General features: G+C 36.2%; 1 long non-coding RNA gene across 1 annotated transcript in view; it reads left to right on the top strand.

The window, feature by feature from the left end:
* LOC131279209 (uncharacterized) overlaps positions 1–8554 on the top strand; it is a 13653-nt gene extending 5099 nt beyond the window's left edge. The window contains exon 3 of the long non-coding RNA XR_009186589.1: positions 6597–8554. This is a non-coding gene — a long non-coding RNA (uncharacterized lncRNA). The remainder of the gene's footprint in view (positions 1–6596) is intronic.
* Positions 8555–144179: the final 135625 nt, after the last annotated feature.

Here is a 144179-nt window from a genome sequence, read left to right as displayed (position 1 = left end):
TGGAGAGAGAAAATAATTAAAATAATTCGTTATTCCTGTAGCATAAAATTTGAGAATGGTGGTGATGGGATCAAGAGTCAGATGTCAAATCACCCTACATGTTATATAGATAGCATGAAAATTTATCTTTCAGTGGTTTCAGGAAGCCATTGAAGAAGGACATGATACAAGGACACAATATGGTATGCATGATGAATCTCTCTAACAGAAGTGATGAATGACTCAGATATTAGGAGCCAGTGAGACAGCTACTTGTTGTTCAGGCAAGGGATGACAAGTTCCTTAGTTAGAAAGAAAGCAGTTGGATATGATAAGATCAAGAGATATGTAGGAGGGGGAAGAGCCACATCCTCATCTCTGCATTAGGGTTGTAAGAGAGAACACACGAGGAAAGAACAGCTTTCATATTTCTAGCTAAATCATGTTGAATAGATGATTGTACTGGAATAATGTACGAGCTTCCCTTCCCCTTTAGCCTGAAACACTCACCATTATGGATGGCTCTTACATAAAAGGTCACTTAAAAATGCACAGGATTGAGCTGCACAAAGAGTGTTACCTGCCATTTCTATGTCAGAACATTTTGATACAGATAGATGTGATTTGTGTTTTTCTTTTTTTCTTTGTTGTTTTTACCTCTCTTTGGTGATTTATTGTTTTGTATTTCTAAAGCACTTTTTCTTATTCTGAAGTTTTGAGTTTGGAGATGCATAAATTATAGTTAATAATCTAATACATAAAATATAACACTAACACAAACTATTGTTACAATTTTATTATTAATATTATAAATATACTCACTATTCACTTGCATATATTACTTACATTTTACATATAATATTACTTAGATTCTTAAATTCACTTTCATATAATAGAATGCATTACTTACTATTAACTTGCCTAAAAAATCACATAGATTCACAATTACACTGTGAAAATTTTGAAATCTTTTGGACTTTTTTTGTCTTCTTACTATTTGTAATGGAAATAGTAAGTAAAATAGTTTGTAAAAACACATGATTCACCCACCTCTTCTGCTATCATTTTATTCCTAAACTTTCACAGTGAGTATCTATTCATACGTTCACATCTATCTGAATTCCCTCAACCGTCTGGTAGAATCTGATGTTTTTCACAAAGCAGTGTTCTTTTATTTCTCCCTTCCAGACTCAAATGTGCCCATATGGTTCATACATCCAATTTCCTGCTATCAAGATATATTTCGATATGGTGATTAATGTAATAATCTGTATCAAAATGCTCTGACATACAACTGCAAGCAAGACAGTTTCATGCATCTGCCACAGAATCTAAGCCCCCTCTCAATCAGAAACAGAGTGGGCATCACCATCCCCAGATCCTCAAGTCTGAGGAATGAACAAACTTAAGAGGGAATGCAACTATGGACCAAAGTAGAATTATTATTATTTTAGTAATGGAAGAACTTATAACATTGATATAAAGACAGTGGTCACCAGAGGTTCTGAGTGGGGAGAGGGAAGAAACAGTGTTAACATGTGGGCATCTGGGGACATTGGAATTGTCCTGCAAGACATTGTAATGACAATTATATATTTTGTCAAAGCCTATGAAATTGTGTGGGGCAAAGTATAAACTATAATGTAAAGTATACTCCGTGGTTAGTAGCAATGCTTCAATATTTGTTCATCAACTGTAACAAATGTACCACACTAATGAAAGATGATGTTAATGTGGGAAAGTGTGGGAGGGGGGAGAGGGTGGGGGTATATGGGAATTCCCTATTTTTTTATGTAATGTTTATGCAATTTACAGCTTCTTTAAAACTAAAATAAACAATAAAGAAATGTAAATAAATAAACATAAGGCCTAGATTTAAATATCTTAGTATATAACAGTTGAAAGTTTAAAAAATAGTTTAAAAAATAGATCAGATATATTCCTATAACTGCTGCTGCTAGTGAAAAAATGTTTATTGATTTTAGTTTTTCAATACCCTTTATAGAAAAGACCAAATGGAATTAGGTAAAGAAAATGCAAATAAAATCACCTATTTAGTAGAGAATTTGGAGTAGTGGCAAAGTATTCCACCCATGATTTCAGATATATTGCAATTTTAGACTTCTTCATTTCTTATCTCAATACAGTCTTGTGAAATGGAGACCATAGTTGTTAAGAACATTTAAATTTAGTTTCAACTAACACTGATTGAGCACCTTCAAGGGCCTGGTTTGTTAGTTTTTTTAAAGATTTATCTTATATATTAATACCCCTCTCCCCCCACTGCTTGTTTGCTGTCTGCTCTCTGTGTCCATTCACTGCACGTTTTTCTGTGCGTGGATGCCTCCCTTTGTTGCGTCATCTTGCTGCGCCAGCTCTCCGCAGGGCATGGGCTGTCAGCTCTCCATGAGGTGTGGGCCAGCTTGCCTTCACGCATTCGGGATGTGAACCCAGGGCCTCCCGTATGGTAGGCCAATCGATTGAGCCACATCTGCTTCCCCAAGTGCCTGGTTTTTAAAGAATATTTCCATTCATGTAGTATTTAATTTTTAGCTGGCCTTAAGGAAAAGCTGCTCTGAATATACTAATTGGTATTCAGAGAAAAAAATATTGCTCTGTTCAAATATATTCCTAAGTTTAGCCATATAACAACTTTAAATAGATTATTTTATACTATGGAAATTTTCAGAAGCTTTAACATATTAATAGATGTTTCCAATTTTCAGGGATCTAGTTCTTATGAACAAGAACACTTTGTCCTGAGAGCAGGAATAACATTGCTTCTCTTAGAACTTGACATGATCTTGGATCATACAGAATGCCAAGTTAAAATTGAATTTCAGATAAACAACCAATAATTTTTATCATAAGAATGCACCATGCAATATTTGAACATACTTACACTAAAAAAATTATTTGTTATATGTCTGACATTCAGACTTAACTGGGAGTCCAGTTTGGTATTTGTTTATTTTAGTTTTCCTTTGTTCATTTGTTATTTGATTTTTACTAAATCTGGTAACTTTAATATGGGATTAAAACAGGATATTTTGATTTCTACTTGATGCAAATGTTTTAAATAGGGAACTTTGTGACGTTCCTATTTTGAATACATGATGGTAAACTATAAGATGTAAAAACATTAATTGTAATTATAACTTACCTTGCAATAGGCATCCCTGTTCCATTCCTTGACTGACAATCAGTGGAATAAAGACTGGGGATAAGAGCACAAATAAGATGAATCACAAATGATGAAATGAAGATATCTATTTTTTACAATATTTATGACTGAATTTTCCTATGGCATTGCCCTATAATTTCCTCACTTTTCAGTCTGTATTTCCTCACTATGTATTATGTACCCCAGCTCCTAGAACAGTGTCTGGCACATAAGTTGAGTTCAATATGTATGTATGTATGTTGTATATATGTTGAACTGTCCAACTTAATTGATCTATATATTTTATATAATATATATTTTATATTTTAAGTGTTTGACAGGATGTTGTCTCAGAGTAGGTATTTCTAAATGTTTGTTAGAAGAATGAATAAAAGGTTTTTAAAAGAAATAAAGGATTATTTAAATGAATGTTTTCCCATATGTGACGCAAAAGTCCATATATCAGTTATCTACTGCTGAATAACAAATCATTCCAGAATCAATTTCTTAACACAGTAACAATTTAAAATGTCTTCTGATATTGTGTATTGTTGCTTCTTTTTTCTGCTGATCTTTACCCGGGCCCATTCAGGCAACTGCACATACCTGGCTAGTTAGCTGGTAGGTAGGTGTGCTCATCTTATTAGGCAAGGACAACTGGTATTTTCTGTCCATATAGCCTAATCCTTGGCTTTTTTCATGGAATGGTGGTTTCGGGCCTGCAGTCCAAGATGTGGAGGTGGGTACTTAATGCTTTTCAGGTCTAGTTTCCTGAACTCACACAACAACATTTTCTTTGTCTCTTTCTAATCAAAATAGTATATAAGACCAGCCCATATTCAAAAGGTGGGACATAGACTCCTACCTCTTGATGGGAGGAGCTGCAAAATATTGTGACCAGGTTTTTATATTCTTATTTTTTAAAAATATACCATCCAAGACTTAGGCCAGCTAGAGTTAGGGGGAGCAGTGTTCATAGAAGAAACCATCATCACTTCTGACTTCAATTCCTAGTTTGGGGGATTTCCAAAATCACCCTCATTTTCAATAATTCTCTAGAAGAATTCAGCACTAACTGAAAGCTGTTATACTTACAGTTGTGACTTATTAAAGGGAAAGGATACAAATCAAAATCAGAAAAGGGAAGACACACTTATGGAGAAGTACCAAATATAAAACTTCTGTTGTCCTCTCCTCATGAAGTCATGGACAGTCATAGAGAGATAAGAGATCCCTCTATGACTATCATCTCTCTCTATCTAGCTCACTATCTCTCTATCTACCTATCATCTATCTCTTGTATATTTTTAATTTTGAAAGAATCTTAAAGATATATAAAAGTTGTAAGAGCATAAAAAATAATGGTTTTAAAGCTCTTTGTAAATATGTTGCAAATACTTTAGTATATGTGTATATACTTGTCTACAGACAAGGGCATTCTCCTACATAAAATCCAACCATCAATATCAGGAAAGTAATATCCAAGTATTACTAATTAATCTAATCTTCAGACCCCATTCAAACTTTTCCAGTTGTTCCAATATCTTTATAGCAAAATCATGTACTATATTTGTTATGGCTCTTTAGACTCCTTCAGTTTGAAACAGATTTTCAGTCTTTCCTTAGCTTTCAGTGACCTTGACACTTCTGAAAATTACAGCTCATTATTTTGTAGAGTATCCTCCATTTGAGTTTGAATGTTGATTTCTCATGATGAGATTGTTGGCAGGACTATCTAGATGCATGCTTATATCCTATCAAGTTGCACCCGATTTTCATTTGTAACATTAATAGTGCATGTAGGGAAGCAGATGTGGCTCAAGCAATTGGGATCCTGTCGACCATCGGGAAGTCCAGGGTTCAATTCCCGGGGCCTCCTAGTGAAGGCAAGCTGGCCTGCACAGCAAGCTGACTGGAGTGGAGAGCTGGCACAGCAAGATGATGGAACAAAAAGAGACACAGAAGAGAGACAAGAAGAGACATAGCAGACCAGGAAGCTGAGGTGGCACAAGATTGAGTGCCTCTCTCCCCTTCCAGAAGCTTCCAGGATCATTTTCCGGTGCTGCGTAAAGAGAAGACAAGCAGACACAAAGTGCACAGCGAATGGACATAGAAAGCAGACCATCAGTGGGGGGGGGGGGGGGGGGGGGAGAAATAAATAACTCTTAAAAAAATAAATAGTCCATTTAAGGAAACCTTGCTCTACCCGACCAAATAGACTAGGACTGTTTGTTGCTGTTTTTAAATATAGTCAGAGAAGATTAAAACTGTGATTTTCCATCTGCTACATTTGGATTACTTAGACTGCATTTGAAATCCCTATCTGTGTTTGTGTATATCTCTACCTATCTATCTTTCTGTCTGTCTTTCCACAAACACATATGAATACATGTACCAAACAATATACATTACGTTAAAATATTTATGACACGTGAAAGACAAAGGATACTAGCATTATTGCACAATAAGCAGTTGAAAATCAACGTGAAAAAGATGGACATTCAAACAGAAAGCCGAGTATGGGATTAACGTAAGTGTGCAGCTCAGATCTCTCATCAAGAGAGAACCTGCTCTGTGAATTGTGAGCCTCCAGCTGTAGCACTTTTTGCATCTATCACAGCATTTAAGCCAAGACTTTATTTCACAGTCCACACACAAACAAGCTATGCTAAGATAGCAATAACAACCCTCTACCAACAATATGATTACTGAAATGAGTTTAATTTTTCTTGCAGCTATATTCTACTAGAAATGTACCTTAAAACTATTGTATTACCAATTTACTTGAAAATGTCCCTGTGTGGTAGTTACACCCCCACCACTGTATAAAGTTAGATTTATTGTTTCACTTTATATTATTCACTTTATAAATATTTTATTATGTAAACTAATCTGCATAGTTGAAAGAATAAATCTTCAAAAAATTATATGCAATGAAATTTAATTTTTATTACTGTCCCCTTCACCTAATTACTCCCTTAGCCTATAGAAAGCCATTAATAGAAGTTTTGGTTTTGTTTTGATTTTTTAATATAATCAAATATGTACACATATCATTGGCTAAGCCATAAGCATGCTGTATTTTTTTGCAGAATTTTAGTGAGACTTTCTTTCAAATTTGTGACCTATTTCTTTTTTATATTCAAATTTACCACTCTAAGCACCTAACTTCTTCAATCAAAAGAAAAATATAAACACAAGCACAATTCCCTATTAATGTTCAAATTATTTAGTTCATTTTCACAAATCATTGTTAGTAACGATAGCAGAGGGAGCATATGCACCAGGAAAAAAAAATACAATAATATCCCTCTAGATCAAAGATATATGAGATTAGCTGACTATTTAGGTAGACAAAATAATTTACATGATGAAGAGTCAAATTTGTAATTATTAATGCTATTATATAAGAGTATAAATATCCAACTCAATATCTTTTTTTTTTTTTTTTCAGGATGTACCAGGGATTGAAACTGAGACTTTGTACATGGGAAGCAGGCACTCAACCACTTGAGCTACATCCACTGCCCTCAATTTCTATTTTATAGAGCATTTTTTCATAATTGCTAAATGATGTTTATACAACTTAAATTTATTTCACATCTAGATCAATGAGCATTTTCTCTCAAAGTCACGATAGATTATTACATAATTTTTACATCAATTTTATTTTCCAAGGCATTTCATTATCAGTTTCTAAATATGGAAGCTGCTTCTTCAAAAACATGTTATTACTTGTTAAAATGCCAGGATAAAAATGTGATTTTATTCACACATTAAAACTAATCGAAGCATTTAATCATAGCTGGATATTTGAGTAAGTGCTAATGCAGGCTGTTTTGTACTATATACCACTGCTGACCATTTTTGCCATCTTGTTGCAGAAGCATAACTAAGACCAGCATTTAAGCTGTAATATTTTTCATCATTAGTTCATTATACAAGTAGATTTTAAAAGATCATACCTAATATTTATGGGCTCCATATATTCTTCTTTTTCCTTCAATAATAAATTTTCTGTGAACTTGGCTAAAACCCCTCCTGCTGTACAATATCCTCCATCCCCTCCGTACTCAGGACATTTCTCTTGGTCTGGAAGAAATAAAACTGACTTTATCTGAAGGGAACATTATCATCTATGAAGAAAACCCCAAAAAGTCTACAAAAACCCACTAGAAATAAAGAATCTAGCAAAGGACAGAAAACGAAGACAATATGGAAAAGTTCATTGTATTCTGATACAATGAGAAATGAAATTGGGAATTGAAATTAAACTCTAACTTTATAACTGTGTTTTAATAATAGTATCAAAGAGATGAAAGATTAAGGACTTTCTACACTAAAAACTACTAAGCATTATGAAGAGAAATTAAAGACAACCTAACTTAATGGAGACATATACTGTGTTTGAGAATTGGAATGCTAAGATTGAATTTTTATCTAAATGATCTATAGACTCAAAAGCAGTCCCAAAGTTCACACAGTTTTTTTTTTTTAGACATTGAACCATCTGATTATAAAATTTAATTATGGAAAAGCAAAAGATTCAAGATAGCCAAAACAATTTGGAATATAGAAGAAATAAATTGGAGGACACACACTGTCAGATTTCAAGACTTAACTATAAATACAATTTTCAGAAAAGCAAAAGTAGAGAGAATTCAAAGCAGTGTAGTTTTGGAAAAGGATAGACATAGAAATCAATGGAACAGAATTCAGAGTCTTGAGATAGACTCATATTTATAAATTTATTGATTTTTGGCATTGGAACCAAAGAAATTCCTAAAAGGAAAAGAACAGACTTTTCAAATAGTGATATAATAATGGCTTTCCATATTAAAAAAAAAAATCCTTTACCTTTATTTCATACCATTTACAAAATTAACTTGAAAAAAATATACCTAAATGTAAAATATAAAACTATAAACTTTTGTAAAATGTAAGTGAAAATATTTGTATCTTAGGTTAGGCAAATATTTCTTAGAAATGATTAAGTGAATGTGAACTATTAAAATTGGTAAATGAGGGAAACCAATGTGGCTCAGTGGTTTGAGTGTTGTTTTTTTCCAAATACAAGGTACTGGGTTCAATCCCTGGCCCCAGTACCTCAAAAAAATTTTGAAAAATCAAAATTTAAATTGTCTGCTCTCCAATATATAATGTTAAAAATTAAAATGTAGGGGAGAAGATGTGGCTCGGGCAATTGAGCACTTGCTTCTCACATAGGCGGTTCTGGTTTGGTCTCTGGTGCCTCCTTAAAAACAAACAACAACCAAACAAATGCAAAAAATAACTCAGGGAGTCCATGTGGCTCAGTTGTTGAGCACTGGCTTCTCACATACAAGGTCTCAGGGTTCAATCCCCAGTCCCAGTACTTCCAAAAAAAGAAAAAAGAAAAGAAAAGTAAAAGTAAGACATGGTGTAGTAGTTTGAAATTGTTTATGACTTCTAAAAATAGATATTGGATTATGTTTGTAAAGAGGTCTGTCCCTCCAGGCATATTGAACTATATTGGATTCAAAGGTTTCACTTTTACTTGATTAAATATTGATTGAGACTTTGATTGGATCATGTCAGTAGGACAAACTACACAGCAGAGAAGGGAGTTTGGAGTTTTAATGCTGGAGCCCAGGAAGTTAAGCAGACAGAGGAGCAGAGAGAAGGTTCCATTAAACATCACAGAGTCCCCAGGAAGAGTGATGAGCTGTTTGCCTGAAAGTCTACATCTGGCCTTGTGGAGAAAGCAGAGCAGCTGAGCCCAGAGAGAAACAATCCCCCAGAAGAGAGGAACGCAGGAAGCCTGAATGCTTGCAGATATCAGCAGCCATCTTGCTCCAACAAGCGGCAATAGACTTTGGTGAGGGAAGTAACTTATGCTTTATGGCCTGGTAACTGTATGCTTCTACTTCAATAAATACCTTTTATAAAAAACAACTGATTTCTGATATTTTGCACCAGCACCCTTTTTCTGACTAATACACATGGATTGGCAGAAAATAATTGCAAATCACAAATCATATAAGGACTTGTATCCAGACTATGTGGAGAACTCTTACAACTCAACAATAAGAAAAAAAACACCTTAAAAATTAAAGGACCAAAGAGGTGAACAAAAGATATGGATAGCAAATAAACTCATGAAAAGTTACTCAACATCATTAGTCATTGCAAAAATGCAAATTAAACTTATAATGAGATACCTCCACACACCTGCTAGAAGCTTAAATTTAGAAGTAACTGAAAATTCCCAAATCCTGGCAAGGATGCACAGCAACTGGAACTCTCCTGCATTGCTCTTGGGGATGCAGTATGGCACAACTACTTCAGGAAACAGTTTGGCAGTTTCTTGTAAAGTTAACTATACACTGAACATATGAATCTACAATTCAACTTCTAGGTGTTTACCCAAGAGAAATGAAAACATACGTCCACATGAAGACCAATACACAAATAGTAATAGCAGCTTTATTCATAAATGCTGAAAACTGGAAACAACCCAAATGTCTACCAACGTGTGAATGGATAAACAAATTGTGTACCTTCATATTATAGAATACTTTTCAACAATCAAAAGGAATGAACTACTGCTGTGTACAACAATATGGATGAATCACTAAAACATTATGCTAAGTTAAGGAAACCAGATTTAAAGGCTACATAATTTCTGATACCATTTATATGACATTTCTGGAAAAGGCAAAATTATAGATGCAGAAATCTGTGTTTGCCAGGGACTGGGGAGGGGAAGAAGGGATTGTCTACCAACAGCAGGATGGAATTTCTGGGGGTAAGGAAATATACTTTCATCATGGCATGGTTATACTATTGTATAAATTTAGTTAAACTACTCAAACTGTACACTTAGAAATGGAATCATGAGTATGTAAGTTATATCTCAAGAAATATGACTTAAATTAAGGATTTTAAAAAATAACAATACTCATAGAATTGGGAATTGTGTTTCTAATTTGGGTTAATTATAGTCTGTCTAGCTGTTTATTTAAGATTATAGTCAAATACTAATGGTACTTCACACTACAGAAAAATTCTGAAAAATAGATTGTATAACTCTTATCCTTTAGTAACTTACAATATACCAAATATCATTGTAACTGAAGACACCTGATTATTGTCAAGGCTTAATACAGTGTCATGAACAATTGGTTCATTAATAAATGCTTTGGGGGTGGTAATGCTATACATATTTTTGTCATTAAAATTTTTTAAACCATTATTTGCATTTCATTATTAGGATTCTTAAAATTAATTGTGTAGTTCTTTCTTATTTCAGACTGTCTTTTCATTTTGTGCAACACAAGAGGCAGAGAGCTAATAGCTCTTACTCTAAAATTTAAATCAAGAACAAAATACTTAAGAAAAGGACTAAGCATTTGTTCTGAAACCATATTTAATTTAAAATTATTTTTCCATTATGCATTAATCTTAGTTTTAATGCTACCATATATACCAAAATTGAAAATAAAGTGAAACATTTTCTCTTTCTAAAAAAAATGCTAAGGTTATGTTAAAGCCAAGAAAATGTCAGTGTGTAATTGGCACGCAAGGAGTGCTGTGCCACACGGGAGTGTCCCCTGTGTAGGGGGGGCCCCACGTGCAAGAAGTGCGCCCGGTAAGGAGAGCTGCCCCATGCAAAAAAAGTGCAGTCTGTCCAGGAGTGGGGCCGCACACGTGGAGAGCTGATGCAGCAAGATGACACAACAAAAAGAGACACGGATTCCCAGTGCCGCTGACAAGAATACAAACAGACACAGAAAAACACACAGCACTGCACGTGGGCCAGCTTCACCACACAGGGCAGGAAGCCCTGGGTTTGAATCCTGGACCTTGGACCACCTGGTAGGTGGATGCTCTATCCATTGAGCCAAATCTACTTCCCTCCCTATAGTTTTGATAGATTTACCATAGTTATTTCTTTCCCTTCTCATACTTTATACTAAGAACATTTTCTGTTCTTTTGTTTTCAAATATGAAACTGAGGGATTATCCCTAAGTAGAGTCTCAGTGCTTTGTTATTTATAGTTATAATAACAAAATACCTCTTTTAAAATGACCACTTTCTGTCTCATTAGTTAAAATGAAATATAAAGACATCCTTTTAACCAAGAATAATGCCTGTATTATCAACTAACATTAAATATTGAGAAAAGTACTGAATTCTTGTTCAGAGTTGGCTTTATTCGTTAAGGAAGCTAGAATGTTCTTTAATAACTAGATATGCTTAGTTTTATCACTAACAAGGATTAAGAAAGAGCATTTCTTTTCATTGATATATGAAGGAATCAATCTGAGATATTTACTCAATTACTTCCCCGAACACTTCCTACAAATATTAAGGAGAAAGAATTTTATGATTTAATTTTGTATAGGAAGTAAGTTTTCTTCTCATAAAATTTTAGCTAGATATCAACATTTAAAATATTTGTCACAAGTGACAAGAAACATAGTCTAGACTATACATGAAAAAATATGAAACATATAATCAGACATGGTCTCAGACAATTTTAACTATCAGTAGTTTTCAGTTTACATTATCACCCCCTCATATTTAGTAAAAAAAGAGTACCCACCTTACTTCTGGGTCTCTTCCCCCTTCCAAAAATACCCTATTTCCTTGCATTTCCTGCAATCGAATCATATGCCCGTCCTTAAACCAATTGTTGGGCTATGGGACTGTCTAGCCATGCTCACCTATAGAGAAATGAATAGAGTCTGCTACTCCAGAAGCACATAGACTGAAGGTATCTCCTAGTAAAAATCAGCAGGAGATTACCTAAAGAAAGGTAAAATAAAAAACCAGATAGGAAATAAGGAAACAGTTCATTATTCTGGGGATTTAATATGTGCCAGGTCCTGATATAAACATGTCACAGGCTTTGGTTTATTCAATCTTCAGAAAAAGTCTATGGGATATATCTTTTATAATGAAGAAACCCAGACACCGAGATTGCAATAACTTACCTGAAGTTACATGGATATATGTAACAGAACTCATATTCCAACCTTCACAGTCTGGCTTCATAGACACAGCACCTAGGGCTGTATGGAGAGGGTGGAATATTCATTTCTAAATATTCCTACCGATAATATGATAGTATATTAGTTGGAAAGACTCATCATTTCCTCCTTTCTCCTTACACTGTTCGAGGGCATCTGCTGAGATGTAGTGGATCTAATCACTCCTCTACAGACAAGGAGAAGAACCTCTGACAATAAAGTTTCAAGCTGTGAAATTTGAAAAACATAGATGACAAGGAAATAACAGAGAGGGAGAGAATAAAGGAAGACTATATGGAACATACCCTAACATTTATGTTTCTTAATATTTATATATCCTAAAATTTATATTTCATTCCAAGCCATTTATCACTTACAGTCATGTGATATTGTTTGGGAGTAGAGGTCATAATTTATATATAATCTTCCAAACAAAGTTACAGGAAGTAAATACTTTCTTTGTAGTTGTTGATTAAAGAAGCAGCTATAATTTATAATAGGCAAAAGGGCATTCATTATGAGTTGCATTTATTATCTAAAAGTCCATTTACTTTGCTACTTTGAACATTAAGATTAGCAATAAAGTACAGAATAAAATATAACCAAATCCATGTACATACCACAAAGATTTAGCAAATGTTTATCTATCTATCTATCTATCTATCTATCTATCTATCTATCTATCTATCTATCTATCTGCTTCACATTTTTTCATGAAAGAGGTAGACTATTATACATACATTTAAGAGCTATTCTCAACATTCCCATTATTCTTTTATTATGTATTTAGGAAGTTTCCTTTCAGATCATAAGTAAAATAACATCTAGTTAATCCATCTAGTATTCCATTTATGGCTTTGTCAAAAATTTGTATAAATTAATATAAATATATATATAAAACCCTATATGTACTTTGACCAGGGGAATACACATATGTTGAAACACATCACACACATACACACACACACACACACAATTTATACATTTTTCTCCCTTTCAAACACGCTGCACCTGACATTCTTTGCACCTCTCCCTGTATACATAAACCAAATGCTTTTAGAAGCAGAATGGCTACAAGAATTGTGTTATATCCATTGCAAATACCTCCACACGGTATTTCCTTTTCTTAATGGGGAATTTTTTGGTTTGTTTTGTTTCAAAAAAATTCTCTTTGCATTGGTGTCACAAAGACACTTTCATGTATTTTCTCCTGAATGGTGCAATACTTACTTCGTTTTTCACATATAGGTATCTAACTACCTAGAACTTATTTGGGAGTTGATATGAGGTAGTAACCTAATCATCCTTCATCATATGGAGAACAGTTGTCCTGTACTAATTTTGGGAAGAGTGCATCCTTTTCTTTCTGATGCAAAGCACTTCAGCCAAAACCACCTTTTACTGTAGTCAGGGACCTGCTTATGCCACATTCAGTTTAATGTTTTGCATCTTTTACTGTACTCTCAATTTCATAACAAATATATATTTGACTAATACTACTCTGAAACCACATTGTTTTGAAATAGTCAATAAATCTTTAAATCTGATGGACAAATTCCGATTCCTTATTGCTCTTTGAAATTGTTCTGGCTACTCCTGCATACCTGTACATGCATTTGAAATAGGTTGGCAAGAAGAATCAAAATACTATTTAGATTTTTTTTTTGAAATATGTTAAATTCATCTGTTAATTTGGGGAGAATAAATATCTCCAAAATACTGAAATTTTCCATTCAAAAACATGGTATTTCTCACCCTTTATTTAGGTCTTCTTTCATTCCCTCTAAAGTGTTTTATTAATTTATCCTTTATGGTGTTGGATAATGCTTGGTAACTCCTATTCCCAGATATATGATAGCAGTTTAGATACATAGAATGGCACTTAAAAATTATATAATCTGATTGTTCCTGATGTATGAAATAGTAGTAATTTTCATATGTGGATTTCATAGATGACAACTTTACTTAACTTTCTTATTAACTTTCATGATTTTGGTTGATTCTTAGGGATTTTTTGTGCAGAAAAGTATGTCATTTCTTACTTTCTTTTAACTACTTTGTTTAGGTGTGTCTCTATTTCTAGCATTATTTTTAAAAATGTTTTATTGAAGAGTAATTACATATACAAATTATAGGTGCATGACTTGATGAATTTTTAAAAATTTTACTGAAGTATATCATTTATACATGAACATAAAGAAACAGTAAGTGTATAGTAAAATTTGTGAACTTACAAAATGAACTCGCATAACATCATACAGGGGTCGCATATGTCATCCCACCACTAACACCTCGCATTGTTATGAAACACTTACTACAAATTGTGAAATATATATATATATTTGATAAAATTACTGAAATGTGCACTCAGAATTGGTGCAATTTATAGATACAGTTTATACCTTAATAAATTGATTTTAAAATGTTTATTGTTGTTTAGATGTCATTTTTTTCCAGGAGATGTCAGAATGTACTAGAGAAGAGAGGTAGCTGATTCCTACCTTCTCACTCTCTCCGCAGGTGTAAGTAAGAAATGTTTTGAAGGAAATGCTAATAGGAAGAACAGAAGTTTTTCAGACTACAAAAATGGAGGAGTGTTCAGAGCAAAAGGAAATATTTAATAACCTTCCGGCCTCAGGCTGCTTCTCAGGAGCAGGATAAGTCACAGGAAAATCACTCTAAAATGTTGGGGTTCTGCTAGTAACATGTGCTGTTTTTTGCTATGCCTTTCTGTATAAAATTTATTTTGGCCTGTACAGTTGGAATATCTCCTCCTCAGGCTTAATGACATCTATGCCAATAACTTTATATTTACAAATAAGGATAGCTTCTGAGGGGGCCAATTTCAACCTTTCTTGCATGATCATGCACCATTTTTTTATCTATTTTGTGCCAACTATAGTATTGATGGGTTCCATGATCAATAGCAAATTTTCCCCCAATAATTAAAATGTCATGTTTTAAGAAATAATCCTCTTTGAAGATTTCTCTTGACCTTGACTGGATGCTTACAATATTTACAATACCTTTTAACAGTTTTTAAAATTGAACCCCCAAAAATCTATTCATATAGAGCACTGTGGCAAGTATTTGAATTTCTCTTGATGCAAACATAACACAAGTTAGAATTCCATTTTCTCAACAGTTGGGGACAATTAAACAATGTTGTCTATTGTTAAAAGTATGCTAAGCTGAAACACAAACAAACTAATTGTTAATCTATGATTATGAGGTGATTATCAAGATATTCTGGAATGTGTGCTTTGTGTTTTTTAAAAATATATCATCGAATTGTAGAGACAAAATTTAAAAAAATATTAGTAGAAAAATTGACAATCCTTACAAGTATATTTGTTCATGAAACATAGTTTAAATATCTCATTCTAGCTGACTAATTATAAGCACGGGAATTCCTTAAAAGCAAAGATTGTTGACTTAGCTGAACAGAAATGGAGTTGTCAAAAGCAATTTAACAAAAGGCCTTCCGTTGTTGCTCACAGTGGTTCTTTCCAGAAGAGAGTCTTCTATGTTCAGTCTTCTATGTTCTACTGTCAACATGTTCTTCATTTTTCAGGTAAGCTACGAAATAGTAACAGTGACTGAATATGCAAAGACAATCTATCAAGATATATTGACAATCACACGTTCTTCCTAAATAAAACTTTTATCTATCTCCTCATAAAAATTTGTTATGAAACATTATTGACTCAGAATTAAAAGCATTTGTGTGCCTTAGAGTTGCAATTTATTATATGATTTACTATTTGTTTATATAGTGTTTATATAAAAATATTCCCATAAGTACATCTTATTTAAAGAAATAGAAAAATTAGCCAAATCTACATAAATTCTAATCAAATCATATAAATTTGGCATAACTGAGACTATATACTTTGGCATAAGCATAACTCACATTTATGTTTAATATACTATTTTATAAAGATAATAGAATTCTAAATCTGATTATTTAAAACATTGGACACACAAGGCTAAAAATGACCAATGAACCGTCATTGTCATTTTCTCCTAAGTGTGTTTTTACTTTCAGTTGATGATTCAATATATCTCATTATCATCCATCTGTTAAATTAGCCTTACTTATAATTAATGTCATCTCCAATCAAAACCTCCTACACTTAGATAGAATGACATATAAAAAAGCAGAAGTGCTCTTTTAATAAATGGAAAACAGTTCAATTTGGAATTAAAAGCAGTGTGCCGAATACCATTTCCTATTAGTAGGTTGCATAAGAATTTTATGAAATGAATCAGAATGGTTTGTGTCTACACCACAGAAAAGAAGCTAAACTCTAATGGAGGTGGGATGACTACAATTACTATGTTAAACTGACTTCCAACTCAGAACCCTGCCCTGGGTAGACCCAAAACTCTGTAATGATGTTAATGGTAGAGAGTGAAATTCCAACAACTGATTTCCTGGATTCTTCTGCTCTGGGGTTTCTAATTTCTGGGATTTATTCTTTAAAAATAAGTCCCAGTTGACCAATAAGGCAATACGGTAATATAACCACATGATTTATTATTGAATATTGACTCTTTCTAGAGTCTTCATGTAAAGAGAAAAAAAAAATAGTAGTATACGGAAAGTTCTTTCTAGACCACTGTATTAGTCAGCCAAAGGGGTGCTGATGCAAAACACCAGAAATTGGTTGATTTTAAAGAGGGTGTTTATTTGGAGTAGAAGCTTACAGTTACCAGGCCATAAAATATAAGTTTCTTCCCTCATGAAAGTATTTTGCTATGTGTTGAAGCAAGATGCCTGCCAACATCTGCCAGGTTTAAGGCTTCCTATGTTCCTCTCCTCCCAGGGCTTGCTTCTCTCTGGGCTCAGCGGTCCTCTCTTCTCGGGGCTTGTTTCTCTTTTCTCACAACCGAGCTCCTCTATGTGCTTACTTCCCAGGGCTCCAGTTCAAGATTGCAGCATCAAAAAAACTCCAACATCAAAACTCCAACTTTAAAAACTCCAACTCTGATCTTTGCCATGTCTTTTATCTGTGAGTCTCCACCCACTACTGATGTGGTCCTAATCATAATTTAATAAAGTAAATGTGAAACTTCCCACAGACAGTTTACAAATACAGTCCAATATCTATTTTTGGAATTCATAACTATATCAAACTGCTACAACTACTTAGGCTCAAATTAACATTATGGTACATAAACATCATTCTCCTTTTTCAATACATTATTTTTTTGTATGGGGTCCTAATAACTTCCCATATTCCTCCCTAGATTTACTCCAAGGTAGAAATAACTAGACCACATTCATGTCTGTTCCCTATTACTGATTACTTCATCTACATATGTTTTTATTATAGTGCCATTACTATAAAATAACTACTTATTGTAAAGGCAATTGTGATTGGAATATATTTCACAGGGTTTAAACTAAAACTAACTCTACCTAGTTGAATGCTCACTATGCTGTTATCTAGCCACAGTCTTATATTTGAAGCAAGCAATCCATGCCACAATTCTATGTCTCATTTTCTCTTTCACTCTCTCTTTTGCTTTTGTTTCATTATGCTCATTTTTTTTTCTCTTAGTATACACATGTTTTCTCCTGAATATATTAATTTAATTATTTTCATGGTTATTATCTAACCTTGCTGCCTTTCTTTTCTTTTATATTACTGGTTTTCCAAGTTGATCAATCCAATCAATTCCGTAGATAACAATATACTATATTAATTTCCTAATCATTTAATATAGTGTGTTTCATTGCAGCTGGATAAAAACTGTATTTTTGATGTGAATATTTCTAGGAAATAAAATAATTGGTTGAATAGAAATTTTTTTGTGATCCTTAGTGTCAATGAATGGAATTTGTTATCATGTATAGGACATTGGTTGAAAAGATGAGGTCTTGTTTCGACCAGGAAACTTGTTTTGTGGAAAGAGAATTAAAAACCTTCAAGAACTGGTTTTTAATCTAAAATCATACTGGAAGTTTTTAGCATATTTCCAAAAAATGTTCACTAAGGAAAAGTGCCACAAGTGCCTTGATACTTGCTAGCATAGACATACTTAAGTACTTTAATATCTCTTTTTGAGGGATATTACCTAAGATATTTTAGGACTAAATTTGATCCTGTAATATGGCAATAATTCTGACATCTCTTAAGATATAGCACATATTTATATTTTGAGAATTTAATTGTCTTATAAATAAACATCAGTCTTCTTTTTACACAGTTATTTTGAGGTGATCTTTGATATGAACAAAAGAAGGGCTAAAGGGAGGATGGAGGGATAAAAAGAGAAAGGAGAAAGAAGAAAGAAAAGAAGGAGAAAAAATACCATTCATTGAATAATTATAAATTTGCATGGCTTCTGTTTTTATATGAAGTACTATGAGACAAAGTATAAAGTATAGTCTTATAATAGCATAATAGGAATGGGCTTTTAGAGAGAAAGTAATATTACTTGAATTGGGGAAAGAGATAAAAATATATGAATTTGCCCTGGATGGAACTTGAGTGAACCAGAACAATTAATGATAAGAGGAAATGATTTGCATAGTTGTTCCTAACATTTGCATGGAAGTGAACTTCTTAACACTAGGTACCAGATACTTTAAAGAACTGAAAGAGAAGTCTGTTTTTTTTGGTTGCAGTGAATGAAGAAGGAACATGCACCATTATTCACTGCCCCTTTTTTATCAACCATTCTGCCACCAAGCAAATAATGATGTTAATAAAGGGCATGGCAATATTAATGATAAATGTTTTATTGTGCACATATTACATGTGATAGTTTGGAGCTGTATGTACCCCAGAAAAACATACTCTTAAATTTAAACCATTCCTTTGGATGTGAACCCATTGTAAGTAGACCCTTTTGAAGACATTACTTTAATTTAGGTGTAGCCCAGGATGGATTTTAATCCTAGTACTGGAATCCTTTATAAACAGAATAACATTCAGATAGATAGAGGAAAGCCACAGGAAGCAAGAAACTGAAGGTCAACCAAACCCAGAAATGAAGAGGGAGAATGGCCAGGAGAGGCTACCATGTGCATTTTTCATGTGACAGGAGCCCAGGACACAGGCATGCTCAGAACACCACGGTCTTCAGAGAGAAAGCATAGCCTTGATGATGCTTTGATATGGACTTTTTCCTGGCCTCAGAACAAAAAGTTATTAAAATTTTCATTGTTTATACCATCCCTTTGCATGATATTTGTTTGAGTGGCCTAGGAAACTCAAACATGATGTAACAGGCATCATGCTAAGCAGTTTATTTTCATTATCTCATTTAGCTCTGAGGAAACTGTGACTAAGAACAGAACAATGTTAGACCCATATTTAGCAAAAGGAATAAAAAATATTTGATTTAACCTGTAATAAAAATTAATGTAATAAATAGCAGCTAAACAATATAGAAGAGTTTACTGCTAAAATCATGTCTTTAAAATCACTCTTCTCTTTCCAAAACGCCAGTGTTCCTACCCTGAGGCAATTTTATAATGGGTTTTCTGTTTCAGTTTCTGCTACTAATTTCTTCCATAATTCTAAATAATGTGTTTTTACCAAAATTTCTTAATTCATCAACTTTAGACAACGCTTACTGATTCCATTTTAAAAATAAGGATTTAACTCATATCTTCTTTCTTGTCTCCACATCTCCTCAATACTTAATAATTATATTATTTTATTTGTATTGATTGCTTGTATATGTTTAAATATACTTAAATTTCTGTATTTCTTAACTCCCTCTTTTTAAATATGTTAATAATAGTTCCCCCCAAAATTCTTTCTCTTTTCTTCTCCCTTTGCATGTACCATTTCTATCATTTTAATTCTATGTTGTCAAGGTGGTTAACATTTATATTACATCTTCAATTACAGCAAAAACTTCCTTACTTTTTCTATAAATTAGCTCTTAGATTTGAGAATAGAATTAGTATCATTTTGATTAGGTAAATATTGTTTGATTACTAGGACACATAATATGCAAGGAGTCAATTTAATTCTGTCCAATGTCACTGTCATTGGACAGGTGATATATTTAATCCATGATAGATATTCAATTTACTGCATGCAACCATCGCCATTTTTGGCAAACTCATTATTCCAAACTCCATTCAGAGCATGATTCCAAACCTTTACATTCTCGCCAACAGCATATCTTCAACATATACACAGCAGCTTCCTGTTCATACCTTCTAGAAAGTATTGAAATCTCCCTGTTTAGTGACTACTCTCTACCATTCTCTTTGTTACTGGTTTATTGCTTTTGTATATATGTCATTTCAGTAGGGTTTTGTGGTTAAAAGGAGGGTAATGCTGTTACATAGTCTGTCATCTTGAAAAGAAATCCCTGAATATTGCAACTCTGCTTGGCTGTCTCCATTCTCTTAGCTATCTCCTCCTTCTAAATGAGTAGAGTAGTGATGGATTTAGCATCTTGCCTTTCTTTTTATCAGGACTTGATGGCAGTGGATCTTTGCCAAAGTCACTCATCTAGGGAAAGTAAAGAGCTTGTATCAGACCTTGAGGTATTAGGCAAACAAGATATACACTACAGTGGGCCCTTGTGATGGTAAATCAGGCATCACTCAGTACTTCTTTCATATAACCCTTCTGAACTGCTCACCACTACTCATCATTTCTCCCAAGGTAGGAAACTTAATTCTCATTATTATATTTACTCATATGATCAGTAATGCATTCTGAATTATTATCAGCTTACTTCTCTATTTTGCTTAGGGAGACTAAGAATAAAAGATTCATGCTATTTTTTTTTATTCAGATATAATTACCAGTTAGAGGTTATTAATTGATATTTTTTTCTTTTTTGCCTGACGGCATGAATATAAAATCACTATCATGTACTCATCTCCCAGACAAAATAATTATAACCAGATTCCATCACTGCTGTTTCTTACAATAAGCAGGCATGTTGCTGGCTACAGTGTATCAGGAAAGTGGTGACTTGAGGAAAGTAAGCTAAAGGAAAAGGAGAAACACCAGAACAGAAAAGGTGACTTCTTGCGTTCTGGAAGAGAACCTGAGATCCAAAGGGTAATGGAAACTAAAAGCAAAACAAAAATCTCAAAGAAACTAGCTTCAGGATTTTCAAAGACCTGCTCTGAAAGGTCATGGTTCAAAATTGGGCAAAGGGGATATGAACTGAAAGATGTGTCTCTCAGCATTTGGGAAGTATACTAAGAACAAAACATCAGTTTAACTGATAACAAGATTTCCCAGTGAAGATATAAGAAGAATGAATAAATAAAACAGAACAACATTCAGCACGAGGAATTAAGGCTGAAGACAAATGAACAAAAGTGAAAGAGCTTGTGCTCTTTGACCAGTACACAGACTAAGATATTTAAACCACAGAGGTGAGGAAACTCTGGAAGAATCTAGTAACACAAGGTTAATGCTTTTTGTGGCATCTGGTTTCTGTTAATATGTAGGCCCTTAGTTTTAGTTCATAGCACAGCAGACTGTTTACAAATACACTGCAGTTCCATCTTCTTTTATTTTAGGGAATTAGGCTAGGAAATATGTAGATTGGTAATTTGCCTTCTAGTTCTTGCAAAATTAAAAAAAACTTACTTAAGTGTGTGATCATAAGATACTTCTTTAAATTTTACCCAACTACATCGTGCTAGTAATATTTTATTCCATTTCTCCCTTTTAAACTCTCTATTACAAATTTAAAAATAAATGCTTTACCATGAAATACTTTCAGCAGGTATACACAAGGACAAATCAGTCACTCTTTCCTTCATTCTCTATGATACTTTATATGTAAAGATGAATTTGGCATAAACAGCCCTCTCTCTGATTGTCTATTTTCTGACATTTTTTTTCACAGATCACATTGAGCAACAAAGAAAAGCATCACCAGAAAATTTACAACATCAAGAAACAGCTTGATTATTTAATGCTTTAAGAGTTGATTAGTTGTAGAAAGTGAAAACTAGAAGTCTAGACTAAACTTCAGTGTCTAATGAACAAGTAAAAATCAATACAACAGCCTTCAACATCAAACTCAATCTAAAAGCTTATGGAGAATCACTTGGGTCCCCATCATAATTTGTCTAGAAGTATTATTTGATGTTGTTATCCAATATTTAAAACATCCCAAAAAGGGGATCTAATTTAATGGCAAGATGGGATTATCAAATCTAAGGTCCTAGATATAAACTAAAATTGAGAAATTGTATACTCTTGGATAAAAAACTAGAACAGAAACATGTTGAAAGATATTTTAACAAAATATATTTTTTTCATTTAAAAATAGCAGCATGTGTTTATGAGAGAAAACTTGGAGAATATAGAAAAAAGAATATCAGAATATTTAAAACCTATAGAGAATAGCTTTTCTTTCAACCACTATTACGCCTAGGGCAATAACTTTCATTGTGAAACTTTGAAATTTTGCAAAGAATCCAGTTCTAGAAGGTAACTTGCATTGGGGCTAATGTTTAAAAACAGTTTGAATTTTATAGGTAAATGGTGGTAAAACTACTTTAATAAGGCTTACTCCTGCTGTTCTGGCTAATGATACCTCCTGCAATGCATTAAAACTTCTCTGCATGCCAAATGACTGTGGTTTTAATCCACAGTCAGTAGAATACCGAGCTTTTAAAATCCTGAGGCACGGAGCTTGTAACTAAGGAACACAAGAAGAGAATAGTGGTTTTCCAACTGGGAATCCAGTTATCTCTAAGTTCTTCATATAATTATGTCTAATTGTTCAGTTTGTAGACACAAATACCAAAAAGAATTTTAAAAACAGGTTTTTCTGTATTGTCATTACCTTTTGGTTTTGTAAACATAGATGGCATGTATTTGATTTAGCATGAAAATTTCAGGTTTGTCCTATAGTGTACTACCAGAAATTTACAAACAGAAGAAACTCTAATTTTCCTAGATAAGGAAGAGTCATAACTAGGGCTAACGCGAGTTGACATGAGCCTAAGAAGAGTTCACATTTGATAGTCATACTGATACTTCAGAATTAATCATTATCTCACTAGTTGAAATTTTCCTGGTAGTCAAAACAAATAGTGTGCAAGGGTTGGCTTAAACAATGGGACTTCATTATTCATAGTTTTGAGGCTAGGAGAGATGCAAAATCAAGGGGTCATCAAAACAATGCATTTTTCCCAGACGGCATTGGCATTCTGGGACTGGCTGCTAGCAATCCTTGGTCCTTGACTTTTCTGTCACATGGCAATGCACATAGTAGCTTCTTCTGGTTTTCACTTCCTCTTCTGGGTTTTATTGATTTTTTAAAAATCTCTCTTTGTGACCTTCTCTATAAAGCCCTGAGTAATTGGATTAAGACTTCTCTTGATTCAGCTGGGCCACACTTTAATAACCTTATCAAAAGGTCCTATTTATAAGAGCTCACACCCACAGGAATGGATTAATTTTAACATGTTTTTCTGGGCTAATAATGCCAAACCATCATACCAGCATAGGTCCTTTTTTATATTTCAAGTAACATGGATTTATTATACATCACAAGTGACACTTTTTCCTGTTTACATAACCTAATTATGGACCAATAACCATTATCAAGTTTAAACACATACCGTGACATGAATGCCCTATCTAGAATTAGACTGATTGTGCATTTCACTACGAGAAAAAACACTTTTAATTATCTAACACTTAATATGATCTTAAATGACGGTAAATGAAAAGTAATTCTGTGTCCTTTGATGATTCCAAATATATATAGGTAATACATCTTTGCTTGTAATACAACATTTACAATAATTAAGCACGTAAGTTTCTTGAGTTTGAAATCTAAGTCTTTGGTAATTTTAGCTAACAAATGATAGGTTCACAATTCATCAACCATTTAAAATTGTTTCTAATTCTTATGATATATTTTCTGAGTTATAGACAAGTTGCCACGTGGTATAGTGCATGCTTTTATTTACCTAGAATATGATTTTTTTTTAGTCTAAAGTTAATTTATTTTAATTCTTCATCTTGGGAGCATATACAAATCAGAGATTTAAAAAAAAAAACAAATGAACTTGAGCAATTCTATCACCAGCTGCTCGAGGTGCTCTGAACACACACTATAACTCTGGTTTAAGGGAGGGGGGGAAGAAAATTGAAGAAAGTAAGCAAATAACAAAAAAGGATAAATATAAAATAAAGGTTTAAGTTCAGATATTGCCTATAAACCATATGTGTAATTGTATGAGGAGGTATGTTGTTACCATAGTTAATTGTCATTGTTGGGACCGCTATCATGAACACCAAAAACTATAAAATGAGAAATAAATCAAAGATTGCCATAATAAGAGCACACAGTTGAGAAGTAGAAGAAATATTCTTATGTAAGTAACTTGGTTTACTGTCATATCTGTATTGTAACCTTGTGCTTTGTTTGTTTGCTCATTTGTTTTGGTTTACTTATCATATTTTGAATTTAAGGTATTATTTTATTTGCCAAAATTGGTTATTCAATATTCAAGATAATTCATATTTAACAAGAAGATATATGATGATAGGGAAATTTTTGTTAGCTTTAAGCAGATCTATCTCTTAAACAAAGTGACAATGTGCATTCTGAGGGAGGATGATGTCATTTGTGATAGGAGGATATATGATTGGAACATGAGCATTAAGACATAAAGTTTTGGTTCTGTTACTAAGTCTTTCAAAGAAATTGGACAATTCCCACACGTGTATAAAATTGTATTAGAATCTTTTAAAAGAAAACTCTCATTAAACTTTTAAGGGGAAAAAAGCAATATAAAAATGAATAAGTATAAGTCAATATAAGCACATGGACTCCTGAGCCAAACAACATGGATTCTAGTCCTAGCTATAGAATTGCTATGCAAACTTGGGTCAATTTCTTACCTGCTCTGAGTTGTGTTTACCATAATTATCATTATGTGATTTTTGTTTATTGTTATAATAATTATTTTTTAAACCAGCTATTTGTCTATATTTCTATATAAGAGGAGTCCCAAATTAGTGGTTGGTGGACTGACTACAGATCAAATCTAAATGCATGGGTCAAAAGGATTCACACGGGGAATTACCACTTCCTGTTATTTAAGACCTAGCTTAATCCAAATGGTCTTGGCAACTGTGTGGTGTTTGCTGTCATTTAAGTTTATGATATGATACTATGGAGAGAAATTTCTACTAAATCAATCCTCTAGCATATCAGAAATTGGAACTCTGTCTTTTTGAAAAATAAGAACTTCCAAATAGTATCCTTCTTTCCTGCATGCTCTCTAATTTACCTATCCCTCTCTTTTTTGGGGAATACTTCTTTGTACATGGTATGATAAGCTAAGTAACTGTTATAGCTGATAGCAGTTCTGTACTATACCTTTCTATTCTTCTATTGAAATCTCTCTGTGTCCTCTGCAACATAATGATCAAAAATCCTGTTTATTTTTGGAGGCATCAGCTCATTTTTCACTTCTAGACTTAGCTCCCATAAAGGCTTTCCTAGTGTAGACCCCACATTATAGTTTATTTATTTATAATCTATTTGTTTTATATTTTATAACATTTTATGTGTTTTATTTCAGGAAGTGATATTTCAATGTATGACCTATTAATAAATTTCTAAATATCGTTATTTAGAGAATGTTAATACCATTAAAAGATTACCTTTTAAAAAGCACCTAGTCTATTACTTAAGAATGGTGCTCATGGGAGCAGCCTTCAGGAAAAATAATAGATTTTCTTGCAAATTTAACAATAATAACTTTAGTAATAAATGATTTCATTGGTGTTATATTATTGATAAAGAAAAGAGATTGTAATGGTACTTTTGCATATGATTTGGCATTATTGGTTTAAAAACACCATTGGACGGAATCTCTTGAAAATTACAATCCTTAGGGAAATTTAAAGCTTCCATGTCCTGTCCAGTATTTCTTTATTGCTTTGCATTGCTCTTATGTTTCCATCAAGGAAGAAGCAAGTGGCCACAATATGCTCTTGAGACTCTGTTCTGCTCTATTTGTCTGGGACCCAAAGTTAGAGAACTATTGCCTTAGAGATGACAATTTCTTCAGGAGGCAAATGCATATAAAATAAAGCAAATTGGATCTTTCTTGAGCTGTACCCATATTTGTACTGTGAACAGGAAATATCAGTGGCATCAGAATCTTTTTGTTCTTCCCATTTCTTTTGCCCCTTTCAGTAATGTCCCTGCCTAGGGTAAAGACAGACTTTACTCCTCTCAAATTCAAAGCTTATTTAGAAATAAGGATGAAAAACACCTCCATGCCTCTAGATTTAGTATTGCTTCCAAATGGTATAATAAAATCCAGTTTTTTAAAAAAAGGATTTGTGATTAGGGGTCATTTTTAAAAACATTCTAAGACCTCAATTTAGATGAACAAAAGTTCCAAATTACATGAAATGCAATATTGATAGAAAGACTTCACCAATGATCTGCTCTGAAGTGTCGATCCTTAATTTTCAGTATTGATTTTTATTTATTTTTTGGCCTTGTTTTGCTAGAGGTTTTAGGTTGTAGAAGAGTTGCGGCTCTGGCAGTGGAGGATCACTGGTGAGGAATATCGGTAGTGGGGGGGATGTGGGGGGGGGGGTGTATCTGGGGCAATTCTCTAGGGAAAGTGAATTTGGTCAAGTGGTAAATGTGTATTGTCTTGGTGTATGGAGACCCACACAATAACCAAAGAATACTGAATTCCCATCCAGAGGAGTCCTGCTACATTCTCTAATAGAGTGACAAGAATCTCCAGAGTACATGGACATTGCCTACTGAAGGAGGACAGACCAATACTCCAGGCCCTTGATATTAATGATTGAACTTATGAAACTTATAATTGTAAAATTGAAACTTAGCCTACTAATAGCCTAAGAGTTACCACCTAAAATCTTCCTTGTTGCTCATATGTGACCTCTCTCTAAGCCAAATTCAGCATATAAATTCACCATCTTCCCCTTGGCATGGGACGTTACTCCTAGGGATGAAGCCTCCCTGGCACTGAGGGTTTATCACTGAGTGCCAACTAGGATGCATTTGGAAAAAGACCTTGACCAAAAGGGGCAAATATTAAATATAATGAGTTTTTATAGTTATGAGATTTCAAAGTGAGTTGGGAGGTCATTCCAGAAGTTATGCTTATGCATGTCTCTGGAGGATCTCACTGACAGCCACAGCAAACAGTGCTTCAAGCAGGGGGAGCTTCTGAGGTCTTTAGAGACATCTGGAAACTACAGGCAGGGCAGACATTACCATGAATTTGGCACCCTATCAGAGGGCTTTTCCTTGGAATATATGAAAACTTATTCCCCCAATGTAATGAAATTAGGCTCATTTATAATTTTCCTACACATGGCTATTATGCCTATTTTATTTGAACCCATAATTAGAACTGTACCTGCTAAATATGTGTCCCAGAGATGTAAATCTTAGGTCTGTTCTTATGCTGATTGAACCCCTGAATCTCAGCAGAGTTGCAGTCAATACCTACTCTCTAGTTTATCGAACTCACCCAAGACAACTAATAAAAGGATGATGATGGACAATGCCCACCCCACAAAACAGAGTGTATCTACAATTACAAGCAAGACAGTTCCATTCATCTGCCCCATGGGATCTAAGCTCCCTCTCAATTGGAAGCAGAGCGGGCATCACCATTTCCAAATCCTCAAGATTGAGGAATGAACAAAGATAAGGGGAATGCAACTCTGGTCTTTTTTTTTCTTTTTAAGATTTATTTATTTATTTCTCTCCCACCCACCCCCACCCCAGCTGTCTGTTCTCTGTGTCTACCTGCTGGGTCTTCTTTGTCCGCTTTTGTTGTTGTCAGCGGCACAGAAATCTGTGTTTCTTTTTGTTGCGTCATCTTGTTGTGTCAGCTCTCTGTGTGTGTGGCACCATTCCTGGGCTGCACTTTCTTTCGCACTGGGCGGCTCTCCTTATGGGGTGCACTCCTCGCACCTGAGGTTCCCCTACGTGGGGGACACCCCTGCGTGGCACGGCACTCCTTGCGCACATCAGGACGGCACGTGGGCCAGCTCCACACAGGTCAGGGAGGCCTGGGGTTTGAACTGCAGAACTCTCATGAGGTAGACGGACACCCTAACCACTGGGCCAAGTCCACGGCCCGCAATTCTGGACTAAAGCTGATTTATTATTGTTCTAGCAATGATATATGGTCAGTGGTCACCAGATGTTCTGAGGGGAGGGAGAGGGAAGAATAGGTGTAACACGGGGCATTTTGGGACACTAAAATTATCCTGCACAACATTGCAGTGATGGATACAGGTCATTATACATTTTTTCAAAACCTATAGAGTTGTGTGTGGTGTAAAATGTAAGCCATAATGTAATTGGTACATAGGTAGCAGCAATGTTTCAATATGTGTTTACCAATTGTAACAAATGTACCGCACTAATGAAAGATGCTGTTAATGGGGAAAAGTGTGAGAGGCAGAGGGGGTGGGGGTAAATGGGAATCCCCTATGTTTGGATATAACATGTATGTAATCTAAAGCATCTTTATAAATAAAAACAAAACAACAACAAAACACCTTTCTACTTAACACAGAAAATAGAGACAGGAAGACATTCATAAGTATGCAACCAAGCCAAGCTACAACAACAATATGAGAATCATTTAGGTCTTTGACAATACTATAGGCAATACTGTTGGCAGCAGAGAGAAATGCATAAAAACTAATGACACAAATATTGGACACATTCCAGATAAGGCCACTTGTAACCAGAGTGCAGGGGTATACATTCTGCACATAAGGCTTGAAAATGAAAATAGATTGAGATAAAACATATTGACTAAGAAGGTTATTTTATGAAAACTCAAATCATAGAGGGTTCTCCATGACCTAGAGAGAGTAGTCACAAAATTGTGCAGCAGGGAAAAAATCACATTTCATCCTTTCATGGTTCAGCAGGTGAGCACCAGATCAGAGGATGTAGGTGTGAATCTTGGTTCTGCCACCTACTACTTGGATACCCCTGGGATATTTATTTAATGCCTCTGTGTTTCACTTTTCTCAACTCTACAATTGGGAAGAAAATTATAATAATACTTTCTTCAGTAATAGTACTGCGAGCAAATGAATTATGTAAAGTGCTAAAATGTCTGGCTCTTGTAGGAAATCTGTGGTTCAAGGTTAGTAATGGGTGATGAAAATAATGAACAACCAGCTAATGAGAAAAAGAATGAACCCATAAGACCTAGGCAAACCTTAGGTGACAACACAATCAGACCTTAGTCATTGTTTTTGTTTCATTTAATTTAATAATAAATATAATAATCACCTTTAAAATGAAAGATTCAGAACCATTAAAAAATGTCACATGCACTGATTTAAAGTGGGTTTTTTTGTTTTTGTTTTTAGTTTAGTTCTTAGAGTATGTACAGATTGGAATTACAGAAAAATTTATTATATACTGTTTTTTCAAGGTTTCTTAAATTTTGGAAAGTTTATGATTACCCCTTTCCTCTCCTGTATCTCTTCACCTTATCCTTTATTTTGCATTTTACCATCATATCTGTGTTTATTTTTTGATTTAAATATATTTAATTATCTCAACACTTCACACTGAAACAAAAGTTATTTTCTCCTGCAAATTTCCCTCAACATGTACTTTGTACTAATGAATTTTTGCCTACGTACTTGATTTTATTTTGGTCAGATATAGATATCAAAAGTAAATCCTAGCCTATTAAATAATCTATTCAAAAAATCACAGGTAGGTGGGACCTGCTGGTTTATAGTTCTTCAATTGTTTGTGGGTAGTTCTATTTGCATCAACATTTATTAGTTCTCCTACATTATTACAAATTCCTTAGAGCATTTTTGATATAAAAATTTCCCTATTTTCTTTTATGATTTCACATTATGATCTGCATCATTTAAACCAAGTAAAAATAAAGCAACGGTTCTGAACAAAGCAGACAAAGGAAGCGGTTGCCTAGCAACAGAAATCACAGAACAGACCCTGAACTCCTACACAGATGGAAGCTTTGTACCCCAGCTCGGTAGTGAAAGCGTTTCTGGGTATCCATTCTCTCACCACGGATGCCCCTCACACTAGCAACAGAGGCAGCTTTGATCCTGCTATTTAGTGGAATTGGAAATTAAGACCCTTGAGTAGAGTTTGTGCCATTTTTTTGAGGTTCACAAATTACTGTATTGAAGATGATGAATAAGTTCCACGCCTGACATGCTCATACTTTTTTTAGAGCTGAGTAACTATGTACCTGAGAATTATTCTGAATGCTCACGGGGTGACCATATGGGCTGAGCTGGAGATTAAAATGCATCTGATTCAGTGTGTGAACAAATCCGCAACAAGCACTGGGACATCCTAGAAACCAAGTCAGCTTGAATCTCTCCTATTGGGAATGCAGTTGTGCATAGCTCAGGGAATTGAATATGAGGTTTGTAAACCCAGGCAAAGTACAACTAATTTAGATTTTAATTTATGTCCTAATTCACTGTTTTTGAATAATGGAATCTTAACAAAAATGATGAGAGATTGATTTTGTTCTCTTGTCTTCTTTTCTGTGTGTATTTTAAAAAATTCCCTCTGAAAATATTAGTATATTAAGAAAAACTAGTATATTTTAAATTTATTTTGAGACTGTGATTTAAGCTTTTTTATTTCTTATGGATGTCAGGTGCACAGAACTGGATCCATCTTCCTTTCTGTTTCATTGTGCAATATCTTCACTGGCCCTTGAAAAGCCTCCTGTATTTTAAATATTTATCTAGGCAGTAGTATTTTTGAGTGCCTGACATGTTTCTGGCTTTCTCCCATGGACAAATCCTTGATGCCAAATCCAAGGGCCAACTCATGAACAGATTCTGAGAAGGATGGATAAGGCCAGCATGCACTCTAGAGAGGTCAAACTAGATCTAGTCAAGCTATAAGTACCAATCTGAGTGGAAGAAAACCAATAAAAGAGAATTACAGGAACAATAGAGAAGCAGAATAAAGCAGGATAAAATATCATTTGTAAGAGGAGAGCATGTGAAACACAAAGACAGGGATAAAGAATAGGAGTCAAGGTGTTCATAAAGACATGGTGAAGAGGGTCTGTGATGGGGTGAGGAAAGTGGTTGAGGATCTAAACCATGAACCAAGTGAGGGTGCCAGTAGCTAATTCTTAGTGGGGATGGTCTGTGTATTAGGGCATGTTAATGGTTGAATTTGTGTATGTATGTACATGTATTTATATATGGATTTATTTATTTAATCTGCAAAGCCTAGAACATACCATGTTCCAAATGTTCCAGTCATTGTGTTCTAGGCTTTGAGGATCAAACAAACAAACAAATGAATGAGTAAATAAATATGATTGCTGCTCTTAGGAGTTCACATTCAAATGGTGGAGATGAGCTTATGTGGCTGGTACAAGAACAGAGATGTTTTCAAGTTATATTACAGAATAAAGGGGCACAGGGATGAAAAATTCTTTGGGAGATATGGAGCAGTCTTTGCTTAGTTAGATACTATTTCCTATCAGTATGAGCCAAAGAGGTGCTGATGCAAAATACCAGAAATCAGTTGATTTTTAAAGCGGGTGTTTATTTGGGGTAGAAGCTTACAGTTACCAGGCTATAAAGCATAAGTCACTTCCTTCACCAAAGTCTGTTGCCTTGTGGGGGAGCAAGATGGCTGCCGACATCTGCAAGGTTTCTTTCTTCCCAGGACTCCTTTCTCTCCCGGCTCATCTACTCTGCTCTCTGCTGACACCAGTTCAAAAACTCCAACACTCCTGAGCCTTGTCCTACTGATGTGGCCCAATCAAAGCCCTACTCATAATTTAATCAAGTAAAAGTAAAATCTCCCACAGACCAGTTTACAAACATAACCCAATATCTATTTTTGGAATTCATAAATAATACCAAACTGCTACACTATCAGTTTCACAATAACTACCATTCAACTCAACATGCAGCCTAAGAGTTTCTAGGCCCGTCTGCACAGAGATTCAATATCTACTTCCTGGCAGAGTCTTCTTTCCAAAAAAGACCTTGCTTCCCACAGTTCCTAGAGCTCTGTCAGCTACTATCAATTATGGACCTTTTCTCACCTGTCCCAAAGAGGATCAGTTTAGATCTTGCCTTCTCAGGGCAGTTGCCTCTTCCTTTCCAACACTGATGCATACATTCTTTTCCAAGGTTCTCTTTCACTTCAGTAAAGTATGTTCTTTCTCTGAAGACCTACAGCAACTACACAAAATAATGCAGTATGCCAACAGTTTAGAGGCATTCAACTAAGTGTTCTCTTTGGTTTTGTGATTGTTTTCAGTTTCAAATTTGTTGTGAAATGAAAACATACATATAGCTAGACAGAAAATCCTACTGGATTTGGCCAAAGTGCTAATTATTTATTTCCCTCTCGCCTCTCTAATTTGTTGTGGTGAAATGAATGTGATCAGCATGGGGATTCACAGCAGGTAGGTGTCTCTGCAGTTAGATTGTTCAAAATATGCCTAGATAAGTAAAACTCTCTACTGATTTCTTAGTCACATTCTGTTTGTACTTCCACGCTCTGCCTTGTTTAGGACTGTAGAGTTCATCTGGGTTGGGACATGAGGACATTTTCCTATTCATAATTGTCTCTCCTTTCTGTATGGTTTATAACATTAGAAGGCACCAAGGTTCTGTGAGTTGGGTGGATGTTAAAAGTGAGACCAGCTGTGTCAGAAATTATTCAGCTATCTGTGCAGCAATTTTCTTCCTTGAGAGATAGCAGAGAAGAAAAAGCACAGGAAATTGAAAAATCAGAATTGACGTTTTGGCTCTATCATTTACTAACCATATGGTTTTATGAGGCATTTGGGAGACATACAATTTCCTTTTTGAAAAATTAGAGTAATGCCTACTTCTCAATGATGGTATCAGGAATAATTGAGATAAGAAGAATGAAAGAGCCCAGCACATAGCAAGCTCTCAACTAATGCTGGACCCCTCCACTTAGTTTTCCCAATTTGTTCTGTTCCGATGTTATCAGTCTTATTCTTGAAGGGACTTTGAAGGTTTGAACATATCTATTCATTAATGTTAATGCATTGAGCCTATCCACATCTGTGCTCTAGTGAAAAACTCCCAGCTGATAAAGTTGCATTGCATTTCTTACTATTCCAGTGTCTAGAATTCTTTTTTATTGTAGTCTTGACACACGAATGATTCTCCTCTTTTCTTAGGCCCCACTCACATAGCTGCTTATTTGAATTAATATGGTAATTTACTAAAATCTTCAGTCTGTGCTTTAACACTTATAGATAGTTGTATCTATGACAATTAAATTTAACATTCAGTATTCTTCCCCTTACAAGGCAGGGAGAGACTTTTTTTTTTTTAATAATTAGCTTTCTTTTTTTATTTTATTTTATTTTTATTTATTTCAATCCACGCCCCCCAGTTGTCTGCTCTGTTTCCATTCGCTGTGTGTTCCTCTGTGACCGCTTCTATCCTTATCAGTGGCACCGGGAATCTGTGGTTTTTTTTGTTGCGTCATCTTGTTGTGTCAGCTCTCCGTGTATGCGGTGCCACTCCTGGGCAGGCTGTACTTTCTTTTATGCTGGGTGGCTCTCCTTAAGGGCCACTCCTTGCTCGTGGGGCTCCCCCACGCAGGGGGCACCCTGCGTGGCACGGCACTCCTTGCACACATCAACACTGCCCATGGGCCAGCTCCACACGGGTCAAGGAAGTCCGGGGTTTGAACTGTGGACCTCCCATGTTATGGCGGATGCCCTATCCATTGGGCCAAGTCTGCTTCCTGGGAGAGACTGTTGATACCTGAGAAGAAATGTTTCATACACCCCAACTCAAGACCATTGATAGGATATGCCCTCTCCTGAATTTTGACAGAGTTGTTATGCTATATTTCTACTTGTTCATTTATTCATTCCTTAATTCACTACTACTTATTTATCAATTGCTCAAAGAATGCTTATTATATTCTACATGTGCATGTAGTGCCAGGCTTTGTGCTGGAAGGCATTGGTGTGACCTTAACTATCCCATAATAACATATCTAGTAAATACCTTACATGTTGTGATTACTCAATTCTATTGAAAAAGATTCTTGGGGAAAAAAAAGTAGTGTTTTCTGGGTCCCCATGAAAGGATGAGTGAAATAGTGGAAAGGAGAAGGGTTGGTAGTTTTCATTAATATGTACACAATAACTTTGTTTTGCATATTATATGTACTGTTCTTTTATTATTAAAATTGGCCTTATATATTGCACTATACTCATGCCACATCTTTGCTGATTCAATATTCTATTGTATCTTCTTTAATAAATAGCAAATTTCAATTACTGACTCTATAATGCAAATGCCAGTTTGCTTTGGGCTCTGACAACACTCTTAAATGAATTTTACAAATAATATCAGTAAATGCAAAAAGACAACAGGATCAATAATTGACTGTGTTACGATGAATACCATATCATATTTTATATCATATATATAAATAATATAGAGAGAGAAGCAGAAAAAGATTTTTATGAACAAATTATATACTTTCACAATATAAATTAGAGATTAAAAATTTTTAAAGGTGTGCTATGTATGACATGATATCAAAATGCTAACTGGATTTCTAATTTTGGTTGTATTTCTTTCAAGCAACAGTGAATTCTAAACACTGTATGCCACCTAATAATCATCTAATTTACATTATTACTGATGGAAAAAATTTAAAGACTTAATAACACCATTTTACAACACTTGAAAGTAGATTTTATGACATTCTAGTGAGGCAAATGTTTTTATTTCATTTTATGCATGCTAATACTGAAATTTTGTCCTATAATTTGTAAAATTAGGAAGATACAAAACTTACGTCTCTTTCCAAAATAATTCCATCTTTGATTAGCTCCTTATACCAATTTGTGCTATGCTTATATGAAAATGTATATAGGCTTAATAAACAAATACATAAAAATATATCCTGGATTCTGATTAATGATATCTATAATATTTTTGGGACATTTATGTGCCCTGCTTCCAAGTGCATACACAGCCATTTCTTTACATAAGAATTTCAAAGAGGGTGGTCTCTAGCTACATACTTTAGAACCATCTGAGATGTCTGACCAAATGAATATTACTGGATGGTATGCAAACCTCCTGAATTGACTCAATGGAAGTGCAAACCTGGGAATTTATAATTTTATCACACTCCCTTCCTAATTGGTATGTACCCTAAAGAGTGAAGACAGCTGCTAAATGATTTCACCATTCCTCCAAAATAACAATGTAATTCCAGACACTTTTTGATTACGTGGAGGAGCTGTCCAGTCAGGCAGAGCTTGCAGGTGTTGAGAGTTTTGCAGTACAAATAATCCTTGCAAGAACAGATGATGCTTGATAGGATAGCATAGTACCGTCATTTCAGAGAAAAAAGAAAGCCATACAGCATGGAATTAGATGTCTCCTCAGGTGGAAAATGGGAAGCACAGTCTTGGGGAAAAAACTGATTTTCATGCACATGTCATCGGTCATGTAAATAAGACCCATACATGTAATTTTAGGTCAAAATCACTTTTTAACCATGTTTTCTCTTTTCTTAATAAGCCAGTAGATAAATAACTGAGAATTTTTCTAGAGATTTATATAGCATGGCCTAGTAAAGTGCTGTCCAAATACAAACACAATATGAACCCCAAATTAGAACCACCTATTTACTTTCAAAGTGTTTGGAACTGCATTGTAAAAAACGTAAAAAGAAACAGGTGATATAAATTGTAATATTTTATTTAACCTAGTATATTAAAAATGTTATCATTTCAATGTGCAATTAATATAAAATTATGAGATATTTTACATTCTTTATTTCATTTCATGTTTCCAAATCTCTTGCACATTTTGCACATACAATGCATCTCAGTTTAACTAACCACATATAAAGTGTTTAATAACCACATGTGGCTAGTGACTATCATATTGGACTGTGTATGTCTAATAGAGAACATTTGTGTTCAAATTTTTTGCTTGTCATTGGATGCCTGATGATATCCAGCAAGTTATATAACTTTTGAGTCTTGGTTTTCTCATCTGTAAAAATGTAAATTAGGAATAACACCTAATATCTACCTATTAAGATTGTTATATCAGTTACTCCATAATCTGCAAATATCATTTCTATATATGATGGTTATTAGAAAATGACTACAAGAGGAAATTTTCACCATATTCCAATTCAAGAAAAGAATGAAATTACCCCGATAGTTAAAGACACAGAAATCCTCTTTGCTGGGTAGAGACAGTTGGTATAATTCTAATATTTGAGTTGCAATATTACTTTTTCGTACATGAAAGCTCTTTATTCTCACATATCATGGAGTGTAAATAGAGAAAAATGGATCGGCTGCGTACCGACTCACACCAATAGGGACTTAGTTATCTCTGTAATTTGCAATACTTATATACTAACTGATCACCCTACATAGAAGAAGTATTTTATTACTCATATTTTGACTGCATAGCATTGAAGAAGTTCGACAAATTACTTTAGGTTACCAGAATGGAAAGCGTGGGCATTATAGAAAGCATACATTGGAAAATTCCATTTTTATGTTTTAAAGATGATGCTGTCTTTGAATACAAAGAGATCAACTATGCTTTAATGTGTTCTGGGATTGTATCTTCATAGCACATTTTGTTTATCAAAATGAAATGGCAAAGTCATTCTTACAGTTTATAGCTTTTCAGTAAGGTGAAGAGAATGGATTCTAGTGGTGTTTTATTTATTTATTTATTTACAAAGGGGATGTGTGCAATGAACCAGAAATTGTACAAAATGAAATGTTAGTAGGTTTAATTATTATTTATTATTTTATTTGTGAACTATGAAGGAAGAGGGAAATGGGGAAATACTGAAAAGTTTAGATTTTCTCATTTGGAGAAACAATTTTAAGTTTAAAATGTCAATTGGCTATTTTTCTTCAGTCTATTCAAATTCATGACATTTTGCTATAAAAATAATTTTCTCTATTATTTTTGTTAACACAGGCTAAACGTTTTTATTTCAGAGTACATCTAATTTCTGATTTTTTGGAGACAATCCAGAAGTTTTATTTTTTCATCCTTCTCTTTCTAGGATATGAAAATGCAGATTGGTTAATAACTGGAATTATGTATTCATGGCTTCCCATAGTTTTGATTGTCTATTCAGTTTTCCAAAAGCTTCCTTTTGGACCTTTTGGACCAAAATAGAAAACAAATTAATGTTGCTTTTGTTTTCAGCAGCACTTTCTCCAGATACAATTGTCATTACATTAATGATTTAGGCTATTCCTCCCACGCATGTCACGTGCCATGGCTTGACATGACTTCATTTGCAGTTCTTATGATAGGAGACCCAGACAGCATGTACAATATTCACAGCAAGGATTATAGACACCTTGCTGAAAGCAAAACAAAGAGTTGAAAATAGCAAAACTCACATCCCACTTTTTCTTCACTTTTTTTTTCTTTCTCATTAGACAGATTATCTTCCAAAAATGACTTCTTACCAGATGATTCTCTGACAAACATCTTTTAAGAGTTCATTTTCTGCCTCTTGAGTCAGTTCTAATTTAGGATCATTGAAAGTGTTCATGGTTAACACTGCCCTGTTCAGGTAATTCAGTGACATCTTCGAGAGTCCAGAGGCACCTGATGCCTCAGTGGAGTTGTATAAGCAAAACAGTCCACCTTAAGGTAGTTTAAAGTTCTGGGTTATGTGCCAGCATGCTATTTTTATACTAAATTCCCCTACATTATTCTACGGTATTGCTGAACATATTTCTAAATCAGACTTTGTTCCAAGCTCTTTCTTCCCCTGCTAACTTCCAATGATTTATTGTGTTTATGTGGGTTCAAAGATTTTTAGTTGGGAATATGGAAAAAAAAAAGACTGAAGTTAGATATCTCACAGAATACACAGACAATTGGAATTGAGCAGGTGATAATTGGAATGTTGGTGGGACAATGACTGTGGTAGGAATTCATTCTAGAGATGCTCTGTGGACTGCCAGGCTGTATTACAGACTATGGGACAAAGCACTAACTAGATTTTTCAAAAGTATGACTTGTAGACTCAATCAGGGATTCTTAAAAATGCTGAAACAATAGCCCAATTAACCTAGTCACTAAGCCCAGTTTATTTGAATGATGTTTTTCATAGCCTGTCATTTCCTCTAGAATGAGAAATGGGTGAACCCAGTTGCCTTATGTCCTTGTGAATGGGTCCATAGATTTTATGAATTTACAATAGTGCTGTAATCACGAAATCTCAACAATCAGGAGCAGAAAAATTTTGGTAATGCAATTGTGACCTGCAAACATGCCATGTAATAAACATTTTGGCAGGGTCAAGAGATGGTTGAATTAAGAGTCTAATGGCTTTCTAGGACAGAGAGATTGTAAACAGCTGTAGAATGATAGAAATGCTTTTCTAACTCCCTGTTTAGTGCATGAATCCCTCTGCCTTTTTTATACAATTTCTTATCTGACGTGATCAGATGTTGCATGCACTTGGGGACATGGCTTTGTTATGTCATTTTAAGCAACACTAGAAATAAGCCAATTTTATCTTTAGCATCCAAGCTTACACTTTTCCCTTTCTTTCTTCCCAGACACATTGACTGCCTTCCACATCAGCCCTCTACAGACAGTATGTGCACTCAGCATTGAACTTTCTTATTTTCTCTATATTCAGTCTTACAAGAGCTTCTTTCAGGAAGGCATTTAATAAATAATTGTAGCCATTTGATATAGTTATGAATTCCAAAAATAGATATTGATTATGTTTGCAAACTGGTCTGTGCCTGGCCATGATTAAATTATGTTAGGGTTTTGATTGGGCCATGTCAGTAGGGTGCTGAGTCCCCACCTCTTGATGGGTGGAGACTCACAGATAGAAGGCATGGCAAAGGACAGAGTTGGGGGATTTTGATATTGGAATTTGATGCTGGAGTCTTGAGCTGAAGCCCAGGGAAGTTAAACACACCGAAAAGCATGATTGTGAGTAAAGAGAAGCAAGTCCTGTGAAGTGAGGAACCCTGAGTCTGGAAGGAAGGAAGACCCTGGAAGAGAGGAAATCAGGAAGCCTGAATCTTGGCAGGTATCGACAACCATCTTGCTCCAACACATGGAAATAGACTTTGGTGAAGGAAGTTACCTATGCTTTATGGCCTGGTATCTGTAAGCTCCTACCCCAAATAAATACCCTGTATAAAAGCCAACAGGCTTCTGGTATTTTGCATCAATTCACTCTAAGTTGTATATTTTTTGATAAGGCTTAAAGTTTTAACCCTTTTTGTTAGATCAGCTTTTCCTTCAGTCAGAGGAATGAGATGTTCACAAGGAAGGGATTGTAAGAGGCCAGAAAACAAGGTGGGTAGCGGGAAGACCACTCTGGTCGTATTTCTTGGTTCTGACTACAATCACCTTACTCCTGTTTGCAAGACAGATGCTCCTTTCAGCTCTCTGCTTCTGTACCTGTAAGTAAGAAGGTATACTAATCGTGATGAAGATCACCAAAACTTGCCTACTCCCCCAGTGCCAGGTGGGGATATTTCAGTTGACTTTATGCTGTTAAATCAGTTCTCTTGATTTTTTTTTTCTTTTTTTTGCATCTGGTTAGTAACTCAACATATTCTCCTTTCTTCTATAAATGTTCTACCATATACTTTCTCTTGGAATTCTTTTTCTCTCCAAACCTTTTTCCTCTTCCCCCTATCTATACCAAGTTCCTCACCATTTTTTTAATTGTCTTTAGAGCTCAGTGCTTCAGGACATTATATATATGTTAAGGACAATAACAGACAGGAGTTAATTTCTAAAGAGCAACCCCTTTGAAGCCTCATAAAGGATTTGCCCAGTATTCTATATACCACTTATAAAGCCATGAAATGTCTTTTTCCCTGGTTTGGAAAGAAGGTATTGATTAAGTTGAAAGCAATTGTGGAAAAAGCAAAAATATTGTCACTTTCTAAACTAAGGGTTAGGAAACAAAAATCAGTTAATGTCAAAGAGAAGCATCCTAAATAATTTTAAAATGATTTTAAAATTTTAAAAAGATGATATATGGCACAAAGTCATTGAGAATCTCAATAAATAAACAAATTTAATACACTTAAATTTTATATCTTCATTTTAAATATATATCAATCTAGTTCCAATGAATGATTAAATTAAGTAACTGTGTTCAGAGGGTTTACATTTTTGCCAAGATTTCAAAGAAGACCCTAATTATGAATGTATATATATTATTCAAACAAAAATAATAGAAACAATCATAAAACAAATGAATACTTTTATTCACTTTTTAGTCCTTAAAGTTCTCTGCTACAAAATCATGGAATGAGTATGTTCAAAAAAAAAAAATACACCAATATTTGTATTTATTGGGAGTCTATTCACTGTCAGTAACAAATTCTCTAAATATTCTGCCTTTGAGCCAATTTTCTGCCCAAACAATAAAGTACACAGGGAAGAGACTGTCCCCATTAGGGGCAGGTCCAGTTATACCAAACAGAAGTGTCCACATTTTTCAACTCTGAAGTGGAAGCTGGTTTTGTTTGAATGGGTATTTTCATCTTTAAAAATGCATACCCAGGAGACTTAACATAATCTAGGCAGAAAAATTTTCAGAGATTTCTATGCCAAGTTATTTTTCCCTTATGATTGTCAATTTTAAATTGTCATCCAAAGACCCAAAGAAATGACTCTTAGGAATTTAGTGAAACCTAATTTCTTTCCAAGGATCATTAGCAGAACACTTTGTGGGCAAAATCAAGGAAAGCTCTCACTGGTAAAATGATTGCAGAGGAATGGCCATCTTCTCCCATTATAACAATTGATTATGAGAAGCCTCAATAAATGAAGAGAGAAATCCAGAACAAAGATTGCTGTAGATGATGCAGCAGAAACTGAATGGCTTTTTCATTAGAGGATCATTACTTTTGTGCAATGAGAGCTGATGGTGAACAGAAAATAATTTTTGAATTTTCAAATGCCTCAGTTGTATTATGAAATATAATTTCCTGACTGATGATCAAGAAATAGATGGCACATTTAAAGCAATTTAGCTGGAAATAATTTTATGAAGGGACCACTTACAGAAATGTGGGCAGGTTTACAGAAACCAACCAGGTCAGGTGACACATTCAAGGATTGCAATAGCAGAGTAGGAAGTCATTTACCCTCCCTCAGTCTTAAGGAGCAAGGGAAATGGAACCCAGTGAAATTCAAATATGTGGAAGAGGGTAGTCCTCCAGGAAATGTGGCCATAGAGGGTTATAGATGCTGGCATTGCTGGTAATACGAGTGGAGACAGGGGAGAGATAGGCCAACCTTCAGCTCGCTCTCCTCCTTTTGTCTGCTTTCCTGTCAGTCCTTCAGGTTGGCCAAATTGAAGTGAAACCCCAAAGGCAAAACAGAGGGGAATGACATAGTCTATATATGGCAGTCTCCAAAATTGCCATGTAGGGCATAGAAGAGCACATCTTGGATTATGGGGGTTTGGAAGAAAGGAGAATAACAGAATAACTGGTATGTTTATAATACTGCTAGTCTCATTTTGAGTAACCTGCAATGAATTTCAAGGTGGAGAGCAGAATGCTTGGTGGCAGGGAGTAGTGAGAAATAGGAAAGCCATTTTAAGACACACACATTCTCTTTCTGCTGGAAAAATAGATTCTACTTATTTCCATTATCTTTAAAATTAATTTCCTAAACATTATGAAGGTAATAAAGAAAAACATGGTTGTTGTAAATGAGTTAAGCTAGGCAGTTTATAAATGAAATTCCCCTTCTACCCCCCCTTCATTCATTAATTCATAAAATCATTCCTGCATTCATTCCCTCAACAGATTTTAGCATAATAATAATTGCTGACATTTATAAATGCGTATGTGCCAGACAGACTTCAAAATGCTTTACATATAGTTAATAATCAAAATATTAAAATATGTGCTAATATTATGCCAATATTGTTGAAAAAGAGAGATGAAAGTGAAGTAACTTGCTCAAGCTCATAAAGCTGTTAAATGTTAGAGATGGAATTTAACTCAGGCAGCTTGACTCTTAAGCTTTAGCTATTAAACAGTATGCTATATCGTGATAATACATAGGTATGGTCACCTACTATGTGCTAGGAACTTTTCTAGACATTGAGGATACAGGGATAAATAAGATAGAAAAAGTCCTTACCACTTGGAGAAAATATTCCAGTGATGGAGATAAGCAATAACCAAGTAAATGAATGCATTATAATACAATCTTAGGCTGAGATAAATGCTATAAATATAAATAAAGTAGGCTATAGAGAGAGGAGGTGTGGCTATATTTTAGCCAGGATGATTAGAGCAGCCTCTTTGTCGGAGTGACATTTGAGCAGAACTAAATGGTATATACCTATATAAGAATGTGAGTGAAGACCCTTCCAGGCAAAAGGAACAGTAAATGCAACAAACTTTAGGTTGTCCAAGGAAAAATATGGTAAGTGAAGACATGAAGGGGAGAATGAAAGGAGAATCAGTAGTCAAAGAGTAGGCATGCATCAGCTCACTAGAAGCTCCACAACTTTCCTACCCCATCCTAGCAAGAGAGAAATGTGATTTGATTTCCATTTTTTAAAAAGTCCCTGTTTCTATTGTGGAGTTTACTGTATAGAGGGGGAGGAGTGAGAGTGAATGTTGGGTGACTAATTAGGAGGCTATTGAGTAGTCCAGGTAAGAGATTCCAGTATTGGCTTGGGGTGTAATGGAAGTGATGGTACTGTCACTTTTGAAACATTGGCCTGTATTCTGATAGATATTTCTACATAAGTACCCATACCTATATATTCTTATTTATTTTTGCAATAAAGGAAGTAGAGTTTTATGTACTCTCCATAGCTTGAATTTTCCTCTTAACAACGTGTTATGGAGGTATTTCCATGTTAGATACTATGGAACTGTTTTATTCATTTTAATTGATAAATAATATTCCATCAGTATAGGTTATATACATTTTCCTTAACATTTCCTCTACTGCTAGAAATTTAGGTTTTTTAACATTTTTATTATAACACTTAGTTCCTCAGGGAAGATACTTATAAATATTTATGTTGTATATCTGAAAGCATTTTTGTACAGAGGAAACATAGAAAGAGTATTGCTAGTACTAAAGATAACAATAGTTTTCTTTTTGTCATATGGTACATTGACGTGGCCATAATATTCTACTCTATAAACTAAGGTTATTGAGAGTTCTTGTTTATCCACATTCACTTTGTGACAAAATTTTGTCAATACTACAGATGATTATTAATTTAATCAGGAAAAACTAACTCTTTTTTTTTGCATTTACTCAATTATTATTTAATCAGAACATTCATATTCTTAGATTTGTTTTCCATGTAAATTTTTCTGTAAATTGTCAGTTCATGTTTTGATAATATTTTGTTGTGTTATTTTTCTTTGTTAAAATCAATTTGAGAGTAGATGTGGCTCAAGTGTTTGAGCTTACCCCTTCTACATGGGAGGTCCTGTGTTTGGTTCCCAGTGCCTCCTGAAAGAGCAAAAACAAAAACAACCAACAAGTAAAAAAAATGAAAAAACTAATTCAGGGAAGCAGATGTGGTACAGTGGTTGAGCACTGGCTTTCCATGTACAAGGTCCTGGGTTCATTCCCCAGCCCTTGGTAAGTAAAAAAAAAATCAATATGTAGGGGTAGTGAGTGTAGCTCAGTGGTTGAGCATCTGCTTCATATGTATAAGGTCTCAGGATCAATCCACGGTACCTCCTAAAAAAAAAATCAATTTGTAGGATTTCTATCCATAGAAATTAATGATTTATTTGTTAGACATCAGGAAAATATGCACTATTAGTCTTTATTTATATTTATCATTTCTATAATTTATTTTTATTAGAAATTTCTTCTCCAACCCAAACCATAAGAAATATTTTTAAAATGTGAGTATATATATTTCTTCATCTATTTGTGTATCTGTAAATATCTATACATTTTATCAATATCTGTATGGGCAATACTGGAAGAATATAGACATCAAGGTCGAATTACTGATATCTGTGTGGTGGGACTAGAGCATGTGATAATAAAATTTTGGAGATTTACTTTTACTCCATACATTTTTATGTTTTTAGGACTTTTGGTTAATTAACTTTTAATTTTAGTCAAAGTAAAACATGGTCATAATTTAAAATATTCAGAGGAATCGAAAAGACATATCTAAACACTTAAAGAGAGCTCACTGCTCTACAGAGATGGCCATTTAATCACTTTTAGAAGTTTCTTCTAATAATCAATTCCATTCTATGAAATAATATGTTACAACTGTACTCTGACATCATAGGAGCAAAAGATTTGCCTAGTTTTCAACTTGATCCTGTCAGAGACGAAGGCAATTGAAACATTTGAAAAACAGGAAATTTGCTGTCAGGGCCATTTTAAGCACTGTAGTGGCCGCTTTCTACTCCCCTATGCTTGCCTCACTCTACATTGATTCCTCAATTCCACTCAAGTTTTCTATCCATAGGGAGGAACTTCTAGCTGCTTGACCTTAATGGTAATCAATGATTCTTACACTCCCAGAACTGTGAGGCTCCTTGGGACATTATTTCTTCTGTAAAAATCAGGCCTTCTCTTGTCTTCCCCTATCACTGTAACATGTACATAGAGGACATTACTAAGAGACTTCCAAGTATTCAAAACAGCTCTCCTTGCCTCTCCTCCCCAACCTGGTTGAGCATATTGCATAATGCTGAGTAAGTCAGGCTTTCCAAAAACAGGCAGCCCATTTACTTGGGATAGTTGCCAGGTAGCATTACTGGCTCAGTGTATGCATATGTTCTGGGAAGTTATTTCCACTGTTGGGTTCATCCAATCAGAAAAGGACTGTTCAACCTGTCCTGACTCTTACTAAGGATAATAATAATACTATCTCAATTTTGGAAACACAGCAGAGCAGTCTTAATTCTTTAACAGTGTTGGCGAACCACAGAGACCTCAGCTTTCTGCTGGCTGATTGAGGAGGGCCCAACTATATTATCAACATCTCCTGTTGTACCTGGGTCAATAAAACTAGCAGAATTTAAAAATAAGGCCTCCTGGCTCTCTACAGTAGATCCTAATGGTCTAAGGACATCTTTTCCTGGTTTGACAACACATGTCTATGTTCACTCCCCAAGGCAGGCCTGTTCATCCTGCTTAGAATGATTTTGATCCCTGCCCTGGTCTGCTGTTGCCTCAAATGGTCAGCCAGTTATGGTCACAGCCCCTCAATGCCTGAGCCATTCCAGTACATAAGGGATACCCTATGTTTATCACTTGGATTCTGAAGGATTAAGGGGTGGATTTAAGAAGACTGACTCCAGGTCAAAATTTTACATAAGAGCCTTCAGGATTCACCTTAGGGAATTACAAAGATTTTGCCTAGGTGTCATGGGAGGAAACTGGCCTTCCTACACCAGACTTGGGGCTTGGCTAGTGCATTGCTGTCTCTGGAAGGAATTGGTAGTTAAGGACTCAGTCCTGCCCCTCATCCCCAAACTGGCCAGACTTATATGCTTATCTGCATTCCTATCCCAGGTGCCTCCATCAAGACTTCCTTTTGAGGGGTGGGGTTGGGGCCTTGGCTAAGGCACTGTTCTCTGCTTTCACTCAGTAATTTTCCTTTCCTAACCCTCTCTCCTCTCTTCTCCCAGGAGTCTTAGTTCAGTTCTCCTTGGCTGTGAGACAATTGTCTTTTTCTGTGCTACATGCCATCTGACTGATTTTGCCCAGTGCTATTCTGTAGGGAAAAATAAACACCTCTATTTTGGACTTTTGCTTATGCTATCATAGTAGGTGAATAAAGACGCAATTGCTTCTTTCAGTTTGGCTTGTTGTCCTAACTGACCACCTTGATACATGGCAACTTCATAATAACTGATTTGATGGTACCTGTACCATTCCAATATTGTTCTTCTTGCATTGATTATCTAATTCAATCATGTTTTCTTTTCAAACATCTATATCTTTGTACCATTGTTAAATTTTAGTAGAGATTTTCTCAGTGCTGTTTTATTTGTCATTGATATCTAAATTTTAATTATTTAGCTTACATTTCAAAGAGCTGCTTTTGTCCTTTGTTCTTTTTCTGTAATGTCCTCATTTTATTTTATTGGTGGACTTGGAGGATTTTATAGATTTTGAAGTCTTCTTTTATCTTTTGTATTGCCTTGGCGTCTTTTGATTTTTTTTCCCATAATTCTTGGAAACTTTCATGTAGATAATTCTCCAAAAGTCTAATGATCCTTGGCTGTCTGTTCATATTTAAGAGTAAGACACTTAAAATCTGATTGGAGGGACAACCAGCAAGATGGCAGTGGAGCAAGGAGCTCCTAGAGTCAGCTCCTGTTAAAGGACAGTTAGTGAACACCCAGAACTATCTGAAGCTAGCCGAAGCACCTGTTTAGGAGCTTCAGGAGGCCAGAAGAGCACCCTGCAACATACTTGAAGGAATGAAGGAGGAGACTACTCATCTGCAGACAAGATTAGTAAGCAGAGCACGTCACAGCACAGAGACCACTGGAGGCACAAGCCAAGTTGGGAGCTGTTCCGTGGCTGGAATTGAAAACTCCACTTCTCAAAAATGGGGGAGGAAGAGACAGTTGGGTACCAACTTCAGCTATTGATGAGTAAATTCAGCAGGCTAAAGTATAATCCTAAGAACAGCTAAAGTTTGAATCTATCCAAGTCAGAAAGAGGCTGCTAGCTGCCATCTTAACTCTGTGCCTGGGATGAAGGGAAGTAGGATGGACTGAAAATCACAGTGCTGGGGGGGACAGGCATAGTTGACTAACAATTTTGGTTACTAATTGGTAGACTTGACTGGCTAAGGTATAACTCCAGGTATAACCCTGGAGTGTGAATCTATCTAGGTCAGAAAGAGGTTGGTGGCCACCATTTTGACTCCATGCCCAGCATGAGGGGAACCCAGGACCAAAAATCACAGTGATGGTAGGAACCAGTTTCTTTCACCCATATCAGCCTGCAGCCCTAGCCTAGGCTTCAGCCCCACTTCTGGCAGGTAGGAGGCTGATGAGCCCTGCACCAGCCTATCTAGGTAACTGAAGGTACCTTTGGCTGGCACAGACTGAATAACTGGAAGTTTATTGGGGCAACTGTGGTCATCTTGGGCCCAAACTGCATAAATTGCTGCCCATATATGCAATTCCATCCCTGCCCCAGGCAGGGGAGGAAGGGGTGTGAAGCTTAATCAGTCTCTCTGGGCAACTGTAGTCTAGGCCTGCATGACTTGGATTATTCCACACAGCTGTGACACTGTCCCTACCCCTGGCAAAGGAGAAAGTTGGAAGAAGCTTCATCAGGCCCTGAGGCAATGAGTTCAGTATGAGCCTCCACATCTTATAGCACCAATTATATCTTTTACTCCTACTGCTCAACCAGCAAGGGAGAATGGACAGGAAGCCCTAAATTAAAGAGAAAAACTGCACCCAGAATAAATACTCTATTAAACCAGATGCCAAGACACCAACAAAAAATTACAATCCACACCAAGTAACAAGAAACAATCCACACCATGACCCAGTTAAAGGAACAAGATAAGCCTCCAGAAGACATAAAAGAGTTGAGATAACTAATCATAGATGTTCAGATAAATCTCCTTAATAAATTCAATGAGATGGCTATAGAGATTAAGGATATTAAGAAGACACTGGATGAACAGAAAGAAGAATTTGAAAGCATACATAGAGAAATAGCAGATCTTCTGGGAATGAAAGGTGCAATAAATGAAATTTTAAAAAAACATTGGAATCATATAATAGCAGATTTGAGGAGGTAGGAGAAAGGATTGGTGAGCTTGAAGAAATGGCCTCTGAAAGTGAACATACAAAAGAACAGTTGAAGAAAAGATGGAAAAAATTGAAGAAGGTCTCAGGAAACTAAATGACAGCAAAAGGCATGCAAACATACATGTCATGGGTGTTTCAGAAGGAGAAGGATAGAGAAAAGAGGCAGAAGGAATATTTGAAGAAATAATGGTAGAAAATTTCCTAACCTTTTTGAAGGACATAGATATCCCTGTCCAAGAAGCATAATATACTCCTATCAAAAAAAATCTGAGTAGACCAACTCTGTGACCCATACTAATCAAATGTCAAATGCCAAAGACAGAGAGAGAATTCTGAGAGCAGCAAGAGAAAAGTAATGCATAGCATATAAGGGATACCCAATAAGATTTAGTGCTGATTTCTCATCAGAAACCTTGGAGGCAAGAAGACAGTGGTCTGATATATTTATCTACAAGATACTACAAGATACTACAAGATGCTGAGTTCCTGGCCAGGGAAGCTCTGTAATATTCCCCAATGGAACAGCAACAACCCCCCGAGTGCAATGGCTATGACCAATAAGGAAGAATTGTCCAACAATGAGCCCTTGATGCTAATGACTATGCTTGTGAGCCTGTGTGCCTGAAATAAGAACTAGGCCTAGAGCTGCAGTGTGCCTAAGAGTTAGCTCCTGAGAACCTCCATGTTGCTTAAATGTGGCCAATCTCTAAGCCAAACTCAGCATATAAATGCTTTGCCTTCCCCCCAGTGTGGGACATGACTCCCAGGGATGAGCCTCCCTGGCACTGAGGGATTACTATCAAGCACCAGCTGATGATGTAACTAGAAAATGACCTTGAATAAAAGGGTCAACTCAGACCAGTAGAATATCTCAGCCTACATGTAATATCAGGAGTTAAAAATACTTTTTGACCTTGAATAAAAGGGGGAAATGGAAAGGACAAATGAGTGTATATGGCTATGAGTCTCCAAAAAAGAGCCAGGAGGTCATCAGAGGGGTCGCCCTTATGCACACCTGAGCAGAGCCCCAAAGACAGCTAAAGTAGATACAATCCTAGGTATTGGTTCTTCTGAGGGCTACAGAGAGCCACAGGTTCTATAGTTATGGCAGATGGACTTCAGTACCATGTCAGTTGGCCCTACTTTGGAGTTTGTGTTCCTGAGTGTGCTGAGTGTGATGGAGTTGGACTCAGATGTGATCTTTGTTCACAAGCCTCTCCTAGTCACTTTTACCAGACCTGTGGTTGGTGCTGGGGTTTAGTGTATACTCAGGGGATCTGAATCTCTGGACTGTCCATGTGATTGCCAGGCCCTGAGCCTCAACAGACTTGCAACTTCTGCCCTCTGGTTTATTGGACTTACCCCAGCCAGCTAACAGAGAGGTGAAGAAGGCCAACCACCACACTAGGGAGACAAGAGTGCCTACAACTGCAAACAGGAGAATTGCATCCATCATCCAAGTGGAATATAAGCACCCTCTCAATACAGAGGTGGAGCATACATAACCATCCCAGGGTCCACAGAATGGAGGAATAGAGTATGGATTTAGAGTGGACTTACTGATATTCTATTCTGGAACTAATGTGATTAGTAATAGAAATAAAGGTAGCATTGAGATGGAAAAAAAAAAAAAAAAGATAATACAAGAGAAAAACTTCCAGCCAAGATTCTTATATCCAGCAAGATTGTCTTTCAAAAAATGAGGGCGAGATTAGAATTTTCACAGATAACCAGATACTGAGAGATTTTCTAAACAAGAGCGCAGATTTTCAGAAAATAATAAAGGGTGTACTAGAGCCTGAAAAGAAAAGACAGGAAAGAAAAGCCTGGAAGAGAGTCCAGAAATGAAGATTATATCAATAAAAGTAACTAAAAGTGTCAAAAGAGTGGGGAAAATAAAACCTGACAGCTAAAACTCAAATAGTCAGGAATAAACTCACTCAATGATGTAAGGCACTTGTATTCAGAAAACTGTAACTCAATGTTAAAGGAAATCAAAAAAGGCCTAGAAGAACATCTCATGCTCATGGGTTGGAAGATTAAATATCATTAGGATGTCAATTCTACTCAAATTGATATACAGATTCAATGCAATCCCAATAAAAATTCCACCAGCATTTAAAAAAATTTGAAAACACGATTATCAAGTTTATTTGGAAGGATAAGGAGTCCTGAATAGCCAGAAACATCATAGAAAGGAAAAACAAACCCTCATCTTCAGACTTTAAATCATATTACCTAGCTATAGTGGTAAAAACAGCATAGTACTGGCATAAAGACAGACACATCAGCCAATGCAACCAAACTGATGAATCAGAAAGAGACCATCTCATGTATGGTCACATGATTTTTGACTTGCTTCTCAAACCTACACAGCTAGGGCAGAACAGTCCATTCAACAAATGGTGCTGAAAGAACTGATATCCATAGCAGAGAGAAGGAAAGAGGACCCCTATCTCACACCTTATTCAAAAATTAACTCAAAATGGATCAAAAACATAAAAACAAAGGCAAGACCATAAAACTTCTGGAAGAAGTTGTAGGAAAATATCTTCAAGACCTGGTGGTAGGTGATGGATTCTTAAAGGAGATAAGAGAAGGACTTAGAATAATGATGTTTAATGTATGTAGAAGTTTTAATAGCTTCACTGTAAAATTGTGGAGATGTATAGAGTGGATGGTAAGAAATAATGTGTAACAGTTTGTTTATAAATTGGGGCATGGCTGAAAATGGTAGTCTAGGTATTTAAATGTCAATTGACAGAATGCTAGAGAATAATCTAAGAACTGAATAGCACAGTAAATCAAGAGGTGGATGAGAATTGTGATTGATGGTACAAATGCAAGAGTGTCCTTTGTGAGTTAGAGCAAATGTACATCACTACTGTAGGGTGTTGGGAATGTGGAGAAGCATAGGAACAATACTTATGGAGTGACCTATGGACTGTGGTTAGCACTAATAATATAATATTCTTGCATCTATGCCAAAGTTGTACTGTGTCAATAATGAGGCAGTATGTAAAATGTTAGCCAAATGTACACTGTGGACATGAGATGATCTTATCTTATTTGGAACAAATGTTCCACCACAATATGGTGTGTTGATAGAGGGGTGTTGTTTGGAAATTCTGCACATGTGTGTGATTGTTTTATAAGTTTACAACTTCTGTCATAAAAAACATATTTAAAAAATAATAATTGGGTGGGTTGGGGGAAAAACACACCAAATGTAAGATAAGGACTATAATTAGTAGTAAGATTTTGACAATATTCTTTCATAATTAGTAGCAAATGTCTCAGGACAATGCAAGATGTTGGTGGAGGGTTGATATATGGGACTCCTCTATGATATTATGCATGTTTGCTTTGTAAGTTCACAACTTTTACTATACACTTGTTTATGTATGTTCATATATAAATAATATAAAGATGATAATAATGTGGGTTGGGGAAAATACTTTGATTAGTAGTAATATGTTGACAATGCTCTTTAATCATTAGTTAAAAAGGTTTAACAACAATGCAATGTATTGGTGGTAGGGTGAGTTATGAGAATCCTGTATGATGCTGTATATGTTTGTTTTGTAAGTTCACAATTATTCCTACACACTTATTGTTTATGTATTTTTATGTATGAGTGATAAACTTCAATAAACTAATTTTAAAAATCTGATTGGAGGCTCCAAAATGAGTAGTGGGTTTCATACCATGTTGGTTAGGTCCAAATAAGAGCATATGGAGGTTTTAATCTCAGGATATTCAACTTTTGTAGAGATGAATGTGCCATGTCCCACCTATTGGTAATTATAGTGGTGAGAATGATATCTGTTTTATTGGCATTCCTAAAACGGAATGAGAGAAGAATGCTGTGAAGATTAAGCTCTTGTGTCAACTCAGCCAGGTAATTGTGCCCAGTTGTTTGGTCAAGCAAGCACTGGGCTAACTGTAATACAAGGGCATTTATGGGCTTTAGTCACCATTGACTTTACTGCAGTGGTCAATCATAGATAGCTGGTTATAATTACATCAATCAGGGAGATTGCTATCAGCAAGAGTGATGCTTAACCAGATCAGTTGAATGCCTTAAAAGGGGAAGTGATTCCAGTAGTGGGAGAGAATTCTCTGCCGGTGTCTGGAAAAGTGATATCTCCCAGAACTCATTAAGAACCTTCATTGGACTTTCATTGCATCCCCTGGATGAAGCCTAACTGCAGAACCAGGACTTGCACATCCCCACAGTTGCATGAGAGACTCTTATAGAATTACATACTATTGACAGATATCTCTTATTGATTCTGTTTCCCTAGAGAACCCTGACTAATACAGATGCTATGGTCTCAGAGTTCAGTGTGTAGGCTTCCACGTCTTTTCCTGTTTTTAACCCAGTGTTTACCTCTAGTTACTATAAATATCCTCAAGTCTGGGACTTCTCTGCTCAACATTTCCAATTGCATCCTAGGAAAAAAATATATAGGAGGTATAACTCAAATTTTACCTTAAATTCTGGCTTGCAGCCAATTCATTGGACAGATATTTATTTAGCATACTCTTTGCCAGGTACTACTCTAGATGCAAGGAATACAGCATCACACAGATGCCTGGATAGTCCTTCTACTTAAAGTGCTTCATTACTTATATAGTTTTTGTCATTTTGATTTACATTCTATTATATTGTGGTGGTGGTTATGTGGTGTGAGGTAGGAATCTAACATCTTGAAATTTTCTTACTTTATTTTAAAAGATTTTATTTAGATTTGCTGTTTTCAATTTTGAGATCTGGATTTAATCGCAAAATGTGATTTCCTCTTGGACATTCCTCCAGAAATAACCATTTTTAAAATTTTTATATATTCCTCTCATTCTGATATTGTTTCTGTTTCCTTGAAGTTAATTTTTTAATTTGGTGATATTGATTAGTCTTTTTTTATACCATTGTAACAGTTCTTCAAGTGTTGATGATTGTTTTGGTCTCTACATGTTTACAAATGAGGAAGTAAATTGAACAGAATTGGAGGATGGATTCATTTCTTAAGTTGTATTGAGTCTCATTCTTTATCTGCCACATCTTTTGATTATTTCAAATTTTCACAGGTGATGGCTTAAGGAAGTTATGGATATCATTAGAGTACACAAAATGAATTATCTTGGGCACTGCCCTGATTCTCTGATCCTGGTACTTGCACTCACCCTAGGGGTCTCCTGTCTGACCTCCTACCTCAGAGAGCACTGCTTACTGCTTTAGCCTTGGGTCATGTTCTGGAGTTCACTGCTCTGAGAGTAAGCAAGGCGATTTACTCCCTTTTTCCACACTTTATTAATGACTACATCTTATGTTCTTCCAGCTTCCAATTCTTCCTTTGCTGGATCTCTCAAGTACTGTTAGGAGAGAGGTTTGTGGGTTTTTTTTTGTATTACCTTTCGTGTCCTCACACCCCCCACCCCCTTTTTTTTTTAATATCCTCTGGGTTTCTTGTTAGCTGGGGTAGGTAGTAGGAAGGTTGCTCTTCAGATTCCATAATAAAATTGCCAGTGCTCAGTAGGCATTCATTGAATTTGCCTCTGTATCTCTGAAGTATATATCCTGTACCTCCTGTTTAGTACTCCAAACCTCTGAGATACTTGAAGACATGGAAACTACAATCTCCAGGTATATCAGAAAGCTACTTCCCAACATACTCTTATGCATACACAAATATATATGCCTTGTCATTTTTACCCTCCTGGGGATTAGGACAACTTAATTATTCTTCAAACAGAAGTACTGTACTGTCATGGATATGGAATCTAGGAAACAACGTTCTGATCAATTCAAATATATAATATATAGCATGAAGGGATAGCTTTCCATCTTCTGATAAATCACTTGCTTTTTCTTAACTCAGTTCAATATTTTTGTTGTTAGTGGAAATATCTTATTATATTTACAATCAGTTCTAAATTTCCATGGTTTGGGGTTTTCTTTTTTTTTTTTTTCCTTATAACTAACAGGTTTATTTTCAGGAAAAGTTGTTAGATGTAATCATGGATACTTGAATTAAATCACCTCCCTATACACTCTGCCTTAATTTCCTAGGGTTGCTGTAGCAAAGTATGGTAAATTCATGTCATTTCTCTGTCCAAAATGCATTCACCTCATTCCAATGTGCCCAAAAGTCACAGGCCATCTGACATCAGCGCTAAATCCAAAATCTCATCTTCTAAACCATCTAAATCAGGTAGGACTCTTGGTATGATCCATCGTGGAGTAAAACTACTCTTATCTGTGGACCTGTGAAACTTTAAAACAAATTATCTGCTTCTTTTTTTAATAATGTTTGCATTCTATTGTTTAATGAAAAAAGGCAGATATAAAGCAGCATGGACAATATGATTTATCGTTTTAAAAAACCCAAAAACATCTACACATATGCAAAAGTAATATACTGGAAAACAAAATGTAAACCCAAAATTTAATATTGCTGTTTTGTGTGCGAGATTATGGGTAGTTTTTAAATCCGGTTATTTTTGAATTTCCTATTACGATCATTTTTTCTAATCAAAATGTATTACACATCACTTATACATAAATTCGAGGGGGAGGAGCAAGAGAGAGCAGGTTTACGGAATCTGAAAAGCTTAACAACCCTCCAGGGGGAAAAATTTATGCCTCTATTTCTACAATTCTTTTGTTAAAATCGGCTCCACCCTGGACCTTGAAGGCGCCTCCCTGGACCTTGAACGATTCCCTGTACCTCCAAGTCACCACCCGGTCTCGGAGAGTGTCATTCTCCCGGCTGGAGTAACATCTGAGAAACAATACCTCTTTTTTTTCAAAAGATAATAAGCATCAAAGAAAGACCCATTTCAGCATCGGAGCAGCCCCTGACAGACCTGGGAAACCCCCAGAGGCTGCAGTGCAGGACACAGCCTGAGGTCAAGAGCCTTCGACCTTGCCCGGATCCAAAACGCAGCCCTCCCAGATGCCGCTCCCGTTATCTGCTTCTAAAATACAGTAACAAGATGGAATAGCATAGATATTTCCCTTCCAGAAGGAAGAAATTGGAAGGGGAAAAAGAGGACAAGTCCAAAACCCAGCAGGGCAAATTCCATTAGATCTCAGGACCTGAGACCTGTGACTGTGTGTGTGGAGTGAGTTGCTATATTGTGCATTGTGAGCACACAGGCTTAGGCACAACACTTTTAACAACTGACTTCCATACTCGTTACACAGCACAAAGGGTCCAAAAAAACAGGAGAAGAGACCCCATCGTGGCTGGGTTGGTGGGTGGCAGCTCCGCATACCTGTTTCACATCGGAGAGGATGGGTCGCCCGTGCTCCTTGAGGACTGAGTACTAGCGCGCCCCAGGGGGCAGCGGCACAGTTTCCGCCCTGATAAGCAGTTGGGACTGCCTGTTCTGAGTTTCAGGTTCTAAGTACAGTCATGCCATTCCATTTGACCTAAGGTCTCCAATGGGCTGAGGAAAGGAAATATATTGAAACATCTGCACAATAGAAAAGGAGGCAAGATAGAAGAAGGCCTGGGCGATGGCAGCTCTTTCTGCCTGAGATATCCCCAGCTCTACGATCTGTCCTTTAAGTCCAGTGAGGCAGTAGTCTGATCCTTTCCAAACACTAGGGCAGTGGCCATGCCTTCTCCAAACAGCAGTGTGGTGGCGCTTCTCTCTTGATTTAAGTAAGCTCCTTTCACCCAAATCTTGGCTCTGCACTGAACTCATTCTTCCTTCATTTTCTCCTTCTCTATCTTTTTCAGTCCATGCTGGCAGTGTTTCCCCTAATCTTGTTGATTAGATCCATGAGTCCCATGCCTAATCTATTTAGCAAAATGTTCAGCCTCATTCTGCCCTGACTACAGAGCCTCCTATCTAGATAGACTGAGAATTTTTCAAGTCATCAATTACTTGTTCCTTTTTTCCTGACAATTCAGTCCTCAGTTTACCTCTTTTCTATTGCATTTTACTTTAAGTAGCAAGGAAGAATTAGGCTGCACCTCCCACACTTTACCTGGCAATCTCAGCTAAGTGTTCAAGTTCATAGCTTGCAAATTCTACTTTCCATCCAATAGTAGGATGTAATTCAGCCAAGTTTCTGCCACTTTATAACAAAGATTGCTTTCCTACATACATAGGCATTTGATTTTGTCTCAATTAATAAAAGCTATTGAATTAATATTATTTGCTATTTGATGGAAAAGTTAAATGCTTTACTTGGTAGCAGATCATAATTTCAACAATTTTATGTAATTTTATTTGTATTATCTATCTATATAGCATTGAGTTTCACATTATTAATGAAATGTCTTGTGAAGTTTTTCTGTTTTAGACTCTTTGACCTATTACATGACCACTTCATCAAATATCTTCTTAATTCTGTTTCTTGTTTCTCCTCATTTTAATTCATAATTGTGAGACTGATATTGCTGAGATTTAAGAGTGCCAATCTATTGTTCAAAACTTGCTAGAGATCTGCTACTTTTTATTTAAAAGGTCACATTTTCACTTGATATTTCACTTGATATATTCAGACCCAAATTACCTTTATGTTCTTTTTTCCTACTCTTCTTCAAGAACTAAATAGGACTGCTTGTCTTTCCCCAAACACAAAAGCACCAAACATTTATTTCATATGCTAGAATATTCCCTATCTTATTGTAGAGATCTCATCAAGTTTTGACATTCCAGAATAAATATCTCTGACCTCCACAAGCATTGTCCATTCATACAAATGGCTTTCCTGCATAATTATATATCTTTGCCTTAAAATATGCAGTTAATTTTCTCTAAAATATCCACATCTGCCAACATAAATTGGAATAAAAATGTAAATACATGTTTCTTGTGTGTTCAGGGAGGGATAATGAATGATGTAGGTGATTGTGCGACACAGGAAGTAATCATAAAATGTATCACTTTCACTAATGGTTTGACCCTCATCACATAAATTGTCCCAACCTCTACAAACCAGAGTATTTCTACAGAATATGAAATATGGAAAAAGCCATTTCTGGTAATAGCAAATAGTGCAGTATTTAATTTGCAGAACTAAACTAGAGTTGGATTCCAGAACTTCAGAATTTGTATAAAACTGATAATTAACCAGAAAATCAACAACTATAAACAATTCTTTGAAGTCTCGGTAAATAGGCCAAAATCTTGAGCAATTGTAGACATTGATTTTGTAGACATTGCAAGTGTTGAAAATTTTCATTTTTTTGCTATCCCTTTACTAGTATAAAATGTATGAATGTATCAGAAGCAGTCCACCAAAGACGAGGAATTGGGCAGAATCAGGATGGAATCAGGCATGTTATTCAGGCTGAATAAGAGACTAATAAGTCATTCCCTTATTTGATAAGATTAATGGAACTAGACTGTGTTTCATTTGTGCATGAAATAGCTACACTCAAATTAACTGTTATTTATGTTTGGACAATTTTTGTTTTCTGCTCTGAGACATGAGAGTTCAAAGGGCCAGAAGCAGTAGTGGTCATGGGTTGAGAATTGAATCTAGTTCTCAATCTTAGCTCTCACGTTAGGGAAGGTATTCGCCCATGATTCCACACTGGGACATTCAGCCAAAGATCAAAAATGATAAAACATATTAATTTGTTGGTCCTGGTCCTTTATTTTCTATGTGTTTTACATTAAGGGTAGATTGTAGGATGGAAATAAACATTAATAACATCTTAAACTTTAATTCCTCAAAATAATAATAGTATCTGAAATGTGTCTATATTGCTATAGAATTTGGGAATCATTTTTGTATAAATAATCTTATTTATTCATCATACAACATTTTAATGTAATTAGGGAAAAAGGTTTTCTGGATATGTGGAACCCCTTCAGGGATGTTGTGAGATCATGCAGTTAGTTAGGTAGCAGAGATGAAATTTTGCAGGAATTTCTGAAAATGATAACTAAAATTTGTATAGCCCTTTCAAAGTAACTTCATGTGTATAATCTCATTTAATAAGCACTCTATGAAGTGAAAACCTTGGGAGATGATTGATAGGTAGAACATTTGCCATCTTCTTTTTGACTTAGATTCTGTTAATTGCGAAGGAAAGAAATCTAAGACTAGGTAAATGACATCTTGATTGGCATATGAATTGTTTGTAGGTAAAATACTTATTAAGACATTTCCCACTTGAACAATATTGAGAAAGAAGGCAACCCCCAAATATTCAGAAGTATATGATTAAATGCTAATCATTTACCTTCATTGAGTCTGCCTTGTGCTTGGAGTTTTATGTGAAGGTATTTAAGAAGAAAAGAACTGCAGATATAAATATGTTAAGTTTTAAAATATTCTGAAAATCTTTCACTGGGGACTCTATACACACATGTTTAAATATTTCTAAGCTGTAAATATATGCATATAGTGTGTATATACATACATATTTACATTTTAAATATATCCATTTTAAATAGTTCTAGAGCAACACATGCCGCATATGTGCAGATATGTATAAATAGTTGCATTTGTTTAGAATTATTTTTAAATGTATGCATAACCAACTGACCATAAGTATGTTTTAGTTTGTAAAACTTCTACGAACTTTCTCTCCATCTAGTAAAATGAAAATTCATATTAGCTATTAAGTGATGGCTAAGAAAATTATTAATAGATTTAGTAGAAACTATGTCTAAAAATCACCATTAAATTATGGGTATCTATATTATTGAATTCCAGAAACATTAGTTTTACACTTTTCTGAAATAATTTATTCATGTAGTTATACTTTCAAAATATCTCTTGTGAACATTCTTTGTGTTCCATGTTCAAAGGTAGAAGTATGTACATAACAATCAATTTTATTGTATATGTTTCTCATAAACCATCTTAAGTCATATTCTTTTCTTCACTCTTGAAACTTTATAGTTTTTTCTCTGCTCAGCAATAGGAGCCCTTTTAATGCAATGAAATGTGTTTGAAGAAGGTCTGTGAATGGATATGCAGAAATGCTAAGTGTGATGTGTTTCTTCCAATTGCCACTATAATATTCAATTCTAAATCTCGAAATATTTCACAGGCACCCCATCTCACTCAGAATAAAAGCCAAAGTGTTTCAGAAGACCACAGCACTACATAATTTGCCCCCTCAACTAGTCTTATTTCATCTTTTACTACCTTCCCACATGAGCAACACTACTACAGCCACACTGGCATCCTGTTTTTCCTGTAACACACCCCAAAAGCTCCTATCTTTGGGTCTTTATACTTGCTCTTTCCTCTGCCTGGAGAAGTTTTTCTTCAGATATCTATTTCAAGTGCGGTCTCATTTCCCTCAGGTTTCACTTCATGCCACCTTATCAAAAATGTCCTTTTTCATTACACTACGTCAAGTTGAACATACATTTATCTGGACTTTCCTAATTCTGTTTTGCTCTTTTATTATTCTTCATGATGTTTTCCACCACCTGAAAATTATTATTTTTAATTCCTCTACTATAATATAAATACATGAAAGTGGATATTTTGTCTATTTTGGTTGTGCCAAATCCCAAGTATGGGGAAAAAGTAGAGGCTTAATAAAGTAGTGTTGAATGGATGAATGATTCAGAATATTATAAAAGTGTGTTGTGAAGGGAAATGTGGATAAATTCTTACTATCCCAATTGATACCTCTTTATATAAATGGTTTATCTATAAATAGGGGAAACACTGTGTTAGCAGGTAATCCAACATTTCTTGGCTTGTGGAAGAGTGATATACTTAGCATTCATAGTACAGAAGCAAACAGTGAATTTTTTTGGAAGAAAATTTTACCTATAGTCTTCTTTTGGGATAATTCTATCTGATCATTTTGAATCTTGGAAATTTACTCAATGCTTTGTGGAAAGAGTCTCATACTTTGCCACTCTAAACATGAAAATAAAATAGTTCATTCAAGTTAAAAGAAGAAAAATTTAAAATGATGAATAGCATTTTTAAAAATTTAGAATAAACATAAAAGACTAACCTAGAGCAAGAATAACACAGACTCATTTTTCCAGAAAGGGTATCTTTATTTAAACATCATTCATCTCCTGTAACAAGGAGTGACAAACACTAATGAATGCCATAGAAAAGCAGACTATTTTTGGAAAAGTACATACATTCATTTATTTTTTCATTCCCCAACAGGGGAAAAAAATCATAGAGTATTAATCAGTCAAGGACCTTAGAGGTCACCTACAGCTCCCTTATTAGTAGAAGGATAAGACTGACACTTACAGAGGCAAGGTATGGCTGAAGTAAATATAGCTGATTGGCTGAGGAGCTAAGGCTAGCTTACACTGCCTCCTGCTTATCAGTACCAGACCTATCACTGAGCCATCATTCTTGTCATAAGGCAGTGGAACATTACAAATCAATTGAAATAAATTTTACAATGATAGATTAATAAGGTAAGAGCATCAAGCCTAAACACAATAAACAGACTAAAGAGAGCTGCTAGAAAGCATTAAGAGAAATTGACACTTTGACAATAGCTAAAAATCTTCTCTTTAAGGCAGTATTTGTTGATCTCAGTCATTTTCTATCCAGAGGTACCAATTTTTATAGTTTCAGATAACCCAAAATCTTTTTTCCTATTTGGATAGGCCTGTTTGAGAAAAGACAGAGTGACTAACTTCTTGCATTTCAGGACTTTTATGGTTCACAAGTTTCCCAAAGCCTGCATAGTTATGACCTCAAATTTATATTATGTCTAAAGGCCATTCATAAGAACTGGCATAAGTATATTATTAGTATTAATATTTATGGACATTTCTCCCATTTAGACAAATGCAAGAATTATGAGAATTAAGTATAAATACACCTTTAGGGTTAACAGAAGAAAACATAATTTGTACGTTTTTGTTCATTTTCAATGTATATTGTATAAAGAAAGCTAATTTCACATTTTCAAACTTAGATTAGCAATTAACACATGTATTAGAATTGATGAGACATTTTAAGTTATATGACAAATGTCATGAGGGGGAGAATAAAAAGCAAAATATGGGTAATAAATATTATTAAAAACATGTATTATACAATTACAAAAAAAGCTGTAAATGATTTTATCATAATTCTTCTTTGCCCTAACCTTTTATAAAATAAATAGTGTACAAAACAAAAATGACAATAAGGTAAGTTTGTTTAAAATGTATTTTTTATTATTTAAGAACATCTTTTAATTCTTAGAAATAGCTTGAGTCCATAAAATATGTTTCTAGTAAGTTCTTATTATCTAAATGTAGGTGTTAACATAGTAGGGCACAAGCTAATGGAAAATGGTAAAATTACAAATGGGTTTATGGGAAAAGACTTTAGGATAATGCAAACAAAGAGCTGATGTGCTGATAATGAGACATAAAGAGTCTCTATTTCCTCATAGGGAAAAGAGAATTGACTTAAATCTCTCTAAGAGTATGCAACAGAATTACTGAATGAATATTTAGATTACATGAGCTATAAGAAAGTGACCTGCAATCTAGAATGGTTAAGAAGCCTACTTTTCAGTGGAACTTTTAACAATGGGGAAGAGGATTTTCTTTGTGGAAGATTTACATTGAATATTTACATTAAATTTGAACAGGAAGTTTGAGGTTAGATGATCTTTTAGAGTTTTTTGATATTATTTTTTATTTAAAAATATGTCTTAGAGAACCAAATCCTCTTTCTGCACATGTCAGCTGTGTGCCCTAGAGTGAGTTAGTTAATCACTTAGGTCTGAAAATCAGTTTCTTCATATATAAAGTGGGAAGGGTAGTAACACCTCTGTCCTGGGTTGCTGTGAGGACTGGCTGAATATCTGCAAAGAACTCGGAACAACGCCTGGCACATGGTAGGTAAAAATAAACGGTTTACTACTACTATCACTACTACTGCTTTTCTGCCACTCTTGTTATTGTTAAATTTGTTGTTGTTGCTGTTTCAGGAATTGAGCAAATCTGAAATTGTTACTCAAAAGTTTTGTCCCTCCTCTCCGGTTTTCTTCGAAACGTAAATTCTCTCTTACATTTGAGAAGGGGAGCCAGGAAAGAGAGAGAGACGATAGTAAGGAATATAAGGAGAAGGAAGAAGAGTAGAAGACAAAAGAGAGAGGGGTTAATAATTAGAAGAAGAAGAAGAACCCAGGCAAGAATTTTGGGGAAAGGAGGTAGAGATATGGTCTGGAGGATGTTTGATGAAAAACACAGGAAAGGAATTGGGTAAGTAGCTTTGTCTGACTAAAGTAAGAGAAGGGTTTAATTCCTTGGAATCCCGGTGGACTGTAACTCAAAGCTGTTTTTCTCTCTTTTAGCATGCATATACTGATATATAAGGGATCACTTTGGTATCTTTAAATAATGGACTGCAGAGCCCTCCAACTTTCCTTCCTGGAGAAAGTGAAACTAACTTGTCACTTCCTAGTACTGTATCTGAGACTGCAAGTACACTCTTCTGATGTCTTCTGCAAATGTTAGTCTGAATCATGAGGTAGGTATAAGCAGCATGACAAATCTAATTGCATGTTTAAATGTAAGACAAATCCCTTCCAAGTATGGCTTACTTGGACGTTATATGAAAATTTACAAAATCATGTTGTTGTAGAATTTGAGAGAGGTTCAGTTATTTGGGTATAGAAAGGCCAGGACTCAGGAATGATTTTGAGAAGGAAAAATGATTTACTGATGGCCCGCTGGACTCTGGAGCTTTCTGTTTCAAACCCAAGTCCAGAACAAGATTTTTGAGTTCTTTTTATACAGAGAGGAAAGGCCAAATGGTCCTTTTGTTTCAGTTCTCAATAGGCTTGAATTAGCATATAGCTTCCATATCCTAGGTAAGCTTTTAGCATGAACTTCATACATTCTAGATAAGTTTTTAGCACATTTGGCTTGCATTTTCCCCGAATATTTAAAGTTTATAGAGTTTGCATTGATAAACTGTTTCCTGGGACTGGAGTTGTTGCCATGGTTACCAAAGGCAGCCTCTCACCATCCCACACCCATAAGTCAGGACACACAGCTTAGGTTAAGGTTATCTCCAGAGAGACAAAAAGCTTCCCACCCATAGCCCACATCAATGTAATACATGGGGAAAAAGATGTATCAGAGACTGAATTATGGTTTACTACCTGGAGCCATAGATCTAGGAAGTAATTGTGAGTTTCATTCAAGATGCTAGCTGGAGATATGACTTGACCGCCATATAATTTCTAAATAATTGCATTTATTATGACATAAAAATATAACATTGTAAGATAAAAATAAACTTCTACACACCTTGGAAAGGAAGTAAAAGCAGGAAATTAAATCGTTTATTTGTAGGCACATTGATTCATGCAGCTGCACTATTGAAAATGATTACATAGAAATCAAGAAAAAACATAGGAATTACCAGAAGCTGACATTTTGAGATAGATACACATTTTAAAGACTGACATCTATTGCAAATTGGCACTATTTATGGATGAATTAAATTTGATTTCAACAAAATTTTGGAGGCAAATAGACTGAAGAACTAAGGAAGTAAATGCCATGTTAATTTCAGACCAAGTTTTCTTTTTTAACTTTTTTATTTTCATCTTCATTTTATTTATTTATTTTTTTACAGCTGAGAGTAGGAAGGAAAATTGTAGTTCACTCTTAATTATAGAGTTGCAAAAGCAAGGCTTTATTTAGAGCTGTGAAAATTGTCTGGCAACAAATTTTCTTTGTAGTTTGAAGGAGTGAAAAATCCTATTGATAGTATTTGATAGGAGTTTCATCAAAGTGCACCAAAGGGATACACTGACTTCTTCATATTTCTCTGATACTTTGAATGTGACAGCCGCTAATTGTTATCATTCCAGTATGTGGTAGCTGTTTTAAAATAGTCAGTCTTTCATTTATGGAAGTTTTAATACATTTTTTTTCCTATCCTGGAACTTTATGTTTAAATGATAAGAGAAATGGACAGGACTGAACATTAGACTCAAAGTTTTTATGCCCTAACTTTTATGTACACCAAAATATGCTCTGTGTGTCAATTGCAGGTAATAATTTATAACTAGTGATTATCTGATACAGTCCCTTGAATCAAAAAAAAGTTTATGCATGACAAATGATTACTTATCTGGTCTAAAAATCTTTAGAAACTTTATTTTTGGCCTGTTCTAGTGCTTATTTTTATTAAAAGTATTGTTGATTTTCTAATATACTATGACATTCACTGAGTCAACTAGGCAAAACTATGGAAATAAGAATATGGATTTAATTTTTATTTTAAAATTAGATGTATTGATTTGGACCTCCTGGTTTAATTAAGTTTAAATATATAGGGATATATTTGTTTAATATTTTCTCATCACAATCGGTACAGTTCATAGGAAGAAAAATTTTGAAAGTAAGAAATTGAATAAACTGGTAGGATGTTAATAATATTGTTCTTCCTCTGTAATTTTGTTGTTATTTTAATATGTAATCTGAAATATATAGAATTTGCAAGTATAATTTAGAAACAAACTATGAATACACTGACATTGAATCTAAGTGTTCACAGGATTTTTGAAGGTATTTTGTTCAATTACTCATGCAGGTTTGGAATTCATTCCAATCTCAATCTGAAGCAGAATCTTTAAAGCCGGAGGGAGATGAGGAAATATTGGCCAGAATACAGGTAGGGGCAAGTTCTGTCCTGCCATGCCCTAGAGTACTGGTAAATGGAATTGCTTCTTTACTTTCTATTCACTATTGTTTAAGAAATAATAAAGTAACAATGAAATAGGTTTGCTTCATATTAAATAAAAATTAACTCGTGCTCTATTGGAAGGCACACATAACCACAAACTCCCCTGACTGGTCTTACCACCCTAGTTCTTTCCCCACCCAATAAAAAAATACATTGCCTTCACATGTGAAAAGCAAACCAAGAAAAGGTTTAGAAGTTTCCTACGGAAGCAGGCTTATTAGAAAGTGATTATAATTTAAAACATCAATACAATATTCTTATGTTACATATCTTGGATGTCAGAGATCCATGACTTACTCTGTATGTGGCAATGTAGCAATTTATTATACTATTCTTTTTTAAAAACCGAACTGTTGTCTCCACCTAACATTTTGAGTCAAATTTACAAGTTAGTTTATAGATCTATGGTTTCAGGAATTAAACTGTGATAAACACTATGAGACATTTCTCCTCATGTATACATGATTTGATAATTTTTGGTGTAACTCCCAAGTTCTCATACACACACACAAATACACACACATACACATGCAAACATTTACTATTGATTTATCATCTACGTATCTATACCTATCATCTCTCTATATAAAAATCATGGGGTATATATATATATTTTTTTAATTTATTTTATTTATTCCTCTCTCACTCCCCTCTGTTGTCTGCTGTGTTCATTCATTTGCTGTGTGTTCTGCATCTGCTTGCATTATCCTGTGGCACTGCGAAACCATGTCTCTTCTTAGTTGTGTCATCTTGCTGCGTCAGCTCTTCGTGTGTGTGGCACCATTCCTGGGCAGGCTGCACTTTTTTTCAAGCGGGGTAGCTCTCCTTGTGGGGTGCACTCCTTGCGTGTGGGGGGCCCCTATGCAGGGACGCCCCTGCATGGCACAGCACTCCTTGTGTGTGGCAGCACTGTGCATGGGCCAGCTTACCACATGGGTCAGGAGGCTCTGGGGATCAAACCCTGGACCCTTCATATAGTAGATGGATGCTCTATCAGTTGAGCCATGTCCACATCCCTATGGGGTATATTTTTATAGAACAAATACTATAAGGTTACTTTTATCTCTTATAAAAAGGGGGTTTCCTACTGTTTAATGCTTTCTTTATGAGAAAAATGATATACTAATGATGGATTTCCCACATAAAATCTTTAATTCCTAAAATTGAAAGCAGTTTTAAAAGTCATATATCACTTTCTTTTATAAGCAGTCCAGGCAATATTACATTCATTTCCCAGATGGCTCAGTCTTTGAGTGATGAAGTGATTTGACCTATTTTACCCAGGTATTGAAAGATTAGATATGACTAGAACATGCTTCTCTACCTTCTTGACAGGAGTCCTTCTAAATTATACCTGGCCTTCTCTTCCAAACTGAAACACTAGGCCATAGTAATAACAACTGCCATTCCTTCATATGATAGAGTTTACAAGATCAATATAAAACTATAGATGTGAGGAAAAAGAATTTTTCACACAGCCATTTATTATATTCCACGATACCACCGAGATATACAATATGAATGTCTTGAACAAGTGATTATATAAACTCATTAATGTCTTACATTTGTTGCTGATAAACATGTCAATTTAGAAAATTAAAATTCAAGTAAAGTTTATGTGCTTATAAATATCTATGTGATACCAATTAAAGTGAAATTCAACATGGGAAATTACTAGAGAATTCCTTTATTGATTGGCAGTCTTTGTGTAGGGGGATAATTTATCCCCGTTGAATAGGGGGATAAATTATCCCCCTCTCTGTCTTGCTCTGTCTGTCTCTTTCTTGATACGTGTATAACATAGGTGCGGCTGGGGCGGCTTGCACCCCGATGCTGACGGGGGGGTTTGGAGGGGTCAGACTAGACCGCAGTGGCGTCTGATGCTACGGCAGACAGCATCAGAGGGGCTCTCAGGCGTGGAGGACGCACGGCGAGGGGAGGAAGAATGCCGCGGAGACCAGGTCTGTGCGCAAGTCCGGTTTATTGCGGAAGGGGACACAGCTTTATAGGGTTAGGGACTGCGTGGAGGGATTTGATAGGTGCGGGCGGGTACTGCTTCCTGATAGGTGATTGTAAGTGGTTGCTAGGCAGAGGGCTGGCTGAGAGGTTTGGAATAGGGGAGGGGAAAGGGGGAGTGAGAGCTGGCCGGATGTTGGGCTAGGCGGGAGATAAAAAGCGGGAGGGCAGCGCCGGCCAGCCGTTAGCAGCAAAGGCCTAGTCAGGCGTGGTCACCTTATCTAGGCCCAGTGGGCAGAGGCGGTATCACTTCTTGCCGCACCATTTGCTACTGTGGCAAGCCAGGCGCCCTTCCTCCCACACATAGGTACACAAATACTGTGGTTAGTACACTAGAAGAATCTGTGATTATGGAAACCATTCCAAAAATCAGATCTAATTAATTATCTTTGCTAGTTTGTTTAATAGTTATACTGGCTTGGCTAATTATTCAACAATCAATTGATTTCTTGATTACTAATTTGATGTTTGTTCTATACAGATCACTGTGCAAGATTCTACAGGGGAGATTTTTCAAAAACTAGATTAGAAATATCTTGCTTGGGAAGAATTTACAAGCTTGAAAAAAAAAATGTTACCTGATGTGAAGAATGCAGGTGCTTTCTTAACATAAAAGTTTAGAGGATGAAAAGTAGAAGGTTTTTCTGAATGGGATTAAGTTAATCCTGAAATCATTGGCTAGAATTTTAGGAGTGTGCTTCACAATGAGCAACTATTAAGGTGGAGGGTACAGATTTTCCATTAATTATCTTGCAAGTGAGAGGTTTGGGAAAATGGAAAAAAGAATGTTATGTACAAAAATTATGCTCTACTTGTGGCAAGCTGTTTTTGAGAATTAATTGTTTATAGGGTTAAAGTGCTACTCATTCCTTCAATGCAGGAAAAGCACATAGAGCAATGTCAAATGGGAAATTATGGACAGCTTTATTATTATAGGCAAGCACCCACTAACCACAAATCAAATTATGGTTCAAGCTGAATTGGAGAATGTTGTTTAAGTCAGTTTTGAAGTGGGGTTCACTAGTTATACACTGAATCCTAGGCATTAATGTATACACCCTAAGATCTATGTATTTGGAGATCATGCCCCATATCCACTTACCCAACTAGCCACAAATTATGTGGAGACAGATGACAAAATCCTTTGCCTCTGTGGGTATAGGGTACCAGAAAAGGGAAGTGTATGTGTACCTCCTTTTTCCAAAGACAGCCTGCATTTACATTTACATGTAAATTAATTCTATGCCACTTACAATTATTTTTGTCAAATATTTTCTAAACTAACCATAATAGCAGAAAGAACTAACCTGTAATGAATGAAGTGACATTTTTACTTGTAATATTAAAAAATGAAATATTTATGATTGTAAGTATTTCTTTTCTTATTCAAAACAAAATCATTATTTTGCTCATAGATTCTTGTTCTTATGATATTTAGAAGCTCTAGGGAAAAGTAATGAACTTTAGTGAGGTAACAGAACTCTAAGAAAGTATAAAAAATGGAGAATGTGCTTCAGAAAAGCAAGATTCAAGAAGTAAATGAAAGGATGACAAATTTCTGGTACAGATTTTCACAACAGGAGTCTGGTTAGATCTAGAATCTGGTCAGGATTTTGATATTTGGAAATAGGTATGATAAACTTGCTAGTAATTTTTGGAAGAAGAGTTAAGATATGTATGCAATGAGTATAATTAAACAACCATAACTTCATAGAAATTGACACAAACTTACAAATAAATTTCCCACTAGGTTTCTTTTTTTTCTTTATAATTTTCTATCATTTCAGAGAAAGTATTTACATTTTTAAAAGGGCAGACATTTAAATAAATTAATACAAGGCCCTTTTAAATATGAAAACTCAAAAGGAGTTTAACACATAGACACACACAATATATTCATACTTTAATCTTCTGCTTTCCAGTTATAATTAAACTTCAGGTGCTGTCATTTTAATGCCTGCAAAAACTATGGGAGGTATTGCTGTAGTGAAAGACACATGAAAGCTTCATAACTTCTTAGTCTGACATTTCACATATACACACAGACATATACTGAGAGAGAGAGAAAGAAAGTCATCCTTCTACTAGAAAACAAGTGTTAGAATGAAGTTTATGTGGGTAGCAAATAGATTGTAGATCTATATGTAAAAGGGAGAAAAATAAAGATTTTAGAAGAAAATAAGGAAGTATCTTCATGGACTAGGAGATAAAAATAACTAACCATAATGGAAATATTATAAAATGTATTAAAATTTAAAACATCTGTAATAAAAAATCAAGAGTAAGTGAATGAAAAGTCCTCCCACAGGGGGAGAAAAGACGTTTGCAGTATGTCTAGTCAACAAAGGACACATGCCCAGAATATTAAAATTATAAATAAACATATACATGTATATACTGTATTACATATTATAAAATTAGATAATTTACATTATGCTATCTATTGTATCTTTTTATTTTTTATTATGTTACATTGTTATATACACACATATGCCTCAGTAAGAAAACATAGACAGCTCAATAGAAAAATTGGCAAATGACATGAAAAACTTTCTTTTTTCATCACCTTAAAATTTTTTTTATGAAGTTGTGAATTTTCAGACCAATCATATATAACATACAGTATTCTCATACACCACCAACACCAACATTTTGCATTGGTTTGGAACATTTATTATAACTGATTAAAGCACTTTTTAATAATTATATCTTTTTAAACAGTAGTTACCTTTGTTACAATTGATGAAAGATTATTAAAACTGTACTATTAACTATCATCCATAGTTTACATTAGGTATATTACTCCATATATCACATTATTAATACCTTGTATTAGTGTCATACATTTGCTATAATTCATGAAAGAACATTTTCATACTTGTACTATTAACTATAATCCATCATCTATAGTAGGGTTCACTGTGCTTACAGTCCTATGTGTTATCATTCAATTTTTATTCTAGCAATACATATTTCCAAAAATTTCCCCTTTTAACATTTATCTATATAATTCAGTACTGTTAATTATACTTACAATAATGTGCTACCGTCACCATCATCCATTTCTAAAACTTTACAATCAACCTAAATAGAAATTCTTTACAAATTAAGCATCAACAATCTGTTCTCTAACCCCAGCCTATCCCTTGATAACTTATATTCTTGATTCTAACTCTATGAGTTTGCTTATTATAATTAGTTCATATCAGTAAGATCATATGATATTTGTTCTTTTGTGCCTGGCTTATTCTACTCAGCATAATGTCCTTAAGGTTTATCCATGTTGTCACGTGCATCAGGACTTCATTCTCCTTTACAGCTGAATAACATTCCACGGTATGTATGTATTGGATTTTGTTTATCCATTGATCGTTGATGGACAATTAGTTTGCTTCCATCTTTTGGCAATTGTGAATAATGCTGTGTGAATGTGGGTGTGCAAATATCTGTTCAAGTCTCTGCTTTAAATACCTAGTAGTGAGATTGCCAGATCATATGGTAATTTTATACTTAACTTCCTGAGGAACTGTCAAACTGTCTTCCACAATGGCTGCACCATTTTACCTTGCCACTAGAAATGAATAAATGTTCCTATTTCCATTCATCCTCTCTAACGCTTGTAATTTTCTGTTGTTGTTTTTAAGATTTATTTATTTATTTATTTCTCTCCCCTTCCCCCACACAGCCCGGTTGTCTGTTCTCTGTGTCTATTTTTACTGCATCTTCTTTGTCAGCTTCTGTTGTTGTCGGTGGCACGGGAATCTGTGTTTCTTTTTATTGCGTCAGCTTTCCGTGTATGCAGCACCATTCCTGGGCAGGCTGCACTTTCTTTTGCTCTGGGCGGCTCTTGTTATGGGGCACACTCCTTGTAGGAGGGCTCCTCTATGCGGGGGACACCCCTGCCAGGGTGCTCCTTGTGCTCGTCAGCACTGCGCATGGGCCAGCTCCACACGGGTTAAGGGGGCCTGGGGTTTGAACCACGGACCTCCCATGTGGTAGACGGATGCCCTAACCACTGGGCCAAGTCTGCCGCCTGTTGTTGTTTTTTAATAGTAGCCCTTCTAGAATGTGTAAAGTGGTATTTCATTGTGATCGTGGTTTCGGTTTGCATTTCCCTAATAGCTAGTGATATTGAGTGCCTTTCATGTGCTTTCTAGCCATTTGTATATCCTCTTTGAAGAAAAGCCTATTCAAGTCTTTTGCCCATTTTTTTAAATTGGGTTGTTTGTCTTTTTTATTATTGAATTGTAGGATTTTTTATATATTCTGGACATTATGTACAAATAGACAATAAACAATTTTAAAAGCATTCATTTTTATTAGTAAACCAAAACATGCAAAGAAAAACCATACATCATTGGCATTAATACCTACCAGAATGAATAAAAGGAAAACTAAAATGAAATAGAATAAAATAAAAACAGAAAATAGCAAGTTTTGGCAAAGATGCATAGCAAGTGCTTTTGGAAAGAAGATTTTGGAAACTACAGATAGTTTCCAAAATTAAACTACTTTTTAGTAGTCTTTACTAAACTAGAACATATGCATATCCAATACCAAGATATATTACTCCCAGATATGTACCCTAGTAGAAATATGTACATATATTAATAAAAGTCTTGTACAAGGAATCTTCTCAAAAATACTATTTATATCCCATATGGCTGATGAATGGGATTCTCCTGCTTGCAGTTGTAGACCCTCTTGGATCCCTGGTGTGGTGGTTGACCATTCTCATCTCCCTCTTAGCTGACCTGGGTAAGTCCAATGAACCAGAGAGTAGATGTTGCAACCCTGCTGAAGCTAGAGGTAGAGTGGACATCACCATCCCAGGGTCCTCAGGATGGAGGAATAAAATATGGATTAGAGTGGACTTACTGGTATTCTACTATAGAGTTGACTGTAGCAATGGAAGAAAATGTATCATTGATGTGGAGACAGTAGCCATGGAAGTTGCTGAGGGCAGGGAGAGGGAAGAAGAGGTGTGATGTGGAGGAATTTTCAGGACTTGGGAGTTGTCTTTAATGATATTGCAGGGACAGATGCAAGACATTATATATCCAGCCATAACCCACGGAATGGACTGGGGGAGAGTGTAAATTACAATGTAAACTATAATCCATGCTATGTAGCAGTGCTCCAAAATGTATTCATCAAATGCAATGAATGTGCCAACCTGATGAAAGAGGCTGTTGATGTGGGAGGAGTGTGGGAGGGTGAAGAGTGGGTTATATGGGAACCTCTCACATTTTTTAATGTGACATTTTGTATCTTTTTAAAAAGGTAGTAAAAAAATAAATCATAAGTTATAAAAAAACACTATTTATAGAAACCCCTAACTTAATCCAAAATTATAAGAAAGGAAAAATAAAGACATTACAGGTCTTATATTCATACAAAGAAATTTTTAGACAAACAATGAGGATGAATGAACTATATAAAGTGAACAAAAAGGCCAGACACAATAGAGTTGAAATAGAATGGATTAATTTATGCAAAGTTTAATAGCAGGAAATGTCCTAGTTGTTTGAAGTGAAGGTGATGTTTGCCCTTGGAGAAGGTGAGGCTGGAAGGGGGCTTGCAGAGAGCTTCTTTTTTTTTTTTCTTCCCCTGGGTACTGATTATTCAGGGATTTTAACTTTGTTTAAATTCATCAGACTTACATTTATAATTGTTACACATGTCCGTATATAAGCCCTACTTCAATAAACTTTTTTTTCAAATCTTAATATTCTTCTAGCTCTCTGCTTCCAGTCATTTCCATGTAACTATAATGACACCCAAAGTTATCTTCTAACGATAGTTCTTAGCTTGTTTTATTTCATTGCTTACTTGCACAGCTGCTTTTATCTCCCTTTCTGCTTAATGACAGGTACCTTGAAGTCATCTGAAACCACTGGATTGAAAGGAAAGGTCATATGCTTCATCTAACTTTTTTGCCACAAAGCTGAGGGCCTTTCTTTGACAATTCCTTAGTCTTTTTACTCAAAGCATTTTGGGGGTTATCTTATTTGACTGTCTTTAAGAACCTTTGTTGTTCAAAGTTTTTTTCACTTTTTGTTTGGAATAGAACAAATGTGAGCACAACCCTGGGAAGAGCATCTTGACTCTCTCTGTTCTAATTGATGTTTTCAGATCAGCTATTTTTTTCCCCCTCAGTTCATTGTTTTCTTGAAATACCTTGTTAAAAGCAGCAAGGAGAAGCCACCTTTCTCTGACCTGTTGACTCTTTCTCCAACCATTTCTTCTAAAGCTCCACATGCAGTGGGTACTTTGTGAGCCTTCCAATTTACAATAAGCTCCAGTTTTACCAAATGTTCTGCTCGCTTGTAAAAAAGGATTTTCAGTTTTCCTATTGGTTGTTTCTGTTTCCTTGTTGCCCAGTGCCTAAAATCTAACTCAAAGCCACAAATTTTAATTATTCATTTTCCAGCCCTATGTCTTTCTCATGGCTTGTAAATCAAAATTTTCCATGTAAAAGAACAAGTCCTTTTCTTTGACTTTTTTCCTGATACTTTCCAAAAAGTTAAATAAAACATATATCCTTACAATTTTTTATGTAATTGTTTGAAGAATGACATACCAGAGCTTTTCAAACAGATTATTTTCTATCTCAAGGCTTATGTTAAATATCCTATTGGTCTTAGTTTAGAAATTTGCAAGATACGCAGAGAGCTTGTTCTTTTTTTACAGAGTGGTGATTACAGACAGAGCTTTTTGATAGATTTTCTTTAAAGCATTTCATTGTGAAAAATCTAGTTTTGTCTTTCATGTTTAATAAAAATGAAATTAGTCACACATTTACATATAGGTAAAGCAGATTTAGGATTTTTTTAGGTTTATCTTCTTAAGAGACAGGTGTTTTTCTGCCATGTTTTCGAGAAAAATTGACATTGTAGAGAAAATCAGTTGAAAATGGATGAAGATTATTTTGCAAAACTCAGCCCACAGGGAAAGCTTACAAATTCCTGGATTGGTTAACAGAACAAAAAATGTCCTAGAAGTTATTATTTTTCTTTTCTTCTGTTATCCAAATAAACCATCTCCAATTCCTGGGCAAAGTTAGTATATAAGCAAAATTAAATAAATTTTATCATTGAGAAACCAAGGATGTTTACTGTGTAATGTTACTTTAGGAATGTTTTAAAATCAATTTCAAATGCTAATATTCTGTTCTTCAAAATGTAATTAAATTTTAAAATGTGATGCAGGTTGAATAACCTATTTAATTCAGAATTGCTGGAATTGCTGAGGTTTGGGGCTACTTAATATTAGTGACATATCTAAGGCATAGGTCAGAGGCAGAAAATAATGTTAAGTAAAAGAAAATAATAATAGAAAAAAAACTAGAAGAAGAGAAAAAATAAAAACAAGAGGAGTTTTAAAAAGAAATGTAATGTAAGCCAGCAAAAGTTTCAAAAATTTAATATTTTGGATGGAAGATAACTCTCCCAGCTCATTTCCCTTTTCATAGTTCTTTTGTTCCTCAGGAAGCACTTACCCTTCAGTATCCAGAATGTTGCCGTTTAATGCTGTGCTCATTTCCAAACCTTTACTTTAAAAAAAAAGTGCTTTATAAAAGTCAAATGTACCTAATGTGAATAAGGACAAGTGTGAAAGCATAAGGAATATCTGCATTTTATCTTTTGCCACTACTTTTGAATAAAAGTTTTCTTCTACTAAATAATTTTAATTAACAAGCAATTTGGAAAGGGCATTTAAAGAATCACATGAGCTTTACATGGCAAAAAGAAATTCCATATTAAGCTACTCTGGCTTCAAGATATATGAAATTTTATAGACTAAATAATATCTGGGAATCATATTTTTGTTAGATGCACATGACCTTCAAAAAAAGTATCTGATGGAAAGTTTTAAATGGAAGGAAAACCATTTTTGGAATATAAAGTTATACATATAACAAAAAGAAAAGGTGTTTCTTAAAATAAAAAAGCATAGTTCAAAATAAGGAACATTAACTAGGGCTAAAATAGTCAAGAGGAAAGTATTATATCTTAACAAACTACAAAAAAACCAAAGTAAATAGAAATGCAGAATATAGTTTTATTTATTTATTATTTGGAAAAAAATTCAATATCTTGATTTAAAAGAAAAGCCAACACCTTACAAATATAAAGCTAGATTTTTTAGTTGAGAACTATGGAATTTATTTTGCTAAAGATCCATCTGTCCTGTCCCTTTCTAATGCCTGAAGAGGATGGACCCCAAGTCAAAGCAATGAGCAGTCCTACAGCCTGACACAGAGGGGCATGCTTCGTCCACCTTTGCAATCCTCCAACTATAAAACTTTGACCAGTTAAATTCTCTGGTCTTCAGTTTTTCTTGTGAAGATTATGATGACTGCATTACATTTACTGGTCTCAGCTGGAGGGTTCTTGGTTGGGGTCCTTCATGTGGGTTGTGTCAAGGAGAAGGCTAAGACTAGAGTTACTGAAGTAACTGAGCTTAGAAACTCCTACAATGCTCTATTTGTCATAGCATTATTAAATAGGCATTAAAGATCTTATTTGTTGTCATTAGGTGATACACACCTTGGGCTCTGAAGGTGTTTAAAGAGCTGTCTCACTGTCTCTCTCTCTGTAGGACATGTTCTGAAAGTCTCTCTCTCTGTCTCTGTCTTTCTGTCTCTCTCTGTCTCTCTCCCTTTCTCCAGATGTTCAGACACCTGTCCACATAAAACATAAATATTTGATTTCCTTTTGGTAGGAAAGCAGTTACTACTCATACATGGTCCTTCACTCTGCTGCTTGCTACAGGCAACTTCATTCAGCCTTTTGCACTCGAGGTTTTTTCTTAAGGATGGAGGTAGACCTGTGTCTACTGTGACCTCACATCCCACCCCAAACTTTTTCCATATTTGTTTATACGCTGGTGCTGGGGTGTTACCACCTGTAGATAGATAACCGAGTCTCACTTTGGAGAAAGGGAATATGTTTTAATTATCCATTCAGCCTAACAAATCACCCCAATCTAAATGGGTGATTTATGATTATCCTAGAGGGATGGAAGCCATCTTTAATTGGGGAGTCTCAAGGTTACTTTGTTGAGGAGCGAATGAGATGGGAGATATTGTTTTGGAAAATACAATTTATCATAGAAAGTTGTTGCCTATTTTCTTGGGAAATTAGTTGAAATAGATACATTTTTATTTTAAGGTCCTGTTGTGTTGGCATTCAATGGATGTTATTAATAGCTACCTATACTGCACTTTACCCCTTTCAAAATGCTAACATTATTTGAATACGGTTACTAATCTTATGAGTTATTAAAGGATAGACATCAAAGTGTTCCCAGTGTTAAAAAAAGCATTCAGATTCTATCATCTGAATATGTTGTTGTTGTTCAACCCCTTATCCCATGAAATCTTATATGGGAAGAAATCTCCTAGAATGGAAGAGAAGAGAGTTTAATTTTCTTTTCTTCTTAAGAGTGTATTTTATTTTTTTTAAATTAATGTGCATTACAATAAATTATTTTGCTGTATAGACCTTTGAATATTAAGTAACCCATGCATAAATTCCTGTAGTCTCCACCACTACCACCATCATAACTAGAATGCAGAGCAAATTCGTGGGTCCCCCAGCAAACTCCCTCGTGCTATTCATTTACAGTCACACCCTCCCTAAACTCTAACCCCTGGCAACCTTTCATCTCTTCTCCATCACTATTGTTTTGTCTTTTTCATAATGTCAAATAAATGCAGTTGTGTACTGTAGTATGTAAATTTTTGAGACTGGATTTTTTCACTCAGAGTAATGCTGTTAAGATCTTCCAGTCATTGAGTGTCTCAATGGATTATTTCTTTTTATTGCAGAGTGGTATTCCAGTGTATGAATGTGCCACAGTTTATCCATTCACTAGTTGAAGGATATTTGTAATGTTTCCCAATTTTAGCAATTATGGATAGAGCTGCTAAAACATTAGGATACAGGTTTATAAATATATATTTGTTGCTGAGGAGAGCAGCGAGGCTTGGGTTATGTGCATATGAGAAGGAAGGAAGATGGACATTGACTTTTTAATCTGTAAATTTCTGGATTCTTAGAATAGTTTACAGTGAGATACATTTATGCATTATTTTTCTAATGTAAATTTTAAGAAAAATGAAAACCCAAATCCTAAATCAAGTGATAAACTTGCAATTGTTAGTCCTTTCCTCCACTTGGTTTAAACTTTTTCAAATAAAGCATTCCTAACCTATCATTCTGTCTTCTTTTTCACTCTTTCTTGCAATGAGGATTATACAAGCATTGTGTTTACTCATTTAAATTTTGACAGTCAATTGTGATGAAATTCTTGTTTAGAATGTATGAATCTTGCCGTATTCTGATGATCAATGTGAACTGCTGACTTCTATAACTCCACATCACTAGTAATTGTAACCAGTGGAGTAGAGGCAGGCTTAGCTGACTTCATTTCAATTTTATGTCTGGACTTGTGTCATTTTCCCTTCTTTGTGTCAAGCAGGTGGAATGAATAATACCTCCCATCTGTGACCTCCAGTGGCTTGTGATAGTCTGAGGCTGATTTGAAGTGATGATATTGGCCTACATCCCATGTGTTATTATGTGGCTCACAATAATAACAGTGGCTTATCATTTTTCATCACCACACAGAATGCAATCTTATAAAACATACTGCTGTTATGCCATATGGGCAATATAATTATGCACATTTCCCTTTTTAATTTAAATTTCCAATGTGAATATTCTAAACTGTGTGCCCTTCTGATCTGCATGTGTTTTTCAATTATTAGTAAAGTTACGTTTAGGGTATATTTAATAATTGCCTTCCGTAAGAGACTCATATCTTTAGTGGTATATCACATGGGATGTTTCAGATGAAGTTAATATGATTTTGCTTCAGAAAAACTAACAAACTAACAACAATTAGTAAATTGAGCTATCAATTTTGGTTCCTGACATTTTGATCCATGATGTGAGCACACATTGCTTATCACGGGAATCTCTGTGGTACTAAGAGTGACCATCAATGCATCATTCTGCTGGGAAGAGAAACTACAACAGCAGAGGAAAAAGAAAAACTCAGTTAATTCTGGGCCCATGTTGAGGATTATACTGCAAATCCTTGGCAGGGAATTAATAAAGAGGAAAACAACTCTATCTGTGTCCCTGAATACTCATATTCTGTTTATTTTGATTCAGATAATACCTAATTATGAGTTTCTTCCCCTCCTCCTACTCTGCTACTCACACATGTGCACTCATACATGAAAGGATGCCCTGAGAATTTAATATATGAGGGCTTTGGTATAGTTGGTAATGACTACTAACTTAGTGATTTAACTATGTCATATTCTGGTGAATCTCAGAAGACCCAGGGTTTTTCTTTTAGAATGTTATAAATTAATTCAATCTTTGACTCTTACAGTCCAAAAAACCTATGAAAATTCTTTTGGTCTCACAGAGCCTGGGAAACTGATGACTTGTTCTTTTTCACCAGAGTTTTCTTTGATGACTTTCATGTTCAGGGTCACAAAATATTCCCACCCAATCTTGTTGTAAACAAGCTTTTTTTTTTTTTTTCAGATTTACCATGCAGTCACACTGGTACTATACAGAGAAAAAAAAATGGATAAAAAATTAGAATGAAATATTATGAGCTAATTATAATAAACTCATGGAATTATAATCTAGAATATAGGTTACCAGGGGATAGATTAGTATTAGAAAATGACAAATTGATGCTTACCTTGTACAGATTTCCTATTTAGGGTGATGGTGAAGGTTTAGAAATGGATGGTGGTGATGGTAGTCAGTTACTGTGAGTGTAATCAATAGCACTGAACTTTAGAGGTGAATGTGGTTAAAAGAGGAAAGTTTAGGGCATGTGTGTGTGTATGTGTGTGTGTGTGTCAGTAAAATGAAAATTAAAAGATAAAGCATAGGTCTGTCCAATATGGTGAAAACCCTACTGTACACAATGGACTATAGTCAATAGTACAAGTATAAGAATGGTTTTTCATGAATTATATAACAAATATATGATACTAATACAAGACTGTAATAATAGGGTGGTATGTGGGAAAAATACACAATGTAAATAGTAAACAAAAGATAGACTTATTATTTTTTTAAGGAGGTACCAGAAATTGAACCCAGTGCCTCAGACTTGGAAAGTATGCACTCAACCAACTGAGCTATAGTTGCTCCCCAGAACTATTTTAATAATCTTTCGTCAATTGTAACAAAGGTAATTACTGTTAAAAAAACATTACTATTGTTTAAAAAGTGCTGTCATCAATAGTAATAAATTTCTTCCACACCAATGCAAGGTGTTGGTGGTAAAGTGGTGTATGGGGATCCTCTATTTTATGCATATTGGATTGTAATCTCTCAGCCTCTCTAATAAAAATTAAACAAAAAAATGAACAAAAATTATAATAAAATTTGTTTTTATAAAAAATCTTTCAACTTATTTTCTAACAACATTTTCATAGTTTAAACTTCCCCATTACTATCCCTTTCCTCTTATAAATTGATTCTTGTTTCTTACATGTTTTTTTATTGTATTTCCATAAGACTAATGTCCTGACTAATGTAGTAAAATTAATTTTCATATTATCCAAACATTAAATTGGCCATATCCTTTCTGTGTTTAGGATTCCATATGTGCAATTTTATTTTTAGTGAATGTTATTTATGTGTGAAAGCAACACAACTTCTGTTTCTCTAATTTAAGAAAATTATGTATTAATTCCAATGAATTTCCCCATTATCTTGTAGTCTGAGTGTCTTAAGTGTGTGTGTGTGTGTGTGCTCGTGTGTGTGGTTACACTCTATTTCCGAAGAGACTTTTGTAACTGATACTCTAAAACACATTGGGGAAATAAGCACACTAAGGAGCTAACCAAAATGGAATACATTTATAGAAAAGAGAAGGAGTAAATGTTTCTAAACACTTGAGATAAATTGATAGGCACAACATGGCCCTGAATTTATTCTTAGTTTTCTTGTAACAAAAGAAAAGAGAGAACATATTGGATTGTAACCTTTCATCTGACAGCATATGCATGCATACACAAAGACAAAATATATTTGGATCAAAATCCAAAGCAAACAACATTTACATGTGCTAAGAGTCTATGTTTAAAAGTTATGTATGACCAAAATAAAAACTACCTCACGATATCAAGACTCAATAGGAAGGGTTAACAAGAATGGGGGGAAAATATTACTTATTTGAGGTTACCAAATTCCCCTGGGGAAAAGAAGAATTTTGGCAATCCTGAACATACCTAATATTAGGATTAGAAAGAAGAAGCAAAACAAAGCAAACTAGTACATGACTACAAAGAAGAAAAAAAATAAAGGAATAAAAAGCTATTCCAATTTCTGAGAACTCATTCCAATTTAGTAGAAAAAGAACCAGCTATGGTAGTCTGAGAGCCAATTTTAAGGACATAAAAGTTTCTAGAAGGGCAAAACACAATGATACCACTTATACTTTTTGGTCCAGCCCCAGTGCCCATTCTTTAAATTCTCTAAACAAAAGAGACAATTTTTTTTCTAAGTTTGGATGTTTCAGCGAGAAGGGATCTATTAAGCTTCCAGAACCTAGCTAATTTGCAAAAAGTGAGCAAGGGAAGAGTCAGGGCAGAATCAGTGGTGGCAGATGTGGATACAGGTCACTGTACAGAAGACGAGGGTTGTGTCCAAAGCAGAACCTGTAGTAGGAATTGGCAATGCTACAGAGGTGATGCTTACAGCATCATTGTATTGTAGAATAGCAGTAGCACATGCTGGAGTGTTTTTCATTGCTGACTGCACTATAGAAAGGAAAGCATGCTTTCAGTCTACACACTTATGCCTGGGAATTCTTAGGAAAAAAATGCAATGTCCCTATGCCTTGAATAGAGTGTGGGGTGGAGAAGAAAGGAAATTGAGTCATAGATCTTTATTATTTACAGAAAGTTTCAATTGTTTTCTATGCACCTGGGTCTGTAGGAAAAGGGTTAAACCAATTGAGTAGAAGGCATTATGTTGTGGGAGAAATAAAGAAAATTTATTTTAGTTAAAAAACAATTATTTAACAACTCACACATACCAAGCACTGTGCTAGAAACAACCTTTATACTGGTGAGTAAAACAGATAAAGTATTTACGTTTCCATGGCTTCATTCTGGAATATGGGATGGAGAAGCAGATAAAGAAACATAATCGTATAATTAAAAGTTATGATAAATGTAATGAAGGAAAACAAATAAACGGCACAGATAGAAATAATGGGGTGGGGTATTGTTCATATAGATTTGTCAGATATGTATGACCACAATATAAAAGGGAAATGTGTTTAGGTACATGTGTAGGCAGGGGAGATTGGGAGCAGGGGTACTGACGGAAGAAAGAAATAGTGTAATTTGCTAAGATAACATCATGTGTGAAGGTCTTAATGTAAAGCACTTAAGATAAGTGTATAAGGGACTGAAAAACAGTGTAGGTGCAGTGGAGTATAAGATGAAGTTAAATCACTAAGTAAGGATAGTATTATGAAGTTCATTGTAGGAAATGATAAAAAATTATTATTTTGTTCAAAATGTAATGGGAAAGATAGTAAATGCCATGATAGTGACATAATAATGATTTACATTTTAAAAATTTTCTTATTTCTTTCTTTGTTTTTTTTATTATGATTAATATTGAAATAATGAAAATGTTCTAATAATGACTGAAGTGATGAATATACAACTATGCGATTATACCATTGATTGTAACCTTGTAGGAATTTTATGCTTTATTAATACATATCAATAAAATTGATTTAAAAAACCATCAAAATAAAAAAGATAAAGATTTAAAATAAAAGGATTTTCTAATATATAAAACATAAATACAAAAATAAACAAACAAAATATTGATATCAGATCAAATAAAAATCAGAACAATAGATTTCAAATAGGGCAATAATCACACTTCTTTAATGCAAAGGGCTGCAATTTACAGTGAAGTTAAATTTATGTATACAAGAACACAGCAATGATTTTCATAAAGCAAAAACTGTAAGAGGTGAAACAGAAACATATTGGTAAAAGTACAGAGATTACCACACTTCTCACAATCAAAGCAGACCAAGCTAACGAACATGAGTAAAATGACATGGAAGAAATAACAAGTAAAAGAAATGAAATTTAGACTATTTGAATAAAACTATGTAAATAAAAGAGAAAATGTAGATGAAATAAATAAGTTTGCTCAAAGTAGAACTAGAACAATTAAATTGAATAATTAAGGGAAATATGTAAAGAGTGCCCCTACAAAATATCACATTGACCTGATGATTTTAGAGGGAAATTCTCCCAAATCTTTAAAGATCAGATAGCACCAATGCTTATCAAATTACTCCAGAACATACAAAAAGGAAAACTTCAAAATTCACTAATCACTTAATTCAATAAATTCATATTACAATCCAACCTGAAAATATTTAGCCACTTGTGGGCATAAGTATACAGATAAGATCTAGTCCAAGTAATTTGACTGAAAACCCTTAGTGGTAAATACCTTCAAGCAAACAAAAATACCCCCCAATGGATAAGCAAAAAAGAATTCTGCATCTCCACAACTTAGTATTCATAATGTCTGGGACACCATCCAAAAATTATACAACACATAAAAAGCCAAGACTCATAAGCAAAGAAAATCAATTAAGTCTGATCTACAATGAAGCAGCTGTAGGATCTAAAATAATGAATTTTAAAGCAGCTATTATATACATACTTAATGAAGTAAAATTAAACGTTTTCAATGAAAATAAATCTTAGCAGAGAACTGGAGTTTCGAAATAGAAATACAATTAAAGAGAACCAAAATAAAAAGTTAGAACTGAAAAATACATTTGCTGAAATTAAAAACAACAACAACATTGAATGGACTTAACATCCACCAACCTAAGACAGAGCAAAGGGTAAAGGAAGTTGAAGGTAGAGCAATAAATTATCTCAGTTTAAGAACAAAGAAACAACAGGTCAAAAAAAATTGATGGAATTTTATGGACCTGTTAGATAGTATTAAATTGTTAATTATAGACAACTGGAATAAGAAAAAGTGGGTAGATGGAAAATAGAACAGAAAATATATGTGAAGAACTAATGGTCGAAGTTTTCCCAAATTTTATGAAATATATAAGTTTTCAGATATGAGATGATAAAAACCATGCAGAATAAACATAAAGAACTCTATATCAAGGTGTATTATAATCAAAATGTTGAAAATCAAATATAAACAGCAAATCTTTAAAGCATAAAGAAAATTGAAATTACCTACAGAGAAGCAATGATTCAGTTAAGGGTTGACTTCTCACTGAAAACTATATAGGTTTGAACGGAGTGGAAGAATATTTTTAGTGCAGAAAGGAAAAAAATCCCCAAATTCTATATCCAGTCAAAACATCATTCAAGAATGAAGATAATTGCCAAGTATGTTAGCTCCATCTGAGAACAAAGTGTGAGAATATTTATAAGAATACAAATATATCCAGAAACTCATAAATTAAAATTTTCAATCATTAAAAAGTTACTTGTCATGGGAAGTGGGTGTGGCTCAATCGATTGGGCTCCCATCTACCATGTGGGAGGCCCTGGGTTCACTTCCCAGGGCCTCCTTGTGAAGGTGAGCTGGCCCGTGCCCATGGAGAGCTGATGGCCCATGCCTGCAGAGGACTGGAGTGGCGAGATGATGCAACAAAGGGAAACAAGCAGACACAGAAGAGCACATAGCGAATGAACACAAAGAGCAGATAGTGAGCAAGCAGCAAGGGGGTGTGGATAAATACATGGAATGGATCTTTAAAAAAAATGTTACTAATCATGCAAAAGATTAAAAAAATACAGTACAAAATGATAGGTAAAAATCAATAGAAATGGATCCAGATAAACACAAATGTTAGAGTTAGCAGGCAAGGATATTAAAACAGAATTATAACTGTATGCCATATGTTCAGAAACCAGGTAGAGTCATGGAATGTATAAATATGGTCCAAATCAAACTTGAGATGAAAGCTACAATATATAAAACTAGATGTGATTAATATCTATCAGATTATATCACAGAAGAGTTAGTGAATTTTAAAACAAAATAAAATATTCAAAATAAAATGTAGAGAATAAAATGAATATTTTCTTTAAAAAAAGAAATAAAGGGCAGAGCATTTGTGAGTTAGAAGTGGGAAAATTTCAAGCAGCCTAATTGCACATAATTGGATTCCCCTCAAGTAGAGGAATAGGAGCAAAAATATATGCTTAAAGAAATAACAGCTAAACATTTTCAGAAAGGAGAAAACTATAAAACCAAAGGTAAATGAACTCAATGAAATCCAAGCACAAGAAATATGAAGAAAACTACCTCAAGGTACATTGTAATTAAATTGCTTTCAATTTTTCCTTTTTATACGGGGAAATTTTAATAACAGCTAGAGAAAAAAGACACATTACATACAGAGAAATGAAGATAATGATGACCACAGATTTCTTGTTGAAGAGGATACAAGGGAGAACACAGTGGACAACATCTTTAAATTATGGAAAGAAAAACTCTTATCCTAGAATTCTATATTCCCAAGAATTTGGCAGCTTTCTGTGGCATCTAATATAAAGGCTGAAACATTATTCCTAGAATGTGTTGCCTTCCAAATCCCTAGCGCCTACCAGGCACTGAACTTCATTTTTTTGTGTTAGGAGATGCAAGATCCAGCAATTTATAATTTACTTAGAAGTAAGTCTATTTAGATATGCTCCTGACCATTGAACTCCTAAAACCTTAAACAAAACATAAGTTCCTGACTCTTCCTAACAGTTATCTTTCACCTTCTGGAGCTCATGTGTCTTACCAAGTTGCCTCTTAGTGTCTGGTCAGCATTATGTATATGATTTATTGGATCAGTGTGATGTTCTGTGAGATCACCCAGTTGCCAGAATCTCTTTAGAGTATATTATTACAAGGGTGGGAGACATGAGGTAGAACTGAGATAAAGTCTAAGTGAATACTGTTACCTGTCCCATGAGAATAGGAACAGTTTCTCCTCCTTTCGTTGAAACTGAATAGAAAATAATACATTCTCCAAATCAATGCCCATATATCATGTACCTGAGGCCTTATTAATCTTCTATAGCAATGATATCATATACTATACAGCAGCAGGTATCAGGGCCATTACTTGGTTAAGCCATGTAACCTACAGTTAATCTCCAGGATCCTTCTAGTTTCTACAGAGGTGAGATTGGTGAACCAAATGGAGATATGATAGAGAACACCAATCCAGAATTCTTTAGGTTTTTAACGGTGACACCAATATCTACATCCCCCAAACCCATGATACAATATTGTTTCCTCTTTATTACTAGACTTGAAAGTGGGGAATAGTTTCAGAGGTTTCCACATATGCCTGGGAATCAATGTGGAAGTAACACCAGTTTTAAGTACATTCATTCCAATTATACTCAAGACATTAAAAATGAGCCAAGTGGCCCAGATTTTAGCTAGAATTTCATTTATTGCCTGGTCTTCATACTCTCCCACTCTAAGAGGGAAGGCTTGATTGATACTTTGTGTTTCCAGGTGTCAGTATTAACTCAGATCTTGTGTCCAATCATCCTGGAAATATCTGGACATACTCCTTTTTTCAAAGTTTAGTCATCAGAGTAAATGTCATAGGTCCTTTAGGGGGAAGTACATGGAAATCACTGTGGTAAGGTATTTCAGGGTTCTTCTTCCCAGGGACCTGGTCACCTTATAGTCAATAGGTTTTGGTTCTGAAGATTGATTAGTGTGTAGGAAATGAGCAATGAATCATGACTTTTTAATGGAGTGGCTATAGTCAGCCTCTCATTTCTCCATTCTCGCTTTCATTTGATTATGAGTTCTAGACTGCATCCCTGTTGGCTGCCCAACGATTTTGTCTCTAGAGACACCATGCTCTGTTGATCATCTCCACAACTCTTTCCAGAGCAGATCTCTTAGCTGCCCTTCTGATTTTTCTGGTTATAATGGTAATTGCAATTCCTGGCTTCTGGCTGTTATGTGATGCTACTTATCCTTATTATCTTGGGACCCATAATCCCCATGGATAATAACAAGCACAGATACGAGATACCATCAGCCCTGGTTGACAGAAGAGAGTGACCACAAAGCCTTAGTGATGCTGGTGCCTCTCTCACCAACATACTCTTTACTGTATTAGTGAACAGAGTGTCCTTTGGGCCCTCTGGGCTCTCCCATGGAAACTTGTCCACTGGTGAGTCTTCTGGCCTTGATATCCTCTCCAGCATGCTCACCCTCTCTTCCTTCCTCTGCTGCCTGCCAGAACACCTCAGTCATACCCACTTTGCTGAGTGTTGTCTATCACTTGTTTCAAGTGTCTAAATACCACTCCAACAGCAACTTAGCCCCATTTCCCAGGGTCCTTGGTAGGGTGGCAAAACCCATGTCCTGAAAAGTGCCAACTAGCCAATGAAATCTTGTTTACCCAATAATACATCCCAGCTCCCTTCGTGAAACAACTTTCAAAATGAAATCCCAGGAGTCTTTGGTTGGTTCATGTTGGTATATGCTGACTAATTCTTATAACACTTTGGTGTATAGGTTTATAGTCTATTTGTTTCCTTATTAAGCACAGAATATTATCAGAGGTCAATGCCATGTTCTTCTATAAGGCCGTTGAATAGATTCCTTACTTGGGAGAAAATAGTTATTCCAGTTTATCCCATAAAATTACAGTTTGAAAAGAAATATGTTAAAAATCAATTGAAAGCACTTCTTAAGTCTGTCTAAAGAATTTTGTGGTATAGGTGGTGCACTGCATCTCTAAGAAAGAAAAACATATAAAACACATAATAGTAAATCAATGTAAAAATAAATTAGTCAGTTCAGATATGGTTTTGTGTTTTGAAAAAAGCAGTTGAAAAATGTGAGAGCAATAAAAGTCACAATTGCTATTACTGATTGAGTGATCACAATGTGCCTAAAGTAAGTGCTCTTTGTGTATTAATTCCTATTAAGGTGAGAAGGAATATAGATTTTTTTTTTTTAATTCAAGGGATGAGGCAACTAAAGCACAGAGAGGTTAGGTCAAAGTCAGATTACCATCATACTAATAAAGCTTAAGATTCAGGGACCATGAGTTTCACCGATCTCTCTAAGTTCTGAAGTTGTGGAGGAGATGGTAGCCATTTGTGGAGTGCAGCAATTTTCTAGGGAAAGCCCAGTTAAAATCAGGAAACATATCTTTGTAAGCATGTCTGGTAAAGAGCCTAAATGTATCTCAGAGGCAAGGAACTGAAATTTCAAGGGTTCACGTAATTTTTAGTGACTTCTCTTCTCATATTTTATATAGTAATTGCAATTTAACATTTTTTTAATTAAAGAGGAACCCCACAAACACTGGACCCATCCCTGTTTTAGGTCATTTGCTCAAAGTTAAATGGCTAGTAAATGGTGGAACTAAATGTAAATGCTGACTGAATCCAGAGCATGTACTATTAATATTAAGCCATATCTTCTCAGGTTATAGGATGAAACATTTTATTTATATGGTATTTCTCATTATCATAATTACTTGAAAGTCTACTTTTGGTAAACAATTGTAGATCATATGAGGGAAGGTTCCATCTCACCACGATGCCCTCAGAAAATTAAAGTATAGGAATATACTGGACTGTGAAATACTAAAATGAGAGTTCATAGAAAGGCAAATGCCAAAACTTACAAATGTATTACAATCATTGAGAATTTCCTTACATCTCTGCACACACAACAATACAGATAGAAAAGCTGGCATAAAGGCATAACCAAAAGTTTTATTGCTCAGAATTTAAGGGAAACATTCATCTGTGATAGGTGAAGAACATCACCATTGCCTTTTATTGCAAATTCTAGTGACAAGATTTAATCATTAATTTTACACAATTTACTGAAAAACAAGATTGTCTGAGCCAAACAGTAGAGTTTTATAGAGATCTGTCTAGTGCTCTCCACTGAAAGCATTAAATGTGATACAATATTTTTTTTTCTTTTTCTTCATTTTCTGGTTGGATTTGCATTATTGTTATGTATTAACACTAGGCTCTCAGCTGAGCTTATGTGGCTAGGTGTTTTAGGCCTAGATCCCATGGTTATTACAAATTTTAAGCTTCTGTACAAAAGTGACTTGAGCTTCTTTTTATGCTGTGTTGACCTGCCAATGCTTCCCTAGACAGACTCTTATATTCTGCACAAAACTGTGGAAATATATCATTGCATTTTGTTGCCCTTTCCATCTTATAATTTATAAAACTTGAGCAAAAATTTTACCTGCAAATATGAGATTAACTAAACACTTCCTCTTGGGAAGCAGATGTGGCTCAAGTGATGAGACCTCCGCCTACCATATGGGAGGACCCAGGTTCAATCCCTGAGGCCTCCTGGTGAAAATGAAGAAGAGACAGCATGCCTGTGCAGTGAGGCAGTGTCCGTATGGCAAGTCAAGTGCCCACATGGTGAGCTGTGTGCCTGCGCAGTGAACCAAGTGCCCATGTGGAGAGCACTCTAGCTGCTGTAAAGAATGAAGTTCCTGTGTAAATAAGAAAATTGCTAAATACCTAACTTTTGCTTCATATGGTACTATTTGATTAGTATTCCAGAGCAAGCACTGTTTTGTGTTCTGTTATTTAATGTATCAAGTCCCAACTATTTTTTCTGGCTCTTCTTCCCCTAATCCCCATCACCTTTGCTTTAGTTATGCTTCGTAAAATATCCTTTTCTCCACTTACATTAGAGACACCTTAATTTCTATCTCCTCTATTGTGGGTTCACTGATTCCATTCTTGAATAACCATTGTCTTCCCAATTAGTTATTTCTTAGAAAATATTGATCGAACATGTAATTTTTATGTGTACGCTGTGAGCTGAGCCTGGTTATACACCCACATGCAGATGAATATTTTTAACAGTTGAAGGAGGATAAATGGTGTTGGCAAATGTCTGGGACAAAAAGTGCTATAGTGGAAGTCCTTGGCCATGTCAATAGCAGCCAGTGGCTTGAGGTACTTAAAGAGAGATTGAATGAGGGTTGAAAGCATCAAAGAAAGCATTTACTTGGTTCTAATTTTTCTTCCATAACTCGAAGACACAAAATCCATTATGTTAATAATATTGATTAAACATTACATGAAAATTAGCCTGTTGTGTTTCTTTTTTCACTTTTATTTCATTGAAAACTAATAGAAAACCAAATAATTCTCACTTCTCCCTTTTCATCAATCCCTCCACTGTAGTAGTAGAAAAAATGCATAGGACTTCTAAGAGTCTCTCTCATCAATTTTTTTGTTTTAAAGGAACAACTTCTAAAATTACCCAGAAGAGATGTAGCAGGATTACAATGTAATTTTTAAGTAACTGTTTGTTATATAAAATAGGACAGTATTAACATTATTTTTCTTGTTTCACACTTCACACTGCACATCAGGAAGCAACCACCCACTATGGTTCTAAGTATTCTTTACAGTAATTTTACAGTGGAGAATCTGGCAGATTCCTCCTTAGGCACGTGCTTAAGGTCAATGTCATCAGTAATAAGTCATTTGACAGCATGTATATCCTGATATCATGTAATGAAAAGGGCATTTTATCCCTATTGTAGTCTCCCCCTAAATCTATACCCCTAGTCCAATCATGAAAAACCATCAGACAAATGCAAACTGAGAGACATCCTATGCAACTCTAGAACAGTAATGTTCAAAAAGGTTAGTATCATGAAAGAGAAGAATGACAGAGAAACTCAAAGATTGGAGAAGACCGAGGAGACACAATGACTAAAAGCAACATGACACCCTGCATTTGATTCTGGAATGGGGAAAAGACAGTTGAAAACGGGTGATAGCCACATAAAGTCTCATTTCTTAGGTGATAGTAAAGTGGTAATGTTAATATCTTAGTTTTGATAAGCATAACATGGGTATGTGAGATATTAACATTAGAAGAAGCTATGGAAATGGCATGCAGAAACTCTTTGGGCTATCTTTGCAACTCTTCTGTAAATTTTAAGGTTTATAAAACAAAATCTTCAAAAAAGTCTTTAAGTAGATAAACATTTATATCTTTTGCTTAATGAACAACAAAGCTCCCATAATTTATCATAAATGCCATGTATATTGAACTAGTGAATATTTATATATAATTAAAATTGGTTGAAATCCCAAGAACTCTTTTGCTAGAAAAAATTCAAACAATCCCTTAAAAAGATACCTAATATTACAGATATCTCCAAAGAGCTGATTTCACCAAAATGTCTTCTGTATCAAGAATGTAAAATGCTAAAATAGGAAACAAAAATCTAGTGCCCCAATTAAGAATTGTCCAATAGACAATCAGCAAGATGGCAGCACATTAAGGAGCTCCTAGAGTCAGCTCTTGCTATAGGGCAGTTAGTAAACATCCAGGGCTATCTGGAGGTAACTGAAGCACCTGTTTGGGGACTTCAGGAGACCAGAAGAGCATCCTGCCACATCCTTGAAGGAGTAGAAGGAGGAGACTGCCTATCTGCAGAGAAGACTTGTAAGTAGAGCACTCCATTCCATGGAGGCTGGTGCTCATCCTCCACCAAAGGCACAAGTCACCTTGGGAGCTGTTCCGCAGCTGGAAATGAAAGCTCCACTTCCCCAAAAACAGGGGAGTAAGAGATGGTTGGGCACCAACTTCAGCTACTGATGAGTAAATTCAGCAGGCTAAAGTATAATCCTGAGAACAGCTAAAGTTTGAGCCTGCCCAAGTCAGAAAGAGGTGAGGAGCTGCCATCTTAACACTGTGCCTGGTATGAGGGGAAGCGGGGTGGGCTGAACATCCTAGTGCTGGTGGGGACCAGTTTCTTTCCATCCAGGTCATATTGCAGCTCTAGCCTAGGCCCCAGTGCCAACTCCTGCAGGGAAGAAGCTGCAGGGACCTGTGCCAGCCTCTCCAGGAAATTACTGGCCAAGCTGTGGAAGGCCAGTGATTACCTTACTGTGGTGGTGCAAGCTGCAACAGGAGCTATTTTGTGGCTTGAACTGGAAGCTCTATGTCCCCAAAACAGGGGAGGAGGAAATGGCTGGCTGCTGATTTTTGTTACTGATCAGTAGCAAAATTATCTTATGTCTAAATTATAACCCTAGGAACAGCTGGGGTGTGAATCTGTCCAAGTCAGAAAGAGACCAGTGGCTGCCATTTTGACTCTGCCCCCAGCCTGAGGGAAAGTCGGTCTGACTGAAAATCACAGTGATGGTAGAAACCGGTTTCTTTCACCCAGATCGGCCTGCAGCCCTAAGCTAGCCTTCAGCCCCACCTCCAGCAGGGAGGAGACTGGCAAGCCCTTCACCACCCTATCCAGGTAACTTCAGATACCTTTGGCTGGCACAAACTGAATAATAGGAAGTATAGTGGGGCAAATGCATTCATCTTGGACCCACACTGCATAGATTGCTGTGCACACCTGCAGCTCCATCCCTATCCCAGGCAGGAGAGAAAGGGGTGTGAAGCTTCATCAGTCTCTCTGGGCAACTAAAGTCTAGGCCAGCACAACTTGGATTATTCCACGCAGTTTTGACTCTGTCCCTAACTCTGGCAAAGGAGAAAGTTGGAAGAAGCTTCATCGGTCCCAGGGGCAATGTGGGGAGCTTGAACCTCCACAGCTTATAGCACCAATTACATCCTTGGCTCCTACTGCACAACCAGCAAGGGAGAAAGGGCAGGAAGCCCTAAACTAAAGAGAAAAACTGCACCTAGAATAAATACTCTAATAATCCAGATGCCAAGAAACCAACAAAAAATTACAACCCACACCAAGAAACAGGAAGTTATGGCCCAATTAGAGGGAAGAGATAAACCTCCAGATGACATAAAGAAATTGAGATGACTAAACATAAATATTCAAACAAATCTCTTTAATAAGGTCAATGAGATGACTAAAGAGATTAAGGATATTAAGAAGACACTGGATGAGCACAAAGAAGAATTTGAAAGCATACATAGAAAAATAGCAGATTTTGTGGCAATGAAAGGTGTAATTAATGAAATTTAAAAACATTGGAATCATATAAAAGCAGATTTGAGGAGGCAGAAGAAAGCATTGGTGAGTCTGAAGAAATGGCCTCTGAAAGTGAACATACAAAAGAACAGATGATGAAAAGAATGGAAAAAATTGAACAAAGTCTCAGGGAACTAAATGACAGCAAAAGGCATGCAAACATACATGCCATGGGTGTCCCAGAAGGAGCAGAGAAGGGAAAAGTGGCAGAAGGAATATTTGAAGAAATAATGGTAGAAAATTTCCCAACCCTATTGAAGGATACAGATATCCGTGTTGAAGAAGCACAAGGTACTCCCATCCAAAAAAAAATCTGAATAGAACAACTCTGAGATACATACAAATCAGAATGTCAAACGCCAAAGACAAAGAGAGAATTCTGAGAACAGCAAGAGAAAAACAATTCATAGCATGTAAGGGATTCCCAATAAAATGAAGTGCTGATTTCTCACCAGAAACCATGGAGGATAGAAGACAGTGGTCTGATATATTTAAGATACTACAAGAGAAAAACTTCCAGCCAAGAATCTTATACCCAGCAAGGCTCTTTTTCAAAAATGAGGGCGAGATTAGAATATTCACAGATAAACAGAAACTGAGAGAATTTCTAAGCAAGAGACCAGATTTTCAGGAAATACTAAAGGGTGTGCTAGAGCCTAAAAAGACAAGACAGGAGAGAGAGGCTTGGAAGAGAGTCTAGAAATGAAGATCATATCAATAAAAGTAACTGAAAGTGTCAAAAAAGTGGTGAAAATAAAACATGACAGATAAAACTCAAATAGATAGAATAAACTTAACCAACGAGGTAAAGCACTTGTATTCAGAAAACTTCAATTCAGTGTTAAAAGAAATTTTAAAAGTCCTAAATAACTGGAAGAGCATTCCATACTCATGGACTGGAAGACTAAATATCACTAAGATGTCAATTCTACTCAAATTGATATACAGATTCAATGCAATCCCAATAAAAATTCCACCAGCATTTTTTAAAAAATTGAAAACAAGATTATCAAATTTATTTAGAAGGGTAAGGGGTCCTGAATAGCCAGAATCATCATAAAAAGGAAAAGCAAACCCTCATCTACAGGCTTTAAATCATATTAGCTAGCTATAGTAGTAAAAACAGCATGGTACTGTCATGAGACAGATATATAGATCAATGGAACCCAATTGATGGTTCAGTAACAGACCCTCACCTGTATGGTCAACTCAGTTTGACTAGCCTGTCAAACTCACACAGCTCAGGCAGAACATTCCATTCAACAAAATGTTGCTGAAAGAACAGGATATCCATAGTTGAAAGAAGGAAAGAGGACCCCTATCTCACACTTTATCCAAAAATTAACTCAAAATGGATTAAAAAACTAAAACTAAAAGCAAGAAACCATAAAACTTCTCAAATAAATTGTAGGAAAATATCTTCAAGACCTGGTGGTAGGTGATGGACTGTTAAAGAAGATAAGAGGAAGACTGGATGGACTACTGATGTTTAATGTATGTAGAAGTTTTAATTAGTTTTACTGTAAAAGTGTGGAAATGTAAAGAGTGGATGGTAACAAATAGTAACAGCTAGTTTACAAATGAGGTTGTGGCTGAAAATGGTAGTCTAGGGATATAAATGCCAATTGATGGAATACTGGAGAATAATCTAGGAACTGAATAGCACAGTAAACCAAGAGGTGGATGAGAATTGTGGTAGATGGTACAGATGCAAGAGTGTCCTTTGTGAGCTAGAGCAAACGTACATTAGCATTCAGAATGCATGGAAAAAATAAACTGAAGTAACCTATGGATTGTGGTTAGCAGTAATATAATATTCTTGCATCTAAGCAAATGATGTGCTATGTTGATAATGAGGCAGTATGGAAAATGTGAGCCAAATGTACACTATGGACATGGTAACAATCACATGATATTCTCTTATCTTAAACAAATGTTCCACAAGTGTGGTGTGTTGATAGAGGAGTGTTGTTTGGGAATTCTGCACATGCACAAGATTGTTTTTATAAGTTTACAACTTATTTCATAAAAAAATATATTTAAAAAACAATAATGGGGTGGTTTTGGGGAAAAACACTCCAAATATAAAATAATTAGTAGTAATATTTTGACAATATTCTTTCATAATTTGTAACGAATGTCTCATGACAATGCCAGGTATTGGTGGAGGGTTGTATGATGTTATGCATGTTTGCTTTGTAAGTTCACAACTTTTACTATACACTTAATTGTTTATATATGTTCATATATAAATGTTATAAAGATAATAATAATAAGGAGGATTGGGGGAAAAATACTTTGTTTAGTAGTAATATTTTGACAATGCTCCTTAATCGTTAGCTAAAAAGGCTTAACAAAATGCAAGGTGTTGGTGGTAGGGGTAGTTATGAGGGTCTTGTATGGTGTTCTATATGTTTGTTTTTTAAGTCTGCAACTATTGCTATGTACTTATTGTTTATGTATGTTTGTATGTGAGCGATATATTTTAATAAATTAATTAAAAAAGAATTGTCCAATAAAGTTAAATAAGAGTAATAAAAAACAATCAGATGCTAAACCAGATCACCAGAGACAGTATAAAGATTTAGCAAAACCTTTGTTCAAACATTCAATCATTCATTTGACATGTTTGCTTTATTTCAGTCATTGTCCTAAATTCTGGCAATCCAGGGCAGAATTGATTATGAAAGAGATGATCCCTCATGAGTGATAATATCAGGAAATGTACATTCCACTGATGAGTAATGAGGAGTCATAAGAAACAAGTAAACAGGAAAATAAAATAATTCCTGATAAAAATAATGGTTATGAAGAAAGTAAATTCTATGGAAACTAATAATGGGAGGCATCTTCTTATAGTTTAGTAGAGAACGATTTTCTGAGAAGGTGATTTTTGCATTGTGACTTAAAGAAAAAGATTTAGTCAACTGAAGATCTGGGGGAAAATAATCTGGGCAGAAGAAACATCAAGTAAAAATTTTTTGAGACATGGAAGAACTTCAGTTATTGTATTATGGTACTGACAGAAAAGAGAATTTTATGAAGATGTCTTGAATGAAGAGACTATTTGCAGAGGGTTGGGAAGTTGACCCACAAAGAAAGAAACAAGAGTGGGAAGGTTGTTACCTCCAGGAAAAGTAAAGAAAGAAATAACAGTTACAGGAGTCCAGTGAAAATTGGATCTGACAGTAGATGCCTGGGGCATCTCACATGATCTGTATCCTGGAGAAATCTAGAAACAACCAGAATCTTTTTGTCAGAGCAGGAAGGGATGTGATAAGAAATATCCTGCCCCTTCTCTCTTTGCCTTCAGAGCTCCTGTTTCCTTATTCTTTTGAACTGACCAGTCGCTGTCCTTAGAGGTCAAGTTGTTCTCGTCAGAACAGGCAGAGAAGGGCAGGAAATGGGTGAATGAAAATTAATTTTTTAAATTATTTTTTTAATTTTTAATTTTATTTTTTTCAGGGGGTACCAGGAATTGAACCCAGCACCTCACGCATGTGATGCCGGCATGCTTTCCATGAGTGAAAATGAAAAAGAAACAGTGTAAAATATTTGAAATATAATTCTGGAGTGACAGAAGCCTGATGTTATAAGGAGAAAATGACATAAGATACAGTGGAGTTTTAGACAGAGATCAGCTTAGACCACAGCTTAAGAGTTTGGATTTCACTCTGAGCGGTGGGATGCTGCTGAGAAGTGTACTTAGAAATTCAAGGAAGAAGGAAGGAACTGATAGAATCAAGAAGGAGAAAATGTGTATCATGGATAACTCAGGAAAAAAGCTTCAAGGAAAATTGGAAACAAGAATAGAGAAGGACTATACTGCTTATCTTTATGATGGGAAAGAAAAAGAAATTGTGGTGTAACCTTACTGAATGCATATCTTGGACTGTAAATTCATTAAAAACATGTCTAAGATGATGTAATATGTCCTGATAGAGTCAGAGAAAAAGAAACCTATGAAGGAGTTACAGGATATCTATTAAATATCTCATTTTTCAGGTAAGTTAATTTAGCCAGAATGTGTTTTCTTAACTCTACCAACTTTATAAAACTAGTATATAATAAAGCTTTTATTAAAAAATGTTATTGTTCCTAGTTTACTGATATACTTAACCATAAATTTCACTGTGTTCTTCTAAATGTATGCGAACAACAACCTATTCACAAATTACTGTTGTATATTTAGGTGTTTGAAATCTGTTATTCAATGTCTGCTCAGTAGACAAAAAACCTCTAGAACTTCCACAACAGATTCTGACACCCACTGTATTGGTATCAGAGACTTCAATCAGCAGCTCAAATAGCTGCCAAGTCCCTTAGTCAGTTAGGCCAGTGGCCACAGGGTGAGGGCAATTTTCCACAAAATTGTCCTTCAGGTACCAGTCGCAAGCTTGGGAGCACAGTCCATGGGTACTTCTGACCAACTGGCTGCAAATTTGGGGGTTCCCACCACTACCTGGGGTTGAAAAAATTCACTGAATCACGGAACTCACTGAAAGTGCTATACTTACGATTATAGTTTTATTATAAGAAAAAGGTGAAAATAAGAAGAAGCCAAAAGAAGAGACTCAATAGGTGAGGTCCGGGAAGGACTCAAATGCAAACTTTTATGTCCTCTCCATGTGAAATCAGAACATGTCACGGTCCAGCACAGCAGCAGTATATTTTCGCAATCATGGAAGTTCTTTCCAGCTTTCAGTGCCCCTGTATTATGTAGGCACGGCACGAAGAATAGAATCAATACCCACATAGCTGAACTTACTCTTTAAGCGCCCCTCCCCTCCCACAGGTCAGGGAGGGGGACTGATACGGCCTGGCTCAAAGCCTTTCTGGTCTGGCCAGCCCCTTAAGGCTGCAAGTGTGGCTGGCCTCTCCCTGTCACCTCAAGAGCATTTGAACTATCAGGTATTGTCCTAGGCTCACCATAAAGAACAAAAGTCATTCCTATCATAGGAAATTCCCAAGTTTCAGAGGCTGCTACCTAAGGAATTGAGGACAAAGACCTTCCAAGGTTTTCATTTACATTGCACTGATATTCTAAAAAACAACTTGTATCATGACTAGATATATCTTATATTGAGTCAATTTATTCATTTCTCTATAATTTTACCATTCCAATTAAATAAATACTTCCTACCTTTACGGTTTACTTTACAAAGGAGATAGACATTGTAATCAAAGAATTCTCACAAATGCTGAATAGAAGACAGAGGCTATCTCTCAATTATTCCTGCTTATCTAATACAAGGGATTCCAGTCTAAACTCCTATCTTTCTGTAGCGTTACAATTTCACTTGTTGAAATCAGACTTTCCATGATCAAAAGCAGAGTTTCATGCATTAATGAAAGGCTATGGTGGTTATTAAAAATCCCTTTGGCAAAAAATTGAAAGTGGAACTCTGAGAAGTATAATAAAAATGTATTATAAAGTAACCATTTTCAGTTGATTTGCAATAGATAGTACAGGGCTGTAATCCAGGAATTTATATTAGGTCTCGAAGTCAGAAAGGGTGAATCCTCCAACTTTGTCTTTTGAAAAATTGTTTTGGCTGTGCCTGTTCCTTTATCTTTCCATGTAAATTTTAGAATCAGTTTGCCTATATATATATATATATATATATATATATATATATATATATATATATATATATCAGATTAAGGAACTTCCCTTTTCTTTCTGGTTTCCAGAGAGTGGGTTTCATAAATGATATGAATTTTTTTTTTGCCAAATGAGTTTTCCACATCTTTTATGACGATCATATAGTTTTTCTCCTCTAGTCTGTTATGACGGTTAATTTCAGAAATTGATTTTTGAATAGTGAACCAGTTTTGCATTTCTGGGGTAACCTCCACTTGGTTATTGTGGAAGTTTGAAATTTTTTTATGAATCCTGAAAAGAGAAATATCATGTTTTAAACTAATCCACCACTATGGGTGTAAGACCCATTTCACTGGATTGTATTAGTGGAATGTGATTCATGTTGACTCTTTACCCTCTTGTGGGCCTGATATAAAGGGACACACAGAGATTCAGACAGAGGTAAAAGGGAACCAGTATATTTAATTCTATAATGTGAGAGATAGGAATGCAGGGAAACGGAAGCCCCTGAGAGACTCAAAGAGGCTGGGCCCACAGAGCAGCTCAAGATAATACCAGCCCTGCTATAGGTCTGATAGCTTACTCCTGAACTTGTGAAGAAAGCAGAACAACTGAGACTGATAAAGAAGGTCCAGAAAGAGACAAGCCCTATGCCTGTTGCTCAGTACACTGAGCTCCAGGAGACAGTAGCTTCTGGAGGAGAAGGCAGAGACATTCACAGAGATTGGTAGCTATCTTGCTTCACCATGTGGCAACAACACCAGGATCAACAGTAGCTGATGTTGGTGAGAAGGTATCTCTGCTGATGCCTCTATGTAGACATTTCATGTCCTTGGAACTGTAAGCTTTTACCCTAAATAAATCCCCTTTATAAAAGTCAACATATTTCTGGTATTTTGCATCAGCATCCCTTTGGCACACTAAAACAGTCATGGGGTATTTATCTTATTTATATTTTGTTGAATTCATCTTGCTAATATTAAAATTTTGTTGAATATTTTTCAATGCAGCTCATGAGTGATATTAGACTGTGATTTTTATTTCTTAAAATACATTTGTACGGTTTGGTATTATGACAATACAGGCATCTTACAATGACATTAGAAGTGTTCCTTCCCCTTCTGTGTTTGGGAAGAAATTATGTAGAATTGATATCATTTTTTTCTTAACTATTTGGTACAATTTGCTAGTGAAGCAATCTGGTCCTGCAATTTATTTTAACTATGAATTGAAAATAGTTATGGAATTATTCAGGTTACCTATTTAAGCTAGATGAGTTTTTTTAGTTTGTATTATTCAACAAATTTGTCCATTTGACTACTTGTCAAATTTATAAGCATTGGGAAGTGGATTTGGCTCACTGATAGAGCACCTGCCTACCACATGGGAGGTCCAGGGTTGAAACCCAGGGTCTTCTGAATCGTGTGGTGAGCTGGCCCACATGCAGTGCTGATGTGTGCAAGGAGTACTGTGTCACACAGGGGTGTCCTCTGCATAGGGGAGACCTACACACAAGGAGTGCATCCTTAAGGAGAGCACCCCTGTGAAAAAAGTATAGCCTGCCCAGGAGTGGTGCTGCACACACAGAGAACTGATGCAGCAAGATGAAGCAACAAAAAGAGACACAGATTCCTGGTGCTGCTGCCAAGAATACAAGTGGACACAGAAGAACACACAGTGAATGGACATAGAGAGTGGACAACTGGATGGGGGGGGGGGAGAAATAAATAAAAAATTAAAAAATAAACCTTCAAAAAAATTTATGAGCATAGTATTTCTAGAAGGTTTTTTACATCTGTGGTGTCAGTAATGATACCTCTTCTTTCATGCCTGATATTCAGGATTTGTGTCCTCTCCTTTTTTTCTTGGTTACTCTGGACAGAGATTTAGCATTTTCATTCATTTTATTCAGAGATCCAGAGGGGGATATTGTTTTCAATTTTTTATTTAAAATTTCATCAATTTTTTCACTTTTTTATGCCATATAGTTTGCTTGCTTTGGTTTCAATTTTCTCATTTTTCCTCTTTTTATTAAAGTAGAAACTGAAATTACTGACATGAGACTCCTTAATATTATAAAAATTTAATACAATAAAGTTTTCTTCTAAATATTGCTTCAACTGCAACCCATAAATTCTGATATGTTTATTTCCATTTTTCATCAAGTTCAAAGTATGTCCTAATTTTACTTATGACTATATCTTTGATCCATGGGTTATTTAGAAGTGTGTTTTTCAATTTCCAAGTTCTTTGGGATTTTCCATTGTATTTCTGTTATTGATTTCTAGTTTTTTTCTCTTATTGTCAGACAACATATACAATATGATTTCTTTTCTTTAAAAGTGTTAAGGTTTTTTCCTGGCCTGGAATATGTTCTGTCTTGGTGAAGATTCAACATTTTCATCTTAAAAGTGTATGAGTTATTCTGTTTAGGGGAAAGTGTTCTATAAACGTCAATTAGGTCAAGTTGATTGATAGTGTTGTTTGGTTATAACAAATACTTATTAATCTATTGTAGATATTATCTAGCCCTTTTCTGGTTTTCTACCAGCTCTATTAGTTTATATTTCATAGATATGGATACTTTTTTTGATTTATATACATTCAGAATTGTTTTCTCTTTTCAGAGGACTAATCCCCTTATTAAGTGATATCCCTCCATACTGATAGTAATGTAGCTACTCCCAGATTTCTTTTGATTAGTGTCTGCATAACTGTTTTAATTTCCTGGCTGCAAAACCAAATACCATAGAATGTGTTGATTTAAGCAACAGGAATTTATTGGCTCAAAGTTTTGAGGCTTGAAGAAGTCCAAAATTGAGGCGTCAGCAAGCTGATGCTTTTTCCCCAAAGACCGTGACATTCTGGGGTTAGCTGGCAGCTGTCCTTGGGGTTCCCTGCCTTTTTGTCACATGGAAATGTCCTCTCCTTTCTTTTCTGGGTTCAGTTGGCCTCTGGATTCTAGATTCTCTCTATGACTTCTCTCTCTGTAGCCTTCTCTATGAGCCTTCCAGAAATAGGATTAAGTACCCTCCTGATTCTGTTGGACCACACACTAACTGACGTAACATCATCAAAAAATTCTGTTTACAATGGTTTCAAACCTACATGACAAAGGTTTGGGACCTGAACTGCCTTATGTGGGGGACATGCTTCAATCCCCAACAATGGTATGTCCATTTACATACACATCTTTATATATATAGCAGTTACTTTAGTTGAGTTGCACTGTTTTATCCAGCATGACAATCTTTAATTTTTAATTGGTATGTTTAGACTTTTAATATGATTACTGAGATAGTGTGTCTAAAATCTACCATCTTGCTAGCTATTTTCTATTTTTAAAAGCAACTGTAGGGGGAGATAAAACCCAGTAGTTAAATGGCCTAAGAGTCCTGGATACCTCTTGGCTATATCTGGGATATAGTGACACAGCATAACTGCGCTCAGCTTCTGAGGGGTGAACTTGATTCCAGCCGACACATATACCAGCTAATCAGTATTTGTAACATGATAGGTATGCCACTGTAAGAGCCAATCATATATTCTGATAGTAGCAACATAAAAGCAGCAACCATGTAAACAGAGGAGCAGAGAGAGAACAAAGGAAAGTGAAAAGGAACATGGAATAAACTCAATATGTATAAACTCCCCGTGGCTCCACTTGCCTTCTTTGCAAACAGCCCTGACTTCCCCACTCTGGCAGAGGTTCTCAGACCTGACATTTGGCATGGTAGCAGAGTCTTCTAAGCATAGTGAGTGGATCTTCAGCCCTGGTGGACCCCACATTGCATGATGGGGATGGGCTGTGACCCCCTTCGGGTCCCAGGTATACAGTGGCAGTGATTCTCCTATAATGGGGCCCTCTGGAGAGCTGGGATATGATTCATCCCACTCTGGAGTTTATTGTGAAGCCATTGGGATCCTTGGGAGCTATGCTACCCCCTTTCCCAGAAGGAATGGGCTAGGAAAGTGCCCTGGTTGTTCCTGACTATGCTACAAGAAGAGCACAAGGAAATTTTGGCTGCACAAGACTGCATTCAGAGACTTACAGGGCAACAGGAGGGACTGGAGGCCTGCTTGAGTGCATTGGAGGAAGACACAGCTCTCGGGCAATAGTACTGTGAGTACTTGTGATGCAGGCTGGGTCCCCACACCACCCCCAGAACTCTGTGCTGGATTTTATGACTGTGCTGGGAGCTTCCAGAGACTGTTAGTAAATGGGCCACTTAAATGGACCTGGTTCAGATTTTGCATGAGATGGGAATGCACCAAATGATGTTCCAAGCAAATTACATGGACCTGGACAGTGAACTCTTTTCCACCCATATGAAGGGCATGATTCTGGATGCAACTCCACCAGGTACTTTTGGTTCCTTCGCAGCTTTCTTAGCCCCATTTGTGGATAAAGCAGGTCTGTGGAGTCTAAAATGTCCCTTTCCCTTCTGGAACAGCACTAGGAGGGGGCCATATGGGGGGACAAGGGACTGGCCCAACTCAGGTCAAGGGGAGCAAGTCCCTGAGGCCGCTGAAAGTGTTTTAACTGCAAATGTTGGCAGACCTCATTGCTAGTGCTATGAATCCAGATAAAATAAATCAGCAACCTAATGAAGTGCTATTAGCTCTCTGGAAGGAGCTGATGTCAGAAGAGCAGTACAGAAAGTTATGGGGGGAAAAGCCCCTGCTAATGGGATGTCTTTTCCCTTTACAAGATGTTTTATGGGCAGAACCAGAGGATAATGTCTATGAAAATTGACAAATGGGCCAAGGAATCCAACTGGGGAGGTCAGAGGACTGGAAGCTGCACATAGTTCCCTGAATGGCCTGTCCAGAAGCCCAACGGAATGTGGAGCATGATGGTAGGTTACTGTGAACTGAATAAGTGATTCCCCCTTACACACAGCAGTCCCATCAGTGAGTGAGATCATGCATCAGCTATAACATGTGTTAGGACAATATCACTATGTGGTAGATTTGTTAATGTTTTTTTTCTCTGTAGATATTACACCAGAGAGTCAAGAACAATTTGCCTTTACATGGGAAGGACACCAGTGGACCATTCTAGTGCTTCCTCAAGAGTATATTCATAGCCCAGCCATCTGCCATGGTTTGATTGCACAGGATCTCTCTACTTGGATGCATAGATCCTGTTATGTTATGCTAACCTTTGATTCTTTTTCAGATTTAGAAGCAGCCAAGGACCTATGAGATAGTCTGATGACACCAGGTTGGGCAGTCAACAAAGCAAAGGCCCAAGGGCCCGGAGTATCTGTTAAATTCTTGGGAGTTTTTTGGTCTGGTAAGACAAAAGTTATCCCTGGGGCAGTCATAGATAAGGTACAAGCACACCTCCAACCTATTACTGTGAAACAGTTACAGGCATTTACTGGCCTATTAGGATATTGGAGGGTATTTATACCTCATTTGGCACTGAAACTCCACCCCTTGTATGCCCTCCAGAAGAAGGGAAGTGTTTTGGGATTGGACCGATACCCATGAACATGCTTTTCAAGCTGTCAAGTGGGCAGTTGGTAAGGCTCAGGCCTTGCAAGTTATTGGTCTTTCCTACCTTTCCAACTTAATGTCACTTGTCATGATGCCAGGTATGGCTGGTTCCTCTGGCAAACACATGAGAAATGCAGGATGCTCATAAGGTTCTAGTCTTAACTGTGGAAAAGGACAGAACCTTGCTATTCTCTCACTGAGCACTGGTTAGTAGCAGTGTACACCACCCTTCAGGCATGCGAAGTGCTTACGGGACTGCAATGAGTCTAGTGTGAACTTCTCTCCCTGTGGCAGGATGGGTACATTCATAGCTGAATGCCCCCAGGACTAGGGTGGCTCAGACACCCACATTGGCCAAATGGGGTACATACCTGAAACTGTGGGCAATGTTGAGTATTAGCCCCTGTCTGCACAGTTGCAGAAAGTGTTAGGACCAGTAGTGCATTGAGTTGACCCTTGGCCAGAGGGCTTCCTGGTCTCCAGGCTGTAGAGCCTACCCCATACAAGGATGGAATGGGGACTATACCTGCTGATGCCTGTAAACAGAGGGGTCCAGCAAACGCATGGTGGTATCTAGGACCACTGTAGGTACCTGAGTGGATACAGAAGATATCTGGTTTGAAACCAGGTTTGGTCAAAGCAGCCAGAGGGCTGAACTGAGAGCCATTTGGCTCATTATAATGCATGATCCCAGCCCCCTTCCATGTGTACAGATAGTTGTGCCCTATACAAAGGACTAACTTAATGGCTGCCACAGTGGGAGCAGCAAGAATGGATGATTGGTAAAGACCTCTCTGGGACAGAATTTGTGGCAGAACTTGTGGTCCAAAGGGCAAGAACGTAGTATAACTGTTTATCATGTTACAGGGCATAAACCTCCCAAAAGCCCAAGAAATGATACTGCAGACAGTCTAGCACACGTAAGAGCTTTATATTGTCCAAGAGATATATAGACCACCTGGTTACATAGGCTCATGGGACATGTGAGGGCTTGAAACCTCCAGCAGATAACCAGGCGATATGGTATCCCATTAACAACTGCAGATGCAATGAATACAGTAATAGCCTGTGAGCTGTATGCAAAACAATACCCATGTAGATGTCAGGGGTGCCCGTGAAAGAAGGGGTTGTAAAGCAAGGAGACAGGCCCCTACAGGTATGGCTGGTAGATTATAGTGGACCCCTGCCTTCTGGTAAAGGATATAATTTCCTGTTCACAGCTGTGGATACTAATACAGGTTTAGTTTTTGCCTTTCCATTCTGAATAGACACCCAAAAGAGTACCACTGTGGCATTGAATATTTTAAGTGCCCAGTATGGACAGCCCCTTGAAGTGTGGAGTGACAGAAGCACCCATTTCACAGATTCAAAAGTGTAAACCTGGGCAAAAAATGAAGACATTGATTGGCACTTAAATGTTCATATTAACCACAGGCTGCAGGCATGATTGAATGGTATAATGGTTTTTTAAAGGACAAATTATGCATGACATCTCCAATGGACCCGACCTTGTTGGGGTGGGCTACCTACCTGCTGTGGGCAGTATGCCTTCTAAATGAGCAGCCACGTAAAATGGGGCAGTTACCCCTAGACTTCGTTGTACAAGGACGTGCTTTACCCTTACATGTAATAATGGATACCTCAGAGTCTCTTGCATTTCCTAAAGTTTTCGATGGAACTTTGGTATTGCCTGCTCCCACTGCCTTGGGGTCAGGACAGATGGTGGTATGGACATGGCCATGGACTATTGTAACTGAAGTGCCCACTTGGACAGCCATCCTGTTACCATCTGGAGACGGGGTAAAGAGGGGATTGACAATGGCATCATGGGTTTGTAAATGGCTATCTGAGGTACAAGTTGCCCTGTCTGAAAACTCAAGGGGAACCCTTCTAAGAGGAACTTTTGTCTTACAAAAGTGGCCCATGCTATTGCTCCCAGTGGAGCTTATCCCCTTTGCCGTAGACTTTAGTGCATGGAGACAAGGCATGATATTCCAGACCAGGGCAGCCACCAATGCCTGCCACCATTCTGTTCTCAGATAACAGGTTGCATATATTTTTCCTGAGGGACATAATTTGCCTTTATGGTATCTTTAGCCCTACTGTCTTTCTACCCATGTTGACAGCAGCTAAAACTACTGTCATGGGCTCATACCTATGCCCATGTTCACAACATAACTCACTGCTGGGTATTCACTGACCTGCCAGCAGAAGAAGCAGAAGGCCTTCCATGGACCATTGCTCTGGTGATCGAGGCTCAGTGGATATGGCTTCAGACAACTGACTGGTCCACACCAGAATTGGAAACAATGCAAAGACAAGTAGAAGCACTACTCCACAGAGATATGGACAATATCTGCCCTCCCAATGGGTTGTGCTGTCTATCATGGAGGGGGGGAGCCTCCAGCTGAACATGTAGTATTAGGGAAATAGTACCCCAGTGAATTGAACAGGATGCCAGTGATTCCCAGAGAATAGCAGAATGGATTCCCCAGTTTCTTTGTAATTGTACAGTAGTCAATAGTTGAACCAGGTATTGGTGGGAACTTCTGGGATCCACTTGGAAATGGGTTGTGCTAATCAGCATTGGTTTTGTAGCTTCCTTAGTTTTGTATGTGTGTGTGTGTGCCTTATATTGTTGCTGTAGCCTTTTGGCCAGGGTGCAGCTCTGTGGCAGTGAGCCCTTAAGATGCTGACCATTTAAGGGGTGAAGTGAGGTGGAGCTAGAGCCCAATAGTTAAATGGCCTAAGCATTCTGGATACTTCTTGACTATATCCAGGATGCAGTGACACAGCATAACTGTACTCAGATTCTGGAGGATGAACTTGATTCCAACTAACACATATACCAGCTAATCAGTATATGTAACATGATAGGTATGCCACTGTAAGTGCCAATCATATATTCTGATAGTAGTAACATAAAAAGCTGTAAACAGAGGAGCATAGAGAACAAAGAAAGGTGAAAAGGAGCATGGAATAAACTCAATATGCATAAACTCCCAGTGGCTCCATGTGCCTTGTTTTTTGCAAACGGCCCTGACTCCCCCACTCTGGCAGAGGATCTCAGACCTGACAGCTACCTATTTTTTTTTTTTTCTTTTTTCCCTCTCTTTCTGCCTTATTTTGAGTAAATTGTGATTTTAAAAATAAGTCATTTGAATATCCAGGACTGAATTCATACCTCTTTTTATTCATATATTTTTTAAAAATACCTTAGTAACTTTCCCATGGTTTCAAATGTATGCATTTGATTATTCAGAATCTACCTTCAAATAATACTACTACTTCATGTTTCAGTGTAAAGAATAGAAAACCATATGTTCCTAAATCCTCCTTCTGTCCTTTGTGCTATTTTTGTCATACTTTTTACTTTTAGGTATGCTATAATTTCACAATGCACAGCTCTAATTTTTACTTTGAACAATTAGTCATGCTTTATATCAATTATAAATGAGAACAATTGAATTTTATTTTTATCTTCATGAATTCCATATCTAGTATTCTTCATTTCTTCTGTGTTGATGCAAGATTTTGTCCAGTCTAATATTCTTTCCATCCAAAGGACTTCCTTTTATATTTATCTTAATGCAGATCTTTTGGAAATTCATAGTCTCAGTTTTGTTGCTGTTGTTGTTTTGTTGAAAGTCTTAATTTAAACCTTCAATTTTGAAAGAAATTTTGCTGGGTAGAGATTTTTGGTTAATAGTGTTTGTGCTTTCAATACTTTAAATATTTTGCTGCATTGTCATCTTACTTGCACTCTTTGGAGGAATAGAAGTTAGAGGTAATTTTTCCATTGTTCCTTTTCCTTTCTATTTAATGTGTTTAGCTTGGTGTGTGTGTGTATGGGTGTGTGTGTTTATTGATGTGGGCTATGGGTGTAAGGCTCTTTGTCTCTTCAGAGATAACTAAGTTGTTTGACTTGTGGGTGTGGAACAGTAAGAGGCTGCAGTCCTGCCCTTAGGGACAGTGGCAGCGGCTCCAGTCCCAGGAAATGTTTAACAATGCAAGGGCTATAAACTTTAAGTATTTAGGGGAAATGCAAAAACCAAATAAGCTAAAGGCTTATCTAGAATGTCTGGAGTCCATGCTAAAAGCTTACCTAAGATGTGGAAGATATATGCTAATTGAAGCCTATTGAGAACTGAAACAAAGGGACCATTTGGCCTTTCCTCTCTGTATAAAAGACGTTTGAAAATCTTGTTCGGGGCTCGGGATTCAAACAGAAAGCTCCCGAGTCCGGCCGGCTGTCAATAAACCATTTTCCTTCTCAAAATCATTCCTGAGTTCTGGCCTCTCTATACTCAAGTAATTGAACTTCTCTCAAATTCTACAACATTTTTGGCGACTCTGGTGGGACTACAAACGAAGGCCAGAGACGGTAGCATTTTGCTGCCCCTTCCAAATCCCCGAGGAAGCCGGGAGGACTCGGGTGAACCCCAAATCTGGGCGCCCCTGGATTAAATTTAATCCAGAAAAGATGTGGGCTCCACCAGAATCTTCCCGACAAAAATCAAGGGCAATGGAAGGTCTAAAGAGAAAGATTCTGGGAACAAAAAAGAACTCCGAACATGGAAGAAGGTAAGACTCCCCGGGTGAGCACAGTCTGGAAGGCCCTAGCTTTAATTGCTAGGAAGGGGAGGCTGATCACCTCCCAAGAGAACCCTAGTAGCCCCAGAAGGCTGGGGGGAAGCCGTTCTCTCTAGGCTTGGGAAAAGGAGGAAAACCGGGGAAAAGCCCTGGTGTTTTGGGTTTGTCTAACTGTATGTTAGAATCTGGTACTGGTCTTATATCCACTAAAGGAGTGGAGTCTCGATTTTAATAGGAAGGGCTATTTATAGGTTCAAGTCCTAATGTCCTGGAAATTGGTCTAGATTAAGGAAAACAAAACTTGGTTACAGGAAAATGGATCAGCTTTTCTGGTGGAGCTTGGTCTGGGTGTAAAGTTTAAACAGTGGAAAAGTCTAGCTGAAATCTTTTGTTATAGTGCTAATTTGTGAATGAATTCACTTTATACCAAATGTTAAGTGTTCTGAGGTTTGTGATGGCTGTGGGGGCAGCCATGGTGAAAATAAATATATAAACTTGTGAGTCAGATTAGTGACCTTTGTGCTTCTGTCTGTGTCAGCTCAATGCTAGTGTTGGAGTTGTGTCCTTATGTAAAGTAGAATTACAGCTGAGCTGGAGCCCTCCCTTGCCATTGGCAAGGGAGTGAAATGATTCTGGTGCAAAAGCTGAGGAGTCTGGATGTTTGTGGAGTCTAGATGTTTGTGCATGCTTTGCTGTCTTGTCTCTGGTCTGGCCCTTTGCCGGGGCTTGGAGGCCATCTGTGTCCGCGCCACGCACCCAAGTTTGTTGGGGATGTCCCAGTCAGGGTGGCTGGGTCCCTGGGGAGAGTTGCCAAATTTGAGTAGGTTCTGTCTGCCCATTTTGGCTGAAAGCTGGAAAGGGGGGAGCGGCTTGCCCCTTTCCAGTGAGTCCACCCTTCTATTCATAAGCCGCATTCCTGTTTGTTGTGCGCCTGACTGCCTGGAAGGGGGGGGGGGGGAAGTGAAGAGGGTGAAAAGCAGAATCAGAATAAATGCAGTAAAGTTCCCTCCTTAGGGTGTCAAAGCCAAAATACGTTTGCATTCTGCTCAGGTTCTTAGAAGGTATTGTAATAACCTTAAGTAAGAGAATGTGTTTTGTGAAGGTAAAATTTGTCTTAAGGGTATAAATAATTATAAAAGTTTTACAAAGCATTGTTTAAGGTATTTAAGTGGCTAATTGCAGAAAGTCATTATTTAACAAAACTGAATTGATAATAATAATAATAAAAGGCAATTTTATAACAAACTTTTTCGGCAGCCAATCTCCCCTGCCAACTTGCTTCCAAAAAAACTGTTTCTGGTATTACATGCTACATGTTCATTATTTTAACAAACTTGTTTAGTATTAATGGCAATTATATGTTGTAAGAAGTTTGCCTGGTAACTTAGTATGTGGGATATATGGAGTGTGTTTTTATTGTTAAGGAAACAGAAGATGATTTTGTCCTAAGATAAAATGATTGATTATTGGAAAGAGTAGAGTGTGGGACAGAACCTGAATGAATACTGAAAGTGTAGAAGGTTTGTGGAAGGAAAATTTTTATGATTAAAATTGAATAAGATCAATATACAAAGAAAATCTTTTATCAATAGCTTCTTGTGCTTTAACCTCATCATTTCCTCAGTGTTTAAAGAAGAGTCTTACCTCTTTTAAAAGAACATTTATGTTCTAGAAATCAAATCCTGAAAAGTAGTTTTTTATTTCAAACTAACTGCAAGAGATTCATTCTTTTACTTTAAAGGAAAAATTAAGGTAATAAGTTCATTTAATATGTTATAAGTCGAATGAAAGGTATTTAAAGGTGTTATAAAATTAATAGGTTTTCAAAAAAATTAATAAAACTGTAACTAAGAGTTAAAATCATTTATAAATGCATTTATGTTATAAAACAGTGGAAAGGTAATACCTGAAATTATAGCTGGGTGAATTTAGCTTGAAATTATTAAGTGTAAACTCTAAACTAACCTTTCCTTTGTTTATGGTTACTTCATGCCTAACCTCACCCCTTGCCTTTGCCTATGGTTATTTCATAATAGCTTCTGCTCCTATAGGCCAGAGAAGAGCTGGGACATCACTGTCTCCTCTCCTGGTATTAGTAACCCTTTCTCTCATGAATTCAAGTGTAAACTAAATAAATTGCTGCCTGATAGAATAAGGTTAAATGACCACTGGAGTTTTATTATCTCCAAAATCAAAAAGGGGGGTGGAGGGGGAGAAGTCTCCTGCCTTGACGGTCAGTGTTCCTAAGAGTGGCAATTCATGAGAGAAAGCAGTTTGTCTCCCTGAGGCTTCAAATAGCCTCAGTAAATATATATAAAATTAATATTGTTGCTTATCCAAAATTCTGCTAATTTCAAAGTAAAATATAAAGTTCTAAAACAAAATGGTGCTAAGGCATTGAGAACATTTTGGTTATTACAATCCATTAAGTAAGAAAGAAAATTCTTGTGGTAAACTGCATGGTCATAGTGCAAATTAAGAAGAGATTCAAAAGTCTTTGAAAAGTTTAAAGTAACTAAAGTCATGTTGTTGTGTCAAACTATTCATGTCTGCCTATTTGCTCAAATTGTTGAGGTTAAATATGCAGTTATATAAGTAATATGTATTTCTGGACCCCTAGTTAATTAAGCTAAACAGTATAAAAAATAATGCAAATTATAAGTAATATCAATGAGTTGTGTTTGTGTCTAACTCTTTGTGTCTGCCCATTTAAAAAAAAAAAAGCTCAATGTATGTCTTCATACATCAGGATAAATATCAAATTAACAAATAAAAATTCTTAAAAGAGGTCTATTCAAATTGTTAAAAATTAAATACGCAGTTATATTTATAAACATTCTTAAAGCCCAAATTAAACTAAGCAGGATGAAAAAGTCATAGAAATCTGATTATAGAAACAATTGGGAAAGGGCCTCCTCTTTGCAAGAGCTTTTAAGGCAAGACTAGGTGTGGCAGATTAAACCTATCTACTAGGCTAGGGAATTAAGAATCAGTTTGCCTCACAGCCAAACTCAGCGTGTAGATGCGATGCATTCCCCCCAGCGTGGGACAAGACACCCGGGGATGAGCCTCCCTGGCACCGAGGGATCACTACCACATACCAGCTGAAGAAGCAACTAGAAAATGACCTTGAATTAAAGATTCAATGTGGAACAGCAGAATATACCTGTCTACATATAATGACATGACTTCGGGAAGCTGTTTGACCTAATGTAAGGGGGAAATGGAAAGGAGAAATGAGATTATAAGGCTGTGAGTCTCTAAAAAAGAGTCTGGAGGTTGTCAGAAGGAATACCCCTATGAACAACTGAACAGAGTCTAAGAGACAGATAAGGTAGATACAACCCCAGGTATTGGTTCTTTTGAGGGATAAAGAGACCCACGGGTTCTATGGTCATGGCAGAAGGGGTTCACTGCCATGACAGATAACCCTTCTTTGGAGCTGGTGTTTCTGCGTGATGGAATTGGACTCAGAGGGGATCTCTTTTCACAAGACTTGCATGCTACTTTATTGGAATTGTAGTCAGTGCTGGGTTCAAGATATATGTAGGGGATTCGAATCTCTGGACTGATAATATGACACCCAGGCCCAGAGCCTCAACAGACTTCAGCTCCTACACTTTGATTTATTGGACTTACTCCACTCAGCTAACATGGAGTTGAAGAAGGCCAACCACCACAACATGGAGCCTAGAGTGTCTACAACTGGAAGCGGGAGGAGTGCATCCAGTACCCATATGGAATCTAAGCCCTCACTTGACATAGATGTGCAATGGACACAACCAATCCAATGTCCACAGAGAAAATGTGGAATGGGTGTGGGAACAGTAGCCATGGTGGCTGCTGGGTGTGGGGAACGGGAGGAAGAGATGAGATGTGGAGGCGTTTTCGGGACGTGGAGTTGTCCTGGATAGTGCTTCATGGACAATTACGGGACATTATAGATCCCCCCAGGGCCCACTGGATGGAACATGAGAGAGTCTGGGCTATGATGTGGACCATTGACTATGGGGTGCAGTGATGCTCAGAGATGAACTTACCAGGTGCAATGGATGTGTCATGATGATGGGAGAGAGTGTTGCTGTGGGGGGAGTGGGGGGCGGGGGCGGTGGGGTTGAATGGGACCTCATATTTTTCATAATGTAATTTAAAAAAATTAAAAAAATAAAAAAAAAAAAGAATCAGTTTGCCTGGTAATTTCCCAGTTTGTAACTTTGTCAGCCATAAAATGCAAAACAAAACAAAACAAAACAAAACAAAGATTAGGTTAATTTTCACATAAGAAAAATGTTGATGTAACCTGGCGGCCTGCTGCCTCAGTCTCCCACTCCCGGGTTGGACAGCAGTGGAGGAGACCAGTTTAGGCCAGTCCTATGGGCAGTGGAAGGATGCCCAAGAAGGAGCTAACTAAGTCGGTGCCATTTCAGCACTAAATTCTATTCCTTATTTGACAAAGGGGGGAGCAGGTAAAAACTAAAATGGTTGGAATGTGATAGAGGAAGCAGTTAAATCAAACTTTTGCATGGGAAAGTTAAATAAATCTCAGATAAAATGTAACTTCTGAAGTATCCAATCTATGGAAAAACAGGAAGAGCTTGCATGCTAGGCTTAGGGGTATAAATTGTGTCATTTTTCTTTGTTCGTGGCACCAGCCATATCTGTCTCTGCACCCCTTCTTGCAAGATTGAGAATAAATTATTTTCTTCTCCACAATCTGGTGAGCCTTATTTTCTTCCAGAAGATTTCTTTCCAACAAAATAAAGGTAATTAGTGGCTCTATTAACAAATTTCAGTAAGTAAAGGAAAGTCCATAAAAACTATGGAGAAATCTTTCCTGGGTTATGATTTTTAAAAAATTAAGTAATTGTGTAATGTGTTTTAAAACCTGGTAGTCAGTATGCATGTGTTTTAAAACCTGGTAGTCAGTTATGCTTTTAAATTAATAATTTTCATAACTTAAAGAAAAGAAGTTTTTAGCTTCCTGTAAGGGAAAAAGAGAACATTCCTTGCATAAACTATTATGGTTTCAATTTTATTTAACTTGAGTGTAATCTCCCATAGTTAATTTATAAACTAAATTAACATTATGTACGAAATCTTTAGAGTAATGAAAATTGTAAGTTCACATTAGTGAAATTAGGCTAAAGGAAAAAGATTGTAGATATGCTCTCAAATAAAGAGTAAATTTCTTTGGTAATTGTAATTTAATAAGTTTATTTAAACATGAGGTGTCTAGTCAATGTGGTTATAGTCAATTATAAAGAGTTTGTAAAACATCCTCCAACTGAAAATGTTTAAATAGTTCTAGTTCTAGAAAAGTCATTGTTAACTAAAACTTAGACTGGTAATTGGTAGCAGAAATAACTTCATGATAATAAACCTGTCTGAAGGACACTGCAAAGTACACATTTAAGTAAATGGTAATAAAAAGTTATCTTGATTATATTGGAAGTCTTCTGTTTTCATTTTAACAATGAAAAATAATATTTTTCCTCTATTACTAAAGTAAAGTACCTACTGTTATCTTCATAATAAAATTGTGTAAGTAGACAGTCATTTAATATATGATGTGTTGCATTAAATTGTTTAAAATATATATATAAACAAGGAATAAACGTTAACATTATCAAACTCTTGTGCATTCGAACCAGGCCTTGTATACATTACAGGTGGCCTCTCCATGTGAGTTATTGGCTAGGCTGGTCACTGACCCCTCAATTAAAAATATGTGCTATATCAGTCTCTGGTTCTGCTCCTGAAGTCGATGGAAACTATATTGCAGTTTCAAGCTCCTGCAGCCAATAATGACTCGGTACAGCCAAGTGTACAATGGATATCGCCTCCAGACTGGCACTGTTCCATGGTGCCAGAGAGCACTATGCACCAGGCTAGTAGAATACTGGAAAATCTCTGGAATACTGGAAGGATGCTGCAACTTGCTCACTGCGTTGAAGAACATGCTAAGTGGAGCCATGATACCAGGATACTGTAAGTAAAACTTAAGCACAATTGGCATTATGGCCTGCTCTCATGGAGAGATAACATGTAAGGTATTACAAACCTGAAACTCAAAACTAATAATTGCAACTCTGAATCCTTATGCATTAAGTAATACATTAGTTAATATTAAGTGCTGTACTTTTATCCTGTACTAAATATATGCCTAATAATTGTAATGTTATCTTTTCTATTTTGGATCAAGTGCAGAAGTATATTAGACATGTTAAATTCCTGGTAAAATCATTTTCTAAACAGTTAATAACATGTCTATAGAATAAGGTGGCAGTCTCAGCCAGTCTCAGTCAACTTCTATATTCTGCTGTACTCTGCTGTGTAGCAAAAGTGAGGCTTGCTTGCTGATGGTGAGTTACCTATTGAACAAGTCAAAATTGCTAGAAATTGTACAATGAAAACCAAGGTGTAAAAGTCTTTATTCTGTAGTTCTGATCATACCCACAGGTGAAAACTAAGAGTATTTCCAACTTAGTGTTCTAATCCTGAGTGAAGCCAGTTGCCCAAGGAGTGCCAGTTCACCAGGAGCATCTGACAGAGCGAATGAGTGTCAATCATTGAACAGCTTGGAATGTGTCTTCAGACAAAGCTAAGTGTCTGTTGCAATTTCTCTCTAAAGATGGATAACTTAAAAAAGAATATATATGCTGTTCCCACCAGCTTTTAAGGAATGCCATCTTTATAGGCACCTAACCTTGTCTACCTCTGTAATCCAATGTGTCCTCTTTTAAAAACAGGTATTCCAAATTTTTAATTAAGTTTGTTTCTTTCAGAGTGAACATCTTATTAACCATATGAAAACTTCATCCAACTTCGTACAGAATGCCAGATCCATCTTCCTCCAGTTAGAATAAATTAAAGAATTTTCACCTTATTAGGCAATGACTACAGCCCATGGCCAGCAGGAAGCAGTTACAGAAAAGAGATCGTCTCCCTTCAGCACCCCTTTTAAATTAAAGGTGTAAACTCTTTAAAATAAAAGTAATAGATGGATCTGGAACCTGACTGGAAATCCACGTGAGTGCCAGTGGCAGCAGAATAACTGCAGGAGGCCCCTGCCCAAGATTCTGCTGTCCAGAATGAAAAGTTCTAAACTTCTAAAAACAGTCCTGGATGCTGTACTAAAGACTGATAAATAATCAATCAAGACAACAAACAGCCATCCACCTCATAGCTCCAACAATAATTATGCCAAAGCTTAGCAAGTAAACTTTGGCAAAAGGGGGGGAATGATGTGGGCTATGGGTGTAAGGCTCTTTGTCTCTTCAGAGATAACTAAGTTGTTTGACTTGTGGGTGTGGAATGGTAAGAGGCTGCAGTCCTGCCCTTAGGGACAGTGGCAGCGGCTCCAGTCCCAGGAAATGTTTAACAATGCAAGGGCTATAAACTTTAAGTATTTAGGGGAAATGCAAAAACCAAATAAGCTAAAGGCTTATCTAGAATGTCTGGAGTCCATGCTAAAAGCTTACCTAAGATGTGGAAGATATATGCTAATTGAAGCCTATTGAGAACTGAAACAAAGGGACCATTTGGCCTTTCCTCTCTGCATAAAAGACGTTTGAAAATCTTGTTCGGGGCTCGGGATTCAAACAGAAAGATCCCGAGTCCGGCCTGCCGTCAATAAACCATTTTCCTTCTCAAAATCATTCCTGAGTCCTGGCCTCTCTATACTCAAGTAATTGAACTTCTCTCAAATTCTACAACATTATGAGCACTCTCAAGACACTTTTGTCTTTTGTTTTTAGCAGTTTTGTATTTATTTTGTGTATTTAATATTTATCCCACTTGATTTATCTGAGACTTTTAGATCTGTGGTATGGTGACTGTTCAATTTTGAAATAGTGTCTAGGAAATATTTTATATTTTCTCAGAGATCATTTGTGCATTGTTCACTTTTTCCTTTGTGTTTTAGTTTGGGTAATTAATTTTTTTCTGTTTTCAAGTTTACTAGTTCTTATTTTGGCTGTGTTGAATCTACTGATAAGCCCAAAGAATGCATGTTTCAACTTTGTTCCTATATGTTTCTTTTCATCTTTTCTTTTGATTCTTATTTATATTTTCCAGCTGTCTCTTGAAATTATCCACCTAATCTTCTGTGCTGTTCACTTTTTCCATTAGAATTTGTTACATTAGTTATAATCATTTCAAAGTTCTCTCTCTAATGATTTCAATACCTATATCATATCTGAGTTTAGTTATGTCAATTGTTTTGCTACTTGGCAGTGTGGTTTTCATTTTTCCTTAGTTTTTCTCCTTTACTTGCAATTATTTTGAGAATCAGATATCTTTGTAGGATGGTAGAGACTTATGTAATTAGATCTTATGCCAGGAAATGGATACACTAGTCTATCTACTAGGTTTTTGTGTCAGGGTTTGACTAAACTTAGTCAGAGTTTTGGCTATGTTTCTAATTGGTATGGTTTCCCTAATTGCATCACAAGCTTCATATTCTTGTGATACCTTGTGTTTGTGGTGGGTGTTAATTTGGTAGAAGGATTTTTTCAATGTCTGCTTTATACTAAGCTTGGGTCTTCCCTTATAGTACCCTTCAGAGTAGGTAAATATGCACTCTTGTAATGATCTCTGTATTATTCCAGTGTTACTTGTTAGCCAGTGCTGGTGGCCTCGTGTTGGGAGTGGGGAGCAGTCTCTATTGTCCTGATTAAGCTTCAGTCTTTGAGTAAGCACTGTGCATCTGGACTTCATGGATATGGCCATCTTAATATTTCTACCCATTGCCCACTTTAGTTCTTGCCTTAGCATTTTGAAAATAATTTTTATCAGTGTCCTAAGGGAAATCATACTTTTTTACTCCTCCTTCTCAATTTATGACTTTGGTCTATAGGGGAGATAAGAGAAGTATTTCTTGTGGTCAGGAGTGTTGTCTTTTCCAAAGTGGCTGCTATTCCTTTCCCAACCCATGGACTATAAGTGACTCTTTATCAGAACTGTCACCAACTTTTTTTTCTGAACACCTGTGAAGTTTGTGTAATAGAACCTGTAAGTGGATGTCTGTCTCCTTATAACTGTAGTTTGCAGGGGTTCTATATTTTCCTACTGTCCCACAATATGCATTTACTAATTCATTAACATTTGTATCTGATGTCTTCTTATTGCTGTCTGACTGCTTATACCCTAGACATGGAAATGCTCATTTCCCATCTTTCTTTTGCAGACATTTGCCTTTTATTTTAGATTTCAGCTTACTTGTTGTTCTGTGACCTCCAATCTGTAATGAGTTCTAGGGAAGCTGAGTTTACAGATTGTCTCTGTTTTTCGCTTGATTTATTATGATGTAAGAATTCAAGCAATCTTTCCAACCTTCTACATTACAAAAAGAAGTAACAGCACTCTTTTTAAAAGGAAAGTAAACATCAAACACTCACAAACAAAATGTTCACAATGTCCTATTCATTTTTTATGAATCAAAATGACATAACCCAGTATAATAAGAGTCAATAAAAATAGATTCAGAAATGACATATGGGACTTGGCAGAAAAAATGATTGAACTAGCTATTATAAACATGCCCAATGGTTTGAAAGAAATAATGTACATAAGAAGAGAACACTTGGAGAATGCAATCCAAGAAATGTAAACTTTTTTTAAAAAGTGCTAAATTAAGAATATAGCATTTGCAATAAAAGTTCCCTGAATGGTCTTAACAGCATATTAGAGCTTTCAAAAAGAAAATAAAATCAGTGAACTTGAAAATTTTCTATTTACTAACAATGGAATATAGCCTTGGGTTTTATAAATTTGATTTTATAAGTCAATCAATCATTTATAAAAATTTTAGTTTTGGTCTGTTATTTTGCTAGCAGTGGGTCATTTTGAATGTACATATAAATAAAAGAAATTTTCCCTATTTAAGGCATTAATAATTTATTTGCATAAATAATGATAAAATGTATGACACAATTAGCAAATCACTAAGTACAAGCAAGCAATGTTGTCAAAATACTTTAGAAATTTGGAAGAAGTTAAAGTCTGAATGGGCTACTGTAGTCAGACAAGCTTATGTGAGCCAACTGTCAATTGAAATATGGAAAAGTATTTGAACAAATTAATTGAAGAATCACTTAAGTAGCACTTACGGCATCTCAAGTCTTATTGTAAAATCTGTCTCTATATAATATGATTTAATTTTCATTCCAATCTTATGAGGAGGAAAAATTATTGTCTCTCACCTAGAGACGTGAAAACAATCTCAAAGTGGGTCACTGACAAACTGTATTAAGTGGGAGACTTAGGATTGGATTGTGGCTCCAGGATGTCTGACTCCATGATGAACGCTCTTAAGTTCACTATATTGTCTCAACAGGTTGACTTTCAGGCAAGGGTAATGGACAGTGTAAGCAAAAGCAAAGGGATGGAAGCCTACCTGTTACAGGCCAGGGGCAGCAAAAGGATTACTCTGACTGTAATAAACGATGTGAGTTCAGATTTGTTGGGAATTATTTGTTAGGTAAGATAAGGTGAACATAGTGAAGGTCTTCTCTGTTGTTTGGCAAAACTGCTGAGAAGCTTCTCTGGGGATAAATCGAATTCCCCATTCTTTCATTCACTTTCAACTGCTTTCTGGGCTAAGATAGAAAATGGAAACTGCCTTGGTTTAAGTGAGGAATCGTCCTCTTTTGATGATTAACTTAGAGCTAAACATAGCAGGGACATTCAATTCCCAAGCACTACTTCACAGGACACCCAGCAAGTCATTAGCCCAATGGGTATTTTTTAATAGAGCTGCCTTATCTTGCTTTAGTGCTGGGAAACCAGCACAGGGAAAACACTGCTAATATACATAATGTTGATTTATTTCTGATAGGCATATATCCTCCTACAACCTAGATTTACTTTTATTTTCTAATTGCCCTTGACATAATGAAAACTGTCAAGTTCTGCACGAGTATTATATATTGTATATATGTGTGCATAGCAATTAAGACATATTTAAATGGCATTGCTACTAAAAAGAATCATCATAAACAATATGTTTGTATGATAATTGAATGAAATTCAGGAGATACTTCTTGGGAACCTGAATTGTGCTAGGTACTATGAATAAGCACTTTCAATTCAAAGGTCAATGTGAAATGGTTCCTGTGATAGGTTGAATTATGTACACCCAAAAACACGTTATTGATCTGCACTCCTGTGGGTGTAAACTCACTGTAAGATCTTTTGAAGATGCTTTTTTAGTTAAGATATGGCCCCAGTGAATGAGTTTGGGCCTTGATCTGGATTACTGGGGTCCTCTATAAACAGAAGAAATTAAGATATAATAAAGAGAGAAAGTCAAGGGGTGGAGTCATATGGTGGAAGTCAAAGGAGCACAACAGAGCTGGCAAGAAAGCAAAGTGACATTAGGCAGAGATACAAAGCCAAAGAACCCCAAGGATCACTGATAAGCCAGCATTGGAACACTACTGACTCCAGGAGGAGGCAAGCCTTCTAGCCTCGGAAACCGTGAGTCAATAAATGCCTGATGTCCAAGCCAAAACTATTTTGTGGCATTTGTGATAATAGCCTAGAAAAACGAATGCAATTTCTACAATAATAAGTAAACAATCACATGCAATCCAGTCTGTGGAACTAGCTATCTTGATTCAACCATTTTGAGTTATTTTTCTGGTTTTAAATATTCACTGTTTGGTATGCATGCTGACAATACAGAACCCTCTGCTTAAAAGAGTATCTTTTTTTTTAGATTTATTTTATTTATTTATCTCTCCTCCACCCCATTGTCTGCTCTCTATGTCCATTCGCTGTGTGTTCTTCTGTGTCAGTTTGCATTCTTGTCAGGTGGCACTGGGAAACTGTCTCATTTTGTTGTGTCATCTTGCTGCACCAGCTTTCCATGTGTGTGGCGCCACTCCTGGGTGGGCTGCATTTTTCATTCTGGGTGGTTTTCCTTGTGGGGCACACTCCTTGCACTTGGGGAACCCCTACATGGGGGGCACCCCTGCATGGCACAGCACTCCTTGCATGCGGCAGCACTGTGCATGGGCCAGCTCACCACATGGGCCAGGAGGCCCTGGGTATTGAACCCTGGACCTCCTATATGGTAGGTGGACGCTCTATCAGTTGAGCCACATACACTTCCCTTGAAATGTATCTTCGCTTGCATTTCCGAGTTTGATGAAAGTCTCTGTATCTTTGTCTTCCAACTATTAGGAATTTCATTTATGGAGATGAAATGATTATAAAATTTCTGTAATTCAAGGACTTTTGCTTATGTTTAAATGATTTTTTCAAAACTCCTAAAATTTCACAGTCTATAACAAAAGCTATATAAGGTATTAAAGAATTGCTACACTAAACACAGACCTGCATGGAATGTTACTCTGATTCTCTTCTTTCTGCATTTTGTGAAATAGAATGCAATATCATTCAAATGACAAGTTTGGATAATTCCTAGGGTCCTTTCTACCATAATACTGCCATAAATGACTGCAATTCAATTGGGGTTTGGAAAGAATAATGAAAAGGAAACCAAAATGTAAAGACGACTGTCTGAATCATAGAAGGACCGAATAAATATATCTATTCTCTAATAATAATAATAAATTAGCATTTTTATTTTACAGTATGATGCTTCGTTTCTTGCATAACTAGTATTTAATGTTCTATGAAATTCTTTTTAAGAATGCCTCTTTTATTAAAATGCATATTTGAGTTATTATAAGGTATATGAACTTAATTTTTATTCTAAAAGGCACATATATAACAAATTCTGTTGAGAAACTTTTGCTTTCATTCTGGTATCAAAATAAAAATTCTCTCTTCTCAATATATATATATCTTTTATTGTGATATAGTATGCATACTGTAGAATTTATTCCTCCCCATGTATAGCCCTATGAGTTTTTCCAAATTATTATAGTCATGTAACCACCACCATTATCAAGACACACAGCAGTTTATACCACACTGATCCAAAACATCTTTGTGTCTTTCTGTAAAACTCTTTTCCCCACCCACAACCTTCTCCTACCATTAATTGGTTTTATGTCCCTGTGATTTTGCCTTTTCCAGGATCAATCATATATAATCATTTCACTGCCTTCTTTGATTTATCATAATGCATTTGAGAGTTGTATGTATTCTTATACGCATCAATAGTTTGCTGCTATTTATTTCTCAGTATTATTCCATTCCATTGATATACCACAGTTTCCCTATCCAGTCACCTGATGAGGGAAATTTGAGTTTTTTCCAGGTTTTGGCAATTATGAATAACACTACTAAGAATATATGCATATAGCATTTTTTTGTGAATATGAATTTTCATTTCTTTTGGATAAATATATAAGTTAGTGATTGCTGAACCATATGATATGGAATATGTGTTTTGCTTCATAAGAAGCTGGCAAAATGTTTTTAGCAGTCTATAACATTTTGTATTCCCACTACCCAACATCCAAATATGAGTTCCAGTTGCTCCAAATAGTTGCCAGGACTGGGTATTTTCATCTTTTATGTATTTTAGCTAAATATATGTATATAAAATTTTAATAAATATATAGTGGTATCTTCTTCTGGTTTTAGTTTTATTTCCCTAATGACTAATGTTTTGCCAACAGACTTGGATGAATTCTCTGGGATCTTTTTTTGGGGGGGGTTGTATACTGAATCTATAGATCTAAAGATATTTCAGAGAGAACTGATGTTTTAACAATATTGACACTTGCAGAAAGAAAAATATACCAAAGGGAAATCTGGACCTATACAAGAAATGAAGAACACTGGTTCTGGTAAAAGCATGAATAATATAAATATTTTTAAAAATAAATTCTTTAGAAAGATAACTATTTAAAGTAAAAATAAAAACAATATATTGTTATAACACATGTAGAAGTAATATGTATGAAAATAGTAATACGAAAGGTTAGGAGAGAACAATTCAAATATACTGTTGAAAATTTCTTATACTATATGTGAAGTAGTATACTATGATTTGAGAGTAAAATATAATATAGTAAAGATATAATTTATAAAACAATGAAATCACTAAACTCAGTGACATATCAAATAAGACAAAAAGTAATAAAATTATAAGAATAATTAATATAATAGGATAGGTTGGAGGAAAAATACAGCAAATGTAAGATATTTTGGTTAGTAGTAATGTTTTGAGGATGCTCTTTAATCATTAGTTAAAAATTTTGACTCTTCCGGCAAGATGGTGGCTGAGTGAGCTTGCCTTGCCGTCTCTCCTGGGAAGAGGCAGCTGGGCACCGCTGGAGGTTCTCCGGGACCAGGCTTTTTCAGGATTTTTTCAGGGCAGGAAGTGTCTGGACATCGATTTGGTGGGAAGGTAACGGAAAGGACTGGTCTATAAGATATAATTTGGGACTTTTCAGGAAGGGGAGGCAAGATGGCGGCTGAGTGAACTTCCCGGTTACTAGCTCCTGGGGGGAATTGGCTGGGAGGCGTTGGAGACTCTTTGGGACCGGCTGTTTCGGGATTTTTCCTGGTCCGGAGGTGTCTGGACATCGATTTGGAGGGAAGGTAACAGAGAGGATCCATCTGTGAAATATACACGGAGATCCCAGCTACGTGTGGAGGATTCCCTCCTTGGGTAGGTGGAGCCGAGGCAGCTAGCACCGCGCGGAGCCCCAGCGGGCGGTGGCCAGGGTAGCCGAGTCCGGCCGAGCCCGGCTGAGCCGCGGCGGGTGGAGGGGCGGAGCCCAGCTGAGCTCGGCTGAGCCCAGCCGCACCGCGCCGGGTGGCGAGCGGGAGAGCCGAGCCGCGCTGCGCCGCGCCGGGCGGTGGGCGGGAAAGCCGAGCCCGGCCGAGCCCAGCCGAGCCCAGCCGAGCCACGGTGGGCGGCGGGCGGGGGACTGGAGCCCAGCTGAGCCCAGCCGAGCCTGGCGGCGGGGTTTCTGTTCTTTGGTTTTTTTTTTTGTTTTTTTTTTTGTTTTTTTTTTTGTTGTTGTTGTTGTTCTTTTTTTTTTTTCCAATCCTCTCTTTCTTGTCCCCAATATTCTTCTTATACTATTTTACCTTAACAATACAATAGGTCCTACAGGAAATACCTCACATTTGCTGGGTTTCCTCATCCTCCACTGCCTCATTTCTCTGTGAATAGATTTAGCCTATCTACACTATCCCCTTTCCCCTACAACTTGATATCCTCCACCATCTGCTATCTCTCCTATATTCCATCTCCCTTTCTTTGATCCACAAAGTGTCTAACTCTTAATTTCTAATACCTTTGTTTAGTTTTCCATCTGGTATTCATCCTTGAAACTATTACCTTTCTTTTCTCTTTCCCTCTCTCACAAAAACAATAGCCTCTTAGTACGTACCACATTCCTCCCATATTCAGTCGTCTAACTCATTATAGGTACTTTCCTACTACTATAACTCTACACAATTTACATGATCTAACCTCCATCCTCCCAGAACTCATATTGTTGCTTTGTAAACATATATCACCAATACTACTTCACACTTTTTCCTTCCTTACACAATTGACTTTCCCCAGCACTAATACTTTCCTTTAAAGTGAGCTTAACTAGCAATAAGAAATTGGAATAAGAAGAACAAAGTGACAAAGAGAAGATATAACACTTACGCAAAAACAACAGCTAATTAATCTCCAAGACTAGACAAAGAAGCTAAGGAACTGATTAAACCCGTCAAGAAAAAATGTTGACAAGACAGCAACAAAAATCTACAAACCAAACCAGTAATCAGGAAAACATGGCTGAATCCAATCAACAAACTGAAAATCAGGAAGGGGGGCAGGACTTCGCACAAGCAATGAAAGATCTCAGAACATTTATCACCGACAAATTTGATGAAGTAATGAAAGAGGTTAACAGCGTGAAGACAACACTTGGAGGGGAAATTGCAGACATGCGCAAAAAAATAACAGATATGATGGAAATGAACACCACAATTCAAGAAATCAAAAATACACTTGCAGCAAATATCAGCAGACTAGAAGAGGCAGAGCAGAGAATTAGTGATGTGGAAGACAGTGCATTGGAAATCAAACAGATAGTAGAAGTGGTCAATAAAAAGGTAGAAAAAATCCAGATAGGACTTAGGGACCTGAATGATAACGCAAAACGCTCAAACATACGTATTATAGGCATTCCAGAAGGAGAAGAGAAGGGAAAGGGGTCAGAAGGAGTGTTGCAGGAAATAATGAATGAAAACTTCCCAAATCTACTGAAAGAGACAGATGTACATATCCAAGAAGCACAGCACACTCCACTGGTCATAAACCCCAACAGGCCCACCCCAAGACATATACTTGTCAAATTATCCAATGCTCAAGACAAAGAAAAAATTCTAAAAGCAGCAAGAGAAAAGAAAACCATCACATACAAGGGAAACTCCATAAGATTAAGTGCTGATTTCTCATCTGAAACGATGGAGGCAAGAAGGCAGTGGTATGATATAGTCAAGGTACTAAAGGAAAAAAAATTTCCAACCAAGAATACTCTATCCAGCTAAACTAGCATTCAAAAATGATGGAGAGTTCAAAATATTCACAGATAAACAGAAACTGAAAGAGTATATCAACAAGAAACCTCCCCTTCAAGAAATTCTTAAGGGAATTCTGCAGGAAGAAAGGAAAAAACAGGACAGTCAGAGATGGAGGAGAGTGTAAAAGCAACAAGAAAGACAAAAATAGAAGGGGAAAATAAAATAATACAAACAAAATATAACAAACACAAATCCAACCAAAATATGGCTACCATAAATACCTCTCTAAACGTAATAACACTGAATGTCAACGGATTAAACTCACCTATCAAAAGATTCAGACTGGGACACTGGATAAGGAAATACGACCCATCTATATGCTGCCTAAAAGAGACACATCTTAGACCCAGAGACTCATGGAGGTTGAAAGTGAATGGCTGGAAAACAATCATACAAGCAAACAACAACCAAAAAAAGGCAGGAGTAGCTATATTAATATCAGACAAAATAGACTTTAAATGCGAAAAAATTGTGAGAGACAAAGAAAGATACTACATTTTAGTGAAAGGGAAAATCTGTCAAGAAGATCGAACAATCATAAATATTTATGCTCCTAACAAGGGCGCCTCTAAATATGTGAGGCAAACACTGGAAAAACTAAGTGAAAGAATAGATGCATCTACAATTATAGTGGGGGATTTTAATACACCACTATCAACTCTGGACAGAACATCTCAAAAGAGAATCACTAAAGAAACAAAACATTTGAACAGTATATTAGAAGAGCTGGATCTAATAGATATATATAGATCATTACACCCAAACACAGCAGGATATACATTTTTCTCAAACGCACATGGAACATTCTCCAAGATTGACCATATGCTAGGCCACAAAGAAAGGCTTAATGAATTCAGAAAGATCGAAATCATACAAAACAATATCTCTGACCACAGTGGAGTCAAGCTGGAAATTTGCAAGGGACAGAGACCCAGATTTCACATGACAATTTGGAAATTAAACAGCACACTCTTAGAAAAACAGTGGGTCAAAGAGGAAATCTCAAAAGAAATCAATGACTACCTTGAAACAAATGATAATGATAACACAACATACCAAAATTTATGGGATGCAGCAAAAGCGGTACTGAGAGGGAAATTTATAGCCATAAATTCATATATCAAAAAAGAAGAAAGAGCAGAAATTGAGGAATTAACTGCACATTTGAAGGAATTAGAAAAACAACAACAAAGTAACCCAACAGGAAGAAGAAGGAAGGAAATAACAAAGATAAGAGCAGAACTAAATGAAATAGAAAATAAGAAAGCACTTGAAAAAATAAACAAGACCAAGAGCTGGTTTTTTGAGAAGATCAACAAAATTGACAAACCTTTAGCGAGACTAACAAAGGAAAAAAGAGAAAAGATGCAAATACACAAAATAAGAAATGAGAAAGGTGATATCACCACTGACCCCACAGAAATAAAGACTATCATAAGAGGATACTTTGAAAAACTATATGCCAACAAAAATGACAAATTAGAGGAAATGGAAAAATTCCTAGAAATACATAAGCAGCCCATACTGACAAAAGAAGAAATTGATGATCTTAACAAACCAATCACAAGCAAAGAGATAGAATCAGTCATTAAAAATCTCCCAACTAAGAAGAGCCCAGGGCCAGACGGCTTCACAGGTGAATTCTACAAAACATTCCGGAAAGAACTAACACCAATCCTGTTGAAACTATTCCAAAAAATCGAAACAGAAGGAACACTGCCTAATTCCTTCTATGATGCCAACATTACCCTAGTACCAAAGCCAAACAAAGACACCACAAGAAAGGAAAATTACAGACCAATTTCTCTAATGAACCTAGACGCAAAAATACTTAACAAAATACTTGCTAATCGTATTCAACAACACATTAAACGAATTATACACCATGACCAAGTGGGATTTATTCCAGGTATGCAAGGATGGTTCAACATAAGAAAATCAATCAATGTAATACACCATATAAACAGATTGAGAGAAAAAAACCACATGATTATATCTATAGATGCAGAAAATGCATTTGACAAAATACAGCACCCCTTCCTGATAAAAACACTCCAAAAGATCGGAATACAAGGAAACTTTTTGAACATGATAAAGAGTATATATGAAAAACCTAAAGCCAACATTGTTTACAATGGCGAAATCCTGAAATCCTTCCCTCTAACATCAGGAACAAGACAAGGATGCCCATTGTCTCCGCTCCTATTTAACATTGTCTTGGAAGTACTGGCTCGAGCACTGAGACAAGAACCAGATATAAAAGGCATTCAAATTGGAAGGGAAGAAGTCAAAATTTCATTATTTGCAGATGACATGATCCTATATATAGAAAACCCTGAGAGATCTACAACAAAGCTCCTAGAACTCATAAATGAGTTTAGCAAAGTCACAGGTTATAAGATCAATGCGCAAAAATCAGTAGCATTTCTATACACCAATAATGAGCAAGATCAGGAGGAAATCAAGAAACAAATACGATTCACAATAGTAAATAAAAAAATCAAATACTTAGGAATAAATTTAACTAAAGAGGTAAAAAACTTATACATCGAGAACTATACAAGATTGTTCAAGGAAATCAAAGAAGACCTAAATAAATGGAAGAATATTCCCTGTTCATGGATAGGAAGACTGAATATTATTAAGATGTCTATCCTACCAAAACTGATCTACACATTCAATGCAATCCCAATAAAAATCAACACAGCCTTCTTTAAGGAACTAGAAAAACTAACTATGAAATTTATTTGGAATAAAAAGAGGCCCCGAATAGCCAAAGACATATTGAAAAAGAAAAACGAAATAGGAGGAATCACACTTCCTGACTTCAAAACATACTACAAAGCTACAGTAGTGAAAACAGCATGGTACTGGCATAAGGAGAGACACACAGACCAATGGAATCGAATTGAAAGTTCAGATATAGAACCTCATGTATATAGCCATATAATATTCGATAAAGCCACCAAACCCTCACAACTGGGAGAGAATGGCCTATTCAACAAATGGTGCCTGGAGAACTGGATAGCTATATGTAGAAGAATGAAAGAGGATTACCATCTCACACCTTATACAAAGATCAACTCAAGATGGATCAAAGACCTAAATATAAGAGCCAAGACCATAAAGACCTTAGAAAGCAGTGTAGGGAAACATCTACAGGACCTTGTAATAGGAAATGGCTTCATGAATATCACACCAAAAGCACGAGCAGCAAAAGAACAAATAGATAAATGGGACTACCTCAAAATTAAAGCCTTCTGCACCTCAAAGGAGTTTGTCAAGAAAGTAAAAAGGGAACCCACACAATGGGAGAAAATAGTTGGCAACCATATATCTGATAAGAGACTTATAACTTGCATATATAAAGAACTGATAGATCTCGAAAACAAAAAGATAAACAACCCATTTAAAAAATGGGAAAAAGATTTAAACAGACACTTCTCCAAAGAAGAAATACAAATGGCTAAAAAGCACATGAAAAAATGCTCCAAATCCCTAGCTATCAGGGAAATGCAAATCAAAACTACAATGAGATACCATCTTACTCCCATAAGATTGGCAGCCATGAAAAAAACAGTAGAATACAAATGCTGGAGAGGATGTGAAGAAAGGGGAACACTCATCCATTGCTGGTGGGAATGCAGAAGGATCCAACCATTCTGGAGGACAGTTTGGCAGTTTCTCAAAAAATTATCCATAGATTTGCCATATGACCCAGCAATACCACTGCTGGGTATATACCCATCAGATCTGAAAACAAGGACACAAACCGATATATGTACACCAATGTTCATAGCAGCATTGTTCACCATCGCCAAAAGTTGGAATCAATCCAAAAGTCCATCAACAGATGAGTGGATCAATAAAATGTGGTATATACACACAATGGAATACTACTCAGCTGTAAGAACCAATACACTACAATCGCACGTGATAACATGGATGAACCTTGAGAATCTTATGTTGAGTGAAGCAACCCAGGCATTGAAGGACAAATACTATATGACCTCAATGATATGAAATAAGTTAACTGCCTCAGAGAGCTAGAGTCTGGAAAAGTGGCTTACAGGAAATCGGGGGGTGGAGGAAGGATGTGAGTTAATGTCTGCAAGGGTGGAATCTGTGATGAGCTGGCGGTAAGTATGAGCACAAAGAAGGGACAAAATGGGGGCAAGGGGTTACCTTCGGGTGGGGTTTTCTGGGTTTGAGGGGGGCTGGGGATGGGAAGAGGGGTAATATGGTCCAAGAAATAGGTGGGAGGGAGGGGAAACATACAAACATGGGAGAGTGCCAGAAGTTCATTGAGAACTAAATGTTGAGTAAAACGTATCAAAGTATAAGTAGGAGGGTTACCTGGTTAGGACGCTCAGGGGGTATGGTCTGATGCGGGACGGACTCCGGAGGGAATAGCTGAAGGCTCATTTTGCCAAGGTGGGTTCTACCATTGGGTGGGGTGGACCCATATCCTGGGGAAGACTAATGCCGTCGAATAGAGAGAACTGTATCTCTCGTGAGAAAGGACGGCTCCCAGGGCATTACATTGGCAGGCGTTGTGGGCCCTAAGGGGAGGGGAAAATGGACGTGCAATGGATGGAACAAAGGTAAATAAGGGGGCAAAAGAGGAGTTATGTGAGAGTACACGAGGATGAATATAAAACAGCTAATATTACACCAAAAACATATAGGGGACGACAGACTAATAATGAAAACCATAATACAAAACATAGGATAACTAAAAAATTTAGAAAACTGTACAACCTAAAGTATGGACCACATAGTAAGCACAAATGTTACCTTGTTTGAAAACTATAGTTTCGGAATCTGTACATCAGTTTCAGGAAATATGATATGAATAAGTTAAAAGATTATTGCTGTGGAAGGGAAAAGGTTTTATGGTGGATCTGGGGAAATACTGTATATTGTATATATGAATTTTGGTGATCTAAGACTCTTCTGAAGCTGACATTATGTTGGGATTCACCTTACGGGAAGTTTTGGATCACAGAGTGGTTCAACAATGGCAGCAGAGGAATACTGATATGGGATGTTATTGACAGGATATATATGGTTGACAGGGAGTTATACAGGGCATATGCCCAGGGTATATGGTAATGTCTATATATACTCATAGTGGAAACAATTAAAAACAACAGCTGGGGGGGTACTGGGCTCCTGGCCGGGGGGTCACTGTTGTGGGCCCTGGGAGAGCAGCGGCAATCCTCCAGGTGCAACGGCAAGAACCAGGAAGGAAGGAGGGCCCAACAGTGGGCTCTTGATACTAATGGCTACACTTTTGAGCCTATGCACCTGCAATAAGAACAAGGCCTAGAGTAGCATTGTGCCTGGGGGTTTCCTCCTGACAGCCTTCATGTTACTCAAATGTGGCCACTCTCACAGCCAAACTCAGCGTGTAGATGTGATGCATTCCCCCCAGCGTGGGACATGACACCCGGGGATGAGCCTCCCTGGCACCGAGGGATCACTACCACATACCAGCTCAAGAAGCAACTAGAAAATGACCTTGAATTAAAGATTCAATGCGGAACAGCAGAATATACCTGTCTACATATAATAACATGACTTCTGGAAGTGGTTTGACCTAATATAAGGGGGAAATGGAAAGGAGAAATGAGATTATAAGGCTGTGAGTCTCTAAAAAAGAGTCTGGAGGTTGTCAGAAGGAATACCCCTATGTACAACTGAACAGAGTCTAAGAGACAGATAAGGTAGATACAACCCCAGGTATTGGTTCTTTTGAGGGATAAAGGGACCCACGGGTTCTATGGTCATGGCAGAAGGGGTTCACTGCCATGACAGATGGCCCTTCTTTGGAGCTGGTGTTTCTGCGTGATGGAAATGGACTCAGAGGGGATCTCTTTTCACAAGACTTGCATGCTACTTTATTGGAATTGTAGTTGGTGCTGGGTTTAAGATATATGTAGGGGATTTGAATCTCTGGACTGATAATATGACACCCAGGCCCAGAGCCTCAACAGACTTCAGCTCCTACACTTTGACTTATTGGACTTACTCCACTCAGCTAACATGGAGTTGAAGAAGGTCAACCACCACAACATGGAGCCTAGAGTGTCTACAACTAGAAGCGGGAAGAGTGCATCCAGTACCCATGTGCAATCTAAGCCCTCACTTGACATAGGTGTGCAATGGACACAACCAATCCAATGTCCACAGAGAAAATGTGGAATGGGTGTGGGAACGGTAGCCATGGTGGCTGCTGGGTGTGGGGAACGGGAGGAAGAGATGAGATGTGGAGGCGTTTTCGGGACGTGGAGTTGTCCTGGATAGTGCTTCACGGACAATTATGGGACACTGTAGATCCCCCCAGGGCCCACTGGATGGAACGTGAGAGAGTCTGGGCTATGATGTGGACCATTGACTATGGGGTGCAGTGATGCTCAGAGATGAACTTACCAGGTGCAATGGATGTATCACGATGATGGGAGAGAGTGTTGCTGTGGGGGGAGTGGGGGGCGGGGGCGGTGGGGTTGAATGGGACCTCATATATTTTTTTTAATGTAATTTAAAAAATAATAATAAATAAATATTTAAAAAAAATTTTTTTGCAACAATACAAGGTATTATTGGTACAGTGAGGTGTGAAGGTACTGTATGATGTTATGCATGTTTGTTTTGTAAGTTCACAACTATTACCATACACTTATTGTTTATGTATATTTATGTCTGAGTGATATACTTCAATAAATTAAAAATTAAAAATTAAAAAATTAATATAAATAAAATGGAAATAAGAGAGAAAAATGGACTAAATTACAGATGGGACAAATAGAAAATAAATAACAAAAGACTTAAAATCTAACCATTCATTAATCACATTAAATGGCCTAAATACTCCAGTTAATATGCAGATGTTATCAAAATGGAATAAGGGAAACAGATGTGGCTCAATGATAGGGCTTCCAACCACCATATGGGAGGACCTGGGTTTGATCCTTGGGGCCTCCTGTTGAAAAGAAGAAGAGAAAGCATGCCTGTGTGGTAAGCCAATGCCCACGTGTTGAGCCATGTGCCCACAAGGTGAGCCGAGTGCCCACGCGGTAGCTGAGTGCCCACGTGGTGAGACGAGTGCCCATGCAAGGGCCTGTGTGGTGAGCTGAGTGCCTATGCAGTGAGCCGAGTCCCCCACAAGTGCCGGCATGGTGAGCCAAACACCTGCATGAGTGCCCACATGGCAAACCAGTGCCTGAGCAGCAGACCAGTGCCTGCATGGTAAGCTGAGTGCCCAACGGTGACCTGAGTGCCCGCATAGTGAGCCAGTGTCAGCACAAGTGAGTCACACAGCAAGATGATGATGCAACAAAAGAGAGATGAAGGGGAGAGTCAAGGTGAAGTACAGCAGAAACGAGGAACTGATATGGTGCAGCTGACAGAGAAACTCTCTCTACATCAGAGGTCCCCAGGATCTAATGCTGGTGAATCCTAGAGGAGGAAAAAATGAGAAGACAAAAAGTGAAATAGATACAGAAGAGCACACAGTGAATGGACACAGACAACAAAAACAGCAGGGCTGGGTGAGGGCAAGTGGGAATGGGAGGGTAAGGGGAAGGGGAAGGGGAAAAATAAATAAATCTTTGGAAAAAAATGGAATAAAAAGCATTACCTAATTATAGACTGCCTGCAAGAAACTCATTTTGAATATAAAGAAATGAATAGGCTATAAGTATAGAAATGGGAAAAGCTACAACATCCTAATGTTAATGAAAACAAAACTGGAGAAATTATTTTAATATCTGACTAAATATATTTCAGCACAAATACTACCATCATGAATAAAAGAGGATCATTCCATAGTGATGAAATATCAATTTCTCTTTAATAAATGTTTATCTAATCAATAGAACTTAAATATACATGAAATAAAATTTGTTGGAAATTCAAAATGAAATAAATGCATCCACAATAACAGTGGATTATTTTGAGGTAACTGGGCAAGGAATAGAACCCAGGAGGACCTCACATTTGGGAAGCCAGTCCTCAGCCAGTGAGCCACATTGGCGCCCTTGAGTTGTTTTTGTTTTGTGTGTGTTTGCTTGTTGTTTGTTTTTTGTTTTTAGGAGCACTGAGAACCAAACCCAGGACCTCCCATGTGGGAAGCAGGCACTCAGCCACTTAAGCCACATCCACTCCCCAAAGTCAGAGATTTTAACAGATCTTTCCAAAATTGATAGAAGAAAGAGAAAAAAATGAATAATGATAGAGAATTGAACAAAACTATTGACTAGCTTGGCCTTATTGAAATTTATAGAGCACTATGCTCAACAAAAACATAATATGTCTTTTTTACAAGTGCATTCAGAATACTTATCAAGTTAAGCCATTATTGTGTAGTATAAAATAAGTCTTAATAAATGTAAAGGACTTTAGTTGAACAAAGTTTATTCTCTAACAACAATGGAATATAATTATACATCAACAATACAAGATATTTCACGAGTTAGAACCCCACACATATCCAGGCACAGGGTCCAAAGTCTGCAGAGGCCCAAGGCAGAGCACATACCACTGAAGAGTGCCACATTCAAAAGGGCCCCGGGTTGGTGAAGGGAAGGGATGAAAGATTATGGCAGAATCGATGGTAAGCAGTGCTTTCTTTCAATCCATTCTCTGTTTGTTGGACCACATAAACAACAAATGGACCTTTCTGGATTGACCCTTCCTGAGTCTGTGGGTGAGATACCCTAGCAGGGAAGAAACACGGCAGAAAAGCCTCACAGCAAAAAAGAAAAAAAAAGAAAAACAAAAGGGGCATACTTAATTATTTTAAGTCAGGATGGGCCCCAGAACTGAAAAGAGTAGGGAGGGTGGGGGTACCGAGTGAAAGAGAGGACTTAAATAAATCACAAGAGTTGGGGAGAAAATTCTACACAAAAACAAACAGAGCACATAAAGATTTCTAGGGAAGCAGCAAGAGAAGGGATCCAGTGAATAATCCATCTGGTACCTTGTGATAGGGAACTTATAGACAGATTTTTTTTGTTTTAGATTTTTTTAATCTATTTTGTATTTATTATTATTGTTCTATTCTTTATTTTATTTTCTAAAATGGGGTAACTTACCTGTGGAAGGCAGGCTGCAGGATAATTGATTGATTGCAGCCTAAGACTTTTCCTAGTGGTCTAAGAGGGAATCCTTTTTCTCCTGGGTTGTTTTTGTTTTTTCTCTTTCTTATTCGCTTTTTTCTTTTCATTCTTTTTTCTCCTTAGTTTCTTTATCTCTTTAATTTCTTTCATTTTCCCCTCTTTCATTGTTTTTCTAACATTCCACCTTCTCTTATTGGGTCTTCAATTTTTTTTCTTCTTCTCATCTTTTTTGTCTTTCATATTATTCTTTTTTTTTTTCTTGTTTATTTTTTTATTCCACCTTTTTAATTTTTATGCCTTTGTAGTTTTTCTGATTTTTCACTCTTGTTATTTTTCCTCTCTGGCTCTTTTAGGGTTCCATTTCTATTATTATTATTATTACTATTACTACTACTGCTACTACTACTATTTTTCTCTTCTTCTATCTTTCCTTTTCTATAGTCTCAATATTTTTTCTGGGAAACATGGGCAATTACAAGAATATAGAATAAGTGAAACCAAGTGTCAAAGAGGAACCTTAACATAAAACAAAACAAAATAATATCCTAGAGTAAAAAGAGAAGCTAACCATCTGAATAAGCCCATCAAGATAAAGAGATGCCTAGATACCAGTGAAAATTACAAGTCACACTAAGAAACAGGAAGACATGGCTCAGTCTAATGAACAAACTAAAAAGCAGGAGGAGATGCAGAACATGGAACAACTAATCAAGCTTGTCCAAACAAATAACATGAATCAACTTAATGAAGTGAAGGAAAAGATTAAAGATATTAAGAAGACACTAGGGGGAAGCAGATTTGGCTCAACTGATAGAGCATCTGCCTACCACATGGAAAGTCCAGGGTTCAAACCCAGGATCTCCCGCCCATGTGGTGAGCTGGCCCATGCACAGTGCTGATGTGCACAAGGAGTGCTGTGCCATGCAGGGGTGTCCCCTGCATAGGGAAGCCCCATGTGCAAGGAGTGGGCCCTGCAAGGAGGGCATGAAAAAAAAAGTACAAGAGTGGCACCACACACACAGAGAGCTGATGCAGAAAGTTGACATAACAAGATTCCTGGTGCCACTAAAAGAATGCAAGTGGACACAGAAGAACACACAGTAAATTTACACAGAGAGCAGACAATGGGAGGGAGGGAGGAGAAATAAATTTAAAAAATAAATCTTTAAAAAAAAAGAACACCCTGGGGGAACATACAGAAGAAATCATGAACATACATAAAAAGATAACAGATCTGATGGTGATGAATGACACAATGCAAGAAATAAAAAATATGCTAGAAGGGAAGCAGCTGTGGCTCAATCAATTGGGCTCCCATTTACCATATGGGAGACCATGGGTTCATGTCCCAGGACCTCCTTGTGAAGGCAAGCTGGCCTGCTCCCGAAGAGAGCTGAAGACCCGCATCCATGCCTGTGAAGAGCTGGCAGAGCAAGATGACACAACAAGAGGGGAGTCAAGCAGACACAGAAGAATGTGCAGTGAATGGACATAGAGAGCCGACAGCAAGCAAGCAGCAAGGAGAGGGGGAGTGGGTAAATAAAAATAAAATCTTAAAAAAATACATGCTAGAAGCACAAAACAGCAGATTTGAATGGGCAGAGGAAAGAATTAGTAACATCAATGATAGTATTTCTGAAACCACACAGATAGTAGAACAGATAGATTAAAAGACAAAAAAAATTCAGTAGGAACTCAGGGACTTCAATGATAACACAAAAAAAAATAAGCTTATGCATTATAGATATCTCAGATGGAGAAGAGAAGGGAAAGGGAGCAGAAGGAGTGTTGGAGGAAATAATGGCTGAAAATTTCCTCACTCTTTTGAGGGATATGGATGTACATATCCAGGAAGTACAGCACACTCCTAACAATATAAATCCTAATATACCTACAGTGAGACATATACTTATCAAATTATCAAATGCTTAGGACAAAGAGAATACTGAAAGCAGCAAGAAAAAGGAGATCCATCACGTACAGGGGAACTTAAGAAGATTAAGCACTGATTTCTCATCTGAAACCATGGATGCAAGAAGGCAGTGGTATGACATCATTAAGGAGCTAAAAGAAAAAAAAAACTGCCAGCCAAGAATTCTGCATCCAGCAAAGCTGGCATTCAAAAATGAGGAAGAATTCAAAATATTCATTGATAAATGCAATTAAGAGAGCTTGTCAACAAGAAAGTTTAAGAAATACTAAAGGGAGTTCTGCAGATTGAAAGGAAAAAAAAGAGAGAGACAGGGTTGGAGGAGAGTAGAGAAAGGAAGATTATTAGTAAAAATAACTAAAAAGATAAAAGGAGAAATAAAAACAAAATATGGCATATATAAACCTAAAGAAAAAATGGGTAGTGTAAGTACTACCTTGACAATAAAAATAGTGAATGTTAATGGATAAAACTCTCTGATCAAAGGACACCATTTGGCAGAATGGATAAGTAAGTATCACTCATCTATATGCTGTCTACAAGAAACTTACCTTAGACCCTGGGATGCAAAGAGATTGCAAGTGAATGGTTGCAAAACAATGGTATGTGCAAACAATAACCAAAAGGAGCAAGAGCAGCTATACAAATCTCAGGCAAAATAGACTTTAAGTGCAAAACTATTGTAACAGATAAAGAAAGATACTATAAATTAATAAAAGGGGTAATTTATCAATAAAACAGAACAATCATAAACATTTATTTACCTAACCAAGGTGCCCCAAACTTCAAACATCAAATATTGGAAAAACTAAGTGGAGAAATATCCCTACAATTATAGTGGGGAACTTTTGTACACCATTATCACCATTAGACAGAACATCTCAACAGAGGATCAATAAAGAAACAGAGACCTTGAATAATATGTTAGAGAATCTAAACCCAATAGACATATATAGAACATTACACCTATATGCAGCAGAATATACATTCTTCTTGGGTGCACATGGATCATTCTCCAGGAAAGATCACATCCTAGATCACAGAAAAAGTTGCAACGAATTCAGAAAGATTGAAATTATGCAAAGTAATTGATCTGACCACAATGGAATGAAGCTGGAAGTTAATAAGGGGCAGAGAACTAGTATAGGCACAAAAATATGGAAGTTAAACAAAACAATTTCAGACAATCAGTGGGTCAAGGAGGAAGTTGCAAAGAAATTAGTAAGTATCTTGAAATGAATAAAAATTTGAAAACCACATATAAAAACCTATGGGATTCAACAAAGCAGGGCTCAGAGAGAAATTTATAGGCATAAACACTCAAATTAAAAAAGAAGAAAGAGCTAAAATCAAAGACCTAACTGCACACCTGGAAAAACTAGAAAAAGAACAACAAAATAATCCCAAAGCAAGTAGAAAGAAGGAAATAACAAAGATTAGAGCAAAGCTAAAGGAAATTGAGAATTTTAAAAACTTAACAAAACCAAATGGTAGTTCTTTGAGAAGATTAATAAAATTGAAAAACCCTTAGCTAGAATAACAAAGAAAAAAGAGAAAAGATGGATGTAAATACATAAAATAAAAAATGAAAGAGAGGCTATCACCACTGATCCTAAGGAATAAAGAGTATCTTGAAAGGATACTTTGAAAAATTATATGCCAATGAGATGGATAATTTAAATGATGGAAAATTTCTGAAACACACAAGCAGAATACATTGATAAAAGAAGAAACTGATGAATTCAACAGAATAATCATAAGTAATGAGATTGAATTAGTCATCAAAAACTTCCAAAGAAGAAAAGTCCAGGACCAGATAGATTCACAGGTGAATTCTACCAATCATTACATAAAGAACTAACACCAAGCCTGCTTAAACTCTTCCAAAGAATATAAGTGGAGGGAATATAACCTAACTCATTCTATGATGTAAATATTGCCCTAATACCAGAGCCACATAAAGATGCAAAAAGTAAAGAAAACTACAGACTAATCTCTCTAATGAACCTGGATGCAAAAATCCTCAACAAAATACTTAATAATCAATTCAACAACACATCAAATGATTTATACACCATGATCAAGTGGGTTTCATCCCAGCTATGCAAGGGTGACTCAACATAAAAAAATCGGTGTAACAGACCACATTAATAGATCAAAAGATAAAAAATGATCATCCTCTTTGATGCAGAAAAAGCATTTGACAAACTACAGCATCCTTTTTTAAAAATATATTTTTATTGAAGTACATCACTCATACATGAACATGCATTAGCAATGTGTATAGTAAAGATTGTGAACTTACAAAATGGTGAATTCTTAAAGGAGATAAGAGAAGGACTGAGTGGACTACTGATGTTTAAGGTATGTAGAAGTTTTAACTAGCTTTACTGTAAAATTACGGAAATGTATAGAGTGGATGGTAACACAGTGAGTAACAGCTAGTTTATAAATGGGGATGTGACTGAAAATGGTAGTCTAGTTATGTAAATGCCAATTGACAGAACGTTTGAGAATAATCTAGGAACTGGATAGCATGGTAAACCAAGAGGTGGGTGAGAATTGATGTTGATGGCACAAAAACATTCTTTCTTGATAAAAATATTTCAAAAGATAGGAATAGAAGGAAACTTCCTCAATGTAATAATGGGTATATATGAAAAACCCACAGCTATCATCATACTCAAGGGTGACTAAAGGCATTTCTAAGATCTTGAACAAGACAAGTATGCCCACTGTCACCATTTTTATTTAACATTGTGTTAAAGTGCTTGCTTGAGCACAGAGGCAAGAAAAACAAATAAAAGGCATCCAAATTGGAAAGTAAGAAATAAAAATTTCACTATTTGCAGATGACATCATCATATGTGTAGAAAGCCCTGGAAAATCTACAAAGCTTCTACTGCTGATACACAAATTCAGTAAAGTGGCCGGATATAAGATCAACATGCAAAAATCAAAAGCATTTACCTCACAAATGAAGGATGTTGTTATTGTGGGAAAATGTGGGACATGTGGGGAGCAGGGCATATGGGAATCCCCTATATTTTTTTTGTGACACTTGTATAACCTAAGTATCTTTTAAAAACAAACAAAAAATCAATAGCTTTTCTGTTCATGAATAATGAGCAATCTGAGGAGGACATTTTAAAAATTCAATTTAAAATAGCAGTTAAAAGAATCAAATATCTAGGAATAAAGTTAACTAAAGATGTAAAGGACTTGTATGCAATAAAACTGCACAGCACTGTTAAAGGAAATCAAAGAAAACGTAAATAAAAGGAAGAATAGTCCATGTTCATTAATTGGAAGACTAAATATCATTAAGATGTCATTCCTTTCCAAATTGGTTTACAGATTTAATGCAATTCCAATTAAAATTACCACAGTATTTTTTACTGATTTGGAAAAGCTAATTATGAAATTAATTTGGAAGGGCGAGGGGGCCCAAATAGCCAAAAACATACTGAAAAAGGAAAATGAAATTGGAGGAATCATGCTACTTGACTTTGAAGTATGACTACAGAACTACAGTGGTCAAATGGCATGATATTGGCACAAGGATAAGCACATTGGCCAATGGAACCAAACTGAGAGCACTGATATAGATCCTCACATACCCAGTCAACTGATATTCAACAAGACCACAAGCCCCACTCAACTGGGACAGAATGGTCTCTTCAACAAATGATGCTAGGAGAACTGGATATCCATCTCCCAAAGAATGAGAGAGGATCACCATCTCACACCCTATAGAAAAATTAACTCAAGATGGATCAAAGACCTAAAAATAAGAACCAAGACTATAGGAAAATAGCTTGACTTTGAATGTGGGAACCTAGCTTGAAGTTGAAACATTTCCATAATGCTGATTAAAAAATGTGGGCTCAGGAACACTTGCCTTGACTAGACAGAACACTGTCTGGTCAGCATGAAAATTGTTTGCATGTGGAGATATTTGAACTCTGTTATGGCCTGTTCCCTAGCATTGCTGGTGCTACAGCTTTAATAATAAGCAGCCTTAAAAATAAACATAGATAACCACTGCTTTGTAATTTCTAATAAATACAATGTGGAAACTAGTGTTGAGGCTCTTAGTTCCAGAAGCTGTTGAGCCCCCTGGTCCTATCTTTAATTTCTCCCTTGTGTCTTTCTTTCTGTCTTTTTATTTCTTCAGGTCTGCATCACCTTCCCTTCATGCAAACCTATTGCTGAGCTGGTCTCAGCAACTGGCACCCAAACAGGGACTTGAGGGGGAGAAGAATCGCTTCAAATGAAACCAAAGGTGTTGTCATAGTGCAGAGCCTGAGTGGTTTAGAAGGCCTTCCAAGTCCTCAGTGAGTAAGGACACTCTCAGGTATTTTAGCAGGGTTATGATGGGAAATGGAGACAGTTCTCCCATGTCTGTCTCCTAAATTGAACAAGACAAGTGTGCCCTCAGGGCAAGAGGAGCCGAGGCCAGTGAGTCTCATAGTTTAGAACTCTTACAGATTATAGAAAAATATTGCTCATAGCTCCCAGCAATAGGAAGTTTAGAATTAGGAGATTAGGAAAGAGTAGAAAGAAGAGTTAAAAAGTTACATGTACAAGGTTTTTCGCTCCCTCTTCCTATTTGGCCCACTTGGACTATTATTAAATCTGTTTTGATACTAAATCTAAAGTTTTGCCTTCAGCTCCTTCATTTGTTGACTTTAGAAAGTCACTTTCCCCTCCACTGATACCTCCTCCTCCTCCCATACCTGGAGATTCTCAGCCAAAGTTGTCAGCTTTACAACAGGGCATCTTGAAGGCTAGAATGGAGGGAAATCATGTTGAGCCATTTGTGCAAGGCAAGGTTAACTCACAAATACAATGTCCTGTGCAGGCAAGAATGCTAAATAAGACCCTTGTTAGTAAAATCATGTTTGTAAGAAAGCTCTCTGCTAAAGTGTTGACTAAGATAAAGAAAATATTCTGGCAGTAACTGTGCAAATCCCCTGCTGCCTACATGCTAATGTGGCTGTGGGCTAGTGGGGGATAATAGAATTAAGCTGCTGGAAGAGGAGGAAAATATGGCAACACTGGTATTCTGTTTTGTTTCCATACTGATTCTGATTCGGTCTATTTAGCCAAATTAATGAAATTAGTACAAAATATTTATCAAGTTGTTCAAAGGAATTTTCAGTTTTGAAACAATAGCTTACTCCTGAACTTCAAGTCTCATTGTAGTCTTCAAGAGTAGTAATCCAAAAAATGTGTGTTACTGTCTGTCTAAACTGCTAAATAAGAGCTTAAGTGCATTTATGCTGCTCAAGTTATTCTAACTGGTTGCTGGTTACTAATAAAAGTGTTTCCAAAAACAAGCTTGTATGTTTCAGTCAACATGGATTCTAGAAGAACTCTTAAAAGCAGCAAAATCTAAGATGTGAAATGATGGAGAACTTAAAAACAGCTATACCTGAAAAATAAGAATTATGAGTCAATTTGTAAATTTTGTTTGTCTGTTGGTGTGTTGTAATTTGTTTTGTGCTTGTCTATTTGTTCAATGTTGGTTATATTTTGATACCTCTGGATGATAATATAAATTAATAAATAAAAATTTCTAAAAGAGCTCTATTCAAATGGCCAAAAATTAAATAATACAGAAGTTTAAATGTTAATAAGATCTCTACAATGATAAAAATTGTAAGTCTTGATTAACAAAATTACTATAAGTCTCTTCATAAAAAATAGTTCTTGCCTAAATTGAAAGGGATAGTTTATTTTTCTTCACAGGATAAAATGAAGGATATAAAACTTAAATGAATATTAAAGAAGGTAAAAAGTTAGTGGGAGTGCTGACTGAAATTTAATAAGTTGTTCAAAAAAAGTGTGTCCTGTCCTAAAATAAGATGGCTGGTTTTCATAAAATCAGAATGAACATATGCAGGACAGGACTTGAATGCATATGTCAAGTTGTCGAAGGTATTGTGGTAACATTAAGTAAGGGAATGTATTCTGTGAAGATGAAATTTGTCTTAAAATAATATAATTATAGTCTATACGGTTATAAATAATTAGAAGAAGTTTATGGAAGCATTGTTTGAATTAAAGTGTTTACATGGCTAATTCTAAGAAGTAATTATTAAACGGAAACTGAATTGATAATAACAAAAAGTAAGTTTATAACAGGAAAAGTTATTGGCAGCCAGTCTCCCCTGCCAACTTGTTTCTAAAGACTGTTTCTAGTATTACATGCTACTAGGTATTTAAAATAAAGTTATTTTTGCATATAACCAAACTAAATCATTATTTTTAAAAGTTTTAGTGTTAATGGTGATTGTATGTTGTAAGAAGGTTGCTTGGAGACAGTTTCCAAAATCATTTTCGTAACTTACATATGTAGGATGCATAGAATATGTTTTTATTATTACAGAAACAGAAAATAATTTTGTCCTAAAATAAAATGATTGGTTATTAAGAAAGAGTAAAATGTGGGACAAAATCTGAATGAATACTGAAAGTGCAGAAGATTCGTGGAAAAGGAATTTTTATTGTTAAAGTTGAGTAAGATTTGATGGGTCTATCTATAAAGTTTTAAAAGCTTTAGTACCAAATAGTATATTGATGCAAAGTTAAAATTTTGTTCTTTCTCAAAGTTTCTCAGTTATACATCTGTTTTAGTAAAAGTTTATAAAGAGTTTTTCTCTTGAGTAATCAGTATTGAAAAAAAAGGCTGTTTTATCAGAATAGCTTCTTGTACTTTAACCCTATCGTTTCCTTGGTTTTTTAAGAAGCAGCAAGTCTCATCACTTTTAAAGGAACGTAATGTTCAAACCTGCTTTCTCAAAGTCAGATCCTGAAAAAGTATCTTTTCATTTCAAACTATTGCAAAAATTTGTTCTTTTACCTTGAAAAAATTAAAGTAATAAAATAGTTAAGTTCCTTTAATATAAGTTGAATGGAAAGTGTTTAAAAGTGTTATAAACAGTGAGCCCCTGACGCTAATGACTATGCTTGTGAGCTGATAAGTCTAAAATAAGAACAAGGCTTAGAGCAGCATTGTGCCTGGGAATTTCCTCCTGTCAGCCTTCATGTTACTCAAATGTGGTCAGTCTCAAAGCCAAACTCAGCATGTAAATGCAATGCCTTCCCCCCAGCGTGGGACATGACACCCAGGGATGAGCTTCCCTGGCACCGAGGGACCACTATCAACTACCAACTGATGATGCAACTGGAAAATGACCTTATATGGAAGGTTCAATGCGGATCAGCAGAATATCCCTGTCTACATAAAATAACATGACTTTAAAATGCTGTTTAACCTAATGTAAGGGGGAAATGGAAAGGAGAAATGAGTTTATATGGCTATGAGTCTCTAAAAAAGAGTCTGGAGGCTGGCAGAAGGATTGCCCTTATGCACAACTGAGCAGAATCTGAGAGACAGATAAAGCAGATACAACCCCCAGATATTGGTTCCTTTGAGGGCTAAAGAGACCCATGGGAGTTATGGTCATGGCCGACGGGGTTAACTACCAGGTCAGATGGCCCCTCTTTGGAAATGGTGTTTATGTGTGATGAATCTGGACTCAGATGGGATCTCTCTTCATAAGACTTTCATGCTAATGTGCTGGAGGTGCAGTTAGTGTTGGGGTTTAAGATATATTTAGGGGATTTGAATCTCTGGACTGACAATGTGATAGCCAGGTCCTGAGCCTCAACAGACTCCAGCACCTACAATCTGATCTATTGGACTTACCACACTCAGCTAAGATGGAGTTGAAGAAGGACAGCCACCACACCATGGAGCCTAGAGTGATTACAACTGAAAGTGGGAGGATTGCATCCAGCATCCATGTGGAATCTGAGCCTCCTCTTGACATAGAGGTGCAATGGACACAACCAATCCAATGTCCACATAGAAGAGGTGGCATTGGATTGGGAAAAGTGGACATGGTGGCTGATGGGTATGGGGAAATGCAGGAAGAGATGAGAGGTGGAGGCGTCTTTGGGACATGGAGCTGCCCTGGATGGTGCTTCAGAGGCAATCACCGGACATTGTAAATCCTCACAGGGCCCACTGGATGGAATGGGGGAGAGTATGTGGGCCATGATGTGGACCAATGACCATGAGGTGCAGAGGTGCCCAAAGATGTACTTACCAAATGCAATGGATGTGTCATGATGATGGGAACGAGTGTTGCTGGGGGGTGGGGGGAGAGGTGGGGTGGGGGGGTGGGGTTGAATGGGACCTCATATATATATTTTTAATGTAATATTATTACAAAGTCAATAAAAAAAATAAAATTAAAACAAAAATAAATAAATAAATAAATAAAAGTGTTATAAAATTAAAAGGATTATTTAACCCTGTGTTAAATAAAGTTATATGAGTAAAAAGTTCATATGAATAGTTAAAGAGTGTATAAAATTCCTGGATATTTACCAATGTTTCAGCATAATATTAGACAAAAGTACGATGTTGTTAATCATGGTTGTAATTATTTAATAGCATGTGTTACAGAAACAACCTCTTACTGTAAATTAAAGTAACACCATTGTAGTATGCAGCAGTCCCAAATATTGCTAATTTGTTGCAAAAAAATTCATATCCAACTGTGTCACTATCACTTTGTTCTAAAACTTGCTAGGCCTTTCTTTAGTATTTCCTTAGGCAAGTCAAGCCAGCCTGCATTCTCCTACCTGTAGAAAAGTCAACAATGGTCTTTCCAAGTGTCTCTCCAAAGCTGTATGCATAGCCCAACCATCTTCTCTCAACTGATGGCAAAGAATCTGGCTGCGCAGAAGAAATCTATGGCTGAAACCCTACTGATGACATTACATTCACCAGTAATCCTTTTTTCAGAATGAAAAGAAACATCAGAGACAATAGTATCTTATCTTAAGAGCCTAAAATAGGCAAACAATTGGGACAGGCTACAAGGACCCTGCTGCTCTATCAAATTCTTAAATGTTGTTTAGTTGGGTAAGATGAAACTATAACCTCTGCTGTAATTGATAAAGTACAATGCTTTCTCATGTTAATGTAGTTTGTAATATTGTTAGAATACTAAAAATCTTTCATCCCTCACTTAGCTCAAATATTAAAACTGTTGGATGTGTTATTTGGGAAAGGTCCTTCATGGGAGTAGGAGGACCTCCAGCAGGCTGCTTTAAAGAATAA

The sequence above is a fragment of the Dasypus novemcinctus genome, chromosome 7 (assembly GCF_030445035.2).
Source record: "Dasypus novemcinctus isolate mDasNov1 chromosome 7, mDasNov1.1.hap2, whole genome shotgun sequence".
Lineage (NCBI taxonomy): Eukaryota > Metazoa > Chordata > Mammalia > Cingulata > Dasypodidae > Dasypus > Dasypus novemcinctus.
The sequence above is the reverse complement of the archived record's forward strand: the minus strand, read 5'-3'. Positions and strand labels throughout refer to the sequence as shown.